We start from the raw sequence: 144,179 nt of genomic DNA on the forward strand, positions 1-144,179 counted from the left end.
CAAATGGTTGTTTTACCCCCGAGATTACCTCTTGTTCCTTAAGTTCAACGGATCATCTAATGAATAATTGGTTTGTGATCCGATCAAAAAATCGAGTCCCTCTCAGGCCAATGAGAGGGTGGGGCCCCTTGTTCAAGACCCGGAGTCAGCACTTAAGGGAACAACCTTTCTATTATCCTTGAAAATGGGTAGGAGTGAATTCTATCTTGCACCCTATGTCCCTAGCTATCTACCCGGTCTTACCCATGAAATGGAAGTTTATTGAGTTGGCGCTGTTGAGTCAACCCTCACCTATGCAAATCTAAGGATAATCCCGAATAAACAGTAGTTCATAGTTAGCTCATGATTAAAGTCAAGATATATAGGTCATCGCTTTGAAATAGTCAGTCTTAAATAGTAAACAACGTTATAAAATAAAAGTGACTTAATTCGTAGTCCGATCTTGTGCAAACTCATTGCATAGGACGCCCCCACTCCTCATGCCATGACATGTAAGAATTAGGATCATTTCATTTATAGCACTTTACAACTCCTTGTAACAACTACAGAGTGGGCCACATCCAATAGTGTTACCAGAATAATGCACCCAACCTCCTTCATATACTATAGATCATTTTGACTATTTACTCGAACTTGGTCCAATTTTATGTCTCCAAATAGTTCAAGTACTCATGTAATAGTCATGGATTTTTTTAGTTTATTGGATTTATTTCTAAAATAAAATAAGCAATTCATATATTGAATAACAACTCATTGAATTTTCAGAATAAGTTTTTATTGTTTACAAACCACAAGTTTTAGGACATAAAATCCAACACTAGGTAAGCTAGGTGGCTCAACTAAATAAATCCTTGGTCAAACCATGTAGGAGGTGGACGCATACATGTTTAGGTTAAAGATGGAGAAGACACCTCAAAGTAAAAGGTTGTAGGGAAGTAGGTGGTGGTAAAGCAAGGTGAAGACACTTTAAAAGTTCACTAGTAAGAGGTGTCATGCGTTGGAGCCTTAAGAGATGATGAGGATAGGTTGCTAAATGCCTATAAATACCACCCTAGGGCTTCACTTTAGCACATAACACAATTTTCCTTCAAAAGATGTTGGGAAGAGTGATTAAGGGCAAGTTTGGAGTAGGCCATGTGTTGTCATGAGCAGCATGCATTGATAGCAAGACCATGCATTGATCAAGAAGGCAGAAGGTGCAGGTGTTGTCCAGGCATTGGGGGCAGACTGTAACCCAAGTTCAAACGAGTTCTCCCAAACTACTCGTGTAAATCAGGCGATTCTTGAGCTAAAATCTCATAAATTGGATGTAGTTTCTGTATAAGTGCTACTATAAGGAAAATCTAAGTTAAGGGTTGTCAAAATTGAAGGAAATCAAGAGGTGTTCACAAAAGCAAGGATAGCCAAGAAAGATGGAGGAATCTAAAGATTTTGAGCACTTGCGTTGGCATTTTAAGCCCAAATTTTAAGGTAAGCCTGTTAAGACAATTTTGAACAGGCTTGTAGAAGGAAACTTCTTAAGAAAAGGTCTAGAAATTAAGTTATTAAACAAGTAAATAGTTTCCTGAGTATGTTGAGTTAGTTCCGCATTAGCACAACGATTGAGTGTGTTGAGGTTGTTCCACCTCAGTAAATAAAGATGTGAGTATGGTTCCACCTCGTTACCTGGGAGTATGGAGTTGGTCTATCCTAGGGAAGCTCAGGTACAGGTATGGTACGTTTTTAAAAGGCTTTATTAAGGGCCAGTTTTCAATTCAGTTTCTTTTTACGTGTTTCTAGTCCAAGCTTGAAAGTTATGTTTTAAGTAAAGTCACTCACTGGCCTTTTTGAAACTCATTCTTTTCTTTCATGTTTTCTTCTCAGGTAGCGAACGATGGAGTTCCAAGGTGCTGCTAAGGTCAAGGTCTATCACACCACAACCACACTTCTGGATTTAAGTTATTGTTGTAAACAGTTGTAGCTGAAAGTCTGAAGATTGAATAAACGTTATACTATTTGTAATAAAATAGGTAAAGCTAAACAGTTGTTGCTTATTTACTTGGCTTAAAGTTTAATGAGCAAAACAGGTACAGTTGGGCATTAGGTATCACAAAAGGGTGGTATTTTCCATCCTCACGCTTCCTTCTCGGTTCGAGAGGGGAGCTCAGGAGGGGGTGTTATAAGACGAGCCATTGTCGAACCATTCCTTTGATTGGTCAGAGGCTCCGATGCATGAGGTAGTCCATGTCGACATGGTGGAGGTTCAAGAGCCAGTTCCTAGAGATTCATGCCCAGGTATAACTTTGGAGTTCTTAATTTATGAACTTGCTAATAACTCTCTCCAGTTTCAGTAGGACGTTCAAGCTCAACTGCAAAGCATGATCGCCTATGTTGTCAAGTTGATAGAGACCGTGCAAAGACTCGAGAGCGTGTCAGAGTAACTCATCATCTATATCTCAGAGGCAAAGTTTCTTGTGGAGTGCTACTGCTCCTGTGATGATGAGGACGTCACTCCAAACTTACCACTTTATGAGGTTAAGGAGGATTCCGAGCCTAAATCTGATAAGATCTAGGTGATAGAGTTAGAGGTCAAAAGACCTCACCCTATTCTGACTCCTGGTGTTTCGTATACATTTGAGTTTTGTGTCCCTTAGTTTTCACGAGTCTATCGAGTCTTTTTTTCTTTAGACTATTTAGGGTCGTTTGAGTCTTTCGATTCTTTCTTTTTACCTTTTTTGCCTTATTCCAAATAATAAAAATTTTACCTGTCTGGTTCTCTTCAAAAGATGAGAAGCCTTATAGCCTTACCGGACTATATTGACTCATCCAAGAAAGGACAAAAGAAATACGAGAATTTCTTTGTACCTTGACAGGGGACAGGACACGTCGAGCAATTGACGTTAAAAATTTATCCCTGGAGGGAGCTAGGTGAAAAATTCACTACTTTCCTTTACTGTTTTTTAGTTAACTTCTTGTTTTTCTTTTGTAGGCTCTTCTCCTTTGTCTTAAAGAAGAAGAAGATCAATTTAAGGCAGCCCTCTTACCATCATCTCGTGTTCAAAAACTGTTGGGGATGATGCCCTAAATCTCATAGGGTCCTGTAGTTTATAAACACTTGTATGAACAAACATTTTGTGATTTATAATATATGATATTTTATAAACTTTAGTCTATGAAATATTTGATATTTTTAGTTTCATTAACCGCAAACCAATAATCTAAGATCCATGGTTATTGTTGTAACTTAAACATGTATGTAGAGGCATACAAGTGGATCATGTTTTAAGTGATAATCTAAATGGTCTGTAGTATATGGATAAGGAGGGATATCTTATCCTGGTGACACTACGAGTGTGGCCCACTTTGTAGGTGTTACAAATGTTGTAAAATGCTACTTATGATTTAATCTTGATCATTCATGTTTTAAACATGCGAGCGTGGATGTTCTATACAAAAGAGATTGTATAAGACCCGACCACAAAATGTTTAGTCTTGTTATATAACGTTGTTCATAATTGAAACTTTCATTTCACTAGAATGACCATAGGTAACATGACCTTAATCCTGAGTGAGTTGTGAATTCCTGCCTATGAGGGCGGTTCTTTGATTTGCATGGGGAGAGTAGCTAAATCATCGATTCCCTACCATTTTAAGGATTCATCTGATTGGGAAGTTAGGAACTCAGTTACACAAGATGAAATTCACTTCTTCCCCGAAGCAGGGGTAAGTAGATAAATTTCTCCCTTAAGGGCTAATTTCGGGGCTTGAACAATGTAGCACCACACCCTCTCTTGGCCCGAGAAGGGTTTAGTCATAGTGGGACTATGGTCTATTGTTCATTAGAGGAATCAGTGGTACTTAAGGAGTTAAATGTAACTACAGGCACAAAACTGTAAATTGGCCCAGCTATACTTACGAGTGATTTGTGAAGGGTCATTGTACTATTGATTGGTTATATCTAATGGACATAGAAATATATCTGTAATGCGAAGAGTGTAGTTGTCGATCTTTAGTGGAGTACTCGGCAGTTAACGGATGGTAGATAATGTGATTAAAAAGTTTAGTCAGTTATTCACGTACCGTTGGAGCTTCAAGCTACAGATCCATAAGGCCCCCTTGGTAGCTCAATGGATTCAAGTTGAGAATAAGTTTTTTGGTTAGTTTGTAATGTTCAAATTAACAAGAGGGAATTTGATTATATATGATATAATTGATATAATGTATTTGATACATTATTGTTTGATTGGAGGAACTAGTATTTGAATATGATTCAAATATAAATTCTATGAATAAGATTCATAGTTATTAAATTTAATATAAATATGATTTATATTAAATGCCATAAAAGAGAAAAGGAATTATGGTTATATATTGTATATGATGCAATATTAAAACTATAGGTTTTAAATATAATATGATAAGTTAGTTATTGTATTTATTTATAATTTATTAATTATATGATAACTAAAATTTCTTTTTGTTAATAACTGACTTTAGTGGGTGGTTATACGGTTTTTATGGCAAAGTGGAATAAAGATGGAAAAGTTGTTTTCTAATTACACTACGAAACGAGTTATCATCTTGACTATCGAGTGACTACACGATAGCATCGAGTTTACTATACGATAGTGCTCTTAACTAAACGATCGAGCAACGAGTCTATACGATAGACTTCCATCTTCTACACAATAGTGCTGCATTTTACTCGATCGTATTTCTCCTTCCCTCTAACCAAAATAAGCCAGAGCCCACCACTCCTGGATCCTCACACCAAAAATACCAAGGTAATCTGGTGGTTGTGTCCGGATCTGTTCAAGGATCGAGTTTCTACTTGTTGGTGTTCGAGGGAGATCGAGTTCGAGTTATTGCTCGCTCCGTTCGAGTTTGATCGAGGGATACACTTGAAGAAAGGTTCTTCAAAGGTATTGTTTTCTTGATCCTTTATATTTAATTCAAGAAGCATGTTGTAATTCATGATTAATGCATAATTTGTTTAGTATGACTGTGAATGTATGTGTTCTTTCACAATGGAGTTTGGATGATCCGCTTTTGCTCATAGGTCCTCTATAATTAAAGTTCCTTCAGAAACGTCATCAAAGGAGGTTTTTTGTTCCCTTGACTCTTTTATTTTATTGGGCTTAGATTAGAGATACATTGGATGTATCATTTTAAATTGGGGGCAGGGTATGTTGTGACTGTTGGGGTCTTTGAGCGTTGTGCCCGAACGTTGTTTGTGTGCTTGAATTACTTCCTTGCTCTTTTGCTTGGTTTGTTATGAGGAGTAGTTGATGACACACCCTTTTTGTGATTAGGTTTGCATGAAACTATGTTTAAATAGCATGATCATGATTTTTAGCCCATTTTAAAATTTTTTCTTATTTCTCATGCATCTTTAAGTCTCTTGTCCAACGAAATTAGGTCTTGCATGCTTAGATTTGTATTACTGGGCTTATATTTTTGTTGTCACCCTGAAAGGCCTAGGTAATGCGTGTTAAGTGACTGAAAGCTCAACTCAGTAATGCATGCCTAAGAATTTGCCAAACTCTTGTTTTGTATTGTAAAAGCCAAATGCATAGTAAATAAAAAGCAAGTTTGTAAAAGGCAAAGCATGTTATAAGGTAAAAGCAAGTTTGTATGATATTTTTTAAGGGGATTACTCCTCTTTCCTAGGGTTATGATTAACCTGGGGTGGCTATGACACTCGTAGTTTCCCTCTGAGCTAAAGTACCCTGAGGAATGAGTAAGCTTCGACACCATGTTAAGAGACATTGCTTGTAATCGAATGTCTTTCATGTAACCCGTGTGGGCAAGCCAAAACAAAGGTGACGTGTCTAGATAAGGTTTCCTCTTTAGTGTAAAGTAAAAAAAAATGAATGAAAAAAAGGAAAAAAAGAATAAAAGTTTGGTTTCCTTAAGTATGTCATTGTAGAGTTGAGTTGAGGAAGCTTGACTCTTGAACTTTTGAGCTAGTGTAGGGGGAAAACGAATTGAGGGCCCTATAAAACCATTATGAGTTTTACGAGCTTAATTAGTAGGGCTTTTGACTCACTCATGCATGAATAGTTTAAAATCATTTTTTAAATGCACTTCATTATTGATTGTAGTTGGATTTCATTTTTTTTATTGCAAATCTTATCCTTATAAACTGTCAATACTGAAGTAACGATCTTTGTGATTGAGCAAGCATAATTTTTTTTTGTGAATGTGTGATATCTACCTTGCTCCGAGGGCGATCAAGAATTAAGTTGGGTGTGTTTGATAGCATAAAAAATGTATTATTTTCCTCTTCTTAATTCTAGGTTGTTGCTATGTTTAATATGCTTATTTAGTGATTTTACAGGTATTGAGCATCTTGGAGGTAGAATCAGTTGTTACGAGCTGTTCAGGATTAATTTGAAGCGAGCTAATTTGAGCAACGGGGTTTCAAAAGGACGTGAAATAAAAAAAAATGCCCCTGGAGAAAGCATTGCAACGCTGAACCGAGTGTTGCACAACGCTACAAGGTAGAAGCTGCCTATTTCATGAAGAAACAGGGAAGTGTTGCAATGCTACGAACTTGAGATAAGCACGCGCATGAGACAGGGTAGCGTTGCAATGCTGCATTGCAACATTGTGACGATTTAGGGCAAAATAGACACACCTCCACTCGAGCTTCCAACCGATTTCCCCCCTCTTTTCTCTCTTTCACTTTATTCTTTAGGTGTTTCTTTAGTAGTTAATTGAGTAAATGTCGGATTGTAGCTTCTCATCTTCCATTGGAATGTAAGATTTTGGTTTCTTAGCTTAGAGATTTGGAGGAACTCAATGTTATTTTGGGAGATTCTAATTTCATGATCTATACAAACTTGTCTATGGGTTTCAATCCAAGTTTTACATTTATGAATTGCATGATTTTATTGTTGACTGATAGTTAATGATTTTGTTGTGCAATTTGAATGCTTGGAGATAACTTGTAGTATGTGACATTTAATTATAGGTTAATCTCAAAGGAAGCAATATGTTAGTTAGGCTTGCAATTTGTTGTCTATAATGAATAGTATTGCTCCCATCAACCTAGAGAGAAACCACATTGAATGTTTAATTAGACGTTGGAAGTTAAACACTCATCTTAGCGTCATCCCTATAACTTAATGCAATTTATCAATTTATATGGAGCGGATTCATTTCTATGCATTTTGATTAATTAGATAATTAGGACCATTGGTTAGGATTCCAATCAATTGGGCTAAGCATAAACAAGGAGTTTAAGTCATGTGTTGGTTCAATGATGGTGAATCCTCTTGGTTCAATGATCTTAATTACATTGGGTAAATCCATCCCTTTGAGGTAAGACATCTCGATTAATTGTGTTCCTATCAACACCAACCCCCATTTCCATTTTACCTTTTTAATTGAAAAAAAAACTTCGATGAACTAATCTTCTGCGCTTCCCTGAGGTTCGGTTTTGGACTTGCCGCTTGTATTACTAGTTAGTATAAGTGGTTTGTTCAATGACTTATAAATTTTATTTGTGTAGTGAGAGTTTACGGGCGACGGTAAACTTTAGAGCCTACCAAATTGGTGTTGTTGCCAGGGAAGCCAATTAGTTCTTCTCAGTTAGTTTTTAGTTAAAGTTTTCTTTTGCTTTGATTTGTTTTATTTTTGTGTCAGTTAAGCATGACAGGATTTCCAAATCAATTTTGGACGTCTAGAAGCAAAGTTAGAGATTTTAACGACGAGGTAAGTGGCCTTCGATGCCATATTGCTGGTTTGGCTTCCTTAGTTTGCCACTTGATCGAAAGGAGTTCGCAGCAAGTAGAGCTGTGCGAGAGTTGCCTACTCGAGGGGCATCCTATGCAAGCATGCCCGAGATTGCAGTGGATGCCAACACCATGTGAATTCACCGTGATGACTGCCCAATTGTTTTTCAAGCACATCGTGAAATTATGGGGTGTTCTCGTGAGCATCATTAGTGATCGTGATGAGAGATTCACTGGAACCTTTTGGACGAAATTGTTTAAGATATTGGGATCTACACTAAATATTTATTTCAGTTATCATCCTCAAACGGATGGCCAGACTGAATCTTCAATAGCATGCTCAAAGAATATCTGCGTCACTTTATCGATGCCAAACAAAAGAACTGGGTTCATGCCATACTGATAACTTGTAGAAATACAAGTTATTTATACCGTTTTTATTTAGATTATGCGGCTAAAAGAAGGAAAAGTTGCGTCGACAATATAGAAATTTTCTTAGAAATATGAAAATTGTAAAGTATCGTAAGCACACCCGCTAACCCCATTGTGATGACAAAATGAATGTCCAAGTCTTTGTTTTGTAGGAAATAGGTCACCGCATGTGATAATTGCTCGAGAACGAAAAAGAACAACGCAATTGCAACGCATGCGACGATCGATCATGGACTCAAGCGATCAACGCATTTCCACCGCATGCGAAAATTGATAGAAGATCAAAACAATTACACCACATGTGGCGATCGATCAAAGATGTAAAGAGCAACGCATTCGTAAGGACTTCTGATAGTGTACAACTTTTCTGTTGTATGATTCTGACAAATCAATCATAGAGCAGAACGAACGTTTCCACCAAGCCATGGCAGGAATTATCAGATTTTCAAAGTAGGACCATTAATACAAGAGCCAAGGTCTATAAATAACTTCCTCAAATTCAATGAAAAGGAGGCTGGTCTGAAGAGACAATCCAGAGAAAATCCGGGAGAACAACGAGACAAGACCGAGAGGTATGTCTCTGAGCAAGCAATTATTTCCATTCCTGAAGAAGAAGCTCTGTGCGAGAGGTCACTTCTACCTGGAAAGCAAGCCTGAGAGGGAAGCTTTCCACTCCATTTCTTCCACACACCGGCAAGCACATTGTCTCCGATCGGGATCTATGTCAAGACATTGACACTCTTTCTGTATTTTTTCTTATTTTCCATTCATCTACTGTGTTCATCTATCTTTAATTTTTCATTCACTATCTGTAACAAATGCTGATCTTTAGATTTAAATATCATTATCGTAATCATTGTCATTTCTCTATTCTTTTCCATACATTCATCATCTGTTTTCTCCATCATGTGTCACTAATCCCCAGTGTAAGGGGAAGGATTAAGCGATAGAATTAATCCTTGTTAAGCAAATCGGCTAAGTTTAGCTAAAGCATGCTCGACGACATCTTCACCTGTGAGAGCAAAAGTGAAGATGTTATTCTGCCTATCGAAAGAAGTTTGGAAGAATGCGTTAATTAAAGCAAGAAGTATTTCCAGAGATGGAAACAACCTTGCATTCATCAAGTTCATCCCTATTTCACCATAGACATATGGGAATGCGACCGATCACTGAAAGGTGTAAGCCAAGGGAAAGCGGAACCTTAGTTGCGTCCTCAGCGAGATTGACGAACTTGCAATGTCCTTTCCCTCAACCCATTCTCTTTCTGACTCATTCACAAGACTTGCCACCGCATTCATTAGATTCGTTTGCACAACTTCACAGCCAGTCCTCAACTTGGATATTAATAGTTTATTCATTTATTTTATCACCGCAATTTACTTTATCGCATTTTATTCTTTACCGTAATTTACTTTTACCGCATTTTACATTTCGCAAACCCAATTCATTATTCTTTATTGTAACCGGTCGCATCTACCAACTAGTATCGCATTAATCATAACAATCCCCGTGTTCGACCTCAGATCACTTTGAGAAACTTGCGTTGGAATTATACTTGGTTCCAGCGCAAGAAAACTTGTGACACGCACTACACGAACGCATACTATGAAGAATTTAAGCATCATCACACACATTTAGAACTTAGTATCCCATATTATCATAAATCACAGCGCATAAGCACACACGCATAAATTTTACCTTGACAAGTTTTTGGCGCCGTTGTCGGGGATTAGCAACGTTTAGTGTTGAATATTTTTGTGGTATTTTGCAGGACAGATCTCTGTTGTGCTGTCTGTTTAACGCGAAGAGCAAGCTGACAGTTAATGAAAACTGGGACAGAACCAAATTCGAAGCCAACCCAGAGATCGAATGTACTTTTCACGTACGAGCACGCCAGAACCGTATACGGCGAAGAAGGAACATGGCTAACAACGATAGGCCCGAGGGAAATCAAGTGGTAAATCGGCCGGCGCAAGACACCGTTTTCCTGGCAGCTGACTGTAATATCCCAATGAGGAACTATGCGGCGCCAAATTTATATATGACTTCTCGCCCGAAATTGTAAGACCCACGGTGGAGGAGAATGCACGATTTTAGATAAAGCCGATCATGCTTCAAATGATCCAAAATGTGGGGCAATTTGGAGGTCTACAAGAAGAAGACCCGCACACACACTTGACCAGTTTTGTGGAAATGTGCAATACATTCTTCATTCCTAGTGTGACTCCGGAAAGAATTAGATTGTATCTCTTCCCGTATACACTGCGGGATGAGGCAAAGAAGTGGGCTCATTCATTGGAGCCAAATGAAATTAATTCTTTTGGGACCAGTTGGTCGAGCGATTTCATGAAGAAATTCTTCCCGCCCACAGTCAACGCAAGAAGATGAGGGATGTGTTGAATTTTGAACAGATGGAAAATGAGACTCTTAGCACCGCATGGGTGCGATTGAGAAGATTGGTAAAGAACTGTCCGCACATCGGGATTCCAGATCGTTCTGATGGAAACATTTTACAATGGCCTTAAGTGATCAACGCAAGCTTTTGCTGATGCCTCTGCGGCAGGAGGATTTATGGACAAACATACACTGAAGCCAAGGTCATCTTGGATCGCATTTCGCGAAACACAGATGACTGGGTACACGATGGGTATAGGGGAAGAGGCCCAGAGACAAGAAAAACAGAAAATGCCATTGTACCAGCTGATACAATGACAACATTGGCCGCACAAATGGCCACAGTTACCTCTCTCCTCCAAATGATGGCGATTAATCAGGGAACCCTCTCCCAGGGTACAACGCAAGCCAATGCGCTAACACAAGTGGCAGCATAAGCTGTGCACAATGTGGAGGGGGTCATTCAGCAGAAATGTGCCCATCGAACCCACAGACAGTGTACTCTATTTAGAACAACCTGTACAACCCGGGTTGGCGAAACCATCCCAACTTCAGTTGGGGAGGGAATAATGACCATGGAGGCCAAAGGAATCTGCAGAACAATTACGGGAATTGAGGAAACCCTTCAGCTTTTCACCAGGGTTAGAATCAGAGTCACCACCAACAGAGGCAATTGCACAACCAACCTTCCTCATCAAACACCTCAACAAATACATCGTCCTTGGAAGCTCTGCTGAAGCAGTATATAGAGAAAAATGATGCGGTCATGCAATTGCAAGCATCTTCCATAAGGAATTTAGAGGTCCAGGCAGCTGGCAATCGAGCTTAGAAATAGAACACCAGGAATGCTGCCCAGCAATTCAGAAGCCCTCGGATCTAATGGGAAGGAACAATGTCAGTAGTTACATTGTGCAGGCAAGTCTAACCACCTGTGGGGATGCGGTTGCGGTAATCTTAAAGAACCATTTTTCAATCAGCATTTCTAACACTATCTTTACTGCTCTCTTTATCGCTTTCTTTACTGCTTTCTTTATTGTGTTGTTATTACTTTCTTAAATTAGTTACTGCTTACTTGAATTTACTTCTCCTTCAATTCCAACTTGCATATTGAAGCCCTATCACCCCGAACATGATGATGAACAACGTAACATGTTCACAAGTCCATCCACCACAATGAAGAATCCAATGGAGAATAAAGTCGAACATATCTAGACAAACGTACATGCCATATTGGAGGACCAAGACGGGAGCTGACAGAATTCTTGGTAAAGTGGAAAGGCTTCCCTGACGAAGAAATCAACTTCGAGCGCGCAGAAGACCTGAAGAATGATGCTCAAACAATCGTTGAGTTCGAATAAAGTCGAACGACGGGGATATCAACCAATTAAGTAAGAGAGAATGTCAATGTCATGCTTGTTCAGGGCTTGTGCCGCATGGTCGCAATGCTCATCCCAATCCCCTCTCCTCCCCCCCCCCCCCTTTTTATCATCTTTCATCTTATGTATTTCATTCTATTTGCTTTGTTAGTTCATCTTGTTGTAAGTGACCGCTCGCCTATGTCTTTAATGCAAAAGTGATAGTCCGAGCCATTGCTTAGAATGCACCTATATGGGGATAAGACTAACCATCATATCCTCATACCTCGAGGGTAATGCTATAAAATCGTTGTTGTTTGTTTATCACTTTCTAGCCTACTACAATCTTTCTTCTGTCAACTCATACTTTCAAACGCTTGCAAAAACTTTTTCTCTAAATCTGTTTTCTTCAAAACAGGGTTAAAGGTTGTGAGAGATAATGTTGTAAGTGAAATTGTGGCATATATAGAACATCACAACAAATAAATCATTAAGAAGCCTCACATCTAAAAAAAAAATCTATTAGGGTTGATGCCTAAAGTCCTCGTGTCCTGTAGTTTGTAAATAGTTTGTACAAACGCTTGTGTTGTATAATATATGATATTAACTTCACATCTTGTAATTTTGCTTGTTGCTTATTTTATTTGCTTTACCACAAACCATAAACATAAAATCCATGTTTATTTGTATGTGACTCAAGCATGTATGTGGTGACATACAAGTGGATCATGTCTTGAGTGATACCAAAATGGTCTGTAGTTATATGGATATAGGAGGAAAACCTTATCCTTGGTAACGTTACGGATGCGGCCCGCTTTGTGGAATGGTCATAAGTGTTGTGACTTATCACAGATGGTATGGTCCTGATCATTCGTGTTGGGGACATGCGAAGCGAGAGCGTCCTATTACAAAGAGTTTATATAAGATCTGACACACAAAGTTGTTAACCAGTTCATTATATACACCGTTCATCGACAGAGACTTCACTTCACTAGGATGACCATAGTTAACATGACCTCAATCCTGGTGAGTTGGGAACTCCTGCCATTGAGGGCGGTCCTTTTGATTTGTATGGGTGCGAGTGGCCAGCTCGCCGTTTCGAGCCTACCATTTTGAGAATTCATCTGATTTGGGAAACTGAGTAACTCAGCTACACAAGATGGAATTCACTCCTTCCCCGAGGTAGGGATAAGTAGATAGATGGCTTCTTTAAGGGCTGATTCCGGGCTTGAATGATGTGGCGCCACACTACTTCTCTGGCTCCGAGAGGTGGTTGACATCATAGTTGGACTATGTTGTATTGTTCATTAGAGGAATCAATGGTATTAAGGGAGTGAGAAGTAACTATAGGGGCAAAAAGTAAATTTGGCCTACATTGTCCTTACGAACATATATGAAGGGTCATTGGTTACTTATGATTGGTTATATCCGATGGAACATAAATATATCTGTGGTAAGAAGAGTTCAAGTGTTGATCTTTAGTGGAATACCTAAACAGTTAACGGATGGTGATCTCGTGGCTAAGAGTTTTGTCAGCTATTCACGGACCGTTGGAGCTTCGAGCCATAGATCCATTAGGTCCCCTGGGTTAGCTTGGATAAAGTCGAGAACCAGTGTTTAGGTTAATTTGAAAATGTTTTAAATTGACAAGAGGAAGTTTGATTATAAATGATATAATCCCCGATGGCTAATTATATATGATATAATTGGCGTAAATGTAATGAGATAACAATTAAATTTGGAGGAAATTAGATAATAATATGATTTATATCAAGTGTAGAGGATAAAAATATAATATGATTATATTTTATTAATATTTATAGTTTGGTTATTATATGATAATTACCTAAAATCACGTTTGGACGTGGGTTTAGTGGGAATGAGTCGTGTCTATTGTATACCAATGAATAAAATGAAATTATTTCATTTTGAAACGGGTCGTACTAAAAGAGATAGAGAGAGCCGAACGTATGATGAAAACGACACAACGCTTGCTTAAGAAATAACAAAAGCCTATAAGGATTAGTTCCTCTCCGCCTAAACGATCGTCCACCTTACGCCTAAACGATCGCACACTAGTTCCTACACGATCGCATAGCTTCTCTAAACAATCGTAGTGTGTGCCGAGTTTGCTAAATGATCGTATACCATTTCCTAAACGTTCATTCAGTAAAACCTACACGACCGTGTAACTTCTCCTAAATGATAAGTATTTTGCTATGCGATAGCGTCTTTTTCCCTCCCACTTGCTTATCACCTACACAATCCATGCTCGCTCCTTTTTCTACCAAATTCACCAAAGGCCACGCTTTGAGTTCTCACTCCGAGAATACCCGGGGCTCTTTTCTGGTGGTGTCATCCCTGCGGCGTTCGTGTTCGTGCGGTTGTTCGTGCTACTATTGTTGAAGCTGCTACGTTGACGATTAGGTGGAGGTTTTCGCTGCGTTGAGTTCCAAAGTTCGAAGACTATCTTCAACTAGTATGGCAACTCATTCCCTTGTTATATCTTGTTCATAGCATGTCGTTAATTAAGATTTATTTGCATAACTGTGCGTATGTATGTATATTGTTGTATTTCGGTCACTGTGAGATCGGAGCTATCCGAACACGCTCATGGAACTCTTCAGTAAGAGGTCCTTCAATTGGTATCAAAGCCAGGTTCTGATACTCCGATTTTATCTGTTGCAACGAAATGACATTTACATTCATAGTGGGTGCATTTTTACACTATTTAATGGTTAAATTTGTTGTGGATGTGCAAATTAATGGATGTTTTTGGGATGATTAGCCTCGGTTTGATTTAGATCCTTTTACATTTGCGATTTATTATAAAGGCCTCTGCATTTTTTGGCATTAGTAATCATTATCGAGTCTGTATTCAAAGTTTGTTTGAAGTTTTGAGTCGTTCGGAGAAGCAGATCTATGCAAGTGTTGCGGTTCTTCGAGGAAGGAGGCAATCTAGGGTTGTCGCATCATGCAGAAGATGTGGTAAGCGATCGTTATTGATCGCATTGTAAAGACGATGAAGTACGCGATCGTTGTTGAACGCATCGAGGTTGCGATCAAAAGTTGATCGTATCGTGTTGACGATCGGGTATGCGATCGCTGAGTATCGTGTCGTGTAGACGATGAGATGCTTGCAAATCGTTTAATGCGCTTGCGCTAGATGATCGTTTAGGTCAGCAAGCTTCATTTCTTAGTAACTGACTAAACGATCACTCAGTAATGCACGGTAAATCATTTACCTGTCGTCCCGCTACGCGATCGCATAGACGATCAGGCTTCGCAGCCTTATCGTCGTCTACGCAATCGTTTAATTATGCTCCTATCGTCTAGTGTGCGCTGAATGATTGTTAACCTGCAACGTTTACTACATGATGAAGACCTCCTGGCGGTTCAAGACCCGGTTCACCTGTGAACCGATTTGCTCGATGAAAAATGTAATAGATAGGGTTATTTCAATCCCTTTTTTTAAAGGCTCATCTCGGTCCATTAATCCTTTATTTATTACAAGCGATGTATATTTTTTATATGTTATATAGTATGCACATATAGTAAATCCCACCTTAGGTTATGCAATGGTCATGCATCATCTTTTTATTGTAATTTTTATAATTTAAAGAAGCATGATTTAATTATGTAACAGCATGCTCATGCATCATATAATATAAGAGTTATAGTTATGCATGCATAAAAAACATTGACATGCATCATCTTTCTATTATAATTGTTATAGTATAAGGGTGAATGATAGCATGTTTGCTTGGTTGTTACACGTTATATAAAAGTTATATATAGCAATGACCGGAAATTGCATGAAGCATGACACATAGGTTACTTTATAAATGTTATAAACGTCTCGTTATGCACAATGGTTTTAGTTGTTTCTTTTTAAAAGTTAAAGAGAAGTTAGAAGAAATAAGAAAGACATGCATTCTCACTTAGGTTTCATTCATGGTTTTCAAGTGTTTGGATCACATAGACCTAAGATCACGGTTCTAATATGATTAGCAACCCTAAGGCTTTAATCTTTTAATCAATTTAATAAGATTAAATTAGCTAATAAAAGGTTAAAGTATAGGAAATCTATCTATAAGGAACCTTTTGTCTAAGGCGGGTTCTGTCTAGGCTAGGGTATTTAAGATAACGGAAACATAAGACTCCTACTTGGGAACTTACCTGGAAAGGTGAATTAGATAGATTTGATGCATGCATGCAAGTTAAGGGTAGTCCATTAAAGTGTTTAAATGTGACTACTTGTATTCATATTCCATAGACAAATGTTGTTTATAAGTAGAGTTTAAAAAGACGACTTAGATTAAAATCAGTAGCCATATTGTCTAGGTTAATGAATCCTTAGGTAGAACATTCAGTGGGAGGTACTTGTGGCATGAGATGCTTCACTTAAACCTTTCACATTTCTCCTAAATAGTCCACACCTGAGATCTACCCTCAGCCTCGCGGCACCTTTGGCATGTCCCCCTAACGAATGGTGTTTGGGTAGGGGTTACACTTACGCGAAATAGTTAAAGGTTAATGATTCTGGACCGAAAAATGGTGGTTGTTAGGTTCAGTTCCAAGAGTTGGTTCTGCCTAATGGTTGAGAATGTCTCATCCCAGCGAAGGGGCAACTAATCACCCCACCGGTGACGTTTGTCTTGCCTCACTAGGGCATCATTGCAAAATAGAAGTCTATAACTTAGGGTACTTGAAACTGTTTTGCAAAACTGATTGGTTTAAAAGTGGTTTAGCAAACTCTAAAGTTTTGTTCGTATTTTCAGCAACATTTTCAAAATGGCAACAACCACATTAGCATTGTTTAGTGCTAAAAAACTTACTAGTGATAATTTTGCAACATGGAAACACGTGATCATGATGATCCTGATCATTGGAGATCTCATGTTCACTCTCACGGAGGCTTGTCCTCCTATTCCAACTCCGAATGTCGCTCGAAATGTTCGGAAGGCATACGAACGTAGGACAAAAGCGAATGAGAAGGCCCGAGCCTACATCTTGGCAAGTCTTTTTGAAGTATTGGCCAAGAAACATGAGCTTATGGTCTCAGCGCGTGAGATCATGGAGTCCCTGCGGGGGATGTTTAGACAACTGTCTGAACAGCTTATGCATGAGGCTCTTAAATACATATTCAACTCCAAAATGGAAGAAGGCACCTCTGTTCATGAACATGTGCTTAACTTGATGGTCCACTTTAATGTGACGGAGTTGAATGGGTCTACCATCAATGAGGGCAGCCAGATTAGCATAATCCTACATTCTTTGCTGGAGAGCTTCCTGCACTTTGATAGTAATGTGATTCTTAACAAAGTGGAATATAACCTTACAACTCTCCTTAATGAGTTGCAGACATACCAATCTTTACTGAAAAGTAAAGAGAGGCAGAAGGGTGAGGAAAATGTTGCTTCATCCTCCAGGATATTCCATAGAGGTTTGACCTCAAGAATAAAGTCTGCACTTTCTGCTTCTAACTCTACAAAGGGGAAGAAGAAGAAGAGTGGTAAGGGAAAAGGGAAGACACCTGCTAACCCATTGTCTGTCACCCCAAGGAGGTGTCCATAGGTTGCTAAGGGAAAGTGTTTTCACTGCAACCAAGATGGACAATGGAAGAGGAACTGTCCTCGGTATCAGAAAGAGAAGAAAGCAGCCAAGGCTAAGGCCAAGGTTGATAAAGATAAATATGATTTACTTGTTCTTGAAACTTTTTTAGTGGAGAATGATGATTCTGCCTGGACAATTGATTTGGGCGCCACTACCCATGTTTGTTCTTCTTTTCAGGGGATTAGATTTTGGCGACAGTTGGAGGTTGGTGAGATGACGATGCCAGTAGGCACCAGGCACGTAGTCTCAGCTGTGGCAGTGGGAGGACTTCAGTTAGCTTTACAGAATATGTTTCTTGTTTTACATGATGTATATATTGTTCCCGAACTAAAGAGGAACTTATATCTGTAAAGTGTTTATTGCAATGTAAATATACTATCTCGTTTAATATGGATAAAGTGTTTATTCATAAAGATGGTGTTTTTATTTTCACAGCAAATTTGGAATCAAATTTATATGTACTAAAGCCGTTAGCCATTAATTCCCTCCATAATACTGAATTGTTCAAACTGACGTAACTCAATCCAAACGTCGACAATTTCTCCAAAAGAAAACACCCAACTTTGGCATCTACGTTTAGGGCACATCACTCTCAATAGGATTGAGAGATTGGTGAACAATGGACTTCTAAGTGAGTTAGAAGAAAATTCTTTACTAGTGTGCGAATCTTGACTCGAGGGTAAGATGACTAAACAACCTTTTACTGGAAAAGGTTAATGAGCTAAGAAGCCTCTTGAGTTAGTACATTCTGACCTTTGTGGTCCTATGAATGTGTGAGCCCGAGGTGGCTATGAGTATTTTATCAGTTTCACTGATGATTACTCCAGGTACGGGTATGTTTATCTTATGCAACGAAAACTTGAATCCTTTGAAAAGTTCAAAAAGTTCAAGGATGAAGTTGAAAACGCATTGGATAGGCAGATTAAAACACTTCGATCAGATCGAGGTGGAGAGTTTTTGGACTCAGCATTCCAGGACTATTTGATAGAACATGTAATCGTTTCCCAACTCTCAGCGTCGAGTACACCTTAGTAGAATGGTGTAGCGGAGAGGAGAATTAGGACCTTGTTAGACATGGTTCGCTCGATGATGAGTTACGCTTCCTTACCAGACTCGTTTTGGGGTTTCCCAGTAGAGACTGCGATATACATACTCAAATGTGTTTCCTCCAAGAGTGTTGCAAGAACACCTCTGGAGTTGTGGAATAGGCGTAAAGTTAGCTTACGTCACTTCCACATCTGGGGTTGCCCTGCACATATGCTTGAGGCTAATCCCAAGAAGTCGGAACCACGGTCGAGGTTACGCCTTTTTGTAGGCTACCCCAAAGGTACACGAGAGGGTTGTTTTTATGATCCGATGAAAAATAGGGTATTTGTTTCAACAAACGCTACTTTCTTGGAGGAGGATCATATAAGGGAGCACAGTTCACGAAGCAAAGTCGTGTTGCATGAGCTTTCCAATGAAACTACTAAAACTTCAACAAGAGTTGTTGAAGAGCCTGCTACATCAACAAGAGTTGTCGGTTCCACCTTAAGAGTTTAGGGAACCTCGACGTAGTGGGAGGGTTACGAACCCACCCGTTCGCTATCTGGGTTTCACGAAAATCCTTGCTATGGTAGCAGATGGTGACGTTGAGGATCTGTTGTCTTATAAGAAGGCAATGGAGAAAGTTGACCGGGATGAATGAGTCAAGGCCTGGATCTCGAGATGAAGTCTGTCTCTTATACACATCTAGATGTGTATAAGAGACAGGGAGAAAGTTGACCGGGATGAATGAGTCAAGGCCTGGATCTCGAGATGAAGTCGATGTACTTCAACTCAGTATGGGATCTTGTAGATCAGCCTGATAGGGTAAGACCTATAGGTTGTAAATAGATCTATAAGCGCAAACGAGATGCTGATGGGAAAGTGCAGACCTTCAAGTCTCGACTTGTGGAAAATGGTTATATCCAGGTAGAGAGAGTTGACTATGAGGAGACTTTCTCACCTGTTGTCATGTTAAAGTCAATTCGCATCCTCCTGTCTATTGCAGCTTATTATAATTATGAGATCTGGCAAATGGACATCAAGACGGTCTTTCTGAATTGCAATCTTGAGGAGACCATTTATATGGTGTAACCCCAGGGATTCACAGCCCAAAGTCAAGAGCAAAAGGTTTGCAAACTGAATCGATCCATTTATGGATTGAAACAGGCGTCTTGATCTTGGAACATACAGTTTGATATTGCGATCAAGTTGTATGGCTTTGACCAAAACATTGATGAACCTTGTGTCTACAAGAAGATCATCAACGCTTCAGTAGTCTTCTTAGTGTTGTACGTAGACGATATCCTACTCATTGGGAATGATGGAAGTCTACTGACTGCAGTTAAGAACTGGCTAGTGACCCAATTCCAAATGAAAGATTTAGGAGAGACTCAGTTTGTTCTAGGTATATAGATCTTTCGGAATCGTAAGAATAAAGTGCTAGCATTATCTCAGACATCGTACATTGACAAGATGTTGCTCAAGTACTCGATGCAGGACTCCAAGAAGGGCCTACTGTCATTTAGACATGAAGTCACTTTGTCTAAGAACATGTGTCCAAAGACGCCTCAAGAGGTTGAGAAGATGAGACAAATCAGTCTAACCCAGGCCATCTTAATGTTGCTGACCCATTTACGAAGGCTCTCATGGCTATAGTGTTTGAGGGTCACCTACAGAGCATGAGTCTACAGGATCGCCCGTGGCTGGACTAGGGCAAGTGGGAGATTTTCTTGTACTGGGCTTTTATGCCCTAGTTTATTATTTTGTACTAGTTTATTATACACCCCACTTTCCTTTAGGACAAGTGAGAGATTGTTGAGGTTGATGCCCTAAAGTCTCGTGTTCTGTAGTTTTAAACAGTTTGTACGAACGCTTGTATTGTATAATATATGATATTTACTTCACATCTTGTATTTTTTCTCAGTTGCTTGTTTTATTTGCTTTACCACAAACCAATAAACATAAAATCCTGGTTATCTGTATGCGACTCAAGCATGTATGTGGTGACATACAAGTGGATCATGTCTTGAGTGATAACCAAAATGGTCTATAGTATATGGATATAAGAGGGAAACCTTATCCTGGTAATGCTACGGATGCGGGCTGCTTTGTGGAATGGTCACAAGTGTTGTGACTTGTCACAGATGGTCTGATCCTAATCATTTGTGTTGGGGACATGTGAGCGGGGGCGTCACATTAACTCAATACGAAGTAGGCAAAAGATCAGTTTAAAAATGCTATGTAGATTGCAAAATAGATCACAACAATGACAAATGTGATGTGATCTGCCAAAATTAACTGTCCAAATATTACTTGAAGAAACAAAGGATGATGAGGCAAGAGAGCAAATACCTCTAGCATGAGAAACAACAGAGGTAATGTAATAGACTTTGTATTTGTTTTCTGTAAGTGAGATTGAATCATTTCAAGAAGCTGATTATACTGATCCACATTCAATATAGGGAAAAAAAAACGAACTGATTTGGTGAAGACCAACTTTGCTAAGAAACTACAGTTGCATTTGCTTGTTTAGCATTCACCACATTATCATAAACAGAGGTCTGCTTTCAAAATTTATAGCCTGATGGATGTCTCTTAACTTTGTAGCATCTATCCACAATATGGCCCTTTAATGAATCGACAATTTTTTTAATATTTTATTTCTCACGAAATTGAGGTGATGAATTAGGTTTAGTTTTTGAGGTGTCAACAATAGTAAAAACTATGACATCAATAGATGTGGCTGAAGCACCAACAATTCTCTAATGTTCTTCTTGAACAACAAGGGAAAATACCTTTGCGATAGAAGGAAAAGGATCCATAAGTAAGATATGAGCCCTAATTGTTGCGTAAGAACCATTCAGCCTCATAAGAAAAGTCATCACATATATTCATAATGTAGATGCTCAAGAAAATGTTTTAATCCACCACAAGAACATTCATTTACGGGACGAAAATCACTTAGATCACCTAATCATCTTCAGTTTAGTGTAAAAAGATTCGATAGTCATAGTACCTTGGCATGTAGTTACCAATTCCTTCCGTAATTGATAAATCTTGGGTCCTTGCTCTTTTTGAACCTGTCACGAAGTTCATCCATATTTCTTTTGTTGATCCATCATATACAATGTTGGCCGTAATTTCTTTGGTAATCGAATTCATAATCCAAGATGTTATGATGTTGTTGTTGCACAATACTGAGCCATTAACAAAAATTGCTTTATTCTTTTCAGAAAGAGCCATCAACATAGCACGACTCCATGGAATGTAATTGTCTGCACCAGTTAGCGGTTGAATTAACGATAATAGTTGTAGAGCCAAAAAAATGATGTAGAAGAAAAGGATTCAATTGTACATCCATATCCTTTGGATCAACATCAACAGTTGGTATACCACTGGTTACTTCAGGATTTTCCTTGGTCGTTGTTGAAGAAACTCGAAGGAAAAGAAGAACCAGAAAAAAGAAATCAGATGAGAGAAAATTGCTCTGATACTATATCAAAAAAAAAAAAAAAAAAACTAATATTCTTCTCCTATTGAAACAAAGAGAAAATACTCTTTTTATGTACAAGGATACAACACAGCTGGAACACCCTTGACTGAGTATTAAAGAATAATTGGAAAATAATCAATACATTTGAATTGATTATGAGAAATTGTTTTAAATGACAAAACTACTAAAATTTAAATATAACAAAAAGTCATAGTCTATCGGTGAAAGACACTTATAGATTTTGATAGATGTCTATCAAAATCAATTAGTGTTTATCAGTGATAGATGATAGTAATCAGTCACTATCATTAATATACAATAACATTTTGTTATATTTGTAAATATTTTGATTTAATTTGCTATATTTGAAAATCGTTCAATAGTTAATAATATTCTAATAGTGTTTGTAGTCTTATTTTAAAAAATTTAAAACTAAAAACCAAATGTTAACAAATGATCTAAAATTTTACTTTCTAGAGGTCAAGAATGAATTTTAACCAAAAGTGAAAGAAACCAAAGAGTGGAACAAGTGATACTAAGTTTTTAGCCAAAAAGGGGAAAAAAAAAAAAACCGGTTCCGTGCCGGGGACTGTATAGTGGATTTTCTTCAACACTATACTATATAATGCAATTCCCGCCCAAACACATCTTCGTGCTTCCGCCATTCAGACTTCTCAGAGGTCAGCCATGGACATCTCCTTGGCAGCAATGGATGATCCTCCTACCAGTCCCCTCAAGGCTTTCGCTACGTTTCTAATTCGCCACCACTCTGATCAGCTCAACTCCCTTGCTCATTCCCCTGATCCTAAGCTCCATTATCCTATATTTGTGGAGTAAGCAATTCCATGTCCTTCCTTGTTTCACTCTTTTTTCTTTTTCTCATGCGCATTTCTTCTTTCCTTTAGATTCGCTGAGCTGATGGACGACGACCCACCTCTTGCTCGTCTTCTCTTCTCCCGTCCGACCGAGTATTTGCGTATTTTTGACGATGCAGCTGTTTGGGCTCATGTTTGTAATCTAATAGTTTTGCAAAAGCTTACTTATGCTCGCCTCATGGATTATTGATGTTCATTTTTGTGATGGTGGTTGCAGAAGATCATTTTGGGTGATTCGAAAAACGGAATTAAGAAAGATTTCATCCATGTTCGCATTAACGTCACTGGCTCCCCCCTGGAATTGGCAGGTGTTTATCTGTTTCTGTGTTTTACTACTGAAATGTTGACTACTCTTCTGTCAATAGTTGGGCTTCGGTTGATTGAGTGTTGTTGTTCGCGTTCTGCTTGGTTTAGAGACTTTTCCAAGTATTGGGTCTGTCAGAGTGAAGCATCGTGGAGTGCTTCTCACACTTAAAGGGACAGTAATCCGATCTGGGGCAATTAAGATGTATGAGGGGGAGAGGTGGTATATCTGCCGGAAATGCAAGCACAAGTGAGTTGAATTTACTTGTGTTTCAAGTGTCATTCGTCTACGCATTTACTTACACACAACACCTTGCTGGTTCGAGTTTTCACCATGTTATGATTCGGTTCAACCATCTTTGGGACCCCAATTGTATGATCCACCCTTTCCTCCTCTCCTTTCTCGGTTGTATTAATTCTGAATAGGATGTTAGGGACGGAGGAGGGGAAGTTTCCAAGCCCTTAGGTTCAATTACTAATGCTAATATCATTGCTGAATTAACAATGACATTAGCTAGAACGGGCCAGAGAACTATCGTATATTTTCTGAATGAAAAGAAACTCTAGTAATTTGGTATTTGGTAGCTCTGCATTTCAATTTTACTGTAATAAATGTGATAGGTGTGAACATTATGGCCTCCTCTCCTTTCGTCCACAGTCTCCCACGGCCTTACCCCTTCCCCAATCATGGTCCTGCTAGCCTCCTTTCACCATGAAAGCTTGGAGCTACACTGAATGGTCCATGTTCACTGATAGATAATCCTTCACCATCAGTGTGGATAGGGGCTTATCAAGGAAGCAGAGATAGACTTGCAGTACTACATGATATAACTGTTCTTTGTTCTTGATGTTTCATATTTAATAGGTAGCTGAAATCTGGTGGAACATCCATTTACATAAAGTAAAAAGGATAACTCTTGTGATGATTCTGACATAAAATTTTATTCCTCGACCTTTTTAATGTAGCATTGGATTTTAATCTTTATTTGGGCCACCTTTTTAAGGATGCCAAAGCTATGCTGTGGGTACACATCAACATGGCCTTCTTTTGGGTTATATGGAAAGAGAAGAATCAAAGGGTTTTTTTTGGTCAAATAGCACACCTTTGAAGTATTCTTTGATCTCCTCTAATCTTTTTGTTTCATATCGTTACACTTCCCTTTCTTCTAATTGGTTAAGCCTTTTGTAACCATTATGGATTATCCATCCCTTTTGTAAATTTCATCTATCATTTAAATTGTTTCTTATGTATGCATATGTGTGTGCGCGCGCACGTGCGTGTATATATATATATATATATATATAAAAGAATAGCATATCACTGTTCAGTTGCTAATGATAAGTGATAACCTAGCATGCCCGTTGTACTCACCATTTCTATATTCTTATTTCTTTAACAGTTTTACTTTGCTCTGTGAAGGTTCCCAGTTTATCCAGAGCTTGAAACTAGAAACTCAATACAGTTACCATCATTTTGTCCTTCTCAGGTACTTGGTTTTCTAATTTAATGTCTTTCGTCTCATAATTATTCGTTCCACATACCTGCCAAATGATCTCATATTTCAAATTCCCATGTATTATGCCTATGAACCAACACGCTAACATATTGCTCCAAATGGTTCTAATAAATCCTCGGTCTAATCTAATCAACATATAGTTGGGGTTTGTGGCTGTACTAAGCAACCTGCTATGAAGCGCCTCTCTTTCTATCTGTAGCTAGCCACAATGTATCGGTTTATGAGAAAACTGAATTACAGTAATACTAACTCAGCCTGTACATAAGGTACACATACTAAGAGCTAAAATACTGTTACATGATTAGCCAATGAATGTCACAGAACTTGGAATTATTGCATATCATTAAATGCCGGAAAATATGGTCTTGGCACTAATTACAGCAGGGGGCGTGACACATTTCAGTTGCTCAGTGTTTTGAGGGAGGAAGAGAATAACATTAAGTCCAGTGGCATCATTTAGCAACATGTTCTCCCATCCCCTCAAACAAGGGTGTGGATCAACAGCTCTGGTTTTGCTCAAGAAGCTAAATCTTGAGCTTTGTAATGGTGTTGTGGGATGATCAACTATCTGATCCACGCAACAAAATGATCTTCAATGTGATCACGTGAAACTTGATTATGAGCAACGTGAGCATCAATTTTTATATGGATTTCTTTGGCCCTGAGTCCTTTTGAATGGGTCTCAGGCAGGTATAAAGGCTTTTGTTAGAGCCCCTAGTCATTGCCTTGGGTGTTCAAATGCTTTATCGAGGATGGGCTGAAGACCTATTTTTGTGAGGATTTCTCGGTGGGAGGAAACCCTATTGTGCTTTGTTCCCTCATCTTTATCATTTATCTAATAAGAAGTTGCATTCTGTGGCTTGTATTTTTTCCTTCATCTATAGTTCCTCTTCTCTTTCCTTGGGTTTTTCCGTCATCTCCTTATTGACCAGGAGACAGGTGAGGTGGGCCAGTCTTTTTCCATTATCTCTAACCAGCTCACTCGTTCTGGGAGAAGAGATTTTAAATTTTGGTTCCTATGCCCTCCTGAAGGCTTTTTTAGTAGCTCTTTCTTTCAATTTTTTACACCTCTTCTTGAGGGAGGCATTTGCCTCTTTTTAGAAAGTTAAAATTTCTAAGAAAGTGAAATTCTTTGCCCGACAATTGTTGCATGGGAGAGTGAATACTCTAGATTGTATCGAGAGGCTTTTTCTCCATGGTGTTACTACCTCAATAAAGTGTTCTTTGTAGGAGATGGGCAGAGGATCTACACCAGTTGCTTTGGGATCGTGACTTTATGAGCTATATATGGAATATTTCTTGACTTTTGGAGTTGCGTTGGTTGTAATAGCGGGTGTTGTTCGATGTTTGAGGAGGTGCTCTTTGCGTTTTTGATTTTTTTGCCATGTTGTGGGGTTGGCTTAAGAGGAACTCTATAATTTTTTGTGGGGTGGAGAGGTCGAGGGAGGAGGTTTGGAAGTTGGTTAGATTTATTTCCTCTTTATGGGTGTCGGTTAATATTGGTTGAAGATTTTAATTCTGGAAAGTCTCCTATTTTAGCATTCTTCCATTGAAGTAAAGGAGATCTTGGTCTTTCATTGCTATTGGTTTCTTCTTCTTCGTCCTCTCAGCATTTTGGCAATCCAACAGTCCTTTTATTCTAAGAAGCATATACACAAACATGGGACATGGGCACGATACGAAACAAACACCGGGACACGCTAATTAATGAAAATGTAGGACACAGACACGTTAAAGACATTTTATTTATTTAGATAATATTAAAAGATCAATCCAAAACATTTTAGCTTTTTTTAACTAACTATTAAAAATAATTGTCAAAAAAGGGTTGGTTTGCCCTAGGGGCTTATTTGTAATTCTCTTATGGACCTAGGGCTTCCTGTTTGTCTATTTATTTGAGCAAGTCTTCCTGTACTTCTGTATCACTTGAATAATAAAAAACTAGTATAGATCGTGGTTTTTTCTCCCTGGCCTAGGGTTTTCCATGTAAAATTATTCATGTGTTTCTTTTCTCCTTCCTCTTCTATTTTCATCATGGTATCAGAGCAAGGTGACGAAACCCTAGTCGCCATTGATGAGTCTCCTTCGACGACCAACTTTGAGATAGCTGACACGTTTAAGGAAGCTGTCCAACAGTACCTAGAGACTGCCTTACTGCGTCTTCTTCAACAAATGAGTGCGTCGGACAGACAACCCAATCCATCGACGGACAGATCGGGTCGCGCCCAGCCAAGGAGAATCGCGGACAGACTGAGTCGTGGCCGGCTGTAGAGGAACGCACCCAGCCCCGATACGTTGACGACACTCCGATCACGTGCGGAAAGAATCCCATCGGAGCCGTCGATCTTTCGGGTGCAGGCGGGTTTCGACGTCCAGATTTGATCGACGCCCAGCCCTACTTTAGCAGCAGATCTGTCGACCTCCCGAGTGTAGACGACATTTGGCGACCAGATCTGATCGAAGCCCAGCCTTCCGCGCATACCAGATCTGTCGACAGCGTCTAGACTCGACAATTCTTCACAGTAAAGCCTCGGGTACAGACAGGAAGCCGCGACGATTTCCTTGGCTCAACCAGCCGCGGCTTCGTCGGCATTGTCTCTGACCAACAACCTTCGGCGGTGGATCAGTCGGTTCACATTTTGACTGCAGTGGTGTCGGTCCTGTTATGTTTCCGGCGAACTCTCCGGCAGGTGTGAATGGGGTGTGTTCTGATGAGATTAAAAACAGATTTCTTTTTCTTCAGCAACAACTTGCGGATTTTGGGTCAGTTCTTGGCACAAACTCGCAAAGTGCTCAACTGGAGCTGTCCAATCTACGACTATATTCCGAGAACCTGGTAAAACTCTTTCCATTCTTTACCTACTGCAAATTTGTTATCTGGATCAAGGACATTCTGTAGGAATTATTATTAGAGAAAAGTTGAATGGCCAAAATTATTTCTCCTGGTCGCAATCCATCAGAATGGCTCTGGAAGGAAGACAAAAATTTGGCTATCTAATTGGGGAGATACCCAAACCTGAACCCAGTAACCCCCACGAACGCATTTGGAAGCAGAAAGATTCATTGCTACGCACCAATTCTGGTGAGTAGCATGGACCTCAGATTGGCAGACCGTTACTTTATATGGCAACTGCAAAAAGACATTTGGGATGCAGTACAACAGTTGTATTCGAAGAAGCAGAATGCATCCCGCCTTTATACCTTATGCAAGCAAGTCCATGAATGTAAGCAAGAGACTATGGACGTAACGTTGTACTTCAATAAATTATCCTTGTTATGGCAAGTGTTGAAAAAAGGGTTGGTTTTGCCCTAGGGGTTTATTGTAATTTACTTATGGCTTAGGGCTTCCTGTCTGTCTATTTATTTGAGCAGTTCTTTCTGTATTTCAGTGAAACTTAATAATAAGATTCGATCGTGGTTTTTTCTCCCTGGCCTAGGATTTTCCACGTAAATTAGTCTTGTGTTTCTCCTTTTTCTACTTTTATTTTTATCATGGTATCAGAGCAAGGGGACGAAACCCTAGGCCATGAAACCCTAGCCCACCATTGATGAGTCTCCTTTGACGACGAATTTTGAGATAGCTGACACGATTAAGGAAGCTGTCCAACAATACTAGAGACTGCCTTACCTCGTCTTCTTCAACAAATGAGTGCCGCCGGAACGACAACCCAATCCATCGACGGACAGATCGGATCGCGCCCAGATTTGAGCGATACCCAACCACCCTTTAGCTGCAGACAACCCAATTCATCAAGTGCAGATAGTATTCGGCGAGATCCAGTCGCAGACAACCCAATCTATTGATAGTGTTTGGATATGTTGTCTTTGTCCACACCCATGGTCCCAATCGTACGAAATTCACTCCTCGTGCCCAGAAATGTGTCTTTGTTGGGTACCCTCTCCATCATCGTGGGTACAAGTGTTATCATCCCTCGTCTCGGAAGTACTTTGTGTCTATGGACGTCACTTTTCTCGAGGATCAATTGTTTTTCCCCGTTAGTCCTCTTCAAGGGAGCGTCTTAGTGAAGAGGCTAACTGGTCCACGTACTCCATTCCCCTAGAGATGTCGGTTGAACCTGAACATCCTAGCCCTGTTCTTCCTAGTCCTGTTCTTCCCACTAATCAAGTCCCTTGGATAACTTACTACAGGAAGAATCTCAGGAAGGAAACAGTGCCGCTTGTCGCCTCTCTGGCTCCAGTTCATGAGTCTGACTCGGTCTCAGTTCCAGGTATGAATATCCTTGTTTGTGATATTGATGATTGTGTTGAGACTGATAATTGTAGAATGGACAGAGATATAGAGATTGATGCAGATAATGAGAAAATAGGGGGAACTGAGGAGGATGGAGAAACTGATGGAAAAGACAACCCTGAGGAAATAACTCTAGCAAACGAGAATAGTGGAAGGGAAGGTGATTGTGTGGGAAGTCCTTCTGACAAAAGATCCATAGATCAGATGGCTAGCTGCCGTAAGGAACGTGGAGAAGAGGAAAACCGTGATGTGTCTCTTGTTCTTCCAATTGCCTTGAGAAAAGGGACTAGGTCATGTACAGAGTTTCCTATGCATAGTTACATGACATATAATAACCTATCTCCTGAGTTCAAGGCTTTTACTACCAGTCTAGATACAGTAATGATTCCAAGTAATATACAAGTTGCCATGGAAACTCCCGAGTGGAGGGCTGCGGTTATGGAAGAAATAAGAGCCCTAGAGAAAAATGGAACATGGGAACAGGTTGCTCTTCCTGAGGGGCACAAGACGGTTGGATGTAAATGGGTATTTACTGTCAAATACAAATCCGATGGCTCGATTGACAGATATAAGGCGAGACTGGTAGCCAAAGTCTTTACCCAGACCTTTGGTATTGATTACTCTGAGACATTCTCTCCTGTAGCCAAACTCAATACGATCCGGGTACTATTATCTGTTGTTGTTAATAAAGATTAGCCTTTGCACCAGTTGGATGTGAAGAATGTGTTTCTTAATGGAGAACTCGAAGAAGAAGTCTATATGAGCCCTCTGCTCGGCTTCGAACACCAGTTTAACCATCGGGTTTGTAGATTGAAGAAGTCTCTATATGGGTTGAAACAGTTGCCAAGAGTCTGGTTTGACAGATTCACCACGTTTGTTAAAGCTTAGGGGTATGATCAGGGGCACTCAGACCACACGTTTACAAAAAGGTCGAGTTCAGGAAAGACTTCAATACTTATTGTGTATATAGATGACATTGTTCTGACTGGTGATGATACTGATGAAATTACGAGACTTAAAACAAAGATGGCTGAAGAATTTGAAATTAAAGATCTGGGAAAATTGCGATACTTTCTTGGGATGGAGGTGGCTCGATCGAAAGAGGGTATATCTGTCTCACAACGAAAGTATACTCTAGATCTCCTCAAAGAAACAGGAATGACTGGGTGTAAACCTGTAGACACCCTTGCAGAGTATAATGTCAAATTGAATAATGTTAATAATGGAGCCCCTGTTAGCAAAGAAAGATATCAACAATTAGTCGGGAAGTTGATATATTTATCTCACACGAGACCTGATATATCATATGCCGTGAGTGTTGTTAGTCAGTTCATACAAGCTCCCTATGAAGAACATATGACAGTCGTTGAACGCATCTTACGGTATTTAAAGGGCACTCATGGTAAAGGTCTTCTGTTCAAGAAGTCTAGTAAACGTGGTATAGAAGCATATACAGATTCGGACTGGGCTGGATCTGCTATTGATAGAAAGTCTATGTCTGGATGTTGTACGTTTGTCTGGGGCAATCTAGTCACTTGGAGAAGTAAGAAACAGGGAGTGGTTGCCAGGAGTAGTGCAGAAGTCGAGTACAGGGCCATGTGTTTAGGGATATGTGAAGAGATCTGGTTAAAGAAAGTATTAACAGATCTTCGACAAGACAGTGAGCTTCCAATGAAGTTGTTTTGCGACAATAAAGTAGCAATAAGTATTGCTAACAATCCGGTCCAGCACGATAAGACCAAACACGTCGAGATTGACAAACATTTCATTAAAGAAAGACTGGACAATGGGAGCATATGTATTCCCTACATCCCTTCAAATTAGCAGATTGCAGATGTTCTTACAAAGGGGTTGTTAAGACAGAGTTTTGATTATTGTGTCAGCAAGTTGGGTTTGATCGATATTTACGCCCCAACTTGAGGGAGAGTGTTGAAAAAAGGGTTGGTTTGCCCTAGGGGTTTATTTGTAATTTACTTATGGGCCTAGGGCTTCCTGTCTGTCTATTTATTTGAGCAGTCTTTCTGTATTTCAGTGAAACTTAATAATAAGATTCGATCGTGGTTTTTTCTCCTTGGTCTAGGGTTTTCCACGTAAACTAGTCTTGTGTTTTTCCCTTTTTCTACTTTTATTTTTATCAGCAAGAAATGGACTTATGCCATGAGATTGTCTGGAAATGTATACATGATGGGACGCAGTATTTCAAAATTGAGGATGCTGATCGAGTGTATGATTTTCTGGCTGGGCTAAATCCGAAGTTTGACGGTGTTCGCAGCAGGATATTGGGCCAACGTCCTACACTGTCACTGATGCAGGTTGCTCTGAAATACGCATGGAAGAAGACAGGTCTAGTGCAATGAACATTTCAGTAGTTACATCTACTGAGGCTGCTGCTTTTGCCACCAAGTCCTCCGAATTTGACAGTGACAAGAAACCTCCACCTATTTATGAGCATTGCAAAAAACCATGGCACACAAAAGACCAGTGCTGGAAGCTGCATGGAAAACCTCCAAATTACAAACGACGTCAGTCACAGGACAAGGCTGGTCCTGGACGGGCTTTGGTCAGTGACTCGGTGAATGACAAGGCCTCGACTCAACTTCAAGCTGACGGTCAGAGTAACTTAAGTGCTGTCGGGGTCAGTGCAATTGCACATTCAGGTACGACTCAGTCCTTTGGTTTTATTAGCATTAATGGAAAACGACCCTGGATTGTGGATTTCGGAGCAATAGATCACCTGACCGGGTCTTTTGATCATTTTATATCATATCACCCAAGCGCCGGAAATGAGGAGATTAGAATCGTAGATGGGTCCTTTGCCCCTGTCGCAGGAAAATGACATCTTTCTCCTTTTGAGGGTCTAATATTGCGTGATGTGTTGCATGTTCCTAGAATTTCATACAACTTACCATCTGTTAGTAAAATTACAAGGGACCTGAACTGTCAGATTGTTTTCTCACCCGATATTGTTTTGTTTTAGGATTTGAGCTCGGGGACGACGATTGGCACTGCTCGGCACGATAGGGTGTTCTATTTCCTGATTGATGAAACTTCCTTTATGAATGGTTATAGTACTAGTTTTATTTCTTTGAATTTCTCTACTGCTGAAATTGATTTTATGTTATGGCATTACCATCTGGGACATCCCAATTTTCAATATATGAAGTATCTTTTTCCGCATTTATTTCATAATATTAATCTATCATCCTTACATTGCGATGTGTGTATCTAGGCTAAACAAAGTCGTGTTTCTTTTCACTCTCAACCTTACAAACCGTCCAAACCTTTCAGTCTTATCCATAGTGATGTCTGGGGTCCCTTACCAACCACTATCTCAAACCACCTTTATTGACGATCACGCCAGATTGACCTGGGTCTTTCTTTTAACCGATAAGTCTGAGGTGTCCTCTATTTTCCAACAATTCTATGCGACCGTAGAAACCTAGTTCAACACAAAAATTGCCATTTTACGAATTGACAACGGACGTGAGTTCGTTAATAACTCGTTTAGGGACTTCCTAGCCTCTAAAGGAATTATCCATCAAAGCTCGTGTGCCTATACTCCCCAATAACACGATGTAGCCGTGAGGAAAAATAGGCATCTAGTAGAGGTCGCTCGTTCCCTTATGATATCTACCTTTCTTCCTTCCTATCTGTGGGGTGATGCTATCCTCATTGCAACCCATTTTATCAACCGCATGCCTTCTCGTGTCTTAGCCTTTCATACTCCCCTTGACTGTTTCAAAGAGTCGTATCCCAACACCCGGTTAATCCCTGACGTACCTCTATGGGTGTTTGGATGTGTTGTCTTCGTCCATATCCACGGTTCCAACCGTACAAAATTTACTCTTCGTGCCCAGAAATGTGTCTTTGTTGGGTACCCTCTCCATCAACGTAGGTACAAGTGTTATTACCCCCGTCTCGAAAATACTTTGTGTCTATGGATGTCACCTTTCTCGAGGATCAGCCTTTCTTTTCCTTTAGTCGTCTTCAGGGGGAGAGTCCTAGTGAAGAGGTTAACTGGTCCACGTATTCCATTCCCCTAGAGGTGTCGGCTGAACCTGAACATCCTAGTCCTATTCTTCTCACTAATCAAGTCCTTTGGATAACATACTACAGGAAGAATCTCAGGAAGGAAACAGTGCCGCCTGTCACTTCTCTGGCTCCAGTTCATGAGTCTAACTCGGTCTCAGTCCCAGGTATGAATATCCCTGTTTGTGATACTGATGATTGTGTTGAGACTAATAATTGCAGAGTGGACAGAGATATAGAGATTGGTGACAGTGATGAGAAAATAGAAGGAATTGAGGAGGATGAAGAAACTGATGGAAAAGACAACACTGGGGAAATAACTCCAGCAAACGAGAACAGTGGAAGGGAAGGTGATTGTGTGGGAAGTCCTTCTAAAGAAAGATCCATAGATCAGACGGCTAGCTGNAGGGAAGGTGATTGTGTGGGAAGTCCTTCTAAAGAAAGATCCATAGATCAGACGGCTAGCTGCAGTAAGAAACTTGGAGAAGAGGAAAGTCATGATGCGTCTCTCGATCTTCCCATTGCCTTGAGAAAAGGGACTAGGTCATGTACAAAGTTCCCTATGCATAGTTATATGACATATAGTAACTTATCTCCTGAGTTCAAGGCTCTCACTACCAGTCTAGATACGGTAATGGTTCTAAGTAATATACATGTTGCCATGGAAACTCCTGAGTGGAAGGCTGCAGTTATGGAAGAAATGAGAGCTCTAGAAAAAAATGAGACATGAGAACAGGTTGCTCTTCCTGAGGGGCACAAGATGGTTGGATGTAAATAGGTTTTTACTGTCAAGTACAAATCCGATGGCTCGATTGACAGATACAAGGCGAGACTGGTAGCCAAAGGCTTTACTCAAACCTTTGGATTTGATTGCTCTGAGACATTCTCTCTTGTGGCCAAACTCAATACGATCCGGGTGCTATTATCTGTTGCTGTTAATAAAGATTGGCCTTTGCACCAATTGGATGTGAAGAATGTGTTTCTTAATGGAGAACTCGAAGAAGAAGTCTATATGAGCCCTCCACCCGACTTCGAAAACCAGTTTAAGCATCGGGTTTGTAGATTGAAGAAGTCACTGTATGGGTTGAAACAGTCTCCAAGAGCCTGGTTTGACAGATTCACCACGTTTGTTAAAGCTTAGGGGTATGATCAGGGGCACTCAGACCACACGTTGTTTACAAAGAAGTCTAGTTCAGGAAAGATCTCAGTACTTATTGTGTATATAGATGACATTGTACTGACCGGTGATGATACTGATGAAATTACGAGACTTAAAACAAAGATGGCTGAAGAATTTTAAATTAAGGATCAGGGAAAATTGCGGTACTTCCTTGGGATGGAGGTGGCTCGGTCGAAGGAGGGTATCTCTGTCTCACAACGAAAGTATACTCTGGATCTCCTCAAAGAAACATGAATGACTGGGTGTAAACCTGTAGACACCCCCATGGAGTATAATGCCAACTAAGTAACGTTAACAATGGAGCTCCTGTCAGTAAAGAGAGATATCAGTGATTAGTCGGAAAGTTGATATATTTATCTCACACGAGACCTGATATATCTTATGTCGTGAGTGTGGACAGTCAGTTCATGCAAGCTCCCTATGAGGAACATATGACAGCCGTCGAACACATTCTACGATATCTAAAGGGCACTCCTGGTAAAGGCCTTTTGTTCAGGAAATCTAGTAAACGTGGCATAAAAGCATATACTGATTCGGACTGGGCTGGGTCTGCTGTTGATAGAAAGTTTATGTCTGGGTATTGCACTTTTTTCTGGGGCAATCGGGTCACTTGGAGAAGTAAAAAATAGGGAGTGGTTGCCAGAAGTAGTGCAGAAGCAGAGTACAGGGCCATGAGTTTGGGGATATGTGAAGAAATCTAATTGAAGTATTGACAAATCTTTGACAAGACAGTGAGCTTCCAATGAAATTGTTCTGTGACAATAAAGTAGCAATAAGTATTGCCAACAATCTGGTCCAGCACGATAGGACCAAACACGTTGAGATTGACAGACATTTCATCAAAGAAAGACTGGACAATGGGAGCATATGTATTCCCTACATCCCTTCTAATCAGCAGATTGCAGATGTCCTTACAAAGGGGTTGTTAAGACAGAGTTTTGATTATTGTATCAGCAAGTTCAACTTGAGGGGGAGTGTCGAAAAGGGTTGGTTTGCCCTAGGGGCTTATTTTTAATTCTTTTATGGGCCTAGGGCTTCCTGTCTGTCTATTTATTTGAGCAAGTCTTCTTGTACTTTTGTATCACTTGAATAATAAAAAACTAGTCTAGATCGTGTTTTTTCTCCCTGGCCTAGGGTTTTCCATGTAAATTATTCGTGTGTTTCTATTCTCCTTCCTCTTCTATTTTCATCAATAATGATAAGAAAACATGAATGAAAGTAACTGCATATTTGCAGTTAATTTAGATTAAAATTTAATTGGATCCTACTACGGCATTTCCTAATTCTTTCTTTCTATTTCTGAATATCTCATTTGTTTCCTTGTCCAATCCAAATGGTTTATGCTTCAGAATTTATAAGTAAACTATTATGAATTCATTTAGCACCATGTTTCTGAGTTGATGAATTCAAGATTTGATTGGATCCTTGTCCTTTTAATTGTCTATCTAATATAATTCTTCTGGTTATTGCAAGCTTTTGTGGATCGGACTAATCTATTGACTTTGATTATAGGGGGCAAAACCATGTGAAGGGAAAAATTTTGCGTGCTTGGAAGGTTCTGTCGTACGCCATGATTACCAAGAGATAAAAATTCAGGAGAGTACACAAGTACTGGGTGTGGGGTCCATTCCTCGTGCCATTCTAGTCATTCTCAAGGATGACCTTGTTGACCTTGTTAAAGCTGGAGGTACTAATGTTACACGGAGGGCTGCATGCATTATTTTTCTCCATGAACATTCCATTCCATTCCCTTCCATTCCATTCATCACTTACATGAATTTTATCATTCAGCAGTCCTAGAATATCCAAATATATATATTTGACTTGTTCACAATTAAAATCAGATCAAAAGTCTGCCTGCCTTCAAAGAAAGCATTTTGTGTAGGATCAACACTAGACGACATTTACTTTTTCAATCATTCTTCTAACACTATACAAACCATTATATACAGAAGTAGTGAGACTAACTGGAAGATAATATTTTCATCGTTAATAGGGTTTATTTTTATTTTTATTTTTTATTTTTTATTTTTATATGAAATTGATTTCTATTCATTGCAAGCATTTAGGCACCCATTTCTATTGAAGTCTTTGATCATCCCACGCAATCTTCCTATATTAAATCCCAGCCACTTAAGAACTCATTTGGACCTGGAGACTTGTTTCTTCACAAATGCTCATGGCAGCCAGAATTAGGAACGATAAAACTTTCAATGGGAAGGAGGGGAATCACACTTATCTTATTCACCTAATTTTATACACAGCAGCTACTTGGTGCAAGCTTAACCCTTTTTTTGTTTTTTTTAATTGTAATTACTCCATTGATGAGAATTTTGCTAAGTGGAATAATTTCTTTTGTATCCTTCATTTAATTTTCATTTGGGCCAGTTGCAATTTAACCCAAAGTATTAGCAGATATAGCACAATGCAAAAGAATTTGTAGATATAGCAAAATTTAGATCAAACTCTCGAAGTCTATTAGTGAAAGACTATATCGTTGATACGCAACGATAAAGTCTATCACTCATAGGAGTCTATCAGCGATAGCCTATCACTGATAGATTTTGTTATATTTGCAATTCTTTAAAATGTTGCTGTACACTTAATTATTAGACTTAAAAGTGCTACCCATTGCAATTACCCTTTTTATTTTTCTATATTTCATAACATTAATCAAATCAGTTTCTCTTAAAAAAATAAAAATAAAATAAAAAATAGAAAAACAGAAAAATCTTCATTATCAATACTGAGTCACTGACATGGGTCTCCAAACCAATTCCAATTGCCTGCTTTCTTTTTTCCTGTAAAGCATATTGAAAAACCTAATGGTTTTTTTCCCTAAATATCTTTTCCTTCCAGTAGAGTTTCTCCCATCACTGAAATGATTTCTGATGCAAACATTTTCCTCCATTCCATGAGGTGTCTATGGAAAAACTTGAGTTTTGTTCTCTTCTTTTAACCACTTAATATACATTTATGAAACGACTCTTTGTCTTCCATACTAATAAGACCAAGTAACTCCCTCCTGTATATTTGAACACATTTTCATCTGAGACTCCATCACCTCAATCTATCTCTTCCTTAATTGATGATCTTAATTTTTCAAGCATCTTGATTACCAAACAACTTGTCTTGAATTTTCAAGCCCATTCTTTAGTGTGAGTCCACTTTTGATAGCACAGAAACCTTTGCTAGGCAATTTGTAGGGAATAAATGACTTCCCTCTTGATATAAGGTTCGATATTTCTCAATCAGGCGAACTCTATTTCATGGAAGTAAAATTTAATTGAGCTTAACAAGTAATAGTTGATATTGACCCAAAAATGCTTGATTTAAGTAACACTTAAATGAAGTCGATGGATTTCCCTCTTTGGTATGGGTACATTTTTGAGCAAGGAAGTATTTGGAGGTGTTGCTGATAAGAATGATCTTTTGCAGCAGATTGAGCAAATTGATATGGAGGAGGAGCAGGGGTCCTTTTATCGGGCAGAGGGCTGTAGACTTTCCCTTAAATCTAACTTAATAGAGAGTTCGCTGTTAAGGAGTACTGTACTCTTAGCCAAAAGAGTAAGATTAGGTGGGCAAAAGAATGTCATGAAAATACATCCTTCTTCCACCTGTGGGCTTCGACAAAAAAGAATCGCAGTGTCATTTCGATGATTGAAGATATGGAAACCTTTTGTCTTCGGAAAGAGAGATTGAAGACTAAAAAACTATAGGCTTCTTCCAATGTTTATATTCTAAAGATGAGAGCCCTACTTTTGAAGGGATTGATTGGGCTGACCTCGATCCCCAAAGTAGCTCGATGCTTGAAAGACCTTTACAGAAAGATGAAATCCTTAAGGCCATTAAAGGTCTAGGCAGCCTCAAATCTTCCAGACCAAATGAAATTGTCGGGGGAGTTTTATAAAAAATCTAGGAACATCTTGAAATCAAAACATAGTAGGGGTGTTCCAAGAGGTTTTNTTATAAATAGAAAATCCAAATAATAATTTTAAAACAAATAATTCAAAACTTATCTAATAAGATCAAAAGATAATTACAAAAGATAATTACATATGATAATTACAAAACAAATAAAAAAAAAAAAAAATCAAAAGACCTATTTTTAAATATTTTTTTATTTTTAAAATGACATTGTCAACAAGAAAACTAATGAAATCTATATATGCCTAACCCCTACAAAGAAGAAATGTTTTAGAGTTTGTGATTTAAGACTGATCAGCTTGATTTCCTCCTTTTATAAAATTATTGCTAAAGTTCTTGCTGAAAGCTTAGAGTAGGCACTCTCTTCTAGGATAAATTGTAGTCTTTGGGAGAAAATTAATTTCTATTATTCCATGAACCCCAAAATACACCAGACATAATACAAAAAATATAGAAAAGGAAATAAGACAAGAAAGGAAAAAACAATATTTTACACAAAAAAAGGAATAAATCTACACTCCCCTTGGGTTGTATATAGAGTACAAGCCAAGCTTGGATTTGAAATCTTCAAAAGTTTTTCTTGGTAATGCTTTGGCGAGAATGTCTGGAATTTGATCACGAGATGACACATAAGATAATTCTATTGTGTTACTGTTGACTTTCTCAAATATGAAATGACGATCAAGCTCTTTGTGTTTTGTTTGGTCATAATGCAAAGGGTTCTTTGCAATACTCATGGCTGCTTGACTGTCACAAAATATTGTAACTGAGTTATGAGTATCAATTTTCAGTTCTATCAACAATTTTTGAATCCACTTACCTTCACAAATTTCCAAGCAAGAGCTCTATATTCAACTTCTGCTTTACTGTTACAACTGCTTGTTTTTTTACTTCTTCTAGTGACCAAGTTACCCCAAACGTAGGAGCAATAGCCAGTTGTAGATTTTCGATTAGTTAATTCTCCAGCTAATTCTCCAGTCCAACTAGCATTAGTATAAAGTTCAACCAATCTATTCAATGACTTTTTGAATAACAGTCCAAGACTTGGAGTGCCTTTCAAGTATCTCAAAATTCTATTCACAACTTTAAGATGTTGTTCACCAGGGTTGTTCATATATTGACTCACAATGCTCACAGAATATGCAATGTTTGATCTGGTATGTGAAAGGTAAATTAATTTACCCATAAGTCTTTGATACATTCCCTTGGGTTTAAAACTAGATTTGGGTCCATAGGTGTTTCTGCAAGTCTACACCCAAGATTTCTTGTCTCCTTTAATAAGTCCATAATGTATTTTCTTTGAGAAATCACACATCGTTCCACCTTCATGCCTAAAAAGTACCTCAAACTTCCTAGGTCTTTGATTTCAAACTTGGTTGCAAGTATCCTTTTAAGGTTGAGAATCTCTTCATAATCATTCCCTGTAATGATAATATCATTTACATATACAATTAAAATTGCAATTTTATAATTTGAGGATTTCACGAATAAGGTATGATCAACTTGACATTGATAATAACCATCTTTAATCAGTGCTTTGGTGAATTTCTCAAACCATGCATGAGGAGATTGTTTTAAACTATACAAAAACTTTTTCAAATTGCATACCAGATTACCATTAGACTTGTCTTCCATTCCGAGAGAAATTTGCATGTAAACCTCTTCTTCAAACTCACTATTTAAAAAGACATTTTTTCACATCAAGTTGGTGAAGAGACCAATCCTGATTTACCGTTAGGGATAGCGAAACATGGACAATATTTAATTTCACAACGAGAGCAAAGGCTTCTTGGTAATCTATACCATCTGATTGGGTAAAGCCTTTGGCAACAAGTCTAGCTTTAAATCGTTTCACACTTCCATCAGATTTGTACTGGACTGTGAAAATCCATTTGCAGCCAACTAGATTCTTTCCATGTGGTAGCTTTGTAAGAGTCTATGTTCGATTGCTTTTAAGAGCTCTAATCTCTTCATCCACTGCCTTTCCCATTTTGGATCTTTAAGTGCATCATGAATGGTCTGTGGGATTTGAATACTATCCAACTAAGTCACAAATGCTTAATAAGAAAGATATAATTTCCCATATGCAACATATTTTTCAATAGGATGATTGGTGCAACTTCTAAGACCATTTCTTTGAGCAATTGGTAGAGTCAAACCATCAATTAGAGGTGCCATATAAGTAACATCCTCTCAAGTGAAATTCAGTGATAATGAATCCGGTTTAGGTGGTTGACATTCTTGGTTGTGTGAGGCAACCTCTCTTCTCCTCCTATAAACAATAGGTGTTCGGTTTTTCGATGCATCAGGGGTTACGAGATTGGTTAGACTCAAGAATAAATGGCTCATTTATGGTAGGAGATGAGACTTTAGTGGTGATGGGGATATTTAGAGTGACGGAGAAAGAATCAACTTCCAATGGCTTAAATTCTCTCATGTTCTCCCTTTAAATTTGGAACTTTGTGAAGAAAGACTGATTTTCAAAGAATGTGACATCTATAGAGGTATACATTTTTCTAGTGATTGGGGAATAAAATCCCCTTTTGATGGGATGCATAACCTAGAAAAATGCACTTGTTGGATTTGGGATCAAGTTTAGACCGATGAAGAGAATGACTATGAACAAATGCAGAACAACCAAACACACAGAGAGGTAATGTGGAGGAAAGATTTTGGAATTGAGGGTGAATTTTGAGAACATCACAAGGGGATTTAAAGGAGAGAACACAACTAGGACATCGATTGATAAGGAAGCTTACAGTGAGAATGGCCTCCCCCCAAAAAATGGTTTGGAACATTATAGGAAAACATGAGAGACCTTGCTACCTCAAGAAGATGTCGATTTTTCCTATAGGCAATCCTATTTTGTTGAGGAGTGTCCACACATGAACTAGTGTGAACTATGCCATGGGATGAGAGATACATACCAAGATTCAATTGAAATAGTCTTGAGCATTGTCTGTTCTCAGGACTTGGATTTTACAATCAAATTGAGTGGAAATCATGGCATGAAAAGACAGAAAGTTTTAGATTTGTCCATTTTTGTAAACAAGAAACAATCCACTTCATTAAGATAATGAAAAGATGTTACAAGTGACAAGAAGGAAACAAACATAAAGTGCAATACAAACAAGCACACTAAAAAGCACAAAATAGATCAGCAAATGCACTAGGACATCTCAACTAGGTTGACACCTCCCTAGTATTCTCATCATCTCCAAGAAAGACTAGAATCCAAAGCTAAGTACAAAATGAAGAGGACCTTGCAAAAGACAAGGCTTACAACCAAATGATTATCTGAAAGTTAAACTGAAAATAATAACCATTATTATGCTGTTACAAAATCAAGAGAGCGGGAAAATAAAGGCTTTCCAATTGAGGTTGATGTCTTGTAAAGAGAAGTCTTGAAAAGCTTTGGAAAGCGAGCACCAGGAGGAGGCGTTGATATGGGCGATATCAAACTTAGCTGAACTAGAAGAAGCTTTGTCTTGAAATACTCTTTGATTTCTTTCAAACCAAATTTCTGATAATAAAGCTTTAACTGCGTTGGTCCAAAGTAATCTTGGCTTCTTCTTCAGACGTGGCCCGATCAAGAGTTGAAGCACATTAACCTTAAAATCATTATCAAGAACCCAGCTGACATTAAAGCATTTGAAGAGAGATGTCCAACAAAATTCTGCAAAAACACATTGGAAGAACAAATGCAAGAGAGATTCTGAGTTTACCCAACAAAGAGTGGAAACCTGTAGAGAAATATAGTGAGTAAGTAACTTCCTTTGGAGGATATCTGCGTTGTTAAGAGAGCCATTCAGCATGATCCAAGTCAAAATATTCACCCATCTAGGGCTCTTAGACTTCCATAATGCTGATTCTAGTGGCTGACCAATTGGGGAGGAGAAGGATAGATGCTTTACAAGAGACTTGACTGAGTAAACCCCACTTGGTTCTAAAGACCACCGTCTTATATTAGGAATCGAATTAAGTTTACAGTGATTGAGTTTTCCAGACAGAAGCTGGAAATTTTCTGCCTTTTCATCCTTTAACAGTCTTCTAAAATGAAAAGTCCAAGATATTGAAATCTCATCCCAATAATCTTGTAATGAACCTTCGGGTTTGGTGGAGATAGAGAAAAGATTAGGGAATGAGATTTTTAGAGGAACCAAATCCAACCAAGGATCTCTCCAAAAGCTTATTCTTTCACCATTACCAACCTTGAATGCTGCCAAGGAATCCACTTTTAACCAAAATCTTGAAATATTAATCCATGGGCTTCTAAGGCTGCTGGAAAATTTACCATTAGTATGCCAACCAAACTTACTTCTTCCATGAATGCTTATAATAACTTTTCTCCAAAGTGAGTTAACCTCAAAGAAAAACCTCCACCCCCATTGTGCTAGAAGGCCCTGATTTTGGAGTTTCAAGCACCCAATGCCGAGTCCACCATCTTCTTGGGACCATGAAGCTATGCTCCATTTAACCAGATGATTTATTTTACTTCCAAAATGCCCTTCCCAAAAAAAATCCCTTAATGTTCTTTCTAGAGATTGAATCACCTTTTCTGGCATCTGAAAAAGTGACATATAGTAAGTTGGTATAGGAGAAAGAATTGACTTACATAGGGTGGCGCGACCTCCTCTTGAGAGGTTGTATCTCTTCCATTTGTCCAGTTTGCTTTGGACTTTGTCGATCACTGGTTGCCAAGAAGCTAATTGTTTAGGGTATCCCCCTAGAGGAAGGCCAAGGTACATAAATGGGAGGTGGGGACAGCCTTGCAATTTAGGAGGGCTGCTTCTGATTGTAACTTGAAATGGTCTATATTGATGCCACATAAAGCTGATTTTTCCCAATTTACCTTCAGCCCCGAACACCACTCAAATAATTCAAGTATTTTCTTTAGGTTGCTGAGTTTTTCTTTGTCATCTTGGCAGAAAATTAGAGTATCATCCGCAAATTGTAAAATAGAAACATGAATTCTATCTTTGCCAACAATAAAACCTTCAAACTTGCCTTTTTCTTGAAACTGGGAAAATAATGCATTTAGGACTTCACTGACTAGTAGAAATAAGAAAGGAGAAAGAGGGTCACCTTGCCTTATTCCTCTTGAAGCTTGAATTCTGCCACGAGGTCTTCCATTTATGAAGATTGAGAATTTTGTGTTAGAAATACAGCCCATCATCCACATAATCCATCTTGAGTCAAAATTCTTCTCAACCAGAATTTTTTCAAGAAACTCCCAATCCACCCTGTCGAAGGCCTTTTCTAAATCAAGTTTTAGAATCCACCATTTTTTCCCTTTGGAACGATAGTCTTCAACCACTTCATTTGCAATAAGAATGGGGTCTAAAATTTGTCTTCCTTCGATAAAAGCACTTTGAGAAGCCTCTATTATGTTTGGCATTACTTTTTTCATCCTTTCCGCTAACACTTTAGCTATTAATTTGTAAGACAAAGTGGTTAGGCTTATTGGCCTGAAATCATATACCCGAGTAGCATCCTTTTTCTTCTGAATAAGGCTGATGAAGTTTTCTTTTATGCATGAATTTAACTTACCATTATTGTAGAAGTCTTCAAAAAGTTCTAGATATTTATCCTTGAAGAAATCCCAAAATTTGAGAAGGAATTCAGCTGTAAAACCATCCGGTCCAGAGGCTTTGTTTTTACCTATCAGATTTAGGGCAGATTTGATCTCTACTAAAGAGAACCTATCTGTCAACTTTGCATTATCAGCAGTGGAAACTTTGGACCATTTCAGGTTGAGAGGCATTGTTCTTTGACCTGGAAATTTGGTATATAAAGTGGAGTAGAAATCTAAGATGAGGACTTCAATCTCATTGAAAGAATTGGTTGCAACTCCTTGATCATTTATGAGCTCAGAAATCAGATTCCTTCTTTTCGTTGCATCCAAAAATCTATGAAAGAATTTTGTATTTTCGTCCCCTAAACTTAGCCAATTCAGCTTGCTTTTTTGTCTTAGATTTCTTTCATTTGTTCTATAATGGGAGAAAAGTTCGGCATCAACACATTTCTCAAACTTCTGTTTGAATTTGTTAAGCCATAATCTTCTACTTGTTGATCAATTTCCTCTAATTTTCTTAATAGCCCTTCCTCATTTGATTTTCTTGCTTTCTCAAACTCTACATGCCAAGCTTTAAGGGCTGTTTTAACTTTTCTTAACTTCATAGAGATGACAAATCCAGCCCAACCTTGCTGAACATCTACTGACAAAGTGTCTTTAACAATTTTACAGCTTTCTACTATGGATAACCAACTGTTACAAAATCTGAAGGGAGATGGCCCCCATTCAAAAGAACCGGCTTCAAGAAGGATTGGAAAATGGTCTGAACATGTTCTTGCCATTCTTGCTACTCTAGTATTTGCAAAGAAATCATCCCAAGTATTTGATACCAAAAATCTATCAAGAAGTGAAGAAGAAGCTGGAGGACCATCTCTTGCCAAGTAAATTGGCCATTTCCAAGGGGGATTTCCAATAATTTTGTTGAATCAATAAATTTAATAAACTTCTTCATCCCTTTTGTTAATCTCCCCATTGGATTTCTTTCTTGAATCCTTCTAGTGATGTTGAAGTCTCATCCAATGCACCAAGACTCACAACAGTACCCTGAAAGTGAATATAATTCCGGCCAAATGTGCTTTCTTTCTTTGTAATCCGAAGGGCCATAAACATTTGTGACCCAAGTTGTCTTCTTGCATAATGTAATGCATTTAATTGATAAAGAGTAGCCTCCCTTAAGAACTTCTGTCACAGTGATCTTACTTTCATCCCACATGGTTAACAAGCCTCCTGAATGACCTTGAGCTTGCACATACTCCCCCCTATATCTTTGGAACTCGAAATTTCTTTTATGAATCTGCTGTCAAAAGACTTTTTCTTGGTTTCTTGGATCATGACCAAGTCCGGATTGACTTTTCTGACATTTCTTCTTACTACCAATCTTTTGGAGGCATCATTCAAACCTCTAGTATTCCGTGAAATGATTTTCATATTGAGTTCTTGTAATTAACCCAAAATCAATCCACTATCCTCTACCAATGTAATCAGATTGCTTGGAATATCTTCTTTTTCGATGGGCTTAATGCAAAAATTGATGAAACTAAATGTGTTGAGATTTTCTTCAGGTTGGAACAAACAGTGCAAGTCTTGTTGCTGCTCATAATCAAGGTACTCTTCTTCTTGGAGGAAGTCATGGACTACGTTGCCATTCTCCTCATTGCTTATGCTGAGTAGGGAGTCTTCATCTGAGTCATAGCCTTTGAAAAATTCCGTTGGGGGGTCGGATAAGCCTTTTATAAAGGCTACTTGTGAGTCTAGGACTTTGAAATCTTGGAAGGAGAAGGAGCAGGGATGGGAGGGATGAGATGCTGACCTGGAAGAGGAGTCGGAAGGTAATTGAACCTTGATGCAACAACTTTCTAAAATGTTTGAATTCAACAGGGAAGTCCAGCCATTTTGGAAGGAAGTTTTCTTTCTAATGAAGTGTTTTCGAAAAGGTTTTAAGATGGAAACCTTGCTTGTATTTTTTGGATTAATTCCAGGTAAGGTAGGGGGAGAGGAAAAGCCACCTAATGAATCTTTTCTCAATGATTCGTAGGTGTGAAAGGGAAAGGCAGAACTTGACGATTGGCCTTCTGTATGGGCTGGAAGATCAACTGACAGCTTGGAAACCAAAAAATCATCACACGGAGGGGTTGCATCCTTCAGATGGGCTTTTTGATTGTCCATTAATAAAAAATCTCCTTGCTTTAATGAAATAGATTGTTGGACTTCCTCAAAGGATAAATTTGAATTGGAGGCCGTTGGTATTTCGAGAGAGGAGATTAAAGAGGCCATTGGTAGTGTAGAAACCGTTGGACTTCCTTTAGAATGAGTTGGATTTACTATAGCTTCTCTCTTCAATAAATGATACTCCTTCTCACCTCTTAATGACTCCACTTCTTTCTCTTTCTTGTTGTTCACACTAAACCGGTTAGGGGAAGGTCCAAATTGAACTTCACCAATAATAGCTTCCGACGGGCTGACTACTCCACCATCTGTCTGAAAAGTCACCGGAGTCGACTTTTTTAATGGGGAAGTTTCTTGAATCTCCTTTTCCGGTTGTTTAACATCTTCCATCGCCGTTTGGGACAAAATTCCCTTTGAAAACAGGGGATTTCTAGTAAAGTTCAGGTGATTGACTGCTGTCTTGAGGAAGGACTATTGCTCACCCTCATTTGAATCACATAATCCTTCATCTATCAATACTTGATTAAATCTAGCTTTGTCTACTGGATTTGAGAGATTCTTTTCATTAAAAAACCTCTTGGCCTTCTTAGGAGGGTTTAAAAATTCAATATCACCAAAATGAAGGAAGATGCTTCCCCTGTTTTCATCTGAAATTTCTGGAGTTGCTGGTATAAACCCACATAAATTTTCCTTAACTTGAATTTTAGCTTCTGCCACATTTAAGAGGTTTAAAGTTTCTATGGCAATTGCTTCTAATCCACCAAAATAAGCACCAATTGCTTCAAATATTTGCTTGCACCAAAATTCTAAAGGTAGATTTTTAATTGAAATCCAACCTCCATATCCTTTAACTACCCTTGGCCGGCTGTGTAATTTGGTGTTCCACCTTTCAATCTTTAGGTGAAGATGTTCTATTCTTTGCCACACACTTGGATGTTCGATCAAGTCTTCCAAATTCCCCTTTTCCAGCTTTAATAGGGCTGATTCAGCTGAAAGAGGATTGATGAGAATTTTAGACTTAGACCACTGTCTTAGTACCTTTGAGACTTCCTTCCATTCATTGAATTCACAAAGATGGCTGACTACCCACAGTTTGCTGAAATCTTCTTTGAGGACATCCTGATGTTTTTGAACCCAAAAATTAGATTTGCTCTGTTTTTTGGTGTTCTGAGGGGGCAGGGGACTCTGTTTTTCTGGAAAAACAGACTTAATCAATCTTCCACTTACTATGTCTACATAGGAGATTGAGGTTGAGTGAGGGTTTTTTGTCATCTGTTCAACTTCAAAGAGGGACAAAGCATCATTTAACAAGGTAAGGAAGGAATACCAACCTGAATTAAGAGTTCCTGAAGGAACGTGAATGAAGAATCGTCCTCTAACTGCAGGTCACACTACACTTCTTAAAAACCAGTTTGAGTAGCTTCTGATTTCAGAAATCTTGGTTACGCCAGAAGCGTCTTGCTTGCTTTTGACAAAGAAGCTAGATGTTGGAAGTTTCGAAAGGGTCGAGATGTTCTCCACAAACCAAAGTAGTTGTGATTTTGACAAGGAAATTTTCTTTTTGGCTTCCACATCTTCTATGATTACTGAACCAGCTTGGATGAGGGCACAAAAGTGGCTGTCCTTAATTTTGCAGCTGATAACTTCGATGGCTAAGTTAGGCTTGGAGGGAAGGATCGATGGATGGGCTATGAGAGATCAATGAGTCGAGGGTCGCAGGTGAGGGTTGAGGTTGGTGGGAATAGGCAAAGCTTGGTTGGAGATGGAGAGAGGGCGGGGAGTTAGGTCGGAATAGGGTGCCGGAGGAAGGGAAGGGGAGAGAGGAGAGAGGAGAGAGGAGAGAGGAGACAACATTTTTTTGTTTTTGGGTGTGTGGATAACTACACTAGCTTAGATTTGTCCTTCATTAGAAAGGTCCAAGTCATTCTGGTATGATCATCAATGAAGGTGAGGAACCACCAAGCACCTGAGATATTGTTTACTTTTGAGGGCCTCCAAATATCACTGTGAATAAATGAAAAAGATTTTGAAGATTGATAAGGCACACGAGGATAATCATTTCTTGTGTGTTTGGAGATTGACATGTTTCACATTGATAAAAGCTCGGTTTTCTATTGATAAATAAATTGGGAAACAATTTTTCGAGGTACAAGAAATTTGGATGACCAAGACAAAAATGCCATAATATAACTTGGCTTTTAATTGACAAGGACCTTGACTTAGAAACAAAACTGACGAACTTAGAGCAAGACTCAGGACTATGACTGAAGACCGAACTTGGAGAACGAGGTTCTTGAAGGAAATATTCTTGAGGAATAGACTAAAACAATATGTTGATTATTTCCTTCTTTGTGAAATTCTCCATTGTATTTATTGTATTTTATTTGCTATATTTAATTTTATTTTTCCTTATTTGTAATGGAGTGTTCCTTTGAGAACCTTTCTTCCTAGGAGAAATAAGAGAGAAATTAATATTTTCCAGCATGGTATCAGAGCAGCAAGTATTTTGAAACCCCAAAAAAACCCTAAAACCCTAATTTTCTGAAAACCTCAAAACCCCTAGCCTTGCTGCTGCCACTGCTGTCGATCGACATTCGTTCGTTCGCTGCCGCCGCTGATCACTTGAAGCTCCGTCGGACATCGCGTCTTAGCCACCGGCCAATCGCATCTCCGTTGGTCGATCGCATCTCCGTCAGTCATCTCATTCCAGCCACGTGCACATCCTACCCACTCGTTTTGTCGCGTTTTTTGGGTATCAACACTCGTCTGTAGATTATCTCCACTGGCCAATCTAGTATGCATCGCTGTCCGCCACTTGCCGCCGCTCACTGCCGCCTGTCGCTGCTGTTCGCCGGTGTCTGCAAGCTGTCTCTTTCCTTTGCTGGTTTGTTTAGCCATTGTTTGGTGTTTTTATTTTTTATTTTTTAATTTTTTAATTTTCTTTTCTAGAACTACTGGTTTTTTTGGTCTTTGTTTCTTCAACAATATGTCAAACACTAAGATACCTATCATTAAAGCCTTTGACAATCACATCTATACCAATGGTCCCACTGTCCAAATAACCACCATTTGACTTAATGGTGATAATTTTCTTCGTTGGTCCTAAAGTATTTGGATGTATATTCATGGACAAGGGAAGATTGATTACATCACTGGAGAAACAACCACCCCCAGTCTAGATGGCCTTTCATTTGTAGGGTGGGACGTTGAAAACTCCATGGTTATGACTTGGCTTGTAAATTCCATGGTTGAAGACATCAACTGTAAGTATATGTGTTACTTTATTGCCAAGGAATTATGGGATAGTGTGACTCATATGTATTCTGATTTGGGCAATAAGTCACAGATGTTTGAGTTGAATTTTAAATTAGGTTATATACGACAAGGAGGTAACTTAGTTACATAATACTTTCACTTTCTAAAAAGGAATTGGCAAGACCTTCACCTCTTTGATACGTATGAGTAGATTTCTACAGAGGACCAAAAGCATTATAGGAAAACTATTGAAGATGGTTGCATTTACAAATTCCTTGCCGGTCTCAATGTTGAGTTTGATGAAGTTAGAGGTAGGATATTTAAGAAAACTACTTTTCCAACTATTAATGATGTTTTTTTTGAAGTTCGCAGGGAGGAAAGCCGCATGAATATAATGATTGGCAAAAAAAAAAAAAACAATTGGTTTAGTTAAATGCCCTGCGTTGGTGACTGAAAATACTGCAATGAAGGCTTTTGATCAATCCAACAAGCCACATGAAAAGCCTCGTGTCTGGTGCGATTGTTGCAATAAACCTTGACATACGCATGCAACTTGTTGGAAACTTCATGGAAAACTTGTGGATTGGAAAAGTTCTAAGCAAGGTGAGAGAAATTCCCTTCAGCATACCTTTAATACTAATGTTGTTGACTCCAGCCTATTTAATAAAAAGCAAATTGACCCAATTCTGAAGCTGTTAAAGACCAACCCATCATCCAGTAATCCTAGTGTTTCCTTGGCAAAATTAGGTACTTGTCCTCAAGTTCTCTCTTGCCTCAGCTCTTCTTCGTGGATTATAGATTTTGGAGCCTCTGATCATATGGCTAGTTCCTCTTGTTTATTTGAATCATATGCTTCTGTGTATTGCAATAAAAAAAAATTTGTATTGATGATGATAGCTCCACCTCAATTGTAGGAAAATGAACTATTCCTTTGACTACAAAACTTACATTACGTTCTGTCCTTTATGTTCCAAAATTAGCTTGCGATTTGTTATCCGTTAATAAAATCACTAAGGATGCTAACTATCATGTTATTTTTGTGAAACTTATTGTATCTTTCAAGATTCGAACTGGGGGAGGGGGGACGATTGGAAGTGCTAGGACGATTGATGGTCTCTATTACTTTGATGAAGTTTCAACTAGTCATAAAAATGTTTAGGGCTTGAGTAGTGTCTATTCTCCTTATGGTAAAGAAACTATATTGGTTTGGCATCGTAGATTAAGGCATCCAAATTTCTTCTACTTAAAGTATCTGTTTCCTGATTTATTTAAAGAATTTGATTGTTCAGTTTTTCAACGTGAAAGTTGTATTTTTGCCAAACATCGTCGATCCACTTATTTGCCTAATCCTTACAAGGCTTCATCACATTTTTCCTTAATTCATACTTTTTCCTTAATTCATACTGATGTTTGGGGTCCGTCTAAAGTTTTGACTCATAGTGGTAAGCGTTGGTTTGTTACCTTTATAGATGATCACACTCGTTTAACTTGACTTTATCTGTTAACAAAAAAGTTTGAGGTAAAAGAGGTTTTTGTTCGGTTTTACGATATGATTGAGATTCAATTTCAAACTAAAATTCGCATTCTTCACTCTGATGATGACACAGAATATTTCAATGAGCAATTAATCAAATTTTTACAAGATAAGGGTATTTTTCATCAAGCTAAATGTCGCGACACTCCTTAACAAAACGACATTGTTGAGCGAAAAAATAGACACCTGAGTTGCTTGTGCCCTTATGTTTTCTATGAATGTTCCAAAATATTTGTGGGATGATGCAATCCTTACAGCTATATACCTGATCAATGGAATGTTGTCTAAGATTTTGAATTTTAGAACTCCTTTGAGTCACTTCAAAGATTTTTTTTCCTAATGTTTGATTGTTTTCTGATTTACCAATAAAATTATTTAGGTGTACTACTCATGTCCATACTCCTACCCTTTCTTGAACTAAACTTGATCCTCGAGCCATTAAATGCTTTTTTGTAGGCTATATCTCTCATAAGAAGGCTTACAAATGTTTTGATCCTTTGATCAACAAGTATTTTGAGAGTATGGATTTATCTTTTTTGGAAAATCAACCATTTTTAGCCCAAATTCTCTTTGGGGGAGAGATCTAACCTTGAAGATAATTTTTGGGACACTTCACCTCTCCAAAACATCATTGGTTATGAAATTATGAGTTCTAGTCCTTTGATGCCAAGTGTGGGAAGTTCTTCTTCAGAGGGAATCTAACTCAAGAAGTCGAAACCTTGAACTTTAGGTTTATACTAGAAGAAACTTGACTCAAAGAAATCGAGATTAGACAATTGACTTATCACAGGATCAATCTAATTCTGATGAATAATTTTGAAGATCCAGGTACTAGACACTCTACTCCTGTTCCCCTAGTTCTTCATCTCTTCATAATTCTTTACTTGATGTCCGATCATGACATTCCAATTGTTCTGGAAAGGTATTTGTAAATGTACCAAATATCCCATTGCAAACTTTCTTTCTTATCAAAGATTGTCCGATTGTCATAAAGCCTTCACATCCAAAATAACTAGCATATTTGTTCCAAGGAATATACAGGAGGCCCTGAATGATTCAAATTGGAAATTAGCAGTGATGGAAGAGATTGATGTGCTGAAATAAAATTGCACATGGGACATAGTTGAACTACCAAAAAATAAGAAAACAGTGGGATGCAAATGGGTGTTCATTGTAAAATGTAAAGCTGATGGAAGGATTGAAATTTACAAGGCCAGATTAGTTGCCAAGGGGTTCACTCAAATCTATGGAATTGATTATCAAGAAACATTTTCTCTAGTTGCTAAAATTAATTCTATCAGAATCCTGTTGTCTGTTGCAGTCAATTTTGATTGACCTCTTTATCTACTTGATGTTAAGAATGCCTTTCTCAACGAGATCTTGAAGAAGAGATATTTATGGACTTGCCACTTGGTTTTGAGGTAGATCTCGGGGTTAACAAAGTGTGCAAGTTAAAGAAATCATTATACGACCTTCAACAATCTCCTAGAGCAATGTTTTGGAAAGTCAGTCACGAGCTATGGATTCAGTCAAAGTCAAGTTGATCATACTATGTTCCATAAACATACTGGAAATGACATGGTTGTTGTTATGATAGTGTATGTTGATGATTTCATACTTACAAGTAATGATGAGACATGACTGAATATCTTGAAGAAAAAACTTGCTAATGATTTCCAAATCAAGGACTTGGGAACCTTAAAGTATTTCCTTGGCATGGAGTTTGTCAGGTCCAAAAGTGACATTCTTGTCAATCAAAGGAAGTATATTCTTGACCTACTAAACGAGATAGGTTTACTTGGTTACAAGATAGCAAAAACTTCCATCGAGCAAAATTTAAAATTGGTAGATGCAACTGAAAAAAAGGTAAAAGAAAAAGAAAAGTTCTAGAGACTTGTGGGGAGACTTATATACCTCTCACACACAACTTGACATTGCTTTTGCAGTTAGTATGGTAAGTCAGTTCATGCATGCTCTTGGCCAGTTCACTTTGAAGCAATTTATAAAATTTTGAGATATTTGTAAGGTACTCCAGGAAAAGGTATATTATTTAAGAAGCATGACCACCTATATGTTGAGGTTTACATTGATGTTGATTGGGTAGGCAACAAGATTGATAGAAGATCCACTTTGGGTTATTGCTTTGTTAGAAGAAATCTAGTTACTTGGCAAAGTAAAAAAACAAAGTGTGGTTGCAAGAAGTAGCACTGAAGTAGAATTTAGGGCTTTAACCCTTGGTCTTTGTGAGGGCATATGGATAAGAAAACTATTGGAAGAATTGAAATTCTCTTAGACAATGTCCATATGCATTTATCGTGATAACAAGTCAACAATTTCCATCGCTCACAATCCAGTCCTTCATGATTGGACGAAACATATTGAAATTGATAAACACTTCATTCCTTACCTTCCGACAACAGAGCAAATTGCAATGCATTAATTAAAGGTCTTCCAAGATGGCAATTCAACAATTTGATTGACAAGCTGACCATGAATGATATCTTCAAACCAGCTTGAGGGGGAGCGTTGATTATTTCATTTTTTGTGAAATTCCCCATTGTATTTATTATATTATATTTGCTGTATTTTATTTTTTCCTTATTTGTAATGGGGTGTTCCTCTAGTTAGGAAATCATTTCCTCCTAAGAGAAATAAGAGAGATTAACATTTTCTAGTACAATAAAAGAGTTAAGAAATTCTTAAACAGAGAAGGACAGAGAAGGTATGGTCTCCCCTCTCTCCACTTCCCTCTCTCCTTTCTTCTCTTCTTCCTCCCTACCTTCCTACGGCTACAGCTAGCCTCCCCTCCGGTCAACCTCCATAGCCATCTAGATTTCTTTCTTGCCTTTTTGCTCATTCTTTCCAAGTTTTTGTTCAAAGCTTTCAAAGTTATTTTTGAATATGGAAATCAAAAGTTGTTGTATTAGGAATATTTATTTCGGCATTTGGCATGAGAAGAACAGTTTTATCCGGGAAGATTCAAATTTTAAGAGGAAGATTTCTGTATCTTTATTCTCTTTGCAATGGTTTGAAGAAAGCTTAGTGGAAATGCTTCGGTCTCCGATCAAGGAATTCTTTCAAAAGAAAGATAGAAATGATCTAGAAGTGTTTTGGCTAGCAAAATTTCGTACTCAGAAGGCCTGGTTTTTGGAGTGTGCTTTATGGTGGGAGATCAAACTTACATGTTCCAGCTGGTTTTAAGAAAAGAGGATGGCTTGTATTATGGGAAATGATAAGTGATTTTCTCATTCTCTTGTCCAATGGATCCTTCCAGCCCTGCAATCTTGATTTCATCTACTCCAAGAGTTGCATTGGATAAGTCCTGCGTTAAAAATTCTCTGTTTGGGTTAGAAAGGAGGAGTTGGTGAATTTACACCTTGATTCTATCTTGGTAGTTACCAGAATCAAAGCACATTACTCTTGGATGAAGATAAAATTGTTCTTGAAGACTTTTATCTGACTCCTTTGTCAAATAATGCATTTATGGATGATAAGACTTTGATCAAGGGAACCAAAGACCTAGAGTCTCATAAAATGGAATGTATTTGACGATTTGCACCTTAAAATTGTGAGATGGTCCAGTCGATTTCACTCCAAAATGGAAGTTATCAAGTGTTATGGTGGCTGGATAAAAAAAAAAAAATCTCCCATTACCATATTGGAAAAAATCAGTCTTTGAAGCCATTGACAAACAATTAGGAGGTGGCCTCTCTTCTTTCTTTACTCGAGGGTCACTCTTTTAGCCGTGGGAGAAGAGATGTGAGGGTTAGGAGACCCAGTCCTTTGGATGGGTTTTCGTGTAAGCCCTTTCTTTATAGTCTGTTGATCATTCTCCCTTAGATGATTCAGTCTTTTCGGTTCTTTGGAGGATTGAGATTTCTAGGAAAGTGAGGTTCGTTACCTGGCAAATTCTACATGGTCGTGCTAATATGATGGATCGGCTTGTGAGGAGGTTACCTTTGCTTGTTGGGCTGTTCAGGTGTATTTTTTGTTGGAAGGCAGAGGAAGATCTGGATTATATCCTTTGGTAGTGTGAGTTTACAAATTTTGTTTGGGAGTTATTTTTCAGATGTTTGGCATTTTGTACGTCTTAAATCATCGATTGACCAAAATCTTAAGCTTATGGGTGAAGCTAGATTTAATTATATTGAAATAGGGAAAGAGGATAACACAAGGAGTTTACGTGGAAAACCCTAATTCAGGGAAGAAAAACCACGATAGAAAAGAACTTATTATTTTATGTCACTTTACAATAGACCCAACCCTAGATATAAATAGAATAATGTGAAACCCTAATTTAGCAAATATAGTAAAAAGACAAAAATGCCCTTAGGGCTAATTTAACATATTTCAACAAATTATATATCATTTAACACTCCCCTTACTTGTGGGCTTGAAAATATGGAGAATGCCCAATGGCCAACAAGTGGAAATCAAAATTGATCAGAGAGGAAATAACATTGTAGGGGCTTGAATATCCCTGGACCACCTGTTTTAATACCTAATTAAATCACCGATTGACCAAAAAGCTTAAGCCTATAGGTGAAGGTAGGTTTAATTATATATCATCTAACAGTACGCTCGTTAGAGGGATACTAGCAATATGATCGAGGAGTTCCTTCTCAATCCACCTTGTGGGAAGAAGAGTTGCTTTTTATGACTTGTTGGGGTGTGTATGATCTTGTAAACTTTGTGTGGTGAGTGGAATAATAGGACTTTTAGAGGGAGGGATAGGGATCCTAGTGAGCTTTGGTCTTTTGTTCACTATCATATTTCTTTGTGGGCTTTGATTTTGAAGGCTTTTTGTAACTATTTATAGACCTTATTTTGCATAGTTGGAGTGTCTTCTTGTAGAGGGATGTATCTTTTTGTGAGCTTGGTTTTTTGTACTCCATATATTCTTTCATTTTTTCTCAATGAAAGTTGTTGTTTCTATAAAAAAAATTGAAATACAAACTTGCTAGATGGAGGAGTCTCCTTCTATGTAAAGGACGGAGGGTAATTCTTGTTCAGTCGGTACTTAATAGCTTGCCCAATTATCATTTTTCTCTCCCTAGGGCACAGAAGAATGTTATCAACTCCATGGAAAAGATTATCAGGGACTTTATATGGAATGGTGGTGCGTACAAGCCTAGGCGTAACCTTGTCAAGTGGGAGTGGACCTCTCTTCCCCCTCTCCTGGGGTTTTGGGTGTTGGAGCTCTTATCCACCATAATACCTCCTTGCTTACTAAATGGCTTTGGTGATTCACTCAGGAAGGATCCATCTATGGTGTTATGTCCCATGGGTGGTTGACGAAAGAATTCAAGAAAAAAGAAAATAGGCCTTGGGTCAATGAAAAAAATGTGCCTTTCTTTGTAAGTTTTGTTTGGGAAATCAAATTTGTTTTTGGAACGATGTTTGGGTTGATCAACATTCCCTTCAGTTTTGCTTCGCTGCCATATACATTATTTCCAATAGAAAAGACCCCTATTTTGGAGGGTTTTTTTTTTTTCAAAAAAAAAAAAACAATTTCTTTGATTGAATGAAATATCCAAAGATATTCAAAGATATACAAGTTCTAATAGTGAAAATCAGTCTTGGAATGTGGGTCTTTGCAGAGGGCTTTTTAATAGAGGTTGATAGCTAGGTGGCACTCATTGACAAGCTGGACTCCGTCTATCTTTGTGAGAGACCAGATCGGTTACCTTGGTCCCTTGGCAGCTTGGGAATCTATACTACAAGTTCTGTCTTTTGATAGCACATAAATCTTTGCTAGTTAATGGAATGTGGGATAAAGGGTCCAAAGCCTTCCCCCTTAGCTTACCAAGGCTTACGGCCTTATGCATAGGGGACCATCCTTTTGTTGCGGCATGCTCCTGAGATTTACGGATTCGCAGGGCACTTTGTAGGGAATAAATGACTTCCTTCTGGGGAGTTTTTACCATTCAACATTTGTCTCTTTTCACCGATAAAATGTTTCGTCATTTTGTGAAAGGAAAAAAAGGAATGGACTATTGTTTTTTTTGTTTTTTTTTCCCTTTTGTAACTAGAAACAAAAGGAAAAAAAAAACGATAGTTGGTAATAGGAGCTTATGTCAAATCTTACTCTGGTTCTGGAGTTTGCCACTTACATAAGTACATATTATATTTCATTTTCAAGAAACTTATGGAGGCCATTTCTTTTTAATATATATGTACATGTATGTTTTTATATATATTTATTGCAGAAGAAGTTATTGGTTCCTCACGGTTTCTTTTTCAATGGGGATGGGGGTTTGATTATTGGGGCAGATGATGTTATTGTTACAGGAGTATTGAGTGCTAAGTGGTCCCCAGACCTCAAAGATGTTCGGTGTGACCTTGATCCAATGCTCATTGCGAACCATGTGAGGTACATGCAACTTTTTCCTTAAGGTTACTGCTTAAAGATTTTGAATGCTTCTGATCTAAGTGAATTAACTTAAGATATTGTGTATTTGTTAGTGGTAGTCTGGTCTCTTCAAAGAGTAAGAAACAAAATTTGCAGCACTTGCTTTCAAGTGCTGAAATATAAATTCAGAGCAATGACACAGTTTTTGTGCGAATCAGCGCGGATATGTCAACTTTTTAATGAATTGGGATTTGATATCACAACACTGGCCAAACTGTGGTGTGATAGTGAAGCAACTCTTCATATTGTATCAAATCAAGTATTTCGTGGGTGGACTAAACACATTGAGTTCAACTATCATTTTGTATATGAGAAAGTGTAGGAAGGTTTGTTATCCAGGACATGTGAAGACCGGAGAGCAATTAGGATTTATCTTCACGAAATCCTTAAATGGAGCACATATAAATTTCTCTATCTAACAAGTTGGACATGATTAATGCCCCAACTTGAGGGGGAGTATTATAGTGATAATATTAGTATAGTTGTATTATTGTAAATATCTTAGGAAGCCCTTTATTATCTTTTTACTTTCTTTTTCTTTTTTAATTGAAACTTTACTTTCTTTTTCTTTCAAAACTGATATGGAAAATTCTTACCAAAAAAAGAAAAAACTGGTCTGGGAGATACTTCCGTGACCGCAACCTATCTTCTAAACTAAATGGCCGTTTGGCTGGCAGGCTAAATTCTCTGTGAGAAGTCTCCCACCTTTTTAACCTTGTTATTTCTGCGTTTCTCAATCCTATGTCCCATAATTCACTCTCTTATGAAATTCCAAAAAACACTTTCTCTTGCTTCTCTAGTGACATTCCCAAAAGTATTCAACCTTATCTGGTACGGTCTAATAATGCCTTTTTATGTCTATTGTTTCTTGTAGAAGAACCAATGAACTAAAGGCTGAGGTTGACATCCCTGATGATATAATTATGAAATTTCGGCAGTTCTGGTCAGATTTCAAAGACACTCCTTTAAAAGGTGCAACTAACTTTGATCAACACTAAGGTGCAATCTGATGTATTACTTACATTTTATATGAGTCGTTGTTGCCTGTACTTTGAAGGATCATTTATTGCCTTCCATGATACAGTGTTTAATGTTTTTGTTTCATTATGGTCCTCGGTTCTTAAATGGGGATTTTTTACATGAGTTCTATTTTTATTTCTGATGCTGACATGGTTGAAGTTATCCAGGAAGAAATGCTATTCTGAGAGGTATATGCCCTCAAGTGTTTGGACTTTTTACTGTAAAACTTGCAGGTATAAGTCATCTTTCATTCATTCAATTAGGTCATCTCTCATCCAACCCCCCACCCACCCACAAAAGATGTAGAAACAAAATAAGCGCAGTCGTCTAATTCTTAATGTCTGTGTACTTAAAGTGAACCAATTTCAGTATTTGCCCTCTTTTGTTCAACTTTCAGTGGCTTTAACACTCATCGGAGGTGTACAACATGTGGATATATCTGGTACTAAAGTTCGAGGAGAATCTCATCTACTGTTGGTTGGCGATCCTGGTATTCCCATTCCCCTCTTAAATTTATACTAGTCATAATATACTGATTTGGAAGTCTATGAGCTATGTTCCCTGGATTTGCACGTATTTCACAGCCAAGGGAGCCATTTATTAACCACGACGTTGTTAAAACGTGAAACAGAATGTGTATCGAAATTAAATTTAGTGTATCGTGTATCGTAAGTTTTAATTAGGTAGATAACATCTAAACATAATAAATATAAATATGAAAGCTTAAAATAGAGAAATAAATAGTCATGCATTAAATGAACCCAAAACATATATAAAAACATAAAGTAACTTCAAAGTTCAAAATAACCCAAAAAAGAAAACATCCAACTAAGTTCAAAATAAGTATGAAAAAACATTAAAAACGATAGCACTTCTTTGTTTCCAAGTTCCAATGTTCAACTATTGACTTCAATATCTTCAAAATCAATATCAGCTAATAGTTCTTCACTACCTTGTTCATGTGTCTTTTCTCCATTGCGTTCTTCTACTAATTCAATAACTTCCTTCCCTTTGTCACTTTTATAGTTTTTGATAAATCTCTAGGTCCTAAAACAAAAAACCAATAGTAAAGCTTATTACTTAAAAAATAAAAAAGGATTATTAAGATATGATAAAATTATTACCCCTCTTCCTCTTTTTGCTACTCTCAATTTTTTGAATGTTAACATTCATTTACATTCATCCACGAGGCACCATTTGGTAATGTCGAATCTTTTTTCTCTGTAATCCATTCATCATCAGACTCTAAATCTGATAGATGAATAGGATCATATGATTCTCCTTCTAAGATTGTTTTCTTATGCCTTGCTTCCATCTGAAGATTATATTTTACAAACATAAGTGCACTCAATCTTTGTTGTTCCAAACAATTTCTTCTCTTTGAATGCACCTAAAAATAATTAATGTTAATATTTTGTTATTAATTCTAATTTTTATAAAATTGTTTTTCATGATATCATACCTGGTCAAATATACTCCAATTTCTCTCACATCATGTTGCACTACAAGTCAAGCTAAAATTCTAATAGCAAGATTTTGGTTTATGTAGAATAATGCCATCCTAGACCATTGGTAGAAGATTGAGTGATCTGATTTGCTTTTCTTCTTTTCTAACTACTCAATTGCTTGACTAAATTTGATAGTGGGTCTGGTTTCATTACTTATTTATTTATTTTGCATATGAAGTGTCCTTGGTGTGTCACTAGCATATCTCGACGTTTCAAAAAGCAAAATAATAATAAATAAAATAATGAACATGCTAGCTGGCGTGTCAGACACGTGTCGGAGGCATATCGGAGTGTGTTGGTGTTCGACACGTGTCCGACACCGGCACTTCGCCTGTTTAGAAGTGTCGGTGCTTTATAGACGAAAAATCTTTTGGAATAGGACAATCATCCAGAGGTTGTGCCATCAAGAGTAGACTTAGCAAATAGGTGAACAAGTAGGGACAAACGTCGAAGGAGATGTATTAAGGTTGGGTGTAGGAGACACAATGGTAGATATAAAGAGATCATCGTCCTCCCCTTAACTCGTACTAGGTTAACATGGAGTGTGAGGCTGGTCCTTGCAGATGGTAACATCACATGATACAAGATATCTGTTTAAGCTAGGACAATAACATCTGTATCCTTTTTGAACTAGAGATTAGCCTAAGAAAATGAACTTCAAAGATTTAGGGTTTAATTTGGTTAGATTAGGATGAACATCCCGAACAAAATAGGTACAACCAAATATTTCTAGCTCAATAGGAAACAAAAGTTTTGTAGGATTTAGGAAATAGAATATGATATCGAATTTGACCTTTAAGAACTGATGAAGGCATGCAATTAATAAAAAACATGCCGTTGAAATTTCATAAACCCAAAAATGCTTTGGATAATGCATTTGAGAGAATAATGCTCGTGTAGTTTCAAAAAGATGATTGATGAATAATTCCATGCTTACATACATATGAAGTAAGTGCTTTTGAAAAATACTCACCGGCATGGTCACTTCTCAATACTTTAAGGAGAACACCAAATTGAGTTCGAATCTTAGCATGAAAATTACAAAAGTGAGAATGTAACTCAAACTTACTATTTATAAAATATACCCAAGTCATGCGAGAGTAGTCATCAACGAAGGTATCGAAATACCGAAAACAAGTTCTGGACACAATTGGACAAGAACCCCAAATGTTAGAATGAACTAATTCGAAAGGAGAACTAACTCGATTATCAACTCTAGGATACGAGCTAAGATGATGAAGTTTGGCAAACTGGCATGAATTACAATTTAACGAGGAGAAGTTATGAAACTAAGGACAAAGCTTTTGTGAGACTGAGAGAAATGGATGACCAAGACGACAATGGGCCTCATAAGGAGAAACAACTCCAGAACAAGAAAACTTGTTGATGTTGATACTGGATGATAACAAATATAAAGTTCTCCAAATTTATGTCCTTTCCCAATAATCTTCTTCGTCATAAGATCCTGAAACAAACAATAACCATGATAAAATAAGAACCAAAAATTCAGGTCACAAGTGATTTTTCTAATAGAGATCAAGTTAAACGAAAACTAAGGTAAATGTAGGAAAAATGATAGAGAAAGAGATGGGTCGAGAGTTACAGTGCCAGATCCAAGAAAAGAAGATTTTGATCCATCTGCCAAGGTAACACTGGGAAGGGATGTAGATGACAAAATGTTGGAAATTAAGTTGGGATTAGCTATCACATGAGCAGTTGCACCAGAGTCTATGACCTATTGTGTAGAGGATGAAAGAAGACAATGATTCATGTTTACCCGAATTAGCATGGTTGTAATAGGGGCACGTGTAGATGATGTAGAAAATGCTTTATATGATTTATGGTATTGTTGAAATTCATCGATCTCAATTGCAGAATTAACAAAGAGCTTCTTAGATGAACCATGGATGAACGAAGCCCTCGATTGAACCACATTAGACATCAGTGTGACCTCTTTTACGAAAGAACTTCAAAATTGAGCGGAATGGTCACAAGAACCTCATGAACAGTTGAAAGAAATAAGAACCAATGAGTTAAAATTAACCACTTCTCTGAATATCTTTCCAATCGAGTGTGCTTTGTTGGATCTGAACACACAGACACGCCGAAAAACACAAATCGAGACAAACCCAGGTGACGTGGTAAAAAATGAACGTTCCACGTGCTGGCGTGTGTGACAGAGGGCAGTGGATTCCGGTGGTGCGTGACTCATGCACTGAATATTTTTCGGTAAGTGGACTTTCTTTTGAGTTGGGCGGTGATGAAAAAACATGCCTGTAACAGACCTTGACGGCGACGACAACGACATAATTCCGCCAGGGTGGCGACGGTGGGAATGGCAGCGGATTTCAGCGGTAGTGACGGATCCCGACAACAAAGTAGATACTCTAAACCCAAAGTAGGAGACCAAACTCTTCGATAAGGTGCTCTAAACCTAAAACCCTAAGAGTTCACAAATCCTCAAATTACTCACAAAACCTTAATTGCCCTACGAAATGCCTAGAGCTCTAATACCATGATAATGTTAGAGCAGAATATGAGAGAACTCATAATCTTTCTATACACTAGAGTTTAATATATATAGACATACATGGAAACCCTAAAGTGAGAATAGTAAATTACAATAAAAGACAACAGACTAATTTAAACCCCTATAACTATTCATATACTATAACACTAATAACTTTCTTTCTTTAGGTTTTAAGCTAGTACTTGGTTGTTTTCTGTGGCACATTTATACTGCCATATCAATTCTGAATGTACTCTTTGCATTATGGAATAAATCTAGTTGCTTATGAATTTTTTTTTTGAACATTGGTGAAGGACGCATTCTTTGAATTTTTAAAGTCCTATCTTGGTCTCATAGTCGGCATTGAATTTAGGAGCATAATGGAACCTATGTATTAATTTTTATAACCTACTTGGTAACCATAAAAAAATCATAAATTGAAAATACTAATTCTAAAAATTAGGAATGGAATTTTACATTGGATTAAGATAATATGCTGCTGCATGTACGGACCTATGAAGTTGCATTGCCCATCTCTTATCAATTATATCCCAAATAGGTTTACAATGTTTCTTCACATATATATCCCATTGCAAGTCTCGCATCACCATCAACGAGTCTTAAAACTTTTACTAAGGGAATAACACATTTTGAACGATACTTTATGCATGACCAAAAGTCTGAATCGACAAGAATAATTTTCATTACTGCAGCTCTGTCAGGCTTCTTTGCGTAGTTGCTTCTTTTCCAATCTTCAAATTCAAACATTGCTCTCGAACCTATTTTATTTTCTGCCAAGCTTCGCAAAGTCAAGTAAGAAGTTGCAAATCGTGTCATACTAACCCTTATTAATTCTTCCTTTAGTATACTTCTTCATAAGGTTTAGAATCCAATAATGTTGATAAATATAGCCTTAGACACTATATCATTATGTAAGGGCATATCACCAATATTAGATAAAATCAAGTCTAAGCAATGTGCAACACAAAGAGACTAAATAGTTTACGCTTAGCCATTACTATTTGTCTAGCTTTGACATAAGCAGATGCACTATCTATTACTACTTAAACTACATTATCTTCACCAATCTCTTATACCAGTGAATCTATCATCGAATATCAATGTGCATCTTGATTTTTCCATTTAGTTCTATACTTTTCTAACAACTCTGGATTGATTGTTTCCACCTGTTTAAAAAAGTACATCTAACCTCATGATATGATGGAGATTTTAGTTCAGGACCAAATGAAGCAACTGAATCTATCGTACTTTTGAAATATAGATCTTTGATTAAATTAAAAGAAAGTGCATTTGCATTAAAAATCTAGAAATATCTCTACAAACACTTTCTCTGTCAGGTTTCTTCCACATACTGTTCAAGGTATTAGAATTAGATTTTTGTACACTTTTACCAAAAGCACCCATCATAAGTTTTTTTTTTCTTTTCTTTTTCCTATCGGCAATCTTCATCATGAAAATCATCTCCATCTTTATTTCTTTTATTTCCATTCAACAAACTCTTAAAAATATCTGGAATCTCATCAGAAACTTTACTACATGGAGCAACATCTTTTCTAGTATGTGCTAGATGATGTTTAATCCTATAAATACCCCCAATAAGAATTTCCACAAAGGGCATTTTCAAAACTAGAAAAATAAGAAAAACTATTTACACAAAATAGCAAAATTTAATCTTCTTTGATAGAGGTTGATAGAAGTCTATTAATGTCTATCAGTGATAGAAGCCAATAGAAGTCTATTACCGATAGACGCTGATAGAAGTTTATTAGTGTCTATCAGTGTTTTTTATTTTTGCTATTTCTTTAAATAGTTTGACTTTTTTTTTATTGTGAAAATTTCCTTTTTCACAGTGGTTACATCTTAATATGAACCTTCTATTTTTGCCTCGACTTTAACACAATGGTCCCATGTCAGATCTCCACTTTTCTCTTTACTTCCTCCTATCATTTTTTAACTTCAACATAGTAACTGATAAGGAAGTAAAAAAAAAAACTTCTAACCTTAATTGGTCTTCAAATATTGCCACTTGAGAATAGCTTCCCAATATCCTAATCTTCAAGTTCACAAAAGCCTTAAAATAAGAAAAAATGGGAGGTGAAGATTAATGAAAGGTGTTGTCGTTGGTGGATGTAGCCTAAAGGATAAAATGAGAGAAATCTCTGATAATAAAATCAAAGTTTTTATTATGAATCAGAAGTTATCAATACAAGAAGACAATCCCTCAATTTATAGTGAATTGAAAAGCAAACTAATTCTAATCCTAATCAATCAAAGAAACTAATTCAAATTCTAATAAACTAAGAAAACAATCCTATCCTAATTATTCAAGGAAACTAAACTTAATCCAAATTAATTAAGGATTTAACCAAGATACCTTAATATACTCTAATCCTATTGCATCATTCTATTCTTTAAAAAAACTTGTCCTCAAGTCTCGAAAAGAAAATGAAAAAAATACAAAACTTTTTTTTTCTTTTTCCCGATGATTTGTAAAAATCCCAAATATATACACTCATGCCACCAAGATTTTGCTCAACCGTTTTAGTTAAAGTTGGAGTATCAAAGCAACCCATAAACCCATTTGAAAAGTTGTTGCATAACCAAGGATTTGGGAAGAAATGAGTTGAAATAGTCCCACAAATAGGGAGGCTGCAAAGTGAAACTGGGGAGGACTGAAGCCGGGCTGGATCATACAAATTCGAAGGGGTTAGATCACGTGAAACACATGCCAGGAATTGAGCGCACATGTTGGCTTGGATCATGTGGGTCGAGTAGAATGGATCATGTGTTACCACATATTCTTCCTTCTTGTCTTCCATGCAATCGATTGCAACCAAAGATTCGAACTTCTTCAAATTGGGTTGCCTATAACTATCGTCCTTTTCACCGAAATTGCCTCCATCTATTATCACGTCTTCTTTTTTGAACACGACTTTCCTAGTATTTGCCCTTGATTTTTCTTCGCTCATTTTTCTTCCTTGCTCAATTGGTCCATGTGTGGGATTCAAATTTCTTAAGAGTTTTGTCTTTAAGTGCTTCTTGCAAGGTTCCACAACCATGGTTGAATTCTTGATCTTCTTTTAATCCAGCAAGCTTTAGGTTTTGATATTCTTAAATTATTTCTTTCTTGAACTTTTGCCATTGTTTTGAAGTTGATCCATGTTTTGAGTTATCTTTCCAAACAAATTTTGGATCTCTTTTACTCCCTTCTTCATTTCCTTAAAAACTTCAAGATTGATGTGCAAATTTCGAATACTTCGTACTGAAAAGACACAAGCAGTTACATCATCTAATTCTAGCAGTGCTTTGATTGGGCGCACAAATGATTATAGAGGTAATAAGGGAGTTGAATCAAATAGCTTCAAAGGTCATCCAAATAACCAAAGATCTAATCTAGGAGGTGTTGTTTGCTATTATTGTCATAAACCTGGCCATACGAAGCGTGAATGCAGAAAATTGCTGAGTAAGGGTCAGAGGATGCCATCACTCTCTGTACATGTCGCCTCTACTCTTGATAATCTTGACAAGTCAATTACGATTTTTGCAGAGGAGTTTGCTAAATTTCAGCAGTATCAAGAGTCATTGAGGGCATCATCTTCTACTCCCATTACGGCCATCGCAGAGACAGGTAACATTTCTAAATGCCTTCTTTCCTCCACGTCAAAATGGGTCATTGACTCTGGCGCTACAGACCATATGACAGGTAACCCTAGTTTATTCTCTAACCTTTATACATCTATCTCTTCACCTAATGTCACTATAGCTGATGGAACCTCCACTCTTGTTTTAAGATCAGGAATCGTCCATCTCACTGAATCAATTTCTCTGTCATCAATTTTAAATTTACCACATTTCTCGTTTAATTTGATTTTGATCAGTAAACTCACTCGTAATCTTCATTGTTGTGTCTCATTTTTTCTTGGTTATTGCTTATTTCAGGATCTTATGACGAAACAGACTATTGGTAAAGGGTGGGAATTTGGAGGTTTTACATCTTTGAACCACAAACACCTACGGCCATTACATGCTCTAGCATGTCTTCTCCCTTTGAAGAGCATTGTCGTTTGGGTCATCCGTCTATTTCTGTGTTGAAGAATCTTCGTCCACAACTTCAACATTTGTCTTCTTTAGATTGTGAGTCATGTCAGTTTGCTAAATTTCATCGTTTGAGTTTGTATCCCCGAGCCAATAAACGAGCTAGTGCTCCTTTTGAATTAGTCCGTTCTGATGTTTGGGGTCCATGTCCTGTTAAGTCCAAAGGAGGGTTTAGATATTTTGTTACATTTGTCGATGACTATTCTCGTGTTACGTGGTTATATTTAATGAAAAGTCGTTCTGAGTTACTTTCTCATTTTCGTAACTTCCATGCTGAAATTCAAACTTAGTTTAGTGGTGCTCTTAAAATCCTACGAAGTGATAATGCTAAGGAATATTTCCCTCATACACTCAAGTCTTATTTAGATGCCCATGGCATTCTTCATCAATCTTCTTGTGTCGATACTCCATCTCAAAATGGGGTTGCAGAATGAAAGAATCGTCATCTCCTTGAGACAGCCAGAGGTTTGATGTTTCAGATGCATGTTCCAAAATCCTTTTGGGCTGATGCTGTTTCCACAGCTTGTTTTTTAATAAATCGCATGCCTTCTTCCATTCTTAAGGGTGAGATACCTTTTCGTACTTTACGCCCCAAGCAAAATTTGTTTCCCATTCCACCCAAAATATTTGGTTGTACCTGCTTTGTTCGGGATGTTCGGCCTTAGCATACCAAGCTGGATCCAAAGTCCTTAAAATGTCTTTTCTTTGGTTATTCCCGTGTCCAAAAGGGGTATCGGTGTTATTATCCTAGTCTAAATAAATATTTCATCTCTCCTGATATCACGTTTTTTGAACATACCCCATTTTTTCCATCACCATCATTCTCTCCGAATAAGAGTCAGGGGGAGCATAAGGAATTAGAGGATGATTTCCTTGTCTACACAGTTATTTCTCCCTCCGATCCTCTTCTTGATTCATCTCTACCTGTGGCTACCTCTACTCTTCCACCCATCGTTAAGGTCTATACTCGACGACAACTTCCTTCAGTTCCATGTCTTGTACCAGAGTCTTCTTCGTCAGTGGATCCAGAAACGAGTGATGATCTCCCTATTGCTTTTCGTAAAGGTAAACGTACATGTGCTCATCCTATTTCCTCTTTTGTTTCATATAACCATTTGTCGTCTTCCACATGTTCATTCATTGCATCCTTAGAGTCTATATCCATTCCTAAAACTGTTCATGAGGCTTTGTCTCATCTGGTTGGTGTGCCGCAATGGTGGAGGAGATGACTGCCTTAGATGATAATTGTACTTGGGATTTAGTTTCTCTCCCTGCAAGAAAGAAGGCTATCAATTGCAAATGGGTGTTTACATTTAAAGTCAATCCTGATGGTTCTGTTGCTCGGTTAAAAGCGCATCTTGTAGCGAAAGGCTACACACAAACTTATGGTGTTGACTATGCTGATACTTTTTCTCCTGTAGCAAAAATGGCATCTGTGAGGTTGTTTATTTCATTAGCTTCATTAATCATTGGCCTTTACATCAACTTGATATTAAAAATGCATTTCTTCATGGTGATCTTCAAGAAGAGGTGTATATGGAGCAACCACCAGGGTTTGTTGCTCAGGGGGAGAATGGAACAGTGTGTCGCCTTCGTAAATCCTTGTATGGTTTAAAGCAGAGCCCACGAGCTTGGTTTGGTAAATTTAGTCAGGTGATTGAAAGCTTTGGAATGCGGAAGAGCATGTCTGATCATTCAGTCTTTTTTAAGAGATCTGAGGGTGGTGTCATCTTGTAGTCATATATGTGGATGATATTGTGATTATTGGTGATGATGCTGTAGGTATCCAGTCTCTAAAGACCTTTCTTCATAGTCAATTTCATACAAAAGATTTGGGCATGTTGAAATACTTCTTAGGAATTGAGGTAATAAGAAGCAAGAAAGGAATTCTATTATCATAGAGAAAATATGTACTTGATTTGTTGACTGAAACAGGAAAGCTAGGGGCCAAGCCATGTAGTACCCCAATGATGCCCAACTTACAGTTCACAAAAGATGGAGAATTGCTAAAAGATCCTGAAAGATATAGGAGGTTAGTGGGAAAACTTAATTACCTTACAGTGACTCGACCCGACATAGCCTATTCAGTAAGTATTGTGAGTCAGTAAATGTCATGTCCTACAGTTAATCATTGGGCTGCATTGGAACCGATTCTTTGTTATTTGAAGGCTGCTCCTGGGCGTGGTTTATTATATAAGGATTATGGTCATACTAATATTGAATGTTTCTTAGACGCCAATTGGGCAGGATCTAAAGAAGACAGAAGATCAACTTCAGGGTATTGTGTTTTTGTTGGTGGTAATTTGATTTCTTGAAAGAGTAAGAAGTAAAATATGGTGTCACGTTCAAGTGCAGAATCAGAATATAGAACAATGGCACAATCTGTGTGTGAATTGATTTGGATATATGAACTTCTTGTTGAGTTGGGATTTGAAATCACCACACCGACAAAGTTGTGGTGTGATAATCAAGCAGCACCTCATATTGTGTCTAATCCAGTATTTCATGAAAGAACTAAACCTATTAAAGTTGATTGCCATTTTGTACGTGAGAAAATTCAACAAGGGTTGGTATCTACAAGATATGTGAAGACTGGAGAACAATTACGAGATATCTTCACGAAAGCATTGGATGGAAGACGTATAGATTATCTATGTAACAAGTTGGGCATGATTAACATATATGCTCCAACTTGAGGGGGAGTGTTATAATCCTATAGTTAGGGTTTTTCATTCTTGTAAATATTTTGTGATATTTTCCTTTTCTATGCTTTGTACACTTGTATATATTCATATCTTTGGTGAATGAATAGAGTATTCCGATTCTTTCTCAAACCTAAGAGTTTTACAATTTTTAATGTTTTTTCGTACTTATTTTGCAGTTAGTTGGATGTTTTCTTTTTTGAGCTATTTTGAACTTTCAAGTTAGTTTATGTTTGTATATATTTTGGATTCATTTAAAGCATGGCTATTTATTTCTTTATTAATGTTATCTACCTAATTAAAACTTACGATACATACACTAAAATTCAATTTCGATACACATTCTGTGTCACGACTTAATAACCTTGCCTTTTACCATTGAAGTTCTAAATCTAAGGCTCATGGAGTGTTACTATATGTGAATCTGCGAATGTGAAGTAGACGGAGGGATAAACTTTAGGATTTTGAGACCTACGGCCTCCTTATATGTTTACAGAAACAGTCTGAATCAGCAGTCTTATTAACAAATATAATTAATTTTTTTCCTTTCGAAAGAGGGATCTAAATTTTCATTAAAACAGCATTTAAACTTGAAAATCTGCATTGTGCAATGTTAGATCTTTATAGATATGTATGGAGATCATCTGTGCCAGGTACTGGAAAGTCACAGTTCCTGAAATTTGCTGCCAAATTGAGCAACCGAGCTGTTATTACCACTGGATTAGGAAGCACTAGCGCAGGATTAACTGTTGCTGCTGTCAAGGATGGAGGTAACTTTCAAAACCTTTTCCTTTTTATTCATATTGATTGATTTGCTGAATCAAGTTTATTTTATTGGTCACTTTTTTGGAAAGTAATGCAATAAAAAGAACAATATCACAGTAAGGAGAAATGAAAAATTAATATAAACTAATAAAGAGCTTCTATTTCTTCTTTTGGTTTAAATCGAAACCTCAGTTGTAATCGTCCTTTTGTATTTCTGCCCAACTTGGTAGATTGTTGTACCCTTACTTTTTCCTTTTCCTCCCTGGGCCAAGGGATCTTTCAGTTTCTAGAGAACTAGGAGCTAATTTGAAGTATCCCTTATCTGACGTGTGTTTATTGGCCCAAAGGTGAAGTATTTCAAACTATTATCTATTGCTAATGCTCCTTTCCAAATGAGTGATGCTTATGGTTCTGCTCCCATTGGCAAGCACTTCTGATGCTAAATCAAGAACCTGGAGCAATGAATGATCAAAACTGGATAATACAAACACGCACATCCTTCCTATCTTGAAACATAGTGCCATGACAAGCATATTTGAATTTCAAGCTAAAGGTGGAAACTTGAAGAAGTCTTGTTCAGATGATAAAATTTTATCTTAGAAAATAAATATGTGCGGGGGTAATTTGTTTTCTTTAAAAATAAGTTATGCATAAGATACACGTCTCCCTTTCTCTCATAATCATGCTTTACATCTGTCTTGGAATATCAATAGAAGTGCAGTGGATATGGTGTTTTAAACATAGTAACTTTGGCTGGTAATCTAATTTTAACCTACACTATCAGTCTTGGACGGTCTTTTTCATTCAATTGCTGACTTTTTGCATCTCATCCACCTTCCTAAAAAACAATTAATTTGTATATTCATGGAACTGATAGGCGAATGGATGCTGGAAGCTGGGGCACTTGTACTAGCTGATGGAGGACTTTGTTGCATAGATGAAGTGGACAGGTGCATTCGATTAAATGGAAACATAGATATTTTATATTATAACTTGCATGTATAATAAATATGAAACTGATTTATTGAATAAATATGAAGACCTCAAATCTCTGTATTTCACTCAACTTCACAGGCTCCTACATATTAGTCAATGGGCCCGAAAAAGGCATAAAGGAAACAATGAGGAATGGGGATTTACAATTTACAAAGAAAGAAAAGAAACTTAGATTTTTCTCTTTGTTTTTTCTAAACAAAATATCTCATTAAGGAAAAAAAAAATAAAAATGAAAGACTACGGGGGAATATAAAAAACCAAGCCCACCAAAAATGCCCCTAGGAAGGGTCTCCAACTAACGAAAATGTCACTTATGGAATAATTAAAAAAAACTTCGAATACAAGTGGCTAGCCTCTATGCTGGTAGGAAGCTGAAGATTGCAATTGAAATTGATAGAAAATCTATTAAAATAGGAAAGAGAAGATTTACAATATCCAACTAAATCACTTTGAGAGGCCTGGACTTTGCTAAGAAAATTACTCTCCAAATTCTGCCTATCCCCAAAATGCAAAACCATTTAGTTTTCCATATTTATAACCACCTTTCACGAAACAAATCTTATCTTGACATATGTGTCTCTCTATAGGCAACATTGTTCATAGTTGGACTCATTTTCTTTAGTGGGGGTTGGTTTCCTGTATAAGTATACCCTTGTATTCTTTTCTTTTCTTCTCAAAGTGGTTGATAAAATTAAAATGACATATGTGCGCTTCCAATATTCTAATAGCATCCTTGATATTTCCTTCCTAATATTCCTTACATATGCATTATGCTGAAATTTTATGGAAACCATTTTATATATTCTTTTTCGTTTGGAAAAATAAATAAAAGTAGATTTGAAAAGCTTTTAGCCCCTGGCCATGATCAAGATGCTTGTTAATTTTCATGTTATTTGGAACTTAGGATACATTTTTTTTTAAATCAGCATGAGAGAACATGACAGAGCCACAATCCATGAAGCAATGGAGCAGCAGACTATAAGTGTCGCAAAGGTATTATTTATCTCTAGTACAAATGGTCAATTGATGTTTTGAGAGCATGCTAGACTCTGTAATAGTGATACTTTAGATGCTATATTGGAACTAGAGATGAACATGATTAACATTATGTAATGTAGAAAGGGGTGAACACACTGTATTATCTATGAATTTTGGTAAATTATCTGCAGACTCTAGAATCATACCTAAATAAGAGAAGTGGGAGAGAGACTGAAGCAGAAAACGAGGGAAAAGTTGAAAGGAAGGAGTGAACTTCAAATAAACCTAAAAATATATATTAGACTTAGTTTAGTTTAAGAATAGAAATGATGAGATATTTCACCTAGTTTAGTTTCAGTCAATTTGTGATGTAGTAGGATTAGTGTAAGTTGGGGTATCTTGGTCAAATTCTTATTTGATTAGGATTATAATTTGATTAATTAGGATTAGGATTATGATATGTTTTCTTGATTAATTAGGATTAGAATTAGTTTTTTGATGCAACGGTTGAGAATGCCAGTTTCAATAAAGTTGTGGAAACATTTGCCGCCCCTTAAAGATCATAGCTTAAGTTACCGTGTTGCTAATTGGAATTTTTTTTATGTATACCCTTTGATAGGGCTCTTTTGTATATCCTTTGTATTATTTCATTATTAAAAAAAAGGGTCATGGAACACCTAAGAATCTCACCTTTAATGATGTTCCAAGCATTTTTTTTTTCCAAGAAAGTCTCCAGTGTAACTATATGAACCCACAAGTCGTCAACGGCTTCTCTGGTTTCAATTTCAGAAAATGGTTCTTTTAAAAGAGCCTTACTCTGAGAATCAATTTGCTGCCACTAAATGTTAGAAGGAATAACACGATTGCCACATTTGATTTGTATATAATTTAGTGAAGAGGGTCACAAACTCATTCACAAGCAAGTCTGCATTCAACACACTAGCTCCAAAACCATTTTGGATTTATTTGATGAGGTTTTTTTTTTTATCTAGTGGTAGTATAGTTATGGAAGAACTTGGTATTCTCATTTCCTTGTCCCTTGGGTCTCCATTTAAGCTTGCATTTCGCCTTAGTATTAATCTTCCAATTGAGCTCTGCATAAAGTTTTTTTTCTCTCCCTGAACTCATGAGCAAAAAACCCAAGGTTTTGCTCAGCAGCGTTCAAGGAACTGATGGCTTTGAGCGCTTGCTTTTTTTGAAGGCCAATGATGTCAAATTTCTCCTCATTCCAAACTTTCAACTGCAGTTTCAACTTCTTTAATTTCTGATAAACACAAAACCAAGATAGCCATGGAGAGAGCCAACTTCTACAATTCGCAATAAAACGGAAAAATCATGAGGCTTCCAAAGATGCTACCATGCTTAGGAGAACACCTAGTAATCATCGCCAACAGAAGTGGGAAGGGAAGTTGCAGGAGAGTGTTGAAAAGCAGAAAGGGGACGAAGGTGGGAAGAGAGGAGAGAGGGGAGAGAGAGGAAATAGAGAAGTTAGCTTAAGGACTGATTAAAAAAGAAATTGCAGATAAAATTGTGGACAATGCTCAAGTGCAAACGTAATTTTTTCACAGTTCTTACTTATTTTCATATTGGGGCTTGCATTGTGTTTATTTGGGACATTAGAGTTCACAAAAGACCAAGAATGGTTACAGAAGATGATATCTTGATGCAGTACAAGTACAGGAAGTTGCATTGATAATTATCTAGGCTCTCTCTTTCATCTTCATGAATCATCATTTCTACTGTTTTCTGCTTTTGTTTTCAATTTGTTTCATTTGAAGCTTGGTTTATACTTGAGGTTGTTTCTGTTTTCTTTGGATGCTATTTTTATCAAACAAAACTGATAAATGCCTAAAACATAGGAGTTACATAAAGTATTAACTTGAAGGTTAGCCACACAGAATTCGGTAAATCCTGCATACGTTGTTCAAGATAACTGATTTAAAAAAAAAAAAAAAAAAAACCTAAGCACAATAATTGAACGTACAAGTAGGATAGAAAATAATAGAGTAAGCAAATGGCAAGAGTCAGCATCAGATTTTCATTAGGCATAACACCTATGTACAAATATATGACAACTCTGACACTGTGTTTGTAAGCTGCTGTCAGGCCATGCCTTCTTCAAGTTAGAAGGCTGGCCTTGTAGTTATCTTCCTTCATATTTGTTTCTGCTGAGTTACTTTAGTCGAGGCGTATGTATATCTGCATGAAGACTATTTTACATATTTTCTTTCACCTATATGCTTATCCTATTTTTTTTTTGTTTTTTCCTCTTTTAGGCTGGTCTTGTAACAACTCTCAGTACTAGAACGATAGTATTTGGCGCAACAAATCCTAAAGGACATTACGACCCTGAACAACGTATCATTTTCACATTGTTTATGTGGCTTAATCTAATAACCTTAAGGTGTGGTTCCTAAATTACACAAACTTGCGTTTAAAAGACTTGGGGTTGGTTTGCTTATTGGGTTGTTACTGGGATGGTAATGACGGGCCCATTCGAGAGGTTATAAATGCTGTTCTCCCTTTTGTTTTCATCCTTTTGACAAAACTGTTCATATTTCCTGCATTTTCTCTTGCATTCTTCGTTCTCTTTATTTTTCCTATTGCAGCCTCACAGGGAACGCGCATCCTCCTGCTGCTTGTACATGCATTCGAATCCTTAACAAGAAAACCCACTTGATATTTATGTTGAATGTGTATTCAAATCCTTTATAAGAAAAACCCTTTGATATTTATGTTTGCAATTTTCATAAAACTAATTTCTGTTACCAAAATTTTCCCTCAAATGTCTCCAAAACTTCAAAAATCAGGTGAAGAAATTATTTGATTCTATTTGAGTCGTAATTTTCAACCTCTTGGCTTGGTGGTTTGTTGTCAACCTGTTTCTTTGAGGGTCGGGACTGTCTCTTAATGTTACTAAAAACTTCTATCATTGGGATTAACCTTGATAGCAAGGAAGTAAATCTTTATGCCACGAGTTTTGGGTGCAAGGTGGAAACTCTTCCATTCACGTACTTGGGCTTTCCTATAGGAGGGAAACACAGTGCTAAGGAAACTTGGAAGCTTCTTAAGGAGAGGTTTATATTAAAGGTGGATAGCTGAGAGGAATTTCCCTCTCTAAAGGAGGTAGGCTGACTCTAGCTCAATCAATTATCACCCAAAAGAGGAAAGCTGAAATGCCAACAGGCCTCTATTATTGAATTCACATGACCCGATAGTACCCCATTTTGGAACGTCCGGTGCCAAAGTCACTGAATGGATAAGTCGCTAATCCCTAAAATGAACTATGTAATGTACTTTATCTGTTGGGTTAGGGGTAGGCATTTTAGAAGAGGTTTCTATTGTATCAATCTACCCATGTTTAATTCCTGTTGAGCATATAGTCTTCCTTGCTACTTCTTCTCTTTTATGCAAAAGCTCTGGTCAACATTACCAATCGCCTAGAAAAGATCATTAGAGATTTTGTTTGGGATGGGGTCCTTGCAACCCTACTTCCCACCTTGTCAACTGGAATTCGACCTCTCTTCCTACTATTTATGGTGGCCCTGGAATTGGGTCCCTTTGTTAAAAAAAAATACAGCTTCTTATGAAATAGCTATGGAGGTTTTGCTAGGATGAGAATGCTTTGTGGAGACACATAATTGGGGCTATTTATGGTGTCGATGCTTACGGTTGGACATCAAATATGCCTAAGTAGGGAAGAGAAACTAGACTTTGGAATGGCATTTTAAAGCATAGACTTTTTTTTTTATATATATATATATATATAATTTCACTAAGTTTATTGTGGGCGATGGGAAAGCAATCAGATTTTGGGTGGATAATTGGTGTGATTCTCAACCCCTTGCACAGAAATTCCCCGATATCTTTACTTTATCCTTAAAAAAGGATACTGTGATTGCAGACTATTGGTGTGCATCCAGTCAAACCTGGAATTTGGGCCTTAGAAGAAGTGTTTTTGATAGAGTTGGGTGATATGGTTGCTATTTTGGAAGTCAAAAACTCATGGGCACCTCAGGGAGGTCGCGATTGCCTAACGTGGAAGCTTGACTCCTTGAGGAAGTTTACTACCAAAGCTACCTTTTTAAACATCACTGAGAGAACCTCCTCCTCCACCCTTCCTCTGATGAATCTTGTTCAGAAGCTTAAAATTCCCAAAAAAAAAAAGTCGAATTCTTCCTTTGGTCCCTTGCATATAGAGGCTTAAATACTCATGACAAGCTTCAAAGGAAGCTTAAAAATACCTCTCTCGACCCTTGCTTATCTTGCCCTTGCTTTAGAACTCAAGGATATAGTTGTACAACTTATAGAACATATCCTATTCAAGTAAGGTTGTTTATTGAAAGTAAAGGAGAAAAGAGATAACATAAGGTTTACGTGGAAAACCCTAATATAGGGAGAAAAAACCACGATAAAGAAGTTTTTATTATTTTAATATCATACATACAAGAGACCCTAACCTCAGACATAAATAGAATGAGGGAAACCCTAATTTTAGTAGGCATAAAAGAAAAGACAAAAATGCCCTTAGTGCTAATGCACCATATTTCAACACTCCCCTTCAAGTTGGGGTGTAGATATCAGCAAGACCCAACTTGCTAACACAAGCTTCAAACGTCTGTCTTGGTAATCCTTTGGTAAGAACATATGCAACCTGTTGGACTGAAGGGACATAGGGAATAAAGATAACCCCGTGGTTTAACTTCTCTTTAATAAAGTGTTTGTCAATTTCAACATGCTTGGTTCTATCATGTTGTATTGGATTGTTGGTGATATTGATAGCAGCCTTATTATCACAATACATCTTCATGGGACCTGGACTGTCTTGGTGAAGATCAGCCAAAACTTTCTGTAACCATATTTCTTCACACTCTCAGGCTCATAGCTCTATATTTTGCCTTAACACTGCTTCTGGCAACTATACCTTGTTTTTTTACGTCGCTAGGTCACCAAATTTCCCCATACAAAGGTACAATATCCCGAGGTTGACTTTCTATCTGTCATTGAACCTGTCCAATCTGAGTCAGTATATGCTTCGATGCTTCGTGTATCATATTTTCTGAAAACTAAGCCCTTCCCTAGGGTAGACTTTAGATATCTCAGAATTCGAGTCACTGCTTACATGTGTTCCTCATATGGATTCTACATGAACTGACATACTACACTCATAGCATAGGAGATGTCGGATGTAGTATGAGATAGGTAAATCAGTTTTCCTCCAAAGCGTTGATACCTCTCCTTATTTACATGAACTCCTTCCGTAATGTTTTTCAGTTTGCCATTGACCTTAATAGGAGTGTCAATGGGTTTGCATCCAGTCATTCCTGTTTCCTTTAACAGGTCCGAAGTGTACTTCTATTGAGACATTGATATTCCGGCTTTCGATCTTGCCACTTCCATCCCGAGAAAATACCTCAGACTATCAAGATCTTTTATCTCAAATTCGCCTGCCATCCTTTGTTTTAGTTTAACAATTTTTGCCGACCCTTGATAAAATGATATCATCGACATAAACACCAAAACAACAATCTTCCTTGAAAGTGATTTTTTGGTGAACAATGTATGATCAGAATGCCCTTGAACAAACCCTTGGGATTTAACAAACACTATGAACCTATCGAACTACGCTCTCGGAGACTGTTTCAACTCATATAAGGACTTTCTGAGTCTGCAAATATGGTTCCCAAATTTAGCTTCGAAGCCTGGAGGAGGACTCATGTAAACCTCTTCTCTTAACTCACCATTCAGGAAGGCATTTTTTACATCCAGTTGATGTAGAGGCCAATCGTTATTCACGGCAACAGACAAAAGAACTCGGATCGTGTTGAGCTTATCCACTGGGGAAAAAGTTTCTGAATAATCAATCCCATACGTTTGAGTGAACCCTTTAGCAACTAACCTAGCCTTATATCTCTAGAGCGTTCCGTCAGACTTATACTTCACTGTAAACACCCATTTGCAACCAATTGTCTTGTGACCTCTAGGGAGAGCCACTAAATCCCAAGTCTGGTTCGCCTCGAGAGCTCTCATTTCTTCCATTACTGCTGCTCTCCACTCGGGAACTTCCATGGCTGCATGCACACTGATAGGTATTGCTAGGGCATCCAGTTGAGTAGTGAAAGCCTTAAAAACAGGAGACAAGTTACTATAGGTCAGAAAACTGTCCATAGGGTACTTTGTACATGACCTGGTTCCTTTCCTTAGAGCAATTGCCATATCAAGAGTGGTATCATAATTTCCAGTTTTTGTCGGCCTCTCTCCAGTATCAAACTTCTGAGACAAATTTTCACCTTCTTGACAGTCTTTCAGCACCTTATTACCTTCTATAATTTCAACCTTCTCTAAGTTTGTCTCACCATCTTCTCTGTGCCTAGACTTCTTTTCAAGGACCTCTGAAACAATAGGATCTTGAACCTGAGCTAGTTCCGATGCTTGGACACTTTCCGATGGAACAACAGGAATTTCCTAGGTTTCCTTTTTGAGATTCTTCTTATAGTATGTTATCGAGGGCATTTGTCTAGTAGGGAGGATAGACATTGGAATATTAGGGAGGACAGACCCTGGAATATCAGGACCAGGTTCGGGACTAGGCACTGGAATATCAGGACCAGGTTCGGGTAAACTGGGTTCAGGAACAGTAGAACTAGGCTCAAGATTGAAACTAATAGGTACGGAGTATGTGGAACTGTTAATCTCTTCACTCGTGGTCTCCCCCTAAAGACGACTAACGGGAAAGAATGGTTCATCTTCAAGGAACGTGACATCCATAGTGACAAAGTACTTTATAGAAGGTGGGTGAAAATATTTATAGCCTCGCTGATGAAAGGGATACCCGACAAATACACACTTTTAAGCTCGTGGGGCAAACTTAGTTCGGTGAAGACCGTGAGTATGAACAAAAGCTGTACACCCAAACACACGCAAAGGAACTTTAGGGATAAGACGTGTAGACTAGCAGGACTCTTTAAAGCACTCAAAGGGTGTTTGAAACTTTAGAACACGTGAAGGCATCCTATTAATGAGATGAGCTGTAGTGAGGATCGTGTCTCCTCATAGGTACGATGGGAGAGACACCAAAATCATCAAAGAACGAGCAACTTCAATGAGATGGCGATTTTTTCGTTCAGCCACCCCGTTTTGTTGCGGAGTATAAGCACAAGAGTTTTGATGGATGACCCTTTTTGACGTAGGAATTCCCGGAGGGTGTGATTAACAAACTCATGCCCATTGTCACTTCGAAGGATGACAATTTTTGTATTAAACTGAGTTAAGATAGTGGTATAGAATTGTTGGAAGGTAGACATGACCTTGGATTTATCAGAAAGGAGGTATACCCATGTAAGTCGAGTATGATCATCGATGAATGTGACAAACCATCGTTTACCGGATACGGTAGAGATGTTTGAAGGGCCCCAAACATCACTGTGGATCAAGTGGAAAGGCTGGGTAGGTTCTAAGAAGCATGGACACTGACACGCGACACGACGACACACCAATTTTCAAAAAAGTAGGACACGACACGTCGGGGACACATTTTTTTAGTTAAAAAATTAAATATATGTCGTGAAATAAACATATTGGAAAATATTCCATTTAAAAACATCATTAACAACCATACAAGATACAACCATAAATAAGATGAGTAGATGACTAACGGTCCAATGTCATAAGTCGTAACAAGTTTAACTGTTTAAGTAATTAGTTGAACACCACAAAAGTTACAAAACCACAAAATAGAATCGAAGAAGCCAAGCCATATTTTCTTCATTTTTGTCCAATGTCCTCTTAACTACTCGAAACTTCATTCTGATCACCATCATCAGTAAAAACTACAGCTTCCAATTTTGGTTTGTCCAAAAATAAACTAGCTACTTCAAGCATTCCTGCATCTTCAAATGAATCAAATGAATCTCCAGCAATGTCCCACATTTCGTCTCTCCTTTGAAATATTCAGGAGTTCTTGATAAAAGACGTAGATTGCTATGGATGTACACCAAGTCTTCTACACGTTTTGGTGTCATCTTGTTCCTTCTCATGGAGTGCACAAATGAATATGTACTCCAATTTCACTCACAACACGAGGAAGATGAAGGTTGAACAAGTAACTTCATAGCTAGTGATTGTAAAGTTGGAGTAAAGGCACCATGGATGGCCCACCAACTCTTCGGAGGCATATTATATCTATCACGTATGGAATCATGTTCAGCAAACTCTGAAGACATTATAGAGAAATTGGCAAATTCAATGTTACTCTTGTTCGCTCTCTCTGAACTAAAGTATCTCTTGATACACTTCATCCTCTCTTCTTGATACTTCTAAGTTTTTATGTGGTGGAACTCGAGTCTTGTCTTCTTCAAGCCATTGTGGACTATAATACCTAAAATAAAATTATAAAATATACCCAACTTTAGAGTGTGCATAGAAATTGAAAATATAAAATAAAGATCTAGGATGTCTTAGAATACCTTGGATTTAAAGAATGTGCCAAACAATGGAGAGGAGTGTTATTTTTATTCCAACGGTCAATCAAAATTTGATGCACCACTCCATAAAATGATGATTCATCTGGATGCTTTCCTTCATGTTTATAGATGACCACCTTTATTTTTTCAATCACGGTGTCCCACATATCATATACAAAATGGAGGCAAGGTTTGTCCGTATCACAATCTCTGATCATATCATAAATAGGAGTATTTATCCTGTGATTCAATAATTTGTCCTGCACCCTTACAATTTGCAGCATTGTCAGTGATTATTTGAATCACATTCTCATGTCCCACCTCATTTATAACTTCTTTCATCAAATTTGCTATGAAATATTTGTCTTTATTCTCACCTGAGCAATCTACAGCTTTAAAAAACATTGGTCCTCCTTTTGTAATTGCCATAAAGTTAATCAATGGTCTCCTTTGCAAATCGCTCCATCCATCACTGACAATACTTACCCCCTTTTGAGACCATGTACTTTTCACAGATTGCAACAATCTCTCTATATTTGCTTTTTCTTTTTGGAGAAGAATCGTTCTCAATTTATTATACCCTGGAGGTATATAACTCGACAAAGCATTATTTGCAACCAAAGAAAATGTGTTGACATTCCAAAAGATTGAGATTCAGTTTGTATATGCCGTGAAGGTGGTAAAGGAACTTGTTTAGGTGCATTCCTTCCAATACGCGTCTTAGCTTCATCTTCTAATTTTTGCATTTCAGCAAGATCTTTAGGGGTGATTTTTTTACATATTCCAATCCCAAATCCACTTAATTTTAGTAGGTGCGCCCTAACTCTTGTATAAGAACTTTTTCTATTTTCTTGACAACAATTACATTGCCAAGAAATATTCCCCCTTCATTCAATCTCTCATTTTTTGTAACATATTGCCATAATGGTTTTGTATCATTGTCGGTAGTCATTTTTGAGTTGATTTCAGTATGACTTGAAGATGATTCTGCCATACTTTTTAAATAAAATAAAAAAAAACAAAATAAGATTTAAATGTTCAAACAAAAATAGGAGGTTGGGAGAAAAATGCAAAAAAATAAAAGAAGAAACAAACCAAATCGAACGAAGTTGGACGTGGAGAAGAAGTCAAACGAAGTTTGGGTGAGGAGAAGTCGTCGACGAGTCTGGGCGTGGAGAAGTCGGCTGGGCGTGAAGTCGAACGAAGTCTAGCGAGTCTGGGCGTGAAGTCGATCGAGTGGGCGTGGAGGTGAGGCGTTTTGGGCGGGTGGACTCGAGGAGTTCTGCTTCTGATATTTTGAAGAAAAGAAAAGTGGAAAGGAATAATATAATTTGAGAAATTAAAATAAAAAACACAAAAACCTAAAAGTTTTGGGCTTGGGCTGATGCTTTTGGGTTGCTAACTTTAATTTTATAAGCTTTCACTGTTTTTCTCTTTAATTTTGCAGCGCCGTGTCCCAGAAGTGTCCCAACCGTGTCCCACCCGTGTCCCCGCCGTGTCGGCCATTTAAAAAAATAATAAAATATCCGACACGCCAACTGGCGTGTCCGACACATGTCGGAGGCGTGTCGGTGTCCGACACGTGTCCGACACTGACACTTAACCATCTTAGGAGTGTCGGTGCTTTATAGGGTAGGTTTATAAGGCTGAGAGACAAAAGAAACACAAGGCTGTTTAGCACGTATATAGACATCACAAGACAAAGAAGAAATATTCACATTATGGAATAAATGGGGAAACAAATATCTCATATATTGAAAACTTGGATGTCCAAGACAAATGCCACAATAAATAATCTTTTTTAGACATAGTAAATGAAGATAAAAAACTAGTCCTAAACAAATTCCTAGAGGAAGCATCTTTAGAAAGGAAATAGAGGCCCCTGTCATATTGGGCAGTGTCAATCGTCTTCCCCGTACTCAAGTCTTGAAACAAAGCAGCATCTGGTGAGGAGACAACTTTATAGTTCAAATATTTTGTTATTTTACTTATTGATAACAAGTTGTAAGAAATTTTGGCACATGTAGGACATTTTGTAGAATTAATCCCTGAAATGGTGACAATCTGCTTTTTCCTGCAACAGGAGCAAATGACCCATCTGCAATACGAATCCTTATATTTCCAGCACTCGGATAGTACCGGAGGAATCAATCAGATGAGCCAGTCAAGTGATTGGTCGCTCCTGAATCTAGAATCCATAACTCATTCCTTTTAACGAGGAAACTAAAAGATTGAGGGTTACCTGATTGAACAACTTTTCCGATCCCTATGGTACCAGAATCATCTGGGTTAGTCACCGGAGGTTGTGTCTGAGGTTGTATCTGAGGTTATGTGGCCCCCTTAATCAATTCACTCACTAGAGCATGCCCAGATTTTGACTTGTCATTTAGGGGGCGATGTTTACCATTAGGAGGTCGACCATCTGTCTCTTATACACATCTAGATGTGTATAAGAGACAGGCTTACTCTACAGTGGTAACCCCAGACCCATTCATTGCACTCGATCTATCCTCTTCCAATCGAACCTTTGAACAGACCTCCATGAGAGACGGTATCGGCTTTTGCCCTAGTATTCGACTCCGAACCGTATCAAATTTGGGGTGCAACCCCACAAGAAAATCATACACACGATCAACCTCTTCTATCTTTGAGTACTGAATTCCGTCATGTTGACAGTTCCAGATGATCTCCCAACATAAATCCATTTCTTGCCATAACAAACACATCTTGTTGAAGTATGACGTTACATTCATGCTCCTTTGTTTGCACTCATGAACCTGTTTACATAAAGTATACAGGCGAGATGCGTTCTGCCTTCTAGAATATAACCTACGGACCGCATCCCAAATATCCCGTGCAATGGTTGAATATAGAAAAGGTTTTCCAATTTGAGGTTCCATGCTACTTATCAACATCGAACGAAGTAAAGAATCTTCTGCCTTCCAGACCTGCTCTTGAGGATCCACAGGGCTCGGTCGCGATATTTCTCCGGTTAAGTACCCAAATCTATGGTGCCGTTGAAGGACCATCTTAATTGTTTGGGACCAAGAGAAGTAGTTTTGACCATTCAGCTTCTCTCCTGTGATCATTCCTACAGAGTTTCCCAAAGTTCCAGTTAACAAATTAGCAGTAGGTAGAGTAGGAAACATTGTTATCGGGTTTTTTGAATAGATTGGAAGACTGGAAGACTCATGGCCATTTAGTTTTGCCCCAAGAACCGCCATTTATTATTGGAGACTCGCTAATTGTTGTTGGAGTTCCCCATGGGTCTCTAATCTCGACTGTTTCTACTCATAGGAGATGGGAATGAAATTCTCACCCATAGAGTCACCCACTCGATATTGAGGCTGAATCGGATACACATTCGGGAGGGACCCCTATTGCTGGAAGGAACCAAAAAATTGGTAAGAGGCTTCATTAGGGTACTGCCCAAACACTTCGGCACTGTTGCTAGAAGATGCACGACCAGGTATTGCTGCGGCTGAAGGATGTGCGGTTGACGGTTCGGGAGGAACCGCAAACAGCTGGCACGGGAGTTGCTTGGACGCGATCGCCTGGTTGCTGGACAGGTGCACGATCGGCTGACCCGACCTGGATACTGAAGCAAACCCGCCCGACGCCTGCTGCGGTTGTGGAAAAAACGGCGTGCCGACTGCGTTTGGACCGCATGTCGTTTGGGTCGTCTGCGGCTACTCGAAGGCTGGGTTGCGATTGCTCGATGGCGTGGCTCCGACGGCTGTAGGGTTGACGACTATCGGTGGTTGCTCCCCAGTCGGCTGTTGCTGTGTTGGGTTCAAGATTGTCTGGAGATACCGATCTACGACCACTTGAATCATGGCCATATTAGTTGGGTCGGCTATTACTCCATCACCAACCACGTCTGATGACTGAATTTCTTCTATCGAGGCTAGGTTTTCATCACCTTTCTCTAATACCATATTGAAAGTAAAGGAGAAAAGAGATAACACAAGGTTTACGTGGAAAACCCTAATACAGGGAGAAAAAACCACGATAGAAAAGTTTTTATTATTTTATTGTCATATATACAAGAGACCCCAATCTCAAATATAAATGACATGAGGGAAACCTAATTCTAGTAGGCATAAAGGAAAAGACAAATATGCCCTTAGGGCTAATGCACTATATTTCAACATCGTTTTTTGTTGCCTTTGCTTGGAAGATGAGGAATCCCTTGGATCACTTATTTCTGCATTGTGAATTTGCTACCAGGGGATGGGTTCTTTTGTTTAGAACTTTTGATTTGGAGTGCTGCCTTCCAAACAAAGTTGATGACTGGATGTTTGATGGGCTTGATTGTTTTGCCGTCGATAGTAGAGGGAAAATTCTCTCGAAGTGTGTTTCTCGGTCTCTTTTGTGATGCCTGTGGAAGGAAAGGAATAGTAGAATTTGTGAAGACAAGTTTGCTTCTTTTGATTCTTTTTGGATTGTTGTTCAATACATAGCCTCTTGGTGGTGCACTAACTACACCAAATTCTTTTGTTATTATAGCCTTTCAATGATTTTTAACGATTGGAAGGCTCTTCTTCACTAGTGCTTTGGGGAGGGGTCTTCTCAACCCCTTGCCGTTAGGTTCTCTTTTGTTCTCTGATGAAATATACCCATCTGTTTCTTATAAAAAAAAAAAAATTATTGGGTAGATTTTGGGAGGATATCTTATCTTGTTCTCTTTAAATAGAAAATATTTGTTTAAAAAATACACAAGGCATATTAAACAGTACTTATGATATAACTTATTACTCTGTTTAAGAGTTCAATTTTCATCTTAATAACTCTCGTTTCATGGTAAATATGACCAAAGATTTATCCCTATGTGTTGTACTAACGATATCTATAGCTTTTACTTCCTCTATTTTTTTTTCCACCTTCTACACCGTCTCCTTTGAATATGTGCACGCATACTTGTGTGCTTGCATAGATCTATCTACGTTAGAAAGAAATATTTTGTCTTCCTTTACGTGATTAGCTCTCTCTGTCAATACAACACTCTCCGGTCCCTTATTGAGCAGATTTGATATCGTGCTTGTGCTTTTAGATACAAAAAACCCTGAATGGGATGCAGTAGTTTCATCTCATATTCTCACTGAGGTAAATCTGATCTCCTGTTTATGTTATCAACTCCTTTTTTTTATTTTATGTTTTTGTAATTGTTTAATGATGATTATTTGTAGTGTGAACAAGAAAAGGGAAAGTGTGACAATGATCTTTCAAGTAACTGGCCTCTTACTATGCTTCGAAGGTATGAGTTTCTTCACAACAAGATTTGGTTTACCTTTTGAATTTCAATAGTAGGATAAATTACTGTTGTAATTTCATTCTTTAATAAATTGGAGGCCTAACAGGGGAATTAATCTCAACCAGTTTTAATCTCATACCAAGTATTACTAGCAAGATGTGACTTGATTGTCGATGAATGGGCAAATTCACCTGAGGCCCCAATCATTAGTGATTTAACCTTTGAGGAGGAACTGCTTAAGCTAACATATTAATTTTAAAACATTTTCCAGATACATCCAATTCGTAAAAGGATACTTCAGACCGGTCCTGACTGAGGAGGCTGAGCAAATTATTTCAAACTATTATCAGCTTCAAAGAAGATCAGCAATGGATAATGCAGGTCCCACTTGAAAATGGTCTATTTTTGTAACGTCCGGATCCTTACACCTTATGATCCGACCGCTACGACATGCATACTTAGACTTTTCTATCATGAGATGAGTTTTGGTTGAAATTTCAAAGAATATATCTAAATTTTATTAATTAGATAGAAAAAAAACTATATAGAAATTTATTTATCAAAACACCAGGATCCATAAAAAACATTAGCGTGGTGGTACAAAATGCATGTGTCTATAATAGTGAGTTTGATGGTTGGCCATTTGAGCGACGTTCAACTCTGCCCTCTACGCTGTGTTCTTACTACAAAGTCTGTAAAAAATATAGGATGAGTACAATATATATACCCAGTAAGTAGTTCTCACGTAGGGTAGTGACCAAATGCACAATCACAAGCAACATGTCATGAAAACATATGATTGGGACCGAAAACGTATATTAACATGTGGTGGTCGGTTATGCTTCCAACATAAATCTCTCCGCCCTGATAGGAAGATGAGGACCTAAGCGAAAACTAACCATCTGATGATTAGCGGGTCATGCAGTCAGTAGGGCCAGAGTCGCATCCAACATCAACCATTAGCATAAACGTTATGCTTCCAACATAAATCTTTCCGCCCTGATAGGAAGATGAGGATTTAAGCGGAAACTAACCCATCTGATGATTAGCGGGTCATGCAGTCAGTAGGGCCAGAGTCGCATCCAACATCAACCATTAGCATAAACGTTATGCTTCCAACATAAATCTTTCCCGCCTGATAGGAAGATGAGGACTTAAGCGGAAACTAACCCATCTGATGATTAGCGGGTCATGCAGTCAGTAGGGCCAGAGTCGCATCCAACATCAACCATTAGCATAACCATAAGGTTAGACTGGAAGCATAACTTACACCTAATTAAAACTTGGTTTTAACGTAATCGTGAACAAACATAATGCATTGGTCCCTTGTAGAGAAACGTGTTCTAAACATGTAATGCATATAAAAACAATTAACATAACCATGCAATATAATAAAGGTAACACTACCATAGAACATTTAAGAAGAGGGTGAGATAACTACTTACCTTGACTGTGATCTAATTATTCTTATTATTCTTTATGATTTTATCAGCAGAGTTTTCCCTTTTTTAATCAAAAGAAGAAATTTGGGCAGCACTTTACCCGAGCTTTTCTCTTTTAATCTTCACAGAACTTCCTCACTCACACTTACTTTTTCAACACGATATTATGTTACTGAGATTTGTTTGAGAATGGGTTAAATCTTCGGCAAAGGGTCTTATTTATAGTAGTTTTCAGCTCTTCTCAGTATGACAAATCATCGTACAGGTGGCTTCTTTAAAATTACTTATGGTTTATGGATTCCTCTCAATAAGACACCTAATTTTGGTAACGTTTGCCCTTACGTCATCATTCTTTGTTTGTATTCAATTTTAGGATTTTTCCAAGTATAATCTATAAGATCGTGGCCAAATTTAACGCATAATTCGCGCTTCTGTCCAAATCTCGCTCTCTCCCGTTTTCTCGCTAGGAATTTACTCTGGAGCTTTCTTGCTGGAAATCCCGCTCTCTCCACTCTCGCTCTCAAATTTTCTCTTCCGTCTCGCTCTCGCTCCCGCTCCCACTCCCGCTCTTTCCTACTGTCTCGCTAAGAATAGCTCTCTTTACTCTCGCTCTCTCCAACTTCCTTGCTACAATTCTCGCTCTCTCCAAGGATCTCGCTCTTTCTACTCTCGCCAGCCTCAATCTCGCTAGCATCGCTCGCTGGGTTTCTCGCTCTCCAATTCTTCCTTCGATCGTGCAACTCCCTTCTCAGAATCTCGTTTTCTCCAGTTTTCTCGCTGGTGTGGCTCTCGCTCTCTCCCACTTTCTCGCTCCCGCTCGCTCCCTTATTCATTATTTTTTGGATAATGAATAAATTTCCAATTTTCAATTTATTTATTTATTATTATTATTTTTTTTTCCCTAAATTTCCACCCCTTTAAATAAAATTTCATCCTGCTTATTATTTGACATTTAATTTCCTGTATGCGTACAAATCTGGGTCGTTACAATTTTAAGAAATTGGTCTAATTTTATCCTTCTAATTCTAGATTCTTAAACCATGCAGCCAGGACAACAGTACGCATGCTTGAAAGCTTGATACGCTTAGCTCAAGGTTTGTTCGTCTTATGTTTCACTGTTTCCTTGACAAATTCTCATTTCCCTTCTAATGCTTCTTCTCCATCAATGTTGCAGCGCATGCACGCCTCATGTTTAGAAATGAGGTTACCCGGCTCGATGCCATTACGGCTATTTTGTGCGTCGAATCATCCATGACGACCTCAGCTTTAGTGGATAGTGTTGGGAATGCCTTGCACTCCAATTTTACGGAGAACCCAGATGAGGAATGTATCCTTCCTTGCTATGTTTAAATTTATAATTGTTACTTTGTCATGCATCTTAACTAAAATATATTAGCTATAAAAGGAAATATAAAAGTTGCTACCAAGCCACTAATAGGAATTTGTCTCTGCATAATATGAAATTGGTTTTAAATTTACATTATTACTCGGTTAAACTATATTAAAAAACGACTTGCGCATGAAATGTTAGCAAGTGAATGAATCCAACAAACTTCCTGTTCAAAATCAGAGGAACTTATAGTGTAAGGACTTGATCAAGCACTCATGTTTCTTCTTTTCTTTTCCAAAGTATAAGAACTATTTCCTAGCAAAACTTGGGATGAAAAATGTTATAGGATATAAATTATATAAACTAGAAATTCGTGTATACCTAAATATTATCTTCAGTTTGTGGTTAGACAGCCCATCTGAGTATTTTGGAATTATCTTATAGTTTTCAACATACTAGTTTCTCTGCCTTTCAAACTCAAAGTTTGCTAAGGAATTATGTTAGGAATGAGGCATTTCTTTTGTTAACCTCGTTCATTCTCCTGTATCCATTTCTTAATTCTTTGCATAAAAATTAGTGTTAAGATTAGGGGCATTGTTTTGTTTCATGCCATTCTTTGTACACATTGCTGCCTGATGTTGAATTCTTGACTCCATGCTGTACTAGACGCAAAGCAAGAAATTTTGATCCTTGAGAAGCTGAAGTCGATGGAAGAATAGACATTACCATGATGGAAGGCGGAAAGAACCCTTTTCAAGGGCCGTCGTTTTGTTTTTGTTTTTGTTTTTTGAGAATCAAGATAGTCGACATCCTCACATGCTTGAAGTTGTAGATACCAAAAAATATATATGTCTGGCATCTGCGTACAATCACATTTGTTTCGAAGAAAAATTTGTAAGGACGTCCGAGATTATTTAGATAGTTATGCTTGTTTTGCTAGATTTCTGCTTGAGAATGTGAGATGATGTTGTTTCAACAATATCTTTAAATCCCCAGATAATTTATAATAATATACTATAATTTGAATTTATGTAATATTTTTTTTTGTCTTTAATAATTTAATGTTTAATTGTTAAGTTTTTTTAGTGTATATGGTTATGAATTGAGTTTATATTAATTTTACTGGTTATTTTGAAATTTTTTATAAAAGGCATGGTATCAAATATTAATTTTGATTTAAATTCAAAATACTTGAATTTTAACTATAGTTTTTCTTTTTATATAAAATATGTGGCTGAGAGATTGAATCTCAGACCTCGAGGTTAAAAGTATATGTTCATGTGTTGAGCTAGGATAGCTCCTTATAATGACTTATCCTTCTCGGCCTAATTATATTATTTCTTAGAAATTTAATGTTTATTCATTAGATTATTGAGCAAAAGAAGTTGTCGGGACATTTCGGGTGCAAATCGAGCTAAAATGGAGCACGTAGCAAGCAACGGGAGACAGTGTTGTGCAAGAAATTGCCCTGTGGCACCACAATGCTCTCCATCTGATCACACGTGCGAGAAGAGTATCATCGTTGCAACACCAAGGCGATGCAACATGGTACTACGTGAAGGTGCTGTGATGCTCCTTGGTGGAGAAGAAGCGTTAGAAGGGAAATGGCATCGAGCTATTTTCTTAGTTTTTAAGTCATTTTCTTTGATTCGTAAGATTGCTTGTTTACGAGCCTCGATTACTATTAAGTTATGTAAACTTGGTTAGTTTTCTTTAGTTCATGGATTTGGATGAACCATTTTATATTCATGAGAGGATTGTACTTTATATCTATAAATTTCTATCTTTGGATCATTTTTATCTCTTGCTTTAATTTTTTAGCATGTATGAATAGTTAGGATTGACAACCCAAATCGTTAAGCATGCTAATCGTTTGATGCATAATTAGTAATTGTTATGTATTTGTTGACAAAGTAGCATGAGTTATCTCTTGGGTGTTTGGTCTTTTGTCTTGAGTAAGTTAGAGAGCAAATCAATTATTTAATCATCATGACTTAGCCCTTGAATTTAATGCATGTGTTTGTTAATCTTTAGGTGTATTTCATTCTAAATTAACTGGCACATAGTTTAATTAGGCTAAGAATTTAATTAATAATTAAGGACGCTTAATGTCGGTAAAATAGGTCATATGTTCAAGTTAATTCAGTTATATCCTAATATCATATAATTTGGGTGATGCCACTCCCATTAACTAAATGCATCTTGTCATTTTATATTTCAAAGAAACAACTTTTCTGAGTTCATTTATCTTCGATTCTAAATTCCACCCCCGCCCCAAATACCGATCTTGCAATAACATTACTCTTTAGTTAACGAATTGGTATTATAAATATATTTGATTTGTCTTTTGCGAGCGACAACAAAAGCCTATCATCAAATTGACGTTGTTGTCGGAAAAGCCAATTAGTTTCGTTAGTTAGTTTTGCACTGAGACTTATTGTACTGATATATATTTCTTATTTTACATATTAATATTATATTTAAACTATAAGATAAGAGAAAAGTTAAGTGAAAAAATAACAAGAAAAGAGACAAAAAATGACTATCAAACAAGTTATTTTTTTTATTTCTAGTTCTTAAAAAAAAAAGAAGCAGAAAAAGAGAACATTATCATTTTTATGATATTTTCGAATTAAACAATTAATCTATTCATTTTAATGTTATGTCGTTTATACCCCTAATGAATTTCTTTACGATATTACGGTTTGATTTTGTCGGTTCTAGGGTCAATCAAGAATCAAACCAATTAGTTTTATGAACTAGGGATCTAAACGACCATCCAATAAAAAATAAAACAAATGAATTATTTTTTATTTAGTTCAGTTTATTACCAGGATGGTTCTTGGTTTTTGGCCTTTTCTTTTCTTCTTCCATTATTTTTATTTTTATTTCCACTATTGGTTTTTTTTTGTTTGTTTTGCTATTTTCAAATTAAAATTGGGTCGATTTATTTTTTATAGATTGAAATTGGACATTTTCTTTTCTTGACACTTTTCTAAATTGCATACATACATGCTTCATAATTAATTGCTTTTTTTCCTAAAAAACAAAGATACATGAACCATAATAATTAAAATACTAAAACATACCTATTGTTAGTGTTTGTTTCTTAGAGTATATATACTGTCAATTTAGTTTGATTTTGATGGTTTTTCAATCAAAAGTCGATCCAAATAAATACTATTTGGTTTTCTCCAAATACAAACCAAGATGTCCAATTTTATACTAAAAACCAAACCAAAAGTGGATTGATTCAGTTCGGCTTGGTTTTTTTGTTTTTTGATTTTTTACTGGATTCCTATTAATTTCCATGGCAAAAGTATAGAAATGACAATAGTTTAGGCTCCGTTTGGTAACATTTTGTTTTTGGTTTTCATTTTTGAAAATTAAGTCTATGGACACTCCTTCCACCTCCAAATTTCTTCCTTTGTAATCTACTTTTCACAAATGGTTTAAAAAATCAAGCCAAATTTTGAGAACTAAAAAAAGTAGCTTTCAAAAATTTATTTTTGTTCATGGAATTTGGCTAAAAATTCAACCATCACACTTAAGAAAGATGTAAATCATTGTAAGAAATGTGGATGAAATTGACTTAATTTTCAGAAACAAAAACTAAAAACCAAATAGTTACCAAACGGGACCTTATTTTTTCTATAACAAATTTAACTTTTGTTAACAAAGTAGCAAATTTTGAAATTTATAATTTTTTTTTTATTTATGTGTGTGTATGAAAATGAGGAAGGAGAAGAAGGAGAGGGGGAGGAAGAAGAAGACGATGAGTGGGGGAAGAATGAGGGGAAAAAAAAAAAGATAAATTCCAATGACTGATAATAGGTGCCCAACAGTGGGCGGCGTCCGACGAAGAAGATTTGACGATCTATGACTAGGTCAATGGATGCCACACTTGAGTGTTGAAGCTCCTAGAACAAGGGATCTCGTTTTTATTTATTACTTTTTTGTGAAAATGAGGAAGGGGTAAAGGAAGGAAAATCTAGGGAAGAGAGATGAAGAATGGAAAATGATGTTGGTATTGGTATCCTAAATCTCTATTGTATTCTCGTAGTTTGTAAACATTGTATAAACAAGTTTTTATTATTAAAATAATTTTTATTTTACGAGCATACACTCAATATAATAAACTAAGATCCTAGGTTATTTTATATAATTTAAACATGTAGTAGAGACATACCGGTGGATCATGTTTGAATGATAACCTAAACAGTCTGTAGTAGATGGATAAAATTGTGTACTTTATCTTGGTGATACTATGGATACGATCCACTTTGTAGATGTTACAAGTGTTATAAAGTTCTACAAATGATCTGATCCTGATAATTCATGTGAAAACATGTAAGCGGAGGTATCCTATACAAAGAGTTTGTATAAGACCGGACCACGAAATGGCTAGTCTCATTATATAATTTCGTTAATTGTATAGAGACTTACATTTTACCAGGATGACCATAGGTGACGACCTGAATCCTGAGTGAGTTGTGAACTCTTGCTTATGAAGCCAATCCTTTGATTTGTATGAGTGAGAGTGGCCAGTTCGCCAACTCAATGTGTCTACCATTTTGGGGATTCGTCTAATTGAGGAGCTGGGAACACAACAACACAACACAGAATACACTCCTTCCCTAATGTCGAGGCCAGTAGATAAATTGCTCCCTTAAGGGCTGATTCCGGGGCTTGAACAATTATGAATGTTAATGAATGTTGAATAATTTAATTAAAGAGTTTCATTAATTATCCAAGTACCATTGGAGCTTCAATGTATAGGTCCATAAGGTCCCCCTGTAGCTCAACATGGATTAAATTGAGAATTAATTTTGGATTAATTTGAATTGTTCAAATTAATTGAGGGAATTAATTATATATGATATAATTAATATAATGTATTAGATACATTATAATATAAAATTTATTTTGAGAGGAATTAAATATTTGAATATGATTCAAATATTAGTTATATGGATGAGATTCATATAATTGAATTTAGTATAAATATGATTTATATTAAATGTCATGTAATGTTGAGAGAAAATAAAACTATAGATTATATTATATTTGATACAATATAAAAGCTATAGGTTATGTGTTATATTTGATATAACATTAGTACATATATATAATAAGGTTGTTATTACATATTTATATTATTACTAATTAAATTAAGTTAATTTTTAATTTAATTAAAGGAAGGGAATTACAATAAAAAATGAGTAAGGTGTAGAAAGTTGAGAGATTATCATTCGTCTTCATCCATGAATTGTGGAACTCAAAAAAAAAAAAAAAAAAAAAAGCTCTCCCTGGTTTTACTCCCAATCACATAGAGAAGAAAAATTCTTCTCTTCCCTCTCATCCTCTTTTCCTTTTCCAAAATTGTGCAGAAGCCACCACTCCTGCATATTCTCATTTCTAAGAGAATATAGAAGGTTCTCAAGTAGTGGTGCCCATTTGGGTTTTTTCATTTTTGGAGATCGAAGTGTTCGTGTTCGTGGATCGAGGGAATTCGAGAAGAAGTTGTTCTTTAAGGGTAAGTTCATTTTCTTCCCTTCTTCCTATTCCCCAAAAGCATGGTGTAATTTTAGTTTGTAATGCACAATTTGTCTCTGTTTTGTAAAAAAATAAAATTAGGACCGATCCCCACGTTTCTGCATAGGGACCTTCATCGGTTCCCTTCAAATGAAGGAGACAAGAGGGAGAAAAAGTTGTAAACTACCAATGGTCATGGGTGAAGGAATCAAATTTTCAGCGAAAGCGATTAACCGCCTATACTTTAAATTTATGTTTTGGATTTATAGAAATCAAAGAAAATTAAATGTAAAACTAAGCATGCTTTTTATAGGCAAGAATTACAAAGGAAAAATAAATTACCTTTAAAGACTACTTCTTCAAACCTTCTCCAATTCTTGAATGATTTCACGAATTCTTCAATCATGAATTAAACACCACTATTAAGTCTTCCCCACTATTCCCCGGTAAGGATTTGGATTTGTGGGAACCAACTTTTGGAAGACAAAAGGGAAGAAATAAAGTTTTTACAGAGAAACTCTTTCTATGTATTTTTGTGTGAGAGTGATGAGAGAGTGAGAGAAAATTCAAGAGAGATAGCACAGTAGAAAATCATTTGTCTATTTCAAAACGCAAAGAACAACTTCTACATAATGAGAGATGGGAGTTAACTCCCCCCACCACACTCCCTCGAACTCCCCTATAATTGTAAGGGAGTTATTATTTAATTTAATACTAAATTAAATTAAATTAAATAATTGTTAATTAATCCAATTGATTGATTTTAGATAATTAAATATCATATATTTAACTATATTACATTTGAATCTTATTCAAATACATTATTCTCTCATAGTTTAATTTTGAATGTTATTCAAAATTAACTTTATAATATAATGTATCTATATACATTATATTAATTGTATCATATAAAATTAACATATCTCCCTTATAATTTGAACAATTCAAATTCTTCTAAAACTAATTAAGCCTTGTTTTACCCTTAGTGAGCTAATAGAGGGACCTAATGAACTTAGATATTAGACGCTCCAATGGTTTGAGATTAATTAATTAATCTCTTTAATTAAATTAATCAACATTCATTAACTATGGGTCACTCTACTAGAGACCCATAATTGCACTCTTTGTATTGTAGAATATTTATGTGTCCATGGATATACCCAATACCAGTAAGTCAATCCTTCACGAATCGTTCGTAATTCTAGTTGGGTCAAATTGTCATTTTACCTCTGTAATTACCTCTTGCTTCTTAAGTCTCACTGATACTCTAATGAACAACCTGTTTATAGTCCAACTATAAACAAAATCTTTCTTGGGCCAAAAGAGGGAGGGTCCCCATTGTTCAAGACCCAAAGTCAGCAATGGAACTAACTCATCTATTTACCCTGAAGTTGGGAAAAAGTGAATTCCATATTGAGTAGCTATGTTCCCAGCTCCCCAATCAGTCTTGTCCCTAGAATGGTAGGCTCGTTGAGTCGACGACTCAGACGACTCTCACCCATACAAATCAAAGGACAAGCCCTCACAAGCAGAAGTCCATAACTCACATAGGATTGAGACTGAGTTACATATGGTCATCTTATGAAATATTAATCTCTTCAGTTAACGGTGTTACAAAGAGAGATAAATTATTTTATCGTCCAGTCTTATACAAACTCTTTGTATAGGATAACTCCACTCACATGTCTATACATGGATAGATTGAATCAAATAGCTTGTAACACTTATAACATTTGTAAAACTTACAAAGTAGGTCGTATCCATAGTGTTACAAGGATAAGACACCCAACCTTATCTATATACTATAAACCTTTAAGGTTATTAATTAAACATGATTCACTTGTATGTTGACCGTAACATCCTGAATTTCAGGTGAATTTAAATTAGTTTTCATAAGTTCATTGGATTTTATTTTTTGTTTTTTGAAGCCAAATTTGAGAAGAAATTAATTTAAATTAAGTTGATTAAAGAAATTGGAATTAATTTGGCAAAAGATTTGATATGTGGATTGAGATTTTTGGAAAATTTGAATTTAGATTTGTTGAAGGCGTTGGGATTGGTGTCCTTAATTTCTTTCTTCTCGTAATTTTTAAACTTATATAAATAAATTGTTATTAATAAAATAAAAGATTTTATTTGTGAATTAACTCAATCCAATAAACTAAAATCCAAGGTTATTTTATGTAACTTAAACATGTACGTGGTTGACATACATGTGAATCATGTTTAAGTAATAACCTAAATAGTGTGTAGTATATGAATAAAGTTGGGTGTCTTATCTTGGTGACACTACAGATATGACCCGCTTTGTAATTATCACAATTGTTGTAAAGTGTTAAAAGACGATTTGATCTTAATAATTGATGTGCAGACATCTTAATAATAATGTTTTAATCTTAATAATTGATGTGACTATACGAAGAGTTTGTATAAGATCGAGCCGTGAAATGATTAGTCTCTCTTTATAACACCGTTACTTGAAGAGATTAACATTTCAATAGAATGACCATAGGTGACTCGACCTTAATCTTGAGTGAGTTGTGAACTCTTGTCTATGAGGGTAATCCTTTGATCTGTATTGGTGAGAGTGGCCAGATTCGTCGGCTCAATATGTCTACTACCATTTTTGGAATTTTTCTGAGTAGGAAGCTGTGAACATAGTTACACAAGATGGAACTCGCTCCTTCTTGGTTCTAGTGTAAGTAGATGAATTTCTCCTTTAAGGGTTGATTTCGGGTCTTGACTAATGAAGGCGCTCACTCTCTCACTAGCTAGAGAGTGCACTAGTTTATAGTTGGACTATAACTCATTATTTATTAGAGGGATCAATGGTACTTAAGAAGATAGATGTAACTATGAAGGTAAAACTGTAATTTGATTCAACTGTATTTATGAGCAATTCATGAAAGGTCAACTTACTGTTGATTGGTTATATCTCTGGACACAAAAATATATCTACAGTGCTAAGAGTGCAGCTGTCGGTCTTTAGTGGAGTGACTAACAGTTAATAAATATAGATAATTAATTAATCTCGTATCATTGAAGCTTCTAATCTGTAGGTCCATAAGGTCTCCTTGCTAGCTCACTAAGGATAAAACAAGGGATAATTATTTTTGGAATAATTTGAATTGTTCAAATTATATAATGGAATTAAAGGCATTAACTATATTACTGTGATTTATATAAAGCATAATGTATATTGATACATTAAAGTATATAGTTAATATAGATTTGATTTATAATTAAAACTTTATAATATGTGAGAGATAAATATTTGAATAAGATTAAAATATTATTTATATGAATAAGATTCATGTAAATACTATAGGTTAAAATTAACATGAATGAAATTCATATTAAAACCATAGGTTATAAGAGAGTATTGCATTTTAATATGATTAAAATATATAATATATAGTTGACTAACTAAAGGTTAGTTAATTAATTATATCGTATTATATATATATATATATATATATTATTTTTTATAGAAATNTATATATATATATATATATATTATTTTTTATAGAAATATTTCATAACTCCCATAGGTAGTTATTTTGCTGTTTCACGTGGGAGTTAATTAACTCTCTTTCTTCATACCTTTTCTCTGACTAATGCTGCATAGAGAAGAAAGTGAGTGGCTTATAACATGAAAAAGAATAATTTTTTCTCATAAAGAAATCTCATTTCCTCTCTCTAGCTCTCTGCATCTTCCTTCTCCCAAAAACACTTAAAAAGATTACACTTCCCATCTTTTGTCCTGAGAATAGCAGAGACTTCAGGTGATGGTGTCCTGTTCGTTGGGTTGTTTTTCGATGTTCGTGCAGAAGAGTTCGTGTCCAGTTCTTGGAAAGGAGTTACGTGAAGATAAGATCTTCAAGGGTAAGTTCCTAATTATCTCTTCTCCATCTCCCAGTAGTATGCTTGTGCGGATGTTTATCTCTGTTATTTTCTTCTCTTGTTTCATGTTTTTCAAATTGATTGTTAAATGCAAGACATTCACACGCTTCTGGAAAGGAATTCCATTCCTTCAATTGGTATTAGAGTTGGGTTGTGCTATTTTTTTCAATTTGAAATGAAAATCAGAGAACTGGTGGAATTTATTCTGCATTATGAATGTTTGGTTTGCGAAAATGGATGTTTTCGAATTTGGCATTTAGTTTACTACTTTAATTTTGATTATAGTTGTAAGGGTCCGTTTCTTTGGGCATTTCATTTTATGCAACCGAGTTTGTAAGTCCGTGTTGTCCAATGAGCAAGAGTTGCCGAGGAGATCGGTAGAAAATGGAGAAAAAATGGAAAAAGAACGAAATAGATACATGCATTTTGTGTTGGAGCGTAAAGGCACAACGTTAAGCTACGACACAGAAGGTCCAGCATTGCGGCACTCGTTGACAATGTTGCAACCCTACTGTCGAGTGTTGCAGCGCTGGAAGCAATGTAGCATTATGTTATGGAATAAGTGTCGCGACATTCCCTAATAGCATTGTGGTGCTTCGAAGCTTGCACGTGTGCATTCCAGATGGTTGGTGGTCGTGGGTTCGAGCCTAAGGGTGGTTTTCAAATTATTATGTAATTTTTTGTTATTTTAATTAATTAAGTTAATATAATATGATTATATTGATTTAATTAATTTTTAGGGTACTAAATATTTGTTCCATTTTTTGTTGTTTATTTAATTTTACATTTGATATATGATTAATATTATATGCTACATTCATATATTATATGTTGCATAATGTATATCATATAGTTTTAAAATTCCATCTTAGGATAGACATTAATCACGCATCATAATTAATATAAATGTTATATTATATAGTTGCATGATTTTTTAAGCATGGGTACGCATCATATCTAATATAAATGTTATATTATATGAATGCATATTTCATTAAGCATATCCATGCATCATACATTAATATATTTTTATATTATATGGTGGTGATAACTCTAGAAAAGAGTTATAATTCCTAGCTTAATTTAGGCTTGTAAATAGATTTTTATTGTTTAATTATCATATTTTGTAGGTAAATTCATCCTGGGAGGGAAATAAATCAATTACAAGAAAAAAGGGCGAAAATGGAGCAAAATTAGAGTTTGGATGCATCAATTAGGAAAAAGTTAGAAAAATTACCAAACTGCCAAGGAGAGCAATACTACAACCCTCCTGTGACCCTTAAGCAATGCTGAAAAATAGTTAGCGCTTTTTCAAGGCATGCATGCAGTGTCACAACCTTGGTGCAACGTTGTAAGGCAGTAAGTATGGATATAGTATTGCAACGCTGTCCTAGAGCGTCACGATACTTTCGAAGATGGCTAGAAATTCAACAAGCATGCGCACACAATGCAGCGTCACACGAGCGCTACAACGACTCCTTGATGCTCGAGGGTTATTGTCGACAAGAGTGCTGCAATGCTGCGCTTAGTTTCTATAAATACTTTACTTGTTTTAGGGTTAATTTTCTACGCAAAAACTGATGGAGGCCGAGGAGAGACTCCAATTTCTTCCACTTCCTTTATCTTTCTAGCATCATTAGGTTTGATTTTCTTAATTTCTTTTGGATTGTAAGCATGGATTGGATTGTCTCTTTGATTTGTCTATGAACCAGTGAGATAAGCTTTCTTTCCAGTTTTTAGAGCATTAAATCTTGGTTAATTTCTTGAGATTTATGTTTCCATGATTTGATTGCATTATGAATTTATGTCTTCTTTGAATCCATTATAATTTCAATATGTATGTTTATGTTGTTGAATTTTTGCTCATAAGCATGCATTACCTCGCTATTGATTCTTAGTTATGTCACGTTCTTTTAGAATGTCTAGCTAAAATCACCTAAGTAACAATAGTTAATTGTGCATTTGATGGCTATTCCTAGCATGTATGAATTGCTAGGTTGAAAGATAAATTTGGTTAATGAATTAAGCAAACTATTTTGTTAATCGACACAATAGAATCCTTAATCGTAATGCACATGTTTTTAGTTCTATATGGTTACTATCGAACCAATAGAATCGTGAAGCATATAAATTAATTACGGAACTGTTGTCCAACCTTAATTAATGCTTAGGACGCTTTCTTGATTCGGTCCTTGTTAGTTGTCATCCTTTGTAGAGGCTAGTTTGGTCGCATCGAGCGAGTTGTTGTGCACGTATAAGTCGAATGCATAATTAATTTGCGAAAGTCGATGATAGAAATTGTATTGGATGTCTCTTTTGCTCTAGAAACTAGATAGACCAATCCTAGTTTACATTTTTCCTTTTCATTTTAATTTCATGAACGTATTTCATTTTATTCAAACCAAAACCCCCATTTTATTTCTTTGCATGGTTGAATTTAGTTTAAGAAGAGATTTAATCCTAGGCTCCCTTAGGTTCGATCCTGTACTTGCCACTTATGCTACTAGGTAGTAAGAAGTAGGTTCAGTGAATTATAAATATTATTTGCTTATGTTAAGGGTTTATTTGCAATGGTAAATCTCAACCTAACAAATTGGCGCGATTTCCGGGGAGCCAACCCAATTAATCTATTTTTTTAGTTAAATTTGACTAGTAACTTTTAAAGACACCAAAAAGATTTTCCTTTATTGTGAGCTTTTTGCAAGACAAACGGCTCAATGAAAAGAAGAACAAGAGGTACGAGAAATTAATGAGCTTAGAAATCAAATATTCGAACTAACCTCTCTTGTTCAAGTTTTGGCTACAAGGCAATTGCAGGAGCTTGAGACATGTTGAGTTATTTCACTTCAAGGTCATTCATCTAAAGCATATCCTCAACTTTCACGTGGTCCTGTTCATGATTACAATTCCTCTTGGGAGATGTCGGGCCAAACTCCAATGTCGATGCATACTTCTTCTTCCAATTCAAGCATTTCATTAGAAGATTTGGTCAGGCAACTTTCTAACAAGAATTCTCAAGTTACCAGCAGGATAGCTTCTATTCTGAATACGAAGCTATAACTAAATTTCAAAATTTGAGTGGCTTGTTGCTCAGATTACTAAGTCAGTTGGAAGACTTGCAGAGTCCTTGTTGCAACCATCTTCTGATCCTATCGACTCGAGCAACAATGAGTTGACTGGCATCGACCATCATGTTGAGAAGCTGAGTCCTCAAACTTCAAGCTAAGGTATAACGTTGAGTTCTTTAATGTTGAACTTGCTAATAGTTCTTCTCAGTTTGAGCAGGAGTCTATTGAGTCTCACCTGGAGACTCAAACCCCCATACAAGTTTAGATGGATCCTGTTTCACAGCTTGCAAATTCCATGCCTCCACTGGAAAGCAAACCGGAGCTACAGAATGTTTATACTACTGATGTGAGACCCAAAGCCCATTTTCCCCTATTAGCATAAAATAAAGAGGAATTAAATCCTAGGGTAAGAGTAGGAAGGACCCTAAGGGATAAAAATGGATGAAATACTCTGGAATTTAAACCCTAAGTGGTGAAGATGTGGTTAAGTGAAATCCTACTACAAAATTGACTAAGTGTTTAGACATGGGCAAAAAGGGGGAAGTGTAGTAGGAGTAACACATGCCTTGGAGGTTAGATCAACGTATTAGGCAAAGGATGCGTTGAAGGGTGGCAGGCGGTTAAAGGATGGCAGCCGAGGGTGAGGCATTAGGATGGCACGAGGGCTGGAGGGTGGCATTCGCCGAGCAAGCTCAATGCCAGACATGCGTCGAGTAGCCTCGGCCAAACGCCCAGCTATGCGTCAAGCGACCGAGTGAACCCTATGAGCGATGCCAAATTGTAGTGCCAAGTGATGCGTCGATGGAAGCACCCATGCGTCGAGCGGCCGAGCAAACAATGCATCGATGGCAGCACCCATGCGTCGACGGATGAGCAAGCCTTGCTGAATGATGCGTCGATGCCAAGCTATCGTGCCAAGCGATGTGGCCAAGCGCCTATGCCATGCGACCCATGTGAGCCATGCGTTGATACTAAGCCATGCGTTGGAGTCCTGCGACCTTGCGATGCGTTGGAGGTTGGTGATGGCTTGCATGAGGGATGCATTGGACATAGGCCATGCGATAGACTAGGTTGGACGCATGGTTTTGGCTCTTGCGATGGTTAAGGGTTGCGATGGTGCTATGTTGGAAATTAAGGGAAACTAAGGATTGATATGTGTTGGAATCATACTATGCGTTGAGGACCTACTATGCGTTCTGAGTACGTTATGCGTTGATACCTTAGGCTAGTTGTATGCAGCGAACACATATTGAAGGGAATGAACGCATAAGAAGGCTGAGCTCATAAGGAAGACGTCATTCTAACATGTGGCTCGTTGAGAAGAAACCTTCAAACTTAAGGATTTGAGGTGGAGGCTTGAGAAGACATGAAAATTTGGTCTCATGTGTTGGCAATGTAGAAGGAAGACATCCAGCACTTGCATGGATCAAACCTTGCATTGGTAGACACCTCAAGCAAGAGGTGGAAGGGGTTGAAGGTTGGCAATCTTTAAGAGTAACACATGAAGGTGTTGGTGTCGATCTTGGAGGTGTGTTGGTGTCGATCTTGGAGGTCTTTTGAACGCCTATAAAAGGAGGGACACCCCACTCCAATCTACAAACCAAGTCATTTCTCAAAGAGCACAAAGAGAGGAAAAATAAAAAGAGAGAAAAATTAAGTGTGGGTCGGAGATACCAGTAAGGACGCAGAGAAGGCAAATTGTCTAGACAACCGTGAAAGGCAAAATTCAAACCACTAGTTCTCCCAAACCCCTCGTGAAAACCAGGTGATTCTTGAACCAAAAGTTTCTAAATTAAGTCTAGTTTCTGTGTTGGCTGCCTCACAAAATTCTAACTCTAAGGCTATCAAAATTAAGGAAAATCGAGAGGTACTCACCAGAAAGAAGACAGCTGGGCCAGGAAGAGTAAATTTGATACTCAGAGCTTTTGCCAAAGAATTTGGAGGTGGAACTTTAAGGTATTGTAGACATTTTCACACATTTTTGAAGAAGAAATTGTCTTTAGATAAGGCCTAGAAGTGGTAGTAATCTAAACTTCAAAACTGAATAGGATCCAATGGTAGAATCAGGGAAACTAGATGACCTGCATGGAAAGTTCTCCATAACTTCACTGTGAGTGGTTAATTCTTCCCTTGTTATTTTGAGCATATTGTAAATTAATATGTTGTAGGTTATGTGTGATGATTGGGATGGTCAGGGGGCCTAAGGACCTAGAACCTGAGCCCAGAGTAAATCCTTACAGGATGGTCAGGGGACCGAGGAGTCTAGTGCCCGAGCTTGTGGGATAGAGAATCCTTGAAGTGGGATGGTCAGAGGGCCGACGGGCCTAGTTTCTGAGCCCATGATAGGAGGAGCTATGTGCACATAGGCTGGTATTGTTGTTATGATATTGTATGTTAAACATCTACCGTGTGTGTAGGTTGATTCGTGAAAGCTTCATGCTTTGTTGGAGATTCACTTGGAAACCACATGTTTGTTGTGGAAGATTTATATTTGTGTGACCACTCACTGAGCTTTGTAAAAGCTCATGGTTTGTCTCTATGTTTACCTTGCAGGTAGCTGACAAGTCCAGGTTGCAGTATTGGTTAAGGTCTACCACAAGTTGAAAAATAGCTGTAAATAAGACTGATTACCGGGATAGAGTTTCCATGTGTATTTTATAATTTGAACTTGTAAACTAGTTTCTATTAAAAGAATGTAATATTTTCCGCTGCGAATATACTAAAAAAAACTAGTAGTTGAGCTAAAGTATTAACAGATTATATCACGCCTCACCACAAGCTCAGGAGCACGGGCTCGGGGCGGGGTGTGACAACTTGGTATCAGAGCATAAGATTTTGGGAAAAGGGGTTAACTAGAAAAGAATATAGTAATACTATAGTAAGTCTAAATATGTGATTTATTATAGGAATCATGACACATGGCAGACCACGCAAGCAGCCAGTGGGGACTTCAGATGCTACCTCAAAAACAATAGAAAGAGACCAGGGCGGATCGAGCCATCCGCAGCCGGAGGCTGGAGCTGACGAGCAAATGATGGGAAGATTTGCTCGATGTCTGGCTGAAAACCTAGGAGGGGTTACAGTAGACCCCGAAAAGCGGTTTAGTATTGAAAGGTTGAAGGCCTTAAGAGCCTCAACTTTTGAAGGAACCACGAACCCCGCCGATGTTGAAGCTAGTTCGTGATGATAGAGAAATGCTTCAGGGTAATGTGATGCCCTGAAGATAGAAAAGTAGCCCTAGCCACTTTCCTACTCCAGAAAAGAGCGGAGGATTGGTGGCACATGTTTGAAGATAGAAGAAGAGGAAGGGAAGAAGTAACCTGGGAGGAATTTGGAAAAGCCTTCCATGAAAAATTCTGTCCTCAAACGTTTCGCGATGCAAAACGAAATGAATTTCTGAAGCTCGTACAAGGCTCACTGACAGTAGCCGAGTATGAACAGAAATACACTGCGCTTAGTAAATACGGCACCTGTATAATACTGGACGAAACTGAGAGGAGTAGAAGATTCAAGGAAGGCCTACGGGTGAAATCTGGACACATGTAATTGCCAGCACTGATAGGCAGGACTTTCCAAAATTGGTGGAAACGGCGTTACGTGTGGAAGCTAGCCTAGAATCGCTAGAAGTAGCAGAACCTGTATTGGAGTGAGGAAGGAGCCAAAAATACTCCTTGGGAGTCCTAGATAGAAAAATAAATAAGACCAACTCTGGAAAGCAGAAGGTAACAAAAGAGCTTACTCTGGAGGAAGCATACAAACCCAACGAATCTGTAGCCAGCACCCGAAGACCGTGGTGTTCGAATTGTAAGAGATATCACTTTGGGTGCTTCTATGGAGGGGAAAATGTATGCTACAGCTGTGGAGAGGTTGGTCACTATAGACGGAACTGCCCCCAGCTAGGAAAAGAGGACTCCGGCAAGGGAAAGCCCCCGCAGAGTAAATAGATGTGTATTATTGTTCTGTTATAAATGTTACATAGAAACTTTCTCTTTGTAAATATGTTGTTATGATTAATAAATGTTTATTAACAAAAATGTGTTGTCTAATGAAATGTGTGATAGCTAGATGGGATCAAGTCAGGAATGAAACCGATTGTATGGGAGATGTGGGAGGTATCACCCTGGGGAGTGCTTAAAAGGGATAGATAAATGTTACATCTGTAGGCAGGTAGGGCATAAAGGAAAACAATGCCCAGAGTTCCAACGTTTCCTCAGTCATCGAGACCCAACCCTTGATGCAACTAGAGATTTCCCCTATCATAGGTGCCATAGGAACCACCGGAGAGACCAGGAGGGGAGAGAGGGATTGTGCTTGAAATGTGAGCAGCCCAGTCACCACTTCAAGGATTGCCCAACAAATAACCCTGCCAGTAGCTCAGGAGAAAATAAACCATGGAAGAACTACTAGTATTAAGGGGAGGGGTACTCGGGGAAGGAAATGATGTACATTTTGAATAAAACAGGAATGTAACACGTACAATAAATAAATAAAAAGAATGTTTGTTTTTGTTGCATTAAATTTCGAGGGTGAAATTTCTTTTAAGGGGAGGATAAATGTGAGACCCAGAGCCCATTTTCCCCTATTAGCATAAAATAAAGAGGAATTAAATCCTAGGGTAAGAGTAGGAAGGACCCTAAGGGATAAAAAGGGATGGAATACTCTGGAATTTAAATCCTAAGTGGTGAAGATGTGGTTAAGTGAAATCCTACTACAAAATTGACTAAGTGTTTAGACATGGGCAAAAAGGGGGAAGTGTAGTAAAAGTAACACATGCCTTGGAGGTTAGATCAACGTATTAGGCAAAGGATGCGTTGAAGGGTGGCAGGCGGTTGAAGGATGGCAGCCGAGGGTGAGACATTGGGATGGCACGAGGGTTGGAGGGTGGCATGCATCGAGTAGGCTCAATGCCCAGCCATGCGTCGAGTAGCCTCGGCCAAATGCCCAGCCATGCGTCGAAGTGCTTCGACCAAACTGCCCAGCCATGCGTCGAGCAGCCGAGTGAACCCTGTGAGTGATGCCAAGCTGCCGTGCCAAGTGATGCGTCGATGGAGCGCCCATGCGTCGAGCGGCCGAGCAAATGATGCATCGATGGCAGTACCCATGCGTCGAGCGGATGAGCAAGCCCTACCAAACGATGCGTCAATGCCAAGCTATCGTGCCAAGCGATGCGACCAAGCGCCTATGCCATGCGACCCATGTGAGCCATGCGTTGATTTTATTCAAACCATAACCCTCATTTTTATTGCTTTCCCTGGTTAAATTTAGTTTAAGAAGAGATTTAATCCTAGGCTTCTTGAGGTTTGACCCCGTAATTGCCGCTTGTACTACTAGTTAGTATAAAATGTAGGTTATGTGAATTATAAATATGATTTTCCTAGGTTAGGGGTTTATTTTCGATGGTAAGTGCTGACCTAATAGATGGATATGTATGTTTTCCATCGGAGATTAATATAAAAGTTATATTATATGATGAAAATGAAATGGCTTTGAGTATGATATTATTTAGTAAATATAAATGTCATATTTAATTAGTGTCATTAGATTCATGATTATAGGCTTTAATATTTCATTATTTTATAATTCTTATAAGTTTAATGAATCAAATTAAAATCTATAATCAAAAGTTGCATGCAAACATAAGTCTTTAAATGGTTTAAAATTAATTTACCTAGATTTATGTTAAAAATATTTCTAATATGATTAGAAATAGGTCAATTTTTTTATTTTTCTTTTAATGGGATTAATTGGAAAGAATGAAAGATTAAATTCATGAAATAATTTTCTGTAAGAGACTTTTGTCTAAGGAAGGTTCTATCTAGGACTGGGGTATTTAAGCTAGCGGAAACGAAACACTCTTACATGGCAAGTGACCTGGAAGGTAAACTAGATAAGTATTTTATAAGCATGCAATGGATGATTATAATTTATTAAAGTGTTTAATAAATGACAATCATATGCTGTTGAACTATCCAATATAAGAGTTAGATTGGGTCAATTTAACAATGGACTTAGATAAATTTATTACAGCTTTACCTAAGTAATAAACCCTAGGTTTTAAAATACTTAGTGGGATGAAAAATATGTATATGATATGTCACTTTTCCACTTATGTTCTTCTTAAAATTTCACACCGTGAGACTCATGCTCAGCCTCGAGGTGCCCTGGGAGCGTCCCCCTTTGGATGATATTTTGCATGGGTCAATATCAAGGTGAATGGAGAAACTATTTATAGTAAGTGGGTGAAGGATGTGTATCAACATGTTGGTCTCCTTCATTGGTTTACGTCGTGAGATCTTCTTGCATGACCTTTAGGCGCCCTGGGACTGTCCCCCTTCGAATGGTTTTGCATTAGGTCAATATCAGGGCAAACTCCCGAAATGGACATGATCGCTTTAGTTTTTGCCCCAATTGATTTTTTTTTCCTTTGGTTGACTCATTGGGGCAGAACTTTATGGTCTAAAATGGAGGGTCACACTTATAGAAAATTGTTAAGAATGTTAATGATTCTTGACCAAATCAATGCCGACTAATTATTATAGGAAAAAGAGTTATTTTGGTGTAATAATTAGTTGAGAGTGTCTTAGTTTAGTGAAGGGGTGACTGGCCACCCTTCAATGGATTTTATCCTAAATCACTGAAGCATCATTTCAAAATTAGATGTAAAAGGATTCATTATAATTTTTCTAAACTTGTTTGGTTTTATAAGAGTTATGCAAAAATCTAATGTAAATCAATTTATTTTATTTCAACAATATGTCAAGTACAATTCTTTCAATGTTAGTCAACTTTTAGTCGCTTTAAAGTTGACCAAAGATAATTATACAACATGGAAAAATTTACTTGAAACTGATTTTGTGGTTGACGACCTAAATTTCATCTTGATTGAGGATATTTTCCAGTCTCAGGCTCTGATGCAACACGAAATGTTCGTGATGCATATGAAAGGCGAACAAAGGCCAATGATAAGGCTCGAGTTTACATTTTGGCGAGTATATTTGTTGTCTTAGTCAAAAGATATGAGAACATGGTCACTACACTTGAGATGCAAACATTGCAAGATTTTATGGGCGAGAATCCTCATAGTTTAAGTAGAATGGGGTTGTGTTTGATGAAGCTAGTAATGTTAGCTCCCTAAATGAACTCCAGTTCTTATTTTGTGTCAAGGGAAAAATAGGGGAGACAAATGTTGCCAACTCTAGTAAAGTTTATCAAAGTAGTTCGACCTCTGTGATTAAAGATGGAGTTTAAAGTAAGGGATTTGAAGCTGATTCCACTGTTCTCCATAAAAGGAAGAATCCCAACGACTGTAAATATGATTTTCTTGTCTTGGAAGCGTGTTTAATGGAGGATGATGGTTTTTTCTCGATAATATACTTAAGGGCCATTAATCATGTTTGTTCTCCCTCTCAGGAAATTAGTTCGTGGAGACAGTTGGAAGCTAGAGAGATAACTCTTCAAGTTGGTACTGGAGAGATCATTTCAGCTGTTGTTGTAGGCAGACTCAAGTTACTTTTGAACAAAAGTACTCTCTTATTCCTAATATTAAGAGAAATTTAATTTTTGTTTCTTATTTGATTGAACCAAAGTACTCTATTTCCTTTTCTGAAAATAAAGTGTATATTTTTAAGAATAAGATTGAGATTGGCTTTGCTTCAATGGAAAGTAACTTGTATGTACTAAGGTTGTTAGTTACAAAGGTTGTCCTAAATACTAAAATGTTCAGAACGATAATGACAACTGAAAGACAAAGAGTTTCTCCTAAAGAAAATGCCCAACTTTGGCATCTAAGTGTTGGGGTTGATGCCCTAAAGTCTCGTGTCTTGTAGTTTGTAAATAGTTTGTACGAATGTTTGTGTTGTATATATGATATTTTACTTCACATCTTGTACTTTGCTCAGTTGCTTGTTTTATTTGCTTTACCACAAACCAATAAATATAAAATCCCTGGTTATCTGTATGTGACTCAAGCATGTATGTGGTGACATACAAGTGGATCATGTCTTGAGTGATAACCAAAATGGTCTATAGTATATGGATATATGAGGGAAACCTTATCCTGGTAATGCTATGAATGCGGCCCGCTTTGTGGAATGGTCACAAGTGTTGTGAGTTGTCATAGATGGTCTGATCCTGATCATTCGTGTTGGGGACATGTGAGCGGGGGCATCATATACAAAGAGTTTGTATAAGACCTGACCATGAAGTGTTAACGTCTCGTTATATAATACTGTTCATGACAAAGACTTCACTTTACTAGGATGACCATAGGTAACATGACCTCAATCTTGAGTGAGTTGGGAACTCCTGCCATTGAGGGTGGTTCTTTGATTTGTATGGGTACGAGTGGCTAGGTCGCCGTTTCAAACCTACCATTTTAGGGATTCGTCTGTTTTGGGAGCTGGGAACTCAGCTACACAAGATGGAATTCACTCCTTCCCCGAGGCAGGGATAAGTAGATAGATAGCTCCCTTAAGTGCTGATTCCAGGGCTTGAACGATGTGGCGCCACACACCTTCTCTTGGCCTGAGAGGTGTTCACACATAGTTGGACTATGTTGTATTGTTCATNGGCGCCACACACCTTCTCTTGGCCTGAGAGGTGTTCACACATAGTTGGACTATGTTGTATTGTTCATTAGAGGAATCAGTGGTACTTAAGGAGTGTACAGGGGCAAAATGGTAATTTAGTCCAGCTGTACTTACGAGCATCTGTGAAGGGTCAACGTACTCATGATTTGTTATATATGATGGATACAGAAATATATTTGTGGTAAGAAGAGCTCAGTTGTTGGTCTTTAGTGGAATGCCTGACAGTTAACGGATGGTGGATCTCGTGGCTAAAGAGTTTAGTCAGCTATTCATGGACTGTTGGAGCTTCAAGCCATAGGTTCATTAGGTCCCCTGGGTAGCTTGGATAAAGTTGAGAATCAATGTTTAGGTTAATTTGAAATGTTCAAATTGACAAGGGGAAGTTCGATTATATATGATAGAATTGGACTGGTTAATTATATATGATATAATTGGCTAAATGTATGAGATACATTATTTTGGAGGAAATTAGATATAAATATGATTTATATCAAGTAGAGGAAAAATTACATAGTAGATGTGTGATATCAAACTGTAGGGTAAAAATATAATATGATTATATTTATAAATAATTTAATTAGTTAATTATATGATAATTAACCCAAAATCTCACTCGGACATGCGTTAGTGGGAAAACAGTATCGGTTATTGTAACCGATGAATAAAAATGAAATTTGTTTCATTTTGAATTTTTTTTCGGAAAAAGATGGAAGGTTGCATTGGTGTGAAAACGTAAACGATCGCTTAAAGTCGAGAGCCTATACGATAGTCGCTCAGTGCCTAAACGATCGCATACCTTGCACCGAAACGATTGCTTACCTAGCACCTAAACGATCGCGCACTAAGTCCTAAACGATCGTTTAATAAAATCTACACGATCGTGTAGTTTCTTCTAAGCGATAAACATTTTGCTATGCGATAGCTTCATATTCTCTCCCACTTGCTTATCGCCTACACGATCGGTTCTTCCTTCTACCTCTACCAAAGTCACCAAAGACTACGCTTTGGGTTCTCACTCCGAGAATACCTGGGGCTCTTTTCTGGTGGTGTCATCCCTGCCGCATTCATGTGTTTGCGATTGTTCATGCTGCTGTAGTTGATGCATCTGTTGGGCGTTGGTTGATCGGTAGGGGTATTCCGCTGCGTTGAGTTCCATAGTTTAAAGAGCATCTTCAACTGGTATGAGAACTCTCTCCCTTATTATTTTTTGTTCAAAGCATGTTGTTAATTACTGTTTGTTTGCATACTGTGCGTTTGAAAGTATATGGTGTATTTCGGTCACGGTGAAATTGGAGTGATTCAAACGCGCTCATGGAACTCTTCATTAAGAGATTCTTCTATAAGGTTAGGTCACATTGATCTCAATAGGATCGAGAAATTTTTTAAGAGTGGACTTCTAAATGGTTTAGAAAAAAAATCTTTACCATTCTCAAAACTATCTTCCCCACTATGTCCTTCTGGAGATGGGATTGCGTTTCTGATCACCTCTAATGCGGATTCTTTCCGCCCCGGGTGTGAGTCATACCTTAAAGGTGAAATGACACAACGACGTTTTAGTAGAAAAGTTATAGAGCCAAAGAGTTCTTGGAGCTTATACATTCAAGTCATTGTAGTTCAATGAATGTAAAAGCAAGAGAAGGGTACAAATATTTCATCTATTTCATAGATGATTATTCAAGGTATGAGTATTTTTACCTATGCAACATAAGTTTGAAACTCTTGAAAATTTCGAGAAGTATAAAACTGAAGTTGAAAACTTATTAGGTAGAAAGATAAAAACACTTCAATTTGATCACAGTGGAGAGTATATGAACTTGAGGTTATAGAACTATACGATATAACATGGAATAATGTCCAAACTCTTAGCCCTTTAAAAAAAATGGTGTATTGGAAAGGAGAAATGAAACCCTGCTGGACATGGTTCAGTCTATGATGAGCTATGCTCACTTCCTGACTCGTTTTGGGGATATACAGTGGAGACTATAGTTAACATTTTGAATAATCTTCCATCAAAAAGTGTTTCTAAAACACCTTTTGAGTTATGGAGAGGTCATAAAGATAGTTTATGCCACTTTAGAATTTGGGGATGTTCGACTCATGTGCTATCGACAAATACAAAGAAGTTGGAACCTTGTTCAAGAGTATGCCTATGTATAGGCTACTCTAAGAAAATGAGAGGTGAGTACTGATAACGGGCAGAAATGCACGTTATCATAGTGCTAAGTTCTTAAACAATGTTGGATTGCGTTGATAGAATATGCTAAATTACGTCCATTAAGTATAAATTCTACAATATTGCGGTCGCATGTATCCAATGCATTAGAGCAGTTTGTGCAGAATAATGCGTTAATGCAATGAAAAGAATGCGATTATAAGAATATATCGGTCGAGCGCAACTTCACCGCAAAACTTTGTATTGATCGTGCTCACAAACATCCACTCAAGAAGAATCACCGCAACATGGTGGACGCATCCGAAAGAAAGGACAATTAAGATCGATGGGACAGAAAGCTGATGACAGACGGATCCAAATTAAGTTAACAGCCGATAACGGTCACAAAGTACATCCAGCTTTATCGGTGACAACTATCCGGCACATCAGTCAGGAATTAAAGCTGTCCCATCTGTACAACCAGGAGAGAGAAGCCGCCTTTCACCTTTGATACCCTATAAATACCAAGTGCATTCTTCAGAGAAGGGGTTAAGTAGTCGATTACTTCATCACTTTACAAATTCACACCTCTGTTCATAGTTTTCTTTTCTTATTTCACAGTGGAGTTATAGAACAATGGTGACGTTGAAGATCGTCCAAGGCGGCTCGAGAGAGAACCTTGGAGCGTAAGAGTAGAGAGCGGGTTGACTCTCGCGAAAGCGAGAATATCTTTAGAGCACGAGTAGAACAGTGTAATGCCTGGTGGCAAGAAATTGCTCTAGGCTCTTTAATATACTTGCATTGTTATTCTGTACTTTATCTTTTATCTACTCAATGGAAGTTCTATTTCTACATCTGCTCCCTCTCTTAATACACATGAGTAGCTAAACTAGTTGAATGGGTTGAGAAGAACTAAGCTAACATGATCTAGGAAGTTCTTTGCTTGCGATTGTCTTCTTTTATGCTGTGCGAAACATCCCTTTAGAGTTGCTCGAGAGAGAATCTAAAGAAGAACTTAATGTCTCGAGAGAGCTAGGTTAGAATCTGACTTGAAAGAGCAAGATTAGGCTTGCATAAATAAGAAATAGGGACTTAGAGATAAGCTATGTTTGTCAACTTGCATCGCATGCATCCTAAGAATAGGAATTATATTATGTAGTGCATATTTGTGTGAATGTCATGTTGTCATCGCATAAATAGAGATAGAGGTTTATGTGTAAACCCTGTAGACTTATCGCATATTTATCGCATGCGTTCTAGCATTATAAGTCGTGGCATTCACGCCGAGAGGTGGTTTACTGTTGTATGCATGTTGCATGATCGCAAGGCATGAACGCAACCTAGGGAGTGTTAGCCGAAACCCTTCTCAACCCATTCATCACATATTCATCGTATTTCCCGTTTGCCAAATCTTTTCGAACTCTGCCGCATTTATTATTATTTTCATTAACGCAACAACAACCCAACACTTATTTATTTAATCGATTGCCGCAAGTTTTCATAAAAATCTGTAACGCAACTATTTTCACAAGTCCCTATGTTCAACCCTTGACTTACCACGAAACTCAGAGGAATTTACACTTGGATTCCACTGGGGAAACTTGAGTGCACAACACTATCCATCAACGCATATTATCCACATTTTCCACACTTCATAAATCTAAGCATCAGGTACTTCTTTGATCCTAAAGAGAATAAGATATTTGTATCGACAAATACTACTTTTTTGGAAGAAGTCCACATGAGAGACCACAAACCATGAAACAAAATATTATTAAGTGAAATTTCCAATGAAACTACTGAAACTTTAACAAGAGTTATTGAAGAGGGTAACACATCGATAAGAGTTGTTGATATTGGTTCATCAAGTCAAGCACATCCATCTCAAGAGTTTACATTGTCTAGACATAGTGGGAGGGTTATGAACCCACTTGTTTACTATGTGGGTTTAATAGAAGCTTAAGGCATCATATCTGATGATGGGGTTGAAGATCCATTGTCTTACAAGAAAGCAATGGAATATGTTGACAAAGATGAATGGATTAAATCCATGAATCTAAATGGAGTCTATGTACTTCAATTTTATTTGGAAACTTATAGATCACCTTGATGGGGGAAAACCTATAGGCTGTAAATGGATCTATAAGAGGAAAAGGGGTGTAAATGGTAAGGTAACCTTTAAGGCTAGATTGGTAGCAAAGGGTTATACCCAGGTTAAGAGAGTAGACTATGAAGAAACTTTCTCATCTGTTGTTGTGCTAAAGTCTATCCAAATTCTTTTATCCATTGCCACATATTATGACTATAAGATATAGTAAATAGACGTCAAGACTACCTTTTTGAATGGTAATTTTAGAGATACCATCTACGTGAATCAACTAGAAGGATACATTGAACAAGGTCAAGAGCAAAAGTATTGCAAGCTTAATCGGTCCATGGATTGAAACAAGCATCTTGATCTTGGAATATAAGATTTGATATCATGATCAAGTCTTATGGCTTTGACCAGAATGTTGATAAACCTTGTGTCTCAGGCATCATATATTAACAAGATGCTTTTCAAATATTTGATGCATAATTCCAAGAGGGGTTTATTACTTCTAAGGCATGAGATTGTATTGTCTAAAAAATAGTCTCCCATGACTCCTCAAGAGGTCAAGGAAATGAGACAGATTCCTTATGCATTGGTTATGGGCAGCTTTATGTATGCCATGTTGTGTACAAGGCCTAACATTTGCTATGCAGAAGGGATTGTCAATAGATATCAATCCAATGGACAACAGTGTCACACCTCTCCCTAGATTAACCTCTTAATTCGAGAAGAGATGTGAAGACATCAATTGCCAACCCTTTTATGACAAACACTATCTAACATACTCCTTAAAACATGTATTCTTAGGATATGTTAAATCCGTTTAACAGTTTATAATTGTCTAGAGCTTTAACACATAATTCCAGCAACAACTTTAAACATATAATTTACTAATAACCAGAAATATCAACATTAACATACATAACAGATTCAGGGACCAAACAAGAATACAACACAAAATGCACCCCCGCTTCCCCCCCCCCCGACTTGGACATAAAACCAATAACAGAACATTATGAGCAACCTAAATAGCAATCTTCCTAAGGGTTTTATAAGTGACTGACTGACGGAACTGCTAGGCCTCAGAACGTCGACCGCTACCTGGGGAGGAAAACATTTTTAAAGGGTGAGTTGGAAAGGCCAGTGAGTGGTTGTTTTAAATAAACATAAACATGCTTATCAATAAAATATTTAATAAATCATACTTAAGGTTTTGAAAATGAAACTGAAATCACATCATGTAAAACTCTGAAATAAAGCTCACTAGCATCATTCTGATAAACTTCACTACTCCACTGCCTTAACTTGTGGGAGAGCCCTTTTGCTCAATTCCTAATAACTTTAGCTGAGAGAGAGCCCTTTTGCTCGACCACATCCACATTCGTAACATAGTCATATGTGCATGTAGAGCTGGATTGGGTCATGACCACCTTACCATACCTTCGGTGTCAAGGATCCCTAACATCATTGAAATCTGGATACCTTACCATACCTACGATACCAATAATGGAATAGGGTTTGTACAAGGCACAAAAATTTAAACATTTAAGAACATATACAGAATATGCATATTTGAAATAATCATACCTCATGGTTTCTTATCAATGCTTAGTGCCTTGTAAAACATAGAATATACTTGATTAATTTTATCATGCGATAAAACATGGCATAGGTTTACTGGAAAATGCAGGCTAAACTCTTAAATAAATTCATCATTTGAAAAATGGATCATGTGATAAACATTTATTTTAAGGCATGCGTTGGAGAAATCATGATATAATAACTTCATATAAAATGCCTATATGTTGGGAATTATTCATAAAACTTGCGTTGTAAAACATTTATTAAAACTTGTCACTAAGTGTCTTAAGCTACTTATCTAAGGGGGTTGTACACCTCTCCTATTTTCATTTTCCTTGAAAAGGAAAGGTCCCTTGGTCAGTATACTTAGTTCCCTTTTGAGCTTACCGCAGAGCTTATCTTTACTGCATACTAATAATCACCGCATCATAACTAAGTTCGACGCATCAAAACCATTCTTAACGCATTGACTATCCTTAACCATCTTGCCTTATAACTTAGCTGACAATTGGGAATCCTTTCTCAAGGTGCTCTGGTAAACACTAAAACACTTTCTAGTCTATTCAATGAACGTTTACTATGTGGGGTACTTCAAATGCCTTTGTTATGAATTGGCTATGTTGTATGCATTAACACATAACATCACTGAGTCAGTTGCTTGCTTGTTCTTCGTATGCAGGTACTTGCTTATTCATCCACAACACCATTCCAAATTCAAACTTCTAGATTCCATAACTTTAATTCTAACATTCATTTAACTAAACTCCCTTCAAAGAAAATGCTCATAAACATCTTAACTTTTGCTTACCTTAGAATTTGAGCATCATTTCCTCCAGAATCGATAAAAAATCACTCAAAATCTCCTTTAGTTGGCCAATAGTTCTTCAACTTTCATAATCTTCAAATGGAAACAACACTTCCTCACTTAGGCATTAGAAAATTTTTTGCAAAACAGTCTCTTTCTTGGTTAAGCCTATTTATACTTGGTTTTGCATGAAGAGTTTGCTTAATTAATTGTCACCTGGCAAGCTTTTCCCTTTATTAACTTTTGCAAGGCTGCCACATGGCTTACTTACTTGTTAGTTAAGTTGAATTCCTCAGCTTAAGCTTGATTGCATGGCCTTGCAACTATCCAAGACTTTTTCTTTCAATGCATGATTGTCTATCGCATCCTTTGTCAGCTTAGTCCACAACAATGGTATACAAAATTGGTTGCATAAACCCTATATACCACTTACTATACTTAGCTGCAATGCCCTTTCTTTGGGCCTCTGGCTACATCATTTAACCATGCTGGCCACACGGCGCCTACCAGTTCCAATGCGTGGAACCCTCTCCTCTCTTTAGGTGTTAACTTGTTCTTACTTCACCTAAGAACCAGGCGTTCCATACTTAACATATTTTCTTGCCCTTTTCTGGCGTACCATTACCATGAAGGAAATTGAACACGAGGATTTCCATGAGCAGCGGAAAGATCATTCCAAATTACAATTGTATATGAACTTTACAATTACAATCATAAACAGAAACATACGGTTATGCAAAAAATACAGAAATTATAGCATGCTATACAAAAATCAAGGATAAGAATCTATACACTTTTGTAGACTAATCTTCAAGCTCTTTGATCAAGAATGCTCGATCATAGCAACACAACAACCCATGAACGCTCGTCCAACATGACCGCTCACTGTACGAACATCGCGCGCTCGAACTAAGTGATCGCTAAGGTCACGAACACCCCGAACTCCCCGAACGGCCTCCACAGAACCTCGACAGTGTCGAGTTGAGTATGATACCACCAAGAAGAGTACCTTGGTATTCACAGTGTGAGAATCCAAAGGGTGGGCTCTGTGTGGACTTGGTTTGAGGCAGAAAAACGGAGGAAACACAATCGTGTAAATGATTGAGCAAGTGGGAGATAGAAGAACCTATCGTATAGGTCGATGCCCAATCGTTTAGGAAAAGCTAAGTGATCGTCTAGCAAAAGCTATGCAATCATTTAGCTTATCGCTTAGCTGAGTGTCTATCGCCTAGAAACACTCCATGATCATTTAGCTAACTCCAATCAGTCGCTTAATAAATCCTATTTACGTGACAACTCTCCGTGAGTAATTTCCGAGATTGGAAATCTCAGATTTTTGGTTTTTCTTTTCTTACTAAAACTAGGAAAACATTTTTCCTTTTAACTCACGGTTACCATGAAACCACCAATAACCTCCCACTCGATTGGTTATTAGAGAAAAAGAGATAATTATCTAATAATTACTATTATTATAAATATAAATGATAACCAACTTATCATGCTATATTTATAACCTACAGTTTTAATATTTCATCTCATGAAACTTACAAGCCATAACTCTTTTTCTATTCCATGGTACTTAATGTAAATATAATTTACATTAATCCTCCACTTGATGTATCTTATACACCAAACTGATCATATCATATATAATCGAATTACATCTTGTCAATTTGAACATTTCAAATCAACACCAAGAACTGATCCTCAACGGAATCCATTGAGCTACCAAGGGGACCTTATGGACCTGTAGCTCGAAGCTCCAATGGTATGTGAATAGTTGACTAAACTCTTTAGTCACGGGATCCACCATCCGTTAACTGTAAGGCAATCCACTAAAGATCGATAGCTGAACTCTGCTTACCAAAGATATATTATGTGTCCATTTTAACCAATCAATAGTGCGACAACCTTTCACAGATTGCTCGTAAGTACAGCTCGACCAATAACTGTTATGCCCTTGTAGTTACATCTAACTCCTTAAGTATCACCAAATCCACTAATGAACATAAGTCATAGTCCTACTATGACTGAGTCCTCTCTTCCAAAGAGAAGCTGTGGCCATTACGTTCAAGCCCGGAAATCAACTTTTAAGGGAGCAATCTCTCTACTTACCCCTACTTCAGGGAAGGACTGAATTCCATCTTGTGTAATTGAGTTTCTAGCTCCCAAATCAGACAAGACTCCAAAAAGGTAGAAATGTTGAGTTGGCAATCTGGCCACTCTCAACCATATTAATCAAAGGACCGCCCTCAAAGGCAAAAGTTCCCAAAACACTCAGGATTGAGGTTGTGTCACCTATGATCGTTTAGGTGAGATGTAAGTCTCCAGTATCAATGGTGTTATATACAAAGTCTAGTCATCTCGTGGTCCGGTCTTATACAAACTCTTTGTATAGAACACCTCCGCTCGCATGTCTCTACATGAATGGTCAGGATCTACCATCTGTAGCAGTTTACAACACTTGCAAACCTCTACAAAGCGGGTCATATCTCTAGTGTCACCAAGATCAGGTATCCCACCTTAATCTTTATACTACAGACCTATTTAGGTTATCACTTAAGGCATGATGCACTTGTATATCACATATACAAGCTTAAGTTTACATAAGATAACCATGGAGCTTTGTTTATTGGGTATGAGTAATTGCCAGAACGAAATAACAGTTATTTTATTCATAAAACAATGTGTATCATTACAAACAACGAGACTCCGGGAGAATTAGGACATCAATCCCAACATACTAGACATCTCCAACTCTCTACACGTTGACCAGGTTACAACCTGAATGTAAATAATCATAACACTTAGAAAATTTTCCTTCTCTTACATTTTAGGTGCATCATTCACTATACTTAACTTACTCTTACCATTAACGATAATACACATCCTAACTCATAATTAAGAGGACTTAAACTTAATTAAATAGTAAAATAAGTTCAGGGGTTTACAAGCGGTGTCACACCTCTACTGGATTACCTTCTTAACCCAAGAGAAGATGTGAGGACAGTAGATGCCAACCCTCTTATGACACCATCTAACTGACCTGTGATAACTTGTAGAAATACAAGTTATTTATACTGCCTTATTTAGATATTGCAGCCAAAAGAGAAGGAATATGCGTCGATTGTATGAAAATGAGCTCAGAAATACAATAATTATGAATTATTGCAATTACACCCACTCACATCTTCAAGATGGTAGAAAAGGATATTTTTACTCTATTTTGCAGGAAACCAAGTCACTGCTTGGGATCAAGGCTCAACGAGAAATTGAACAATACATCTCTGTTACCTTGCACCCGTCAATCAACAATGAAGAGACGATTAATGCAATGACGGTGCAATGCGACAGTCGATCCAGAGCTGAATTTCAACCGCATGCGGTAATAAAAACAACACCGCATGCGAGCAACCAATCGAAAGATGCAGCTGAGCAACACAAATGCGGAGGATTGTGACACGTGTACGACTAACCATTGTACAGATTTGATAGTCTGATTGATAACAGAAGGAATATTTTCCCCCATCTTTGGAATTTCCATAACAAGAAGTAGGGTCCACAAGCCAAGAGTCAAAGCTTTTCACCTATAAATACCCCCATAGAATTTAGAGAAGATATACTGGATACGGGTATAATTGATACGAGGGCTAATTGCTGCTGGATTATTGAGAGAAAACGCTGAGCAAAGTACTGATCGGAAGAAATTCAGGAAGAGAAGAGACAAGGTCGAGAGGTGAGTCTCAGTGCGAATCTACCAGATCCCCGCCGTGAAGCTCTATGCTTAGATCCCTGCTAGTGGTTAAGCAAGCCCGAGAGGGAAGCTCATCCATTCGTTCACTTCATCCACGCTGGCAAGCAAATCTCCATCCAGATCAGCGCTAAGACATTGGCGCTTATTTGTATTTGTTTCTAACTCTATTTCATCAAGTGTATTTAATCTTCTAAATCTCTTCATTCACAAATCATGTATCAGACGCTAAATAGTTTTATTGAATGTCTCGATCACTTTCACTACCACTTTTCTGTCTATTTTCGTTCCTCCATTAAGCAATTTCTCCATGGAGTTTTCTTAATACCTTGGTAATTAATATGGATTAAATGAGTAACTTAATTTGTGCTAAAGAGATAAATGTGTTTAGCTAAGGCATGCTAGACGGCATCTTCATCTGTGAGAGCAGAAGTGAAGATGTCATTCTGATCTGTCGAGAGAAGGTTAGAAGAATGCATTAACTAAAGCGAGTAGTACTTCTAGAGATGGAAGCTACCTTGCGTTCATTACGTTCATCCCTGTTTCACCACAGAGATGTGGGAACGTGGCCGATCACAGAGAGGTGTACGCCAAGGGAAAAGCAGAACAGTACTTATATCTTTAACGCAATTAAAGAACTTACGCTGTTTATATTAGTTATCTTTTCTGTTTCTGCTTCGTACATAAGACTTGTCACCACATTATACGATATTTGCATAATCTTTACAGCCAGCCTTGACCTCAGTATCTTGTATCATGAATCCTGTATCTTGTATCATCTTAGCTTAGATTTACTTTATCACAATTTACTTTAACGCAATTTATGTTATAATCGCATTTTTACTGCTTTACTTTACATTATCGTATGTTTAATTTTCTGTACACAAGAACTTTATTAATTTGAAAAAAAAAACCTTGGTCGCATGTATCGCAAGCATAACGCAATAACCTAAAACAGTCCCTGTGTTCGACCTCGGATCACACCGACAAACTTGTGGTGGAATTATACTTTGTTTCAACGCAAGGAAACTTGTGACAATGCACAGCATACTACAAGAACATTTGTTAATAACACATATTTTGTAGTAGTATCACATATCTTCACATAAAATCTATGTCGTTACAAGTTTATGACGCATAAGAACAAATTTTGCATTCACAAGTTTATGGCATAGACATGCATTGCATTATACAAATTTTGCGATTATCAAGTCTATGGCGCCGTTGCTGGGGACTGGTTAACGGTTTATTATTTGAGTGTGTTTGTGGTATTTGCAGGACAGATCTCGTTGTACTGGCTATTCAATGCAGAGAGCAGCTTGACGGTTTATGAGTACTGGTGCTGAACCAGAATTCGAAGCTGACCTTGAGATCGAGCGTACCTTTCGCACATGGGCACGTCAGAATCGGATAAGTGAAAGAAAGCAGCAAGTATGGTAGATAATAACGACAATGTGGTTCCCGTAGTAAATCAAGAGGCTGTTAGGCCAGCGCAGGATCTTGTTTTCCTGGCTACTGATCGCAACATCCCCATGAGGAATTATGTGGCACCCAACCTGTATGATTTTTTGCCTGGGATTTCGAGGCCTAATATTGAGGAGAACGCAAGGTTCGAAATAAAGCCGATCATGCTACAAATGATCCAAAATGCAGGGCAATTTGGGGGTCTGCAAAGTGAAGACCTGCATGCCCACTTGACCAGCTTTGTCGAAATGTGCGGCAACGTCTCACTACCTAGCGTAACCCCGAAGAGTATTAGACTGTATCTGTTCCCTTACACCTTGAGGGATGAAGCCAAGAGGTGGGCTCACTCACTAGAGCCGAACGAGATCACATCATGGGATCAATTGGTGGAGCGATTCATAAAGAAGTTCTTCCCATCGACCGTCAATGCAAGGCGACAGAAGGACGTGCTAAAATTCGAGCAAATGGAGAATGAGACCCTGAGCACCGCCTGGGTGCGATTTAGAATATTGGTGAAAAAACTGCCCGCATATCGGGATACCTGATTGCGTGTTGATGGAGACCTTTTATAACGACCTGAATAGATCGATGCAGGCTATTGCTGACGCCTCCGCGGCAGGAGGTTTTATGGACAAAATGTATACTGAGGCTAAAGTCATCCTTAACCGCATATCGCGGAACATGGATGATTAGATTAATGATGGCTATGGAGGCCGAGGCACCGAACGAAGAAAGAATGAAACTGCCATTGTCCCTATGGAGACAATGACCACGTTGGCTTCAGATGGCCGCAGTGACCTCCATCCTTCAATCGATGGCAATCAATTAAGGAGCCATAATCCCAACAAATCAGCACAACCCGTTGCACCGACTTAAGTGCCCGCAATAAGTTGCGTTAATTGTGGAGGGGCTCATGTAGCAGAAATGTGCCTATCGAATCTTCAACAAGTATGCGCCATCCAAAACAACCTCTTCAGCAACACCTACAATCCTAGCTAGAGAAGCCATCCTAACTTTGGATGGGGAGGCAATCCTAACCAAGTGGGGCCAATCAACCATCAGAGTGGCAGTCGAGGAAATCCTTCTTTTCACCATAACTCGAACCAGGGGTAACCAAGGCAATCGTATAACCTCTTCATCATCAAACACCTCTGGAAGCTCATTGGAGGCCCTGCTTAAACAATATATGGAAAAAAATGACGCAGTAATGCAAACGCAGGCATCCTCAATTAGAAACTTGGAGATCCAAGTGAGCCAGCTGGCATCTGAGCTGAGAAATAGAGCACCAGGAACGTTGCCCAGCAACTCAGAAGCCCCGGAATCCAATGGAAAGGAACAATGTCCCTAGGACATTAGGCAGGCAAGTCCTGCAGGGATGTGGATTGCGCTCATTCGAAGAAACACATCTTTCGGTCCATATCTCACAACTATGTTTAATGCTTTCTTTAATTTTTGTCTTATTGAATTCTTGAATTTTGTCTCTACTTCTGCATTTAATTTGTTTCATGAATCTATGAATTGATTCTTCATTTATTCCCTTTGCATTTATTTTTATACCGTCTTTAATTCTTTTAACTTTTCTGTAATTAATGCGTTAGTCTTTAAATGGTGAATGACTGAGAAATAAAGAGAAATTTATTGCCGCAAGTCTTAGCAACTAGCGTTGATGAAAAATAATAATAATAAAATAAAACAAATAAAATGAAACAATCAACATCTAGTATGTAAGGCAATAATGGACGCATCTTGAACCAAGTAAGACACGCTTTGCATTCATCCAACTCAAATGCGTTGAAACTGAGGGGTGTGTTGCACGCATTATGCTCTTTCCCCGTCCTTAGCTAAATGCACTATGTTGAGGTATCCTCCAGAAATGTGTTAGTTAAGGGGGGTGTTGCAGGGGTGTATGCGTTGTTGCCCATCCTTTACGAAGATGCATTTGCGTTGGTGAGCACATTGCGTTAATCCTTATCTTGCGTCCATTTGAATAAAATATTAAAGAAAATTCTTTTTGCATTTAAGAAGTCCAATCGTTTTGTATCCCAAAGCAATAATGACTCTGCAGACGAAAGGACGTTTTTTTCTAAAAATTCATAAATGAGGGAAGTTCGAACGACGGGCCTTTTGAGCTTCTCGAGGCCTGTCACCGAAAAAATCGCGTTGGGTCCGCTAGGCCCAACCTATAAACAGGAACCCTTCCCCGTCTATGAATTCTTTACCTCATTTTGGCAAATTGAAAACCCTAGAGGCTAAAATCTGTCTCTTATACACATCTAGATGTGTATAAGAGACAGGTCCCGGCCTCCTCTGTTTAAAAGGGGGCAAAGCACTGAAAGTACCCCTGTTCCAACCCCAGCTGTCTCAACCGAGAGCGAGAAGAAAAGGCGTGATGACAAGGAAGCATTTGGCAACATTCTGAGTCATTTGGAGCAAGGAGGAGGATTACCCGAGGTAGGGGTTGTAAACCAAGCACTGTCCACGGAGGAGGTGACTGTGGTGGTCACTGAAGAGGCGGCGGTGGTTGAAGAAATGGTGGTAGCGAAGGCAGTGGTGAACGAAGAAGAAATGGAACGAGGCACTCTGGCCTTAGAAACTCCTGAGGTAACTGCCAATGCAGAAACCTATGACGGAACCTCTAAATTTGCAGTGGCTGAAGTTGCGATGGAAGAGGTTGTAGTGAAGGCACAACCGGAAGTAGTTGAAGAGGAAAAGAAGAAGAAGAAAAGCAAAGGAAGAAAGGTTGGATAAGCTGAGTCATCTCATCATCGCAAGGAGAAAAAGAACAAAGAGAAGAAGGATGATGATGAAGATGAGGAAGAGAAGAAGGAGAGGAAGAAGAAAGAGAAGGAAGAAAGAAGAATACGCCGATGTGAAGAAAGGCGCCTAAAAAAGGAAGAAGAAAAGAAGCAGAGGACTGCGAGCCCAGAAAATGATGGAGAATCAACCTCTGTAAGGGAGGACAGGGGGGAAATAGCGTAATTGATGGAGTCAGCACAACCTGAACCAACGCAATTGGTTGCGACGGAGGAGGGTGAAGAAGGAGAAGATCCCCCCTGATGTGGCGTTGCAAGAAGAATGCGCCGCAAGGGTCTACTGTTGACCCTTTAATTTTGATCATCGCATTAGAAGAGCAGGAAAGAAGGAGAAAAGAAGAGGAAGAGAGACAAGAGAAAATGGCATGGGAAAAACTCATCACCGCAGAAGGTGATAAAAGAAGAAGATTGCATGATGAGGAAGTTCGCCGTAATAACTAGATCTCAAGGCTTGAAGAAATAAGGCGGAGCGAGGAGAAACAACGTCTATTGCTGGCCTCCGAGCATTTTGTAGAAGAGTTTGAGAGAGAAGAAAGAGAAGAAGAAGAGAAAGAGAAAAAAAGAAGGAAGAAGAGAAAAAGAGATTGGAAGAGGAGAAGGAGAAGAAGCGCGAAGCTAATAGGAGGCGCTTATAAAAGAAGAAGGGAAAGGAACTTGTCGAGCGAGAGAAGAAGGAACAACGCAAGGAACGGAAAAGAAAACAAAGGCAACAATCCCGCCTTGCTTTGGCCAAAGGAAAGGGCAAAGCGGTCGTAGAAAGCAGCAAGCCCGCGTTGGCAAAGGCACGTCCATCCAGAAAGAAAAAAAATGACGACTTGTTGATGGAGATGGGCTTTTACCCTGTGCCAACGCCACTACCTGACCTCATCACGAGTGTGATCGTGGAGCATGGCTGGGACACATTTTGCCAATGCCTAGCCATTATTATTCTAAAGGTAGTACGTGACTTTTACCATGGACAGCTACATGGCACCAGGGATGTGGTGACCATAAAAGGGCAAGTGGTGCCTTTCAGCGCAAAGGATATCAATGAACTATACCAAATGAAGGATAACCCGGATGCACCGGGTAACAAAATCATTGATGATCCCATGAAGTAACAGTTGGAAGATGCGCTGTGAGTATTAATGCAACCGGGCACGAAGTGATCGGTTTTTTTAAAAGGCATCAAGACCCTGGTGTCCAAGACTCTGCTTCCGGAGGCAAGGCTCTGGGTTTATCTGGTGAAAAAGTGGCTAATCCCAACTTCCCATGACAAGACCATTTCAAGGGATCGAGTCATGGTCGCATATTGCATTGCGCGTGGCATTCCTATCGATGTGGGTCGGTCGATCGCAAGTCAAATTCGAGGCTTTGTGGGGCACATTAGAGGACAATACTTTTTTCCATGGACTATTTCAAGTCTGTGCCTGTCAGTGGGCATAGGCATTGAGCTGTCTCTTATACACATCTAGATGTGTATAAGAGACAGCACCCGCATAACCTTCTTCTCCACTCCATGAGCATTTTACCAACCTTCTCCTCATTCCAAATTCTCCAACCGCATACCCACCAATTTACTCACCTGCAGCTTCTTCACCGCAACCTTTCATTCCACCGTCGCATATTGATGACCCACACGATTTGGGTGAAGGCACCTCTGCTCAACCCCAAAACGATGCTAGCGAGACATCGTAGGCACAACCTTCCATCCCCTCCTTAGTTGCAGAGTTAGCAGAAATGCGGTCCCTCTTCTCCCAACAATAACAACTCTTTACTCAACAACAAGCTTTCTTCAACCAGAGGTTTGATGTGGTAATAGAGCAAATCGACGATATATAACGCAATGCTGCTACGTCAAGGGAGGCGTTGATCAATACTCAGCGTAATATTTATAAAGTTCATCGCCACCAAAGACAGATTGCGGAACGCAACCATGAGTACTTTAATTTTCTCACTGCATATCTTCATGGTCCCATGGTGCCTCTGCATCTCAGGAAGCAATTGAATTTTGAAGAAGCTCCTACAGTGCCACCTTAAAATCCTCTTCTAGACCCTCCTACTCCTTAACAATAATCTTTGCATTTTTTTTTTTTTGCGGGCATTCTTTATTTTTATTCAATTAATTATTTTTCTAAGTTTACTAAATTCTTTGATTCTTTGTATAGGCAATAAATTTTTATATTGCGTTACTTTTAATTATTTGTATACTTTGTTAATATTCAATACAAATGAGTACATATTCACTCCTTTTTGCCTGTGCCATTTTCTTTATCATCCTTTGTCAATATTTGCGATGTTTTGATCTTTTACTTTTGTGTTATTCATTGTGCTGCCATGATGTAATATATGTTTATACTTAGAAACATTTCTTATACTTTGTAAATTTTGACTAACACTTAGTTAATTCTTAGTTTAGCAGTACTTTACCTTTTATCTTTCAAAGTACTGCTCAAACCTTCTTTTTGAAATTTTTATTCTAATTGTTTGTCTAGTCTATCCAAACAACACAATGAGAACCTTGCTTATCTTTAAATTTAGGGGTGGGGAAGGTCTGAGCAGATAAGATCAAGAATATGTGATCTTCAAGAAAATGTGTTCATTTTCATTACCAAAAAAAAAAAAAGAAAAAAAAATTACATTGCCAAACTCCAATGTTAGCACAAGGGAAAGCTTCAAAATTGTCCCAACCTGATAAGAGTTTAGTTGTGAAAGGAGCCTGCTCGTAGTTGGATGTTCGTATGACACCCGTAGGAGAAAACCAAAACGAAGGTGGGTTTCCAAGAACAACGCAATATGAAAGAAAATAAAAGAGTGTAAGAGACAACTCCTCTGAATATCATGAGTTAAAGTTGAAATTGGCACACAACCATAGTTGGATGTTCGCATGACATTTGTGGGAGCAAGCCAAAACGAAGAGTATAACCATGACCAACAATCTCTAATAAATAACGCAAAGTTTGACCACTATATATAGATATATCAAGTTGTTCTGACAAAGAAGAGATAAACATTCTATTTTTAAAAAAACTAGAAAGGCATCTTTAAGCAGAATTTTTTTATATAAAAAAATAAAGTAGGGCTTTGTTAAGAATTAGCAAGGATAGAGGAAATTACGTTGTTAAGAAATGTGCCTAAGTGTAACATTCGGAGTAGCCAATCGACGCAAAAATATAAGTTAATTATGCTGCCTTATCTAGATATTGCGGCCAAAAGAGAAGGAATATGCGTCGATTGTATGAAAATGAGCTCATAAATACAATAATTATGAATTATCGCAATTACACCTACTCACATCGTCAAGATGGTAGAAGAGGATATTTTTACTCTGTTTTGCAGGAAACCAAGTCACCGCTTGCAATCAAGGCTCAACGAGAAACTGAACAACGCATCTCCGTTACCTTGCACTCATCAATCAACAATGAAAAGATGATTAACACAATGACGGCGCAATGCGACAGTCGATTCAGAGCTGAATTTCAACCGCATGCGGTAATAAAAACAACACTGCAAGCGAGCAACCGATCGAAAGATGCAGTTGAGCAACGCAAATGCGAAGGATTGTGACATGTGTACGAGTAACCGTTGTGTAGATTTGACGGTCTGATTGCATAACAGAAGGAATATTGTCCCCCATCTTTGGAATTTCCATAACAAGAAGTGGGGTCCACAAGCCAAGAGTTAAAGCTTTTCACCTATAAATACCCCCATAGAATTTAGAGAAGATATACTGGATACGGGTATAATTGATACGAGGGCTAATTGCTGCTGGATTATTGAGAGAAAAGGCTGAGCAAAGTACTGATCAGAAGAAATTTAGGAAGAGAAGAGACAAGGCCGAGAGGTGAGTCTCAGTGCGAATCTACCAGATCCCCGCCGTGAAGCTCTATGCTTAGATCCCTGCTACTGGTTGAGCAAGCCTGAGAGGGAAGCTCATCCATTCGTTCACTTCATCCACGCTGGCAAGCAAATCTCCATCCAGATTGGCGCTAAGACGTTGGCGCTTATTTTTATTTGTTTCTAACTCTATTTCATCAAGTGTATTTAATCTTCTAAATCTCTTCATTCACAAATCATGTATCAGATGCTAAATAGTTTTATTAAATGTCTCGATCACTTTCACTACCACTTTTCTGTCTATTTCCGTTCCTCCATTAATCGATTTCTCCATGAAATTTTCTTAATACCTTGGTAATTAATATGGATGAAATGAGTAATTTAATCTGTGCTAAAGAGATAAATGCATTTAGCTAAGGCATGCTAGATGGCATCTTCACTTGTGAGAGCAGAAGTGAAGATGTCATTTTGATCTGTCGAGAGAAGGTTAGAAGAATGCGTTAACTAAAGCGAGTAGTACTTCCAGAGATGGAAGCAACCTTGCGTTCATTACGTTCATCCCTGTTTCACCACAGAGATGTGGGAACGTGGCCGATCACCGAGAGGCCAAGGGAAAAGCGGAACAGTCCTTATATCTTTAACGCAATTAAGGAACTTGCGCTGTTTATATTAGTTATCTTTTCTATTTCTGCTTCGTACATAAGACTTGTCACCATATTACACGATCTTTGCATAATCTTCACAGTCAGCCTTGACCTCAGTATCTTGTATCATGAATCCTATATCTTGTATCATCTTAGCTTAGATTTACTTTATCGCAATTTACTTTAACACAATTTATGTTATTATCGCATTTTTACCGCTTTACTTTACATTATCGCATGTTTAATTTCCTGTACACAATAACTTTATTAATTTGAAAAAAAAAAACCCTGGTCGCATGTATCACAAGCATAATGCAATAACCTAAAACAGTCCCTGTGTTCGACCTCGAATCACATCGACAAACTTGCAGTGGAATTATACTTGGTTTCAACGCAAGGAAACTTTTGACAATGCACAACATACTACAAGAACATTTGTTAATAATGCATATCTAGAAGTAGTATCACATATCATCGCATAAAATCTATGTCGTTACAAGTTTATGATGCATAAGAACAAATTTTGCGTTTACAGGTTTATGGCATGGACATGCATTGCATTATACAAATTTTGCGATTGTCAACCTGCTTTGCCCTAAACTTAAATACAATAACACATACGCATACAACTGAATATATGAAGCCAAAAACTTTGATTACACAAAGATAACTTATAACATTCCCAAATGCAAGTTTATTTACAAACCAAGATCCTGACTTCACCTCTATTGAGGTTACTGAATACATGCTAACTTGACCACATCAGGACTCTTTAGTACTTGACCTATGAAATTCTATGAAATGGTGGTAGACTGAGTCTAGTAGACCAAGCACCCATCAACCCTAGAACCCTGGAACTCTTCTACACTTGAAAGAGGAGGAGAATGAGGGGGGAAAGAACAAAAAAAACATGAGTTGGAGAGTTAGTGAGTGATATAGTTTATAAGAACATAGGTTTTACTTTGGTCCTTTGGAAAACTTTTAAGTAAAACAAGTTCAATTACTTAAATAGATCTTGAAGTAAACCTTTGAGCTTAACATAGCCATACTTAAGAATCCTTGAAAACATAAGTACATTAGAGAATTACATGATCATAAACCTTCTCAGTTAAACCAGAGAATAACTTTACATATGAAGTTCCAGTAAATCTAGGAAAATAACATAATAAATATCCTCAATGAAACGAAAGATTAAACTCATATGACTTCCAATAAACCCAGGAAAATCCACACTTAACCCTGTACCCTATTTATCATGTCCCCATGTGCACATGTCAACAATTCCCACTAGATATACTTGAGTACGCTGACTATTCCTACCAGAGCATGCTGATAATTCCTGCCAAACATATTTGAGGTATGCTAACATTCCAGGGTACTTATCTAGTGGTTTGAAATCCATTTCCCTCAAATCCTCACTAAAACATCATATATTGTTGACATCATCAAACCCTTTTAGAATCCCTAGTTAAATCATGCTTATCTAAATCAAATAATGTGTAAAAAACATAAACAAATCATGCTTTGAGTTCATAAACATACATTTTTAAGCCACATTGAAAATCATAGCATATGATAAATCAACTTCCTTTGTAAACCTTAAATAAAACATAACACTAAATCCCTTTGGAAGCATTAGATAAACCAAGTTTATCTAAATCATGCTTTGAATTCATTCATAAAACATGCTTATTTTAAACATATCATAGCATAGGCATATACTATCTAATTTCTAGAGTAAGTGGGAGAATTCTATGCAATTTCTATCATGGACTTCTTTTAATTAAACAAACATTCCATTCTATGCATGCAAACAACTAGATCAATTTGATTTAACTATTCACTATAAAGTCCGAAAAATAATTAAGACCAAATCAACCAAGCGTCCTAAGAATTAATTAAGGTTGAAAAGCCATTCCTTAATTAAACTATATGCTTTTACTTCTATTGGGTTCGATAGCGTCCATATAGAAATAAAGTTCATATGCATGATGATTGAGGATTCAATTGTGTTGTCTAATTTATTGGACAACCTTATTCAATTAATTAGATTGTTCTTTGAACCTAGGTTGAACATGCGTTACTAAGATTCTAGTCTAACCTATAAATCAAAGCATTCACATGCAATCCTATGCTACTGGGATAGATTCAAGCATAGACGAACATAAGAAAATGCGTGAGTTTGAAATTAACTAGCAAAGATATGCAATTATGATAGGATCGTCAATCCTACACATAAATACAAATCTAAATTAGATAAAGATTCAAAGAAAGCATATAATTGAAGAATATCCAATCCAATTAAAGAAGTCACAAGAAATTGAACATAGAAACCTTTTGCTCAAAGAAATTAAATATAAATTACCTCATAAATTCATAGACAAATTCAAGAAGAAGATCTGATCCATCGATTACAACCTAAAATAAAATTGAAAATCTACATTAAAGATGTTGAAAAGATAAAGGAAAAGGAAGAAAACTAGGCTTCTCCTCGGCCTCCATCAAAATCGGCATCCCCCTGTTGACCTAAATTAAAGAGAAGAATGTACAGAAATTGGGTGCAGCATTGTAACACTCTTGGAAGCGTTGCAACTCTCTTGTCGACGTAACCCCTAACATTGGAGTAGAGTTGAGCTTCTGGTGCGATGCTGCCTTGCACGCGCGTGTTGGTGGCAATCCATCAAAACTCATATGGTTGCAACGCTCTTGGGTAGCATTGCAACGCTACTCTTTATCCACACATTCTGCCTTATAGTGTTGCATGGAGCGTTGACCTAGGGCTGCGATGCTCCAATCATGGGCATTTTTTTTTTTTCATTTCTCCTCCTTTGAAGCTTGGATGCTCAAATTACCTCTAAATTGCTTTGAATTAACCCTGATTGACTCTAAATACTCGGTTCTATCCCCTGGGCACTCAAAACCTACAAAATAGGATAATTAAACCTTAAAATCCATTTACAAGCATAAATTAAGCTAGGAATTATAACTTTTCTTGGGAGCTATCAACTTTGAAATACTTCTGAAAGTAAGAACCATTCACAGTATGCACGGTGTGTTAGTTATGTGTGTGTGACAACGTATGCGGCATTAAGTGCCTACACGCAGAGCTAAGCCCCACCTATAAGCAGCCCCCAACGTGTGCCTTCTTCAACCTCCAGCCGATAGCCCTTCTTCAACCCTTCTTGACTCCCTTCACTTTTCTAGCCCTTAAAATATTAATTCTAGCCCAAATTAATTCTAATTTCTTTCATAAACCTCTTAAGTAATAACTTAGCAAGCTTACCTTCAAACTTGGGCTTTTAATTCCTCACTGATTTCTCAAAATGCACCAAAGTCCTCAGCTTACTCTGAGTTCTTCGAAACTCAGATAAACCTTGAGTTTTCTTCAATTTCGAGCATCCTCTTTGCTAAATTCTTCCATGGAAGCCTTTGGTACTCTTCTACAATCATCAAGCTTCAATTTGGCTTAAGAAGCTCTTCTTTTGCATGAGCAAAATGGGAAAACTGAGCTCCTTAATCCCCTATTTATAATCTTACTTGCATGCCTTCCTTGCTTAAAATCTTGACAATATGATCCCACTTGGAACTTCCTCAATACCTGGCTAGTTTCACCACTTGCCTCCTCATTCTACATGCAAGATAAGCCTTAGACTAACCTCTCACTCATGGCAACAACTTCCCAATCCATGGTCAAGGCCATGTCTTCAACGCATGGATAAACTTCTCCAACGCATGGTTCGTTACCTTCTAACCTCCATGCCTAGCCAAATCCTTCCTTTGCCTTCCATGCATGGCTAACACAACTCCTCCAACGCATTGCTCCTTAGGTCAACCCCTAGCTTGGCTAACTTTCACATGCTAATTCCTTGCCTCATTCCTTTCCTCACGTGGCCCACCAAGCTAAGTTCCCAAACATGCTACACAATTTTTCCTTCCTTGGTGCATACTCCAATGCATGTGTGTGCCTTCTTTGCAACACTTAGCATTCAACTTCCATGCTAAATCTTTTGTGTACGATATCCTTTCCAACACCTAGATTAGTTGCTCCCCAACTTGACACTCGAACGGATTCTTCTATCTAACATCACTTTGTAGCACTTTAGGCTTTACCAATTCCACCTTGGGCACATAGCTTACCTCCTTGGATTAAAACGTCCCTTTTCCAACTCAAAGCCTAATTCCTTTAACTTTCCAATGCCTACAACCAAGCTTAAACTCTTCAAAATTCTTTAAGGCAACCTCACAAGAAAGCTAACTTGGAAAATTCTTTAAGGAAAAAGTTTCAGGACTTACAAGCTGTTAAAACAATTCTCAAGTATTTATGGAGAACGAGGGACTATATACTTATGTAAGGAGCTAAGGATTTCATCCTTACAGGATACGCTGACTCTGGTTTCCAGGCTGATAAGGATTCTATGAAATCCATGTCTAGATCAGTTCACTCTTAACAAAGGAGCTATAGTGTAGTGAAGCATCAAGCAAGGATGCATCGCGGACTCCAAAATGGAAGCTAATTGCTGCTTAAGGAAGCTATTTGCATTAGGAAGTTCCTTAGAGATTGAGAAGTCGTTCCAAATATTTCTTTACCTATCACAGTTTATTGTGATAACAGTGGTGTTGTGGCAAATATCAAAGGAACCTTGGAGTCATAAAAGAGGCAAACTTGTTGAAAGGAAATATCACTTGATCCGGGAGATTGTGCAACGAGGTGATGTGATAGTCACGAAAAAAACTTCAAAGCACTATGTTGTTGATCTGTTTACGAAGGCTCTCATGGCTAAAGTGTTTGAAGGTCATCTAGAAAGTCTAGGTCTATGGGTTATGTGTCACATTGTCTAGGGAAAATGGGAGATGTTACTAGGTATAGTGTATATCCTAGTTCATTGTATTGTATATTTTACTTGTATTGTACTTTGTTGTCACACCCCGCCCCAGACCACCCTCCGAGCCTGAGAAAGGGCGTGATTGACAGCAGTTATCAACCCTTTCATTGACACTTATTGCCTAATAACTCTTGTGGAAATAACTCTGATACTAACGTACAAATTGAACAATCAACTAATTAAGTAGGCCCATTTTATTTTACAACAATGTAATGTTTATACAACTTAAAGACTTAACAACAAAGTTTACAACAACAACCGTAAAACCCTTCAGAAGTGTAATTGTGGCATGTGGCAGACCTTGACCATAGTAGCACCCTGGAACTCCTCACCTTTCGCTACCTGGGAAAAGGAAAAATATTTGGAAAGCATGAGCTATAAAGCCTAGTGAGTGACCAGAAAACTGATTTTTATCAAAAGAACTACCCCACACTTGGGTACTTTTGCTCAGATACCTTCTCAACTGTGTCCTTTCACTATCGAGCTACTCAGATACCTTCTCAAATGTCCTTCGGTATCGAGTTTCAAGTTAAACTAGTCATAAAATGACTTTCTTTAATAAAACTTAGAAAATATGTCTTTATCTGAAAGATCTTTCTTTAAGCACATGGTTTCTTAAAACATTTTAAATATTTTAGTCATCTCACCTTGATCGTTTAGGAACCTTCCTCTCTAGAAGTTCCTTTGTCACCTAGGGCTCCCTTTTGAACTCTAAAATTCAGATTCAATTTAAAGCTCAGATTACTCATAGTTATAGGCTTTATCTAGAGATACTTCCTTCTACAAATATGCTTTAAAAATGTCTCCGTAATCTTACCCTAAAAATTAGCTCAGAACACCTCGTGGTTTGACCGAAATCATAAAATATTAAGACTGGCCCAACTTACCCGACAGCCTGACCCTTCTGGTCTTTCCTCATTCTCCAGCCCGATTCCTTGGAGCTTCTTCTTCGGCAACTCACCATGAAAAATAGACTCCTTTATCTTTCATATGGCTTTGAAATCACGTAAAACGCACGAGTATTCTGGAGAACTCCTCGTTCCAAGTTGATGCTACTTCCTGTCTTTTCTGCCCGACAACATCTCCCCTCTTAGAACCTCTTGACCAATGCATGGTCTTGCTACCAACGCATGGTTTCCTCCCCATACCCTCTTCTTTATGTCTTTTGAAGAGAATTTTAGTTTTCATCTGAAGTCCTTGGCTCTATTTATAGGCATCCAAGATTGCTCCATGGCCGACACCTCCTACTTGGCCGCATGACCAAGTGTCTCTTCCTTACACCATCAATGCAATCTTGCATCAGCACAACCCAATGTATCTTCTTCTCCTTTCACCAACGCATGCCCTTGACTTTTTATGTCTTCTTATGCTGCCACCTCTTTTACTTAAGGCTTAAGAATTCTTCTAACAAGCCACATGTCCGGATTGACATCCTCCATGAGTTCATCCTTCATATGCATCCACAAACTCTTGGATTGTTCAATGCATATTAGGCTATCAATGCATAGTAGGCCATCAACGCATAGTACATCACCAATGCATCCAACGCATCCAATGCATCCAAACGCGTCCAACCTAGCTCATCGCATGGCCTTTGTCCAACGTATCCATCGTGCAAACCATCTCACTACCATCGCAATCCAACTTAGCCATCGCAAGAGCCAGCCATCACCAACGCATAGGATGGTCGCTCGTCCTTTACGCACAGCTCGCTCGGCATCAACGCATCGTTCATTTGGCATCAATGCATGGCGCTTGGCATGGGCGCTAGTCACCAACGCATGGGTGTGTAGCATGGGCACTGGGCAACGATGCATGCGTGCTCGGCTCGCTCGGCAACGCTTGACAGTAATTCGGCAGCGCTCGACGCATGGGCGCTTGACAGCACTCAGCACATGGGCGCTTGGCTTGCTCGACAGCGCTTGGTAGCGTTCGACAGCGCTCAACGCATGGCTGGGTGCATCGACACATGCCTGGGCAGTTTAGCCGAGGTTGCTCGACGCATGGTTGAGCGTCTGGCAGCGCTTGGCCTGCTCAATGCATGGGCTGCGCGCTGTGCATGGGCGCTCAACACATGCCGCATTCCTTGCCCGTGTCCTCGCCTACCCTTGTGCCATCTAACCCTTCAACGCATCACTTCCATTTTCCTTTCTTCAGTCGCATGCCATCCACCAACAACCCTTCCAACGCATCAACACAACCTCTTCTAATGCATTGGTCCCTTCCAACGCATCCCACACAACCATCTTCCTTCACCAACGCATACCACACAACATTCTATACTTAGCCAAATTTCCAAATTTTTTCCCTTTACCCAAGTAATCTTTCCAAGATCTTATGGCCAATGCATAGCAATGCCTAGTCCAACACTTAGTCAATTTTTATCAACTAAAGCTACTCAAGGAAAATCTATTCAACACTTAGAAATTTCCTTCACTTCAACATAGATTTTAACTTTCACCTAGTTAATCTCTTAATTATCTGCTTAAGTAGGAAAAATGGAAATCCGAGTTTCACATTTATGTTATACACTCCACTAGCTTTAAGACAAGTGGGAGAATGTTGGGATTGGTGTCCTAAATTTTTTTGTTCTTGTAATTTGTAAAACTTTTATAAACAAATTGTTATTAATAAACTAAAAAGTTATTTTATTTGTGCTTTAACTCAATCCAATGAACTAAGATCAAAATTTATTTTATGTAATTTAAACATGTATGTGGTTGACATACAGGTAGATCGTGTTTAAGTAATAACCTAAATGGTCTCTAGGGTGGAACGAATTGATTTACTACATGTATGTGTAGTGTATGCCCTACTACATGTATGTGGTTGACGTACTGGTGGATCAAAGGTTATCTTGGATTGACTTGAGAAAAAAAAATGTTTATAAAAAATCTCATTTTTATTTAAACACTTTTGATAAAAAAAAAATTTATTAAAATATACTTTAAAAACTATTTTGAGTGGTTGCCAAACACTCCAATTTTTTCTGAAATTATTTATTTTTTAAATTAAACACTTGAAAATATATTTCAAATACATCTTTAATTATTTTATTAATATTATTTATTTATTTTTATTCTCTTGACTAATAATTAGTTTTTGAATCTTACAATTTTTTAATCCATTTTTCCTTTTTTTCTAATAATCTTTTTTCTGATTTTATATTCTACATTTTTTTTATTGGTATGAGACTTCATATTTGATTTCATTTTTTATTATGTTAATTTTGTTGTGAATTTGAGGAGCACAAAGAAAAAATGATAGTAATAAAATATAATATTAAAATAAATATAATATAATAATAAAATAAATAAATATTAAAATAAATAAAACATGATATATAAATAAATAAAATGAAATAAAATGACAAAATAAGAAATGAGAAAATTCTCAAATTTCTCCACTTTCCCCAATTTGTATGGAATTTGCCCAATGTGTGTGTTTTTAATATCCACCAAATACCATTATTTATAGGCAAAGTGAGAAGTAGGATGTGGACTTATATGAATACCAAACATGAATAATTACAAGGCACATGGACAACGGTGACACATGACTTTTGGGACATTAAACAATGGACAGAAAAAAACATATTCATAATAATAGGTCTCCTTAGATGCCTATACATATGAAATAAAACCTTACTATAAAAAACCCAATGGAAAAAAACCTAGTGAAAGAAAAAGAGTACATATTTCATATAATATATACTCCTAAAAGAATACAATTATATTTACTCCCCTCATGAAAACATTACTTAAGATCTCTAAGTCACTGCATTCCAATGTTGTGCACCAAATTTTCAAAAGTTGCGGTTGATAATGCCTTTGCAAATAAATCTGCCATGTTATTCTTCGAATAAATTTGTTGTACACTGATGTCGTCATTTTCTTCGAGATCTAGAAAATTTCAGTGGAATATGAAACTTCAATGAAATATGCTTTGTTCTATCCTCTTTAATATATCCTCATTTGATTTGGGTTATGCAAATTCGAATGTTTTCGTATAATATTATTGGAATTTTTTATTAGAAGACAAGACACACGTTTCACGAATGTGTTGCCTTAGCCATACACATTTTCGACTAGCCTTGTGAATTGCAAGAATTTCAGCCTGATTTGAGGAAGTGACAGTTTTTTTCACCGATCGCCATGATATATCAACAGATAGCCTGTTTGAAATCTAGAATCTGCATAACAAACTAGATCAAATTTGATTTATTTGAATAAAACCAACCTTAAATTTATTAAACAATTAACCTTTGATCTCAATACATAATAAATAAATTTTAAAATGGATAAAAAAAACTTTTAAACACTAAATTTATTAAACAATTAAAAATATAAAACGATTGAATAAAATCTAAATTATAGAAACTAAAATGATATTTTAAACAACAAAAATCTACCGTTTTCTTTTTCAAAAATTTGAAACGAAGTCCCATATTTTTCTGGAAAAAAAAAACAAAAAAGAAAGGAAAAAGAACAATAATGTGACAGATTGTATTATTAGCCCGAGACATCAATTATCATCCAACGGCTAGTAAACCAAAGCCGTCGGATCTCTCGACCGTTACAACTCCCAATGCTTAAAAATCTCAACGAACACCGTCCGATCCTCCCCCACCTCGAGATCTCCGCCAAATCCAACGGCAAAATCTCTTCCCCTGCCCCTTTATAAATTCCCTTCCCTATCGCCTTTCCCCTTCACCAAATAGAATCAAATCATCTTCTTTAATTTTCCTCTCTATTTTAAAGATTCTCAAAATTCTTCAAAATTCAAATTCCTTCTCTTCTCCAATGGCTTCCAGAATCTTCGTTGTTCTTCTTCTAGTCCTCGCTGTGGTAGCTTCTTCGGCTACGGCAGGGCATCATCATTCACACCCGAAATCGCCGGCGCCTGCACCGTCTCCGGTCGTTGTGGTAGCTCCGTCGGTTCCGACGTCTTCGATTGCCGGGACTCCTGTTGAGGCGCCTGCACCGGCGGTAAGCGGCGCTGGTTTTGCTACTGGATCAATATTGGCTGTTAGTGTTGGGTTCTTTGCTGCTGCTGCTGTGTTTGTTTAGATTTTTGTTTATGGTGGGATTTTTGGTTATTTGTTTTTAATGATATTATTTGATTTTATTATTGGTTTATATCACATTTAAATTATGATTGTCTTGTATTTTCGTTTTTAATTTTTAAGTTTGATTTTGATTTTGTCCAATTAATTTTAGTCTGATCTTTACATAGCTCTAATTTTGCTAAATCGCTGATTACTTTAGCTCAAAGTAGGTTATCTTTCCCGAAATAAAAATAATAAAAATGATGATGATAATATATGATAATAACATTAAAAAATCATCATAGATTATTAAAATTATAGTGTTCAATTAATTATGTTCAAAATATAAAATGTGTGTGAATTTTCCCTTGTGTTTAATCACATTAAAATTGTGCAAAATTTTAATAGAAGGTGTCAAGGGTGGATTTAGTAGCTTATAGGACTTGAGTCCTTCCTCAACTTTATGTTCTTTATATGTATTATTAATATTTGACTAGAAGTTCGTAAAAGGTTATGAATATGTTTTGTTAGAATCTCTCTCTTCCTACTCAAATTGGATAAGAATTGGGCTGCTTCTTACAATCAAGTTCTATAATTCGTGTTCTTATTATGTAGGGTTGTTTCCAGAGTTAAATTTAATATAAATTTATTATTATAATGGAGTGAACTTCTGACCTGGAAAGGTATTTAATTTTAAGGGTCAATTGCAACTTTAATAAAAGAAAATTGAAAATTGGGTGTGATGTTTTTTTAGATTTTGTTTTTTTTTTCAAATATGTCAAAAAAAAAAAAAAAAAAAAAACTTCCCTGAAAAATTGGTTATTTTCCAGCCATTTCCCTAATTTTAATTAGTTATTTTGTTGTTTGTTTGATTTTTCCTTTTTATTGGTGAGGATTTGGTTATTTGTTCTATCTTGTAGTATACTGTTTTAAGTGGTGGATTAATCTAGGCCGTTGGTGGTGTTGGTAGATTAATCTAGGCCGTTGGTGGTGTTTTGGCATATTTGTTCTATTCATGTTGTAGGTAGGGCTCTCTCGTCCCTGGATACCCATCTCCGCAAATCAACTCAATAATTTTTATAATTTAATTTTTTAGAAGTTTTCTTTTTTCTTTTTTCTTTTTTTCCTAAAAAATTTAAATTTTTAGGTGGGAGCATTTTCAATATAATTTTCAATTTAACATTATAAAATTTCTTAATAAAAATAGTAACTAAAAAATCTTAAATCTCAATAATTTTTGAAAGTTGAAAAGTCGGATCATTGAGGTGTCTTTAGGTAAGAAAATTTAAACTTAAATTTATATCTATAATTATTCTAGAAAAGTCTTCAATAGAAGTATTTTGAAAAATAGAAAAAAAGATTTAGAAATCATAAAAATCAATGATTTTTATGATTATATAAATAAAGATTCCCAAAACACAGATTTACTAATATAATTTAATAATAAAAATACTATGATACTATAAATAATAAATAGATGCCCATTGCAAAAGTCATGTGTCATCCTTCCATGTACTTTATGAATCCATGTCAAACTTCACTAAATTTTCTATCATAAAATTTTAGCATTTCTGTCGTTTTAATAGGTTAACATGCGTTATCAATGAAATATTTTATAATAAAAGATCATCTTATGGATATATTTGCTACAAAATTAATCAGTAAATGAATATAATTTGCATTAATCATGAATCTCGACCAATCAGAACAAAACCATTATTATTTATTTTTTTTTTTTGTAGTAGAGAAAAAAATTATTATTTTTTTCGTGGTGGTCATTCTAATTATTTAAAAAATTTCAAAAGATCGTCCCTGAAAAAAGAGAAAAATGTGAAAACAAATTGTAATAATGCTAAAATTCTTGTATATTAACGGTCTAAAATTCTTGTATATTAACGGTCACTTCTTCAAATCATGCTAAAATTCTTGTAATTCACGAGGCTAGTCGAGAATGTGTATGACTAATATTAATCACTTAGCATATTTGTGAAACATGTGGCTTGTCTTCTAATAAAAATCTTCCAACAATATTATAAAAAAATAACACAGCTTGCATAGCCCAAATCAAAGGAGGATATATTAAAGGAGATAGAATAAAACATATTTCACCGAAGCTTTTCTACACTCATGATCTTGAAGAAAATAGCAACATCACTGTACAACAAATTGGTGCACAATATTGGAATGCGGCGACTCAAAGAACTTAAGCGATGTTTTCATGAGGGGAGTAAATATAATTGTATTCTTTTAGGAGTATATATTATATGAAATATGTACTTTTTTTCCTTCACTAGATTTTTTCCATTGGATTTTTCCAAGTAAGATTTTAACGAGGCATATTTTATATATATCATGCATCTAAAGGGGTGTATTATGAATATTATAATAATAAATAAATACCCATTGCTTAGTGTCCCAAAAGCCATGTGTTGTAGTTATTCATGTTTAGTGATCTTAAAATCACACACCCATTGGTAATAAGTCCACTTCAAATGCCACTAAATTTTCTATTATCTAATTTTTTAATTTTAGTTTTATTTTAAATTACATTTTATTATTATTAGTATTATATTATATTTTTTCCATATTCGTGTTGCCGTTATGCTCCTCAATTTCAGAACAAAAAAGAAGTTGGTATATATAATCTTTTTTATTTCTTTTCGAGGTTGAGATTTGAACCAATGATAGAATGTGCACAATTCACAAGTGACTTAACACCAACAAGCCAATCATCAAGTTCGATTATTATATCTAAATGTTAGATACAAATAGCAAATAGATGCGGATTTGAAAGAAAGTTTTTTTTTAGTTATTAAACAAGTTTATTACTCAATAAATGAGGAATGAAAACATTATCAAATGGGTCAATAGTGAGCTTACCGATAGCATGTTTGTAATGACCAGACTTCTTAGGACTTATACTAGGTCGTTATTACATGCAAGCATAAATCTCCCGTATTTTGCGTTCTACCGAACTAAACTAAGAGCGTTTTATTATCAAACTAAATGCAACCCTTTTTTCAAAGGTCACCAATCTATCATGTCGTAGTGCTCTTATCTAAAAACATAACATAAGAAAGAAAACTCAATAAGTAACCCCACTACTGGGGTCAGGCTAAGCATTCATGTCCAATAAATGCAACATTCTAGTGGGACATGCAAAAACCTATACTTATCATGGATGGCTATCTAAAAAATAATTTAACTCGGCCTACCATTGGTGAGATGTACCCACAAACCTTTGATGAAATCCCAAAGAAGATCACTAATCTCTGGTGAAAACCCGAACGAGATCATTATCCTTTTGTGTGAAGGAAATTAGATCTGAGATTTCCATGAGTAGCGGAACAAAGATAATTCCAAATCACAATCATAAATGAACAATGCATTTTTAGTCGACTTCAAACAAATGGTTATACAATTCACAGAGAAATTATAGCATGAAAAACTACAAATGCTCAAAAGGAAAACTGTCTCCATGCTTCGTTACGCACGAACACTCGAACAACAGCAACCTCGAATGCTCGATCTACACGACTACAACACTGCAATGAATATAGCACGAACACTTCGCATTTGTCCTCAACAATTGCCTCGGCCACGAACTCCTCATCAACAGCACGAACACCGCACTCGTCCTCAGCGATCGTTGGTCACGAACTCCTCCACAACAGTGCGAACGATCTCCAGAAAACCTCGACAGTGTCGAGTTGAGTCTGACACCACCAACAAGGCCACCTTGGTATTCTCGATGTGAAAATCCAGAGGGTAGGCTCTGTTCGGACTTGGTATGAAGTAGACGAATGAAGGAAACACCGATCGTGTACACGACTGGGAAAGTGGGAGATGGCAGAGACCTATCGTATAGGTCGATGCCCAATCGTTTAGATAAAGCTAAGCGATCTTCTAGCAAAAGCTATGTGATCATTTAGATCATCGTTTAGCTCGATCTATCGCCTATAGACACTACACAATCGTTTACTTAGGGCAAGTGATCATCTAGCAAAACTATGCGATCATTTAGTAAATACTGCATGATCGTTTAGCTCGCCACTACACGATCATTTAGCTCGCCCAGCCGTTATTTAGTAAATCTGTATTTATCTAGATGATCATGTAGTATTTTTTAAACGATCGTTTAGCTAATGCTAAGCGATGGGGTAAATCGTTTACTCAATCGCATAGCATTGGTTGCACGATCGCGTAGGCACTGGAGGCAGACTATCGTAGTGGGAGCATGCGATGCTTGTCATTTAGTAGAAGGCGCACGCTAGATGATCGTGTAGTTAGCAAGCTTCATCACTTAGTAACTACCTATGCGATCGCGCATATGCGATATGGAGACACTAGCTAAGTGATCACTTAGGTGATGGTACTTCATGGCATCGTAGTTGCTTGGACGATCGCAAAGATTCCCAAAACACAGATTTACTAATATAATTTAATAATAAAAATACTATGATACTATAAATAATAAATAGATGCCCATTGCAAAAGTCATGTGTCATCCTTTCCATTGTACTTTATGAATCCATGTCAAACTTCACTAAATTTTCTATCATAAAAATTTAGCATTTCTGTCGTTTTAATAGGTTAACATGCGTTATCAATGAAATATTTTATATAAAAGATCATCTTATGGATATATTGCTACAAAATTAATCAGTAAATGAATATTAATTTGCATTAATCATGAATCTCGACCAATCAGAACAAAACCATTATTATTTATTTTTTTTTGTAGTAGAGAAAAAAATTATTATTTTTTTCGTGGTGGTCATTCCTAATTATTTAAAAAATTTCAAAAGATCGTCCCTGAAAAAGAGAAGAAAAATGTGAAAACAAATGTAATAATGCTAAAATCTTGTATATTAACGGTCTAAAATTCTTGTATATTAACGGTCAACTTCTTCAAATCATGCTAAAATTCTTGTAATTCACGAGGCTAGTCGAGAATGTGTATGACTAATATTAATCACTTAGCATATTTGTGAAACATGTGGCTTGTCTTCTAATAAAAAATCTTCCAACAATATTATAAAAAAAATAACACAGCTTGCATAGCCCAAATCAAAGGAGATATATTAAAGGAGATAGAATAAAAACATATTTCACCGAAGCTTTTCTACACTCATGATCTTGAAAAAATAGCAACATCACTGATACAACAAATTGTGCACAATTATTGGAATGCGGCGACTCAAAGAAACTTAAGCGATGTTTTTCATGAGGGGAGTAAATATAATTGTATTCTTTTAGGAGTATATATTATATGAAATATGTACTTTTTTTCCTTCACTAGATTTTTTCCATTGGATTTTTTCCAAGTAAGATTTTAACGAGGCATATTTTATATATATCATGCATCTAAAGGGGTGTATTATGAATATTATAATAATTAAATAAATACCCATTGCTTAGTGTCCCAAAAGCCATGTGTTGTAGTTATTCATGGTTTAGTGATCTTTAAAATCACACACCCATTGGTAATAAGTCCACTTCAAATGCCACTAAAATTTCTATTATCTAATTTTTTAATTTAGTTTTTTTTTAAATTACATTTTATTATTATTAGTATTATATTATATTTTTTCCATATTCCTTGTTGCCGTTATGCTCCTCAATTTCAGAACAAAAAAGAAGTTGTATATATATAATCTTTTTTATTTCTTTTCGAGGTTGAGATTTGAACCAATGAAGAATGTGCACAATTCACAAGTGACTTAACACCAACAAAGCCATCATCAAGTTCGATTATATATCTAAATGTTAGAACAAATAGCAAATAGATGCGGATTTGAAAAGAAAGTTTTTTTTAGTTATTAAACAAGTTTATTACTCAATAAAATGAGAATGAAAACTTATCAAATGGGTCATATGTGAGCTTACCGATTAG

The 144,179-nt window shown here is 37.3% G+C and overlaps 3 protein-coding genes across 5 annotated transcripts; all 3 read left to right on the forward strand.

The window, feature by feature from the left end:
- Window positions 1–22,656: 22,656 nt before the first annotated feature.
- On the forward strand, window positions 22,657–89,176 carry LOC120077089 (probable DNA helicase MCM9). 3 transcript variants are annotated; one of them, XM_039030952.1, is made up of 21 exons: window positions 22,657–22,867; window positions 22,940–23,042; window positions 23,127–23,217; window positions 23,324–23,462; window positions 24,633–24,699; window positions 31,959–32,003; window positions 35,703–35,877; window positions 56,921–57,020; window positions 57,934–58,031; window positions 58,247–58,312; window positions 58,477–58,569; window positions 69,568–69,684; window positions 70,557–70,629; window positions 71,602–71,668; window positions 73,930–74,011; window positions 85,100–85,221; window positions 85,305–85,372; window positions 85,641–85,750; window positions 87,858–87,905; window positions 87,986–88,138; window positions 88,808–89,176. In XM_039030952.1, the coding sequence occupies exons 1-21, from the start codon at window positions 22,722–22,724 to the stop codon at window positions 88,858–88,860; spliced, it is 2,016 nt and encodes a 671-aa protein (XP_038886880.1). In that variant the 5' UTR covers window positions 22,657–22,721; the 3' UTR covers window positions 88,861–89,176. The 3 variants fall into 3 exon arrangements, with proteins under 3 accessions (XP_038886880.1, XP_038886881.1, XP_038886882.1); XM_039030953.1 differs by lacking the exon at window positions 31,959–32,003 and having other exon boundaries at window positions 73,930–74,057; window positions 85,143–85,221; XM_039030954.1 differs by lacking the exon at window positions 31,959–32,003 and having other exon boundaries at window positions 22,658–22,867.
- On the forward strand, window positions 32,062–35,696 carry LOC120077090. Its single transcript, XM_039030955.1, has 2 exons — window positions 32,062–33,360; window positions 33,424–35,696. The coding sequence occupies exons 1-2, from the start codon at window positions 32,919–32,921 to the stop codon at window positions 33,738–33,740; spliced, it is 759 nt and encodes a 252-aa protein (XP_038886883.1). The 5' UTR covers window positions 32,062–32,918; the 3' UTR covers window positions 33,741–35,696.
- On the forward strand, window positions 64,180–68,996 carry LOC120077091. The gene is made up of 2 exons (XM_039030956.1): window positions 64,180–65,820; window positions 66,057–68,996. Exons 1-2 carry the CDS (start codon window positions 65,355–65,357, stop codon window positions 66,083–66,085), a joined length of 495 nt encoding a protein of 164 aa, XP_038886884.1. The 5' UTR covers window positions 64,180–65,354; the 3' UTR covers window positions 66,086–68,996.
- Window positions 89,177–144,179: the final 55,003 nt, after the last annotated feature.

This window comes from Benincasa hispida, chromosome 5 (genome assembly GCF_009727055.1).
Source record: "Benincasa hispida cultivar B227 chromosome 5, ASM972705v1, whole genome shotgun sequence".
Lineage (NCBI taxonomy): Eukaryota > Viridiplantae > Streptophyta > Magnoliopsida > Cucurbitales > Cucurbitaceae > Benincasa > Benincasa hispida.

Bases quoted from the DNA above. Each gene is read 5' to 3' on its own strand.
- LOC120077089 (XM_039030952.1), top strand. From the start codon at position 22,722: ATGGACATCTCCTTGGCAGCAATGGATGATCCTCCTACCAGTCCCCTC. The intron at 23,463-24,632 runs GTGAGTTGAATT...TGCTCTGTGAAG, and splicing joins TGCCGGAAATGCAAGCACAA to GTTCCCAGTTTATCCAGAGC. The intron at 32,004-35,702 runs GTGTTCTATTTC...CTTTGATTATAG, and splicing joins GCACTGCTCGGCACGATAGG to GGGGCAAAACCATGTGAAGG.
- LOC120077090 (XM_039030955.1), top strand. From the start codon at position 32,919: ATGGATGTCACCTTTCTCGAGGATCAGCCTTTCTTTTCCTTTAGTCGT.
- LOC120077091 (XM_039030956.1), top strand. From the start codon at position 65,355: ATGTGCAAATTTCGAATACTTCGTACTGAAAAGACACAAGCAGTTACA. The intron at 65,821-66,056 runs GTAACCCTAGTT...TGCTTATTTCAG, and splicing joins CGCTACAGACCATATGACAG to GATCTTATGACGAAACAGAC.